Source organism: Cryptomeria japonica, chromosome 2 (genome assembly GCF_030272615.1).
Source record: "Cryptomeria japonica chromosome 2, Sugi_1.0, whole genome shotgun sequence".
Lineage (NCBI taxonomy): Eukaryota > Viridiplantae > Streptophyta > Pinopsida > Cupressales > Cupressaceae > Cryptomeria > Cryptomeria japonica.
This window is the reverse complement of record NC_081406.1, coordinates 82,839,752-82,983,930: the sequence shown is the minus strand read 5'-3', so window position 1 is coordinate 82,983,930 and position 144,179 is coordinate 82,839,752. Positions and strand designations below refer to the sequence as shown.

Sequence of the window (144,179 nt, the reverse complement as noted above, 5' to 3'; positions counted from 1 at the left end):
AAATCCGCGAAACGAAGGGGGATCTGTTCGTCTCTGCACAAGGATTCCAGATCTTCAATTACAGCCGCGTACCTGCAACCTACACACAGAAAAGAGAGGACGATTGGGGGGTTAGGGATGAGGGTTTTGCCTTTAGGTCAAACCCCAGTTTTGGAATTAACCAAGAAATGAGAATGTTGTAAATGTAAATGTTTGTAATATAATCAAGTACTGATACCTTGTTGTAAGAATGTTTGTATTCTTACATGCGAAGGTGTAATGATGTTGTATGTTGTAGGTTGTAAGTGATCTCCTCTTCAATGGTTGAATCCTTGTCTTGAATGCAACACTTAGCCTTGAATGGAGACTTAGAATGTTCAATTGCTTGAAGGAATGCTTGAATGCTTGAATGTTTGAATATTTGAATATCGCTTCCGCGGCTTGCACACATATGTTTTTCCTCCCCTCTTTTGGGAGAGGAAATGTAGTTTATATACTTGTCAATTAGGGTTAGGAGACTGATTTTTCCGACCTTAGGCCAACCTAGGAACATTATTTTCCAAATTGCAAACTTAAAGACCAGATGCCCAACAAGAGACCGGGCCCAAAATAGGGCCAGGGACCAGGGCACTGGGCGCCATGGTCCTGAGGGACCAGGGTGCAAGGAGGATCAGGCCAAGGTGCAGAAAGATGCAGTTTTTGATGTCGTAAACAGGTTTCAGGGTCTCCATTCAGGTTCAATGTTGCACCGCCATCGTGAAGACCCAAATGCAGTCAAAATTGCAAGTGTCACAATCTTAGGACGCTACAATTCCCATTTGTAGAAGTTTGCATGATGATTTGATTGGTTTATAAGGTCCAAAATTATGGTTGGATATTCAGTTGTTTATGTTATTCAGTATTTTTGTTTGTGCTCCGTATTGCTCTAAAATTGCTATATCTTTAGTTGCGGATGTGTGGGATGTATTCTAGATGTTGGTGTGTGTTCTCAGTACGATTGGTTCATGATTTGAAAATACACAAGCAAATCTTTCAGATTGACAGTCAGTTATGTTCATGTTCTTGAGCTTCAGTAGACAGATGATGATGATTCTAGTAATCTGAGTTGTTGTGGTTGTTGTGGTGTAATTCACATTGTTCGTGAATATTTCTAGATCTTGTTCTATGTGTATTGGCATTCTGCATTGATTATTGTGTGCATTATTGAATATTTTCCTTGTCCAGTGATGTTCTTCATGTTATGCAACATTCTTGGTGACTGTAGCATGTTGTAGATGATTGAGGCATAATTATTCAAGGTGTTTCATACTTGTGGTGTTTGTTTAGGTCTAGACTATGTCTTAGCCAAAAGTGTTTTGGTCCACATGCATTATTATAGGGTATGTAATTATATTTTTGTAATATGTCACGTGTGTTGAGCCGACCTATATTTCATGGGTTGATGACTTGTATAAATGAATCTAATAATCATTGAGAGAGATCATGATATGTGTGAATATTGTATCAATCATTCAGTAGCAAGGAATTTGTGTGAAGTTATGCGAAGAAGTGTGTTGCGGAGAAGATTTGACAGTGAGCTTAATCGGAACTGTACCCAGGTATATGGAGATGTTGTTTTCATAGTTCATTTAATCTGAATTATTATCCAAATGCTTTTGTAAGTTAGTGAGACTTCTTGTAAGGCAGTGAGCCTTTCGTAAGGGTTGTAGCCCTTCTGGGTTTCTTGTTTGAGCAGTGAGCTCTAGGCAGTGTACCTGAATGCATGTGCATTCCCCATTGTAATATTTCACATACTCCTAACAAGGTATTATCTCATTCTCGGTAGGTTCACACCATGGTTTTTCCCTTGACCAGGTTTTCCACGTCAAAAATCTTGGTGTTATGTGTGCTATTGATGTGGTGTTGTTTCATGCTTCAAATTATTGATTATCAAATCTGATTTGTGATTTAAATTGCAGTAATTTTTTGAGAAAACTGATTCCCCCCTCTCTCTCTTAGTTTGTTGTCTTGTTGCTAACAAGAAGGGGAGTGTGGGAAGGGATTAAAGGATGTGTACCTTTGTTGATCTTTCTTAGGGATCATTTGATGTGGTGGAGCAGTGGATGGAGTGAGGTAAGGACCCAAGATGGATGGAAGGGATGAAAGGTTTACCTTTGTAACATAAGGACCCAAAATGGATGTGGATGATAAAGGAATGAAATTTTGGATATAAGGGCCCAAAATGGATGTGGAAGATGGGGGATAGTGGTATTTTGATTTATACAAAGGGATTTTGAATTGAGGAGGGATGAAATATAAGCCAACATCTTAAACATGAGCTTTGTAGCCAAGGCCAAATGAACTTTCTTTTTATGTGACTTGAAAAGGTTCCAATATGCCTTGTTCATGGATGCCTAACCCTTTACTTTGATAATTTATTTTTTGATAAAATCTTTTCCCACTAGGATACATATTATTTTTTAAATAAGATTCAAGTCCATGTTGAGGGGGATAGGAGGTGGAAGGAGTTGCAATCTCTTGGAGAAGACCACAATGGAGAAAGGTGGAAGAGCCAAGTTGATAGGTATGGGATTCATGGATAGCTTGGGTAGGGGTGATTGGATCTTGTGTAGGAGTGGGATCTTGCGGGGGATTAGGTTCATGTGGGAGATTAGGAGGAATATTAGGATTGTGAGATGGATTGGGATCATGACATGGAGATGAAGGAATACTTTGATCTTGACTTGGGATGGAATCATGTGGTAGAGTGGGAGGAATGATTGGATCTTGAGATGGAAGAAGATCATGCAATGAGGTGGAGGGGATACTTGGATTTTGAGATGGAATGGGAGTGGATGGTAGACTTGGATTTTGAGAGGGAGCTGCATCATGAGATGGGCAGATTCTTTGATCTTGAGGTGGAGAGGAATCTATGTTAGCATGCTCTAGAACAAGCGCTTGACATGGTTGGGGTTGGGTGGATGGTGTGATGGAGGAGAATATAGAAGCTTCAAATTGAGTAGATGGATGGATGGTAGTATCATGAAGATTACGGGATTTAGGTTTGTCTTAATTTGGAAGGGGTGGAGGTGGATGAAGGAATTGGCAAGATTAAGAAAGTTTGTTTGAAGTTGGGGATTTAGTCTTCTTTGCTTGTCAGTCTTGGATTATTCATTGGAAAAAAATCTGGAGGAATGGGGATACTATGGACTTTGAAGGATTAAGATTATGTGGAGTTTTAGCATTAGATGGAAGATTGGGATTATATAGTGGGGGATTAGGATTAAGGCTTCGATAACTATGGTGTAAGTGACTTGGATAGGGAGTGGAGGTGATGAAGGTATTTTAAAAAGATGAGGATTGGGGTGTAGATGGGGAAGAAGATTGGGTTATACATGTTAAATGGGATGAACATGTAGGTGAGGGATAATAGGGAAATATGGATGAGGAATAAGTTGTATTTCCCTTGTCAAAGATAGAGGAAGAATAAGGAATGTTCTATAGATTGGGATTGGATTTAATGTGTTGAGGTGAAATGGATGGGGATATGGTAGATGGATGCGAGGTTATGTGATTGACTTGGTAAGTGTGTTGAGGTGGGATATATGAATGAGTTGAAATGGGATAACTTTGAGGCGTGCATGAGCTGTGTTGGTTCCCAAATCAATAGATCCCCAAACCCTAAAGATTTAGCAAGTTTCTTATCAATAAGTTCAAAGTTGGATTCGATAAACAAACAAGAGTCGGTCACAAGACTGAAGTCTCCCACACTTTTGGCTCTACAAGACCAAGGCAGTTGTACCTGAGTAATGCCTAAATAACCTACAACTTTTAACACTCATGGCATTACAAATTATAACAGATTCTCCCAATGACAATATACCAAGGAAAAGGATGAAACTTAGGTGTGGCTACAACCTTGGTTTCTAAACATTCATTCAGCACTTAGGAGTGATTTCTACAATAAGCCTACTCCTATAAATAGAAAATAAATAAATATTTAAGAGACTATTAGTGATTTTGAAAATTGGGTACAATCCCCATGACCAGTGCCTTTCTTAGGGCAGCAAAGTCAACCTACAACATGTAGACATTACACCCAAATATATTGAAATATAACCAGTGATTTCTCAATATTAATGCATTACATTAACACCCTCCATTATAGTTTCATTGTATCCATTCTTGAAAATACCACATGCACATAACATTATTTCCTTATCTTGTAAGAAGCAATTTAATATCTTCCTTGAAGAGAAGCAAAAAACAAGATAAACACCTAAGCTTGCAGGGACAAAACAAAAGATATTTGATCATTTCATTTCATAAAATAGTGCTTTTACATGTTGGAGACAACTACAAGAGAATAATAGAAACTTGCTTGCATTCTGATCATAAACTATTTGAAACAGCAAAATGGTTAAAAGCTGAAAATATCATGCTACATACCCTAACTATGGAGTGGACATGGAAGTCTTTCTTCCAGAGATTACACTCAAAAGAATAAGATTTTCCAAAATCCTCCCAAAATGAGGAGAAGAGAAACCTAAAAAGACAAAGAGAAAACCCTAAATAAACCCTAAAAGAGACATGAGAATGACACTTGGCTTTCTCCTAAATTTTTTGAATTTCAAAATCTAACCTTTCTCTTCTTTGATATGAACTCTCATCTGCATCTTTAAACTTGCATGAGACACCTGGAAAATCTAGAAAAATGTCCCTGCACACACACTTCTTCTCCAATGCCTTTGATTATATTTCCTCTTTTATGTCAATCTTTTTCTCTATTTGTAGCCTACATTTTATCTCTGATAAAAAATAGAAAATTTTCTTGTAGTGGTTGTCACTTTCTAAATATACTTTCTCTAATGAAAAATACACTCCAAGGGTCATCCAAATATTTCACATAAATTGAAAATGATCGTAGCTATGATTTACTTTTTCCCTGGGGTTATTTTACTTGCAACTTTTCATTTATCCTTGCTAAGTGAAAAAAAAAATTACCCTCTAGTGAAAGCATCTTCTGATATAGTATTTTAATTTCTAAGCATCCCCTTTTAGTTGCATGTTATCACATTACCCAGTCATTATTTTTACCAAAAGACATCCATTTGAGTGAAAACATTTGATTTGTAACCTTGCAAACTGCTTATTCCAATGAGGGCCCTTATACTTGGTAAAAACATCTTCTGCAACCTTTCACTTTATGGTAAAAATATTGATTTCCTACTCTTTGAAAATACATTATTTTTATTCCCTTCATTTCTGTGTGTGATGATTCTATCATTTATCCCAGGGTAAAATCATCTCTTTTCCTCTTGTAGCGTGCCTTCTCAAGTAGAAGGGAGACCAAACTGTGGGAAACAATTTTACCCAGATGGAAAATAACTATTCATATGGATAATGTTTAGTTTTGTCATTTTTCACATTCATGTTGATTGTTATTTTTACTTAGATTCTCATCAAATCAGCCTTGTGTATCACCATCACCTTCGTTCAACATTATTATGCACCAATTCCTAATACAGATGTTGCTTCATGCACTAGAAAAGCTATCCATCATATTCATCTCTTGAGACACAATTTGGGTGCATTAAACAAAGACCCTCATACATTTACCAATCTACCCCATATGATTACATCATTGCAGATATTGGAAATCAATTGCTCAATTGATTACTACATTATCAAAATAGCACTCTTGGTGAATTTTACTGGAATGGGGAACTCAATAATAATAAGCGTCTATAAAATGCTTGCAGATTCAACTGGGTTATGTGTGTGGAAGAAGAAAAGAAGGGGGTAATTTCCATTGTACTACACTCACCATCTGTTATTCCTTCTTAAACAATAATGCCAAAACCCTACTATATCTTGCACGATAATACATTCCAACGCCACTCCTTGAATGAATTATGTAGCATTGAAAATTTCTCCACAACTTGTATTGAACCTATGCACCAAACAAGAATGCTCACTGCCCATATTCTATAAGCTACCCTTCACAAGATTTCAAAAATTTCTCCCTCTCCAAAACTATGAGCATTCTAGCATTTATGTCATCTTTTCATCACTACCCAACGAGTTCCTTCTCTGCATCATTCAACCTTTTCACAACAAACATCTCAACATCATTTTAAATATTCCTTTAAGTATCCCTATGTTCACCATGATCACATATAGAATTCAATGCCAGTATCTTCAATCTTCTGCTACTCTTATGGCCTTTTGGTCAATCTATTTATTAAGGGCATGAAAACACATTTGCACTACCTGACAAGTATTCCTTGGCACCCTATGGTCCCGACCACTATTTGGGAAATCATGCATTGGACACTTTCTCATCGCAACCCTTTTAATCACACTTTTCTGCAAGGATTTTACCACTATGCTACACCGAGTGCAGCCTTTTAACTCACATTTCAACATTGTAATATATATAATCATGCACAAGCATATTTTCACACATATCATGGGGTCCCTTGCATGCTCCATTCATGCCCTTTTCCAGCACTATCCAAAGGCATTGAAGAGAGGGGAAAAGTCTTTCATGAATCTTCATAAATAAATTGATCCTCATCACCTTACTGCTGTCACACTACCATACTAGAGCTTGGAACAATGACATGAGGCTTACCAAATATTCATGACCATTCTTTAAATACCTACGTGTCTACAGAGACTTTTCATTATTACTTGAACAACAATAGAACTTAATCGAATCCACTACAATTCTCTCCTCAACAATATATAGGTATTGGCATTTTAGCATATACATGATCTATCCTCCATATTTTTCGAGCAAACACATAGAGTCCATCCACATCTCATTTTAGTAGCTCCATAAATCTTCAATCCAAAGAACGTTAGTGTTTTCTTCACAAGGAAAACAATAGGGAATTTGAATCCCAACACAACCACATATATTCTAATCTCCCCTATTCTATGTTGAGCAGCATAGGTCTATGCCTTCTATCATTCTCAAGTCGCATCCATGATCCTTTCTTGTTGTATGCTTGTTGTATGCATCCAAACATTTATGTTTTGACTCAACAGTCCATGAGAAGATTCATTTATCAATTAAAGATTCAGAGTCGTAGAGTGCCGAGAGACAAGGAGCGACAAACCTCTTGGTGCCTTATATCTTGTCCATCCCCTTGCATATAATAATCAACTCTGCCATCAATTCACATGTATTTAGGTATCAAAAACCATTCTTTGCACTTCCTCAGACATATATACCCATATTCACCCTGATCCTGCAACCATGAGTCTCTCAAAACTAGGCTTTCAAGGCTCTTCCATTTTTCCATCGTTAAAATTGAAGAAGAAATTTTGATTTTCATATACACTTGATTCCCACAATTATTATACCCTCCAATCCTTTTTTCTTCAAACCAACAACTTACTCATGAGTGAGGGCCATAATTCTTCCTTTGGTTCTCCACTGAAATACTTGGCTTCAATCAAAACAAAACCCTAGGCCTTGCATTTAATGACCCCTTCTCACACTCATCTTTCATCATGCCCTAAGTTTTTATTTTTTCCCGCATTCATTTTTACCTTTGCAACATAGTGACCCTGTAGCCCTGCACCTATTCTTGGATGCCCTAAATCCTGCCACGAGATGGCGGGAAACCCTATCTCTCTCCCCACGGTTTCATGAATCCATTTCCCTACCTTTAAGACCATTGCAGGGTGGCGGGGGAATGATCTCTCTCTCTCTCCACTATCTTGCCACTTTTCCTTACTTTTCTCTCATGCCTTGCGGTGTGGGGAATATTAAAAGGCTTTTTGAAAAGTCTTTTAATTTTTTACTCTTTATTATATCATGCAGGGTAAAAAGAAATGAAATATTTTAAAAGTCTTTTAACTCTCCTTTCTTTAATATGCTTCTCTTGGTGTTAAAATTTTCAAATTTTATTCCTTCACTCTTTAATTTTCATGAGCCCACTGATGATTTTCAGAGGTCGGGAACATATTGATCCCGAAATCTAAATCATTATTAAAATGATTTAATTTTGTTGCATTCTTAGTATTTTTTCTTTCCCTTTTTAGAATAACCTTGATTTATTAGTTATTCACATATATTTAGGTCATTATTAAAATGATTCTAAAAAATGTGTTAGTTTAATCCCTTCTAGTGTTTTACTGAGACTCAACAATGTCGTCCTTCCCCATTATCCAAATGAATTTGGATACAATATGATTTGAACAAAAATGATTTAAATGACATATTTTCACTAAAATAAGCACTTGTTGATCCCACTGGGTCACAACCTTAGTTGGGTCCCTGGTGGGTCCGACTAAAAACATTTTTGTTTCTAGAAAATTGACTTGAGAAGATGATCTGGAGTGTCAACTAGATATGTTATGGACCTAAGAAATTGAGCAAGTGATGATTTAATTTGACATTAAACACTTCTTATTTCTGACCAAAACCACCCAAGTAGCCTTTGGAACTGGCTTAAAAAACTAACCAAATCACCTCCAAAAGCCCTAAAAGCTGGCACACTTGAAGAATGTCATACAAAGAATTCATAATGTCAAGCGGTTTCTCATGATAATGCCCGAGGTGAGAAATTTTAATGTCTGAAGTAGCTTACTCAATCACTTTCTGGAAAATATCACTGAATTGAAAAAATATCAAATCTCAGTTTCAAGGGTCGCAACCTAGAAAATTGGTACATCTAGATACCATGAGCATGTGCATGAGATGGTTTAGCTTGATTTGATCACATGTGTAAAATTCCCTAAAAATTCTAGAAACGTTGATATTCAAACCCTGAAAAAGTTCATTTGAAATTGACCTTGAAAAAATATCATATGAGATGAAGGAGGGCTACAAAATGGAAAATTTATAGATAAACATATAGGGAATCACTGGGAACATTCACTGTGATCTGCAAGTCAATAGGTCACCAAATAAAAATTCGAATGTCGGGCTACTTTTTGCAGATTTTACATTGTTCAGTTTGCAAATCTGAACAATTTGCAAATGGATTCAAGCTGGAAAATTTATCAAATGGATTCATGGGGCTATGCAGACTAACATGGAGCTTCATTAAGATGTATAAAATCATAGAAAAATATTGGATCGGCATGACGCTCAGTTGGTGACAAAATGTAAGCTCTCAAAGATGACATACTAAAAAAAGTAAAACATTTGAAATCAACAAGCCTACCTCTGGACTTCCAAACAAGGGCACCAAAAACTCATAAAAAATTATCGTGGGAGGTTGTAAATTTTTATACACCATCTCTGAAAAGGGGTTAACACTACCTCAAAGTGGTTTTTCATGACAATCCACGGGTGCAAAAATATTATCCCTCAAAGTGAGCTACTTGGATTGATTTTGCAGGGGTACTTCTGAGTGTCATAAGCAAAATTCTCAACATGGGCCCTAAAAAATGTGGCAAAGTTTTTGAGGTCCCAACAATCTTGATGAGCATGATTGATAAGGTGATCCTTGAACTTCTATAACCATTTCTTCAAACCAACCCATGATGTTTGAATGTGGTTTTTGGGCAGCCATCCTTTTCTTTTATGATCGTGTGTAGACCATGCAAGGCTAACCTCAAGATGACAAAGATGGAAAGGAAATAAAGATGATATGGATCAAAGTGATCAAGAGACAATGACAAGAAGTAAGATGAAAAGTGAGCATTAGGACTTAGCAACTTTGGATCTAATTTAGGATTGACTTGATATTATTGGATTAGATAAGAGGTTGGTCCTTGTATTAGAACAAGATTGATATGTATTTGGATAATACCTTGATCCTTGGATTAGGACTAGGCAAGGTGTAGTGATTAATGATGTAGGCCACAAAGCAAGGTAACAACCAAGCTAGGCTAAATTTAGATCTTTGGATTAAGATTTGATTTGATTTTCTCCTACTTAGGATAAGATAAGTTCCCAAGAAAAATTAGACAAAAGGATTGGGGTTTTGATCAACCCAAATGATTAGGGTCAATTAAGCAAGGTACTTGAGATAGACACTTTCTCAAGCACAAAGCTAATTAGGCAACAATGAATGACAAAGATTTAAATTAGACTTTACAAAGTACTGACCTTGGATTGGGATTGATGATTAATAATTGGATTAAAGGATTGATTAGGTTGATGTGCTAAGTCCTTAAGGATGAGAGGAAAATGATTATGGATGAATGAATTGATAATACGAAGAAGAAGAGAAGGTTACCCAATATTTGATTGGTGATTGGCCATAGATATCAATTGGGGATTGATGATCGTTTGCATGGATGAAAACTAATTAGGGATTTAGTTCAAGCGGAGATGACAAAACAGAGGCAGAGACAGTGAAACTCAGATGGTGATGGTGATTCGTAGTGAAACACAGATGATGAGAAAAAGGCAAAGATGACAAAACTAAGCAGAGATGACAAAACTCGGCTTGACTATGACAAGGTAAATTTTGATGGATTTTTGGTCAAATTTTTGGTCAAACTTGGAAATATTGGGATTTTTTTGTCTTGGCAAAAGATATCAAAAACATGTTGACCAACGTGACACTTGAAGCAAGCACAAAAGATGAGGGCCTAAAATCCTAATGTAAATCTTTTTACTAGTTTGTACAATAAAAGACACACGAAAAACATACAATTAAGGATGGAAAGTGGATTCTACTTGTTGAATCCCCACTTGGATTTCTCCATATACTTAAATGAATCAGATAGATAGAGATCTGGTATCATTGGTTCCCCACCAAGACACTCACTTCTATAATCTCATACCCTAAAGATCTGGAGATATTATGAACCGGGGGACATCTATCTCTACTACAAATAGTACAATGTGGGGTGGCTTCAGAGGTCTAACCTCCTGCACCAACAAGAAAATAGGATTTCCATAACTAAAACAAGGTTAGTAGTAAGTTTCTAAGGGATCCCAGTCCAACAATGAATCCGCAAAGCAAGCCACTTAAGACTCTAATTGGGCTTATTAGTCAGAGAAGGGCTCCATGTAGTCAAATTCACTCAACACTCTGGTCGATTGACAAATGTATTTGTATAGCGGCTCAAAAAACACTGCTTGAGACCTACTAGGAGAGACAATATCCCCAACGTACCTTAATTTTGAAAAACTCCCCTGGGGTGTTGAGGCCCCTAAGAGGTGATTCTCTACTCAAAATGAAAAAAACTGAGTGTTTTTAATCACCTTTCTCTTTCACCCAAGGTCCATGAAGGCGAAGGGAGAGGATACTCAGTATAACTATAGGTCCACCCTATAGATGTGCAAGTTCATAAGACATAGAAGACAATTATTCTTTTTAATCACCAAATAAATTTTTTGTTAATCTAAGACAAAAAGCAAAATTGTTTCAAAAACAAGATTTATTTGGCACGCGTCCTGCGACAACCATTAGTAGTTTGGATAATTTTGGTCGTTGGCAAACAAAAAAAAGGTATATGAACAAGAAAGATTAGGAAAAATTTGAAAGTTACAAGACTTACAGTGTAAACTCCATAGTGCAGGAAGAGACGGTGTTTTGTATAATGATGTCTGCATAGATGGCGATCCGTGAAATGACGTCTACATAGACGGTGATCCATGGATTTACATATGCACAGACAATGATTCATGAGTTGACGTTAGTGCGAATGACAGTCCATGAATTGATGTATGTGCAAATGTGTTCCATAAAATGATGTTTGCACAAATGGTGTTTCAACCTACTAAGAAAGATAGTTAGTTTCAAGACCAAAAAATATCAGAGCGGAGACGGTAAAACAGAGGCAGAGATGTCATTCCACATATGCAAACGAAAAAATTCAGGACCTGCAAAAAAACTATTAGTTTGGAAACTACAAAAGCAGAGATGTTGATTCTTCAACATAGACGTTAAAGGAAAGTTGCAAACATCGATGCAAGGTAGAGATACCGAACTAAGATCAATGTGAACCTTCTAAAAGAAAACTCATAAAAATATTGGATTAAGGGACTTGAGGTCCCACCAAGCGTGCCAAAATGAAGAGGGGAAAATATAGGTCAATGATCAATTGCATAAATCAAACAAAACATGATAAAACATGCATTCAAATGACACAAACAATTATTATACCTTAATCTTCTCTTCTTCCTTTAATTGAGCTAGAACTGGATGTGCGCCCAAGTGCTCCACTTGATTTTCTCCTTTAATAGGGATATGTGGATTACTCTCCACTACACAACAATATTAATTGGGATTGGATGATTGTGGATAAAGTGGATGCGGCCTAGATGAGGCATGAATTAGGCATTATGAGGACGCTTTGAATGGATTTGGATCTCAAATGGATAGCATGAAATTACTTGAAAGGTGGATAGATTGGAGGGGCCCAAAATGGAGGGTCAAGATTGATCTTGAATGAAGGGCTAAGATTTAAAGAAGGTGGGAGAGGATTGAGAGGATAAAGGGGGAGATCCAAGAGATTTTCCATAAAGGCATTTCTTGTCTACACACTTCTCAAGTACATGGGGAAGAGTTTCCCAAGTACCTTGGGAAGAGAAGAAGGAATGTAAAATTCCTTGGGAGAGGACAAGAGGAATAAAAAATTCCAAGATAATGGATTGTGTGGGGAGAATAAATGGAGAGGAATTAAAAATCCCCTGGGAAGAGGAGGTGTGGGGAGATTCAAGGAATGTGACATTCCTTGAATGGACCAAAGTTGGTGCATTTAAGGTTTGGAAGGTGAGATGGGAAAGCCATTTATGGAAAAAGGTTGACTCATCCCTAATCAAAGTGATTAGGGATATGCAAATGATTAAGGGGATTGATTAGGTGAGTTAATGAGGGATTAGGAATACAAGTGAGAATGTTAGGAGGATGGGACATGAGGAAAGAGAATGAGTGGAAGAATATAAAATTAGAGAAAATGATAAGCATGATTAAAGTAGGATTGATTAGGCTAGATGATAGGATTAGAAGGGTCATTTGTAGGAATCGGGGAGGTTAGTTAATTAATTAAGATTAATTAACAAATCAGGGTTGGACTAACACAATTAATTCGATTAATTATGTGAAAAAGGTTAAATTAATTAAATATTAATTAATTAATTTTAGGCATCTACAAACCTTATCGATGATGATGTGGCACTGTATAGAAGACTGACATGGTAGAATGACATAGCGTATGGCCCGCTAACTGGAAGTATGGACTGGTTGATGTGTCTGATGATGTGGTAGTACAGATTTGTTGATTGTGCATTGTACGGATCCAACATGTCAAGCTAAGTGGGTAGATGATGTCAACTATATGAACGACTACATGTGCACTGACTAGACGCTAGCTCAACAAATGACTGTGCACCTTTGGCAAAAAAAAGATTACCACATGGTTAGAATTGAGTAGTTAATATTCGCCACATGGACTAATAATAAAGTGCCACATGGCACAGGCTGGATGTGGGCTCGAAGCTGGTGGAGATCACTGATAGTTATGACCATTGGGAGGAGCTATCATGGATAATAGATGAGGAACCTGATGGGTGGCATGGTTGGGCTAGTGCATACAATGAGCCGAGATTGGTTGGTGTTAGTGTGACCTAGGCAATGGTGGCCACATGGAAACAAGTACAGCAAGCAGAGCTCAGGCAGAGGTTAGGGCTATCAAACAATGAATGGAGGTCGGAAGTCAATGAATAGAGTCTGATAGTCAACAAACTTTGTTGACAGTGTACAAGGCGATAGGAACTGCATTTACTAGCAGGTCAGATGGTATGAGGCCAAATTGTCTCAAGTCATATGATTAAGACACTCATATGATAATTACAGGTCAAATTGTCTCAAGTCATATGATTAAGACACTCGCCATGATGTAATTTAATCACCTCCTAGGATTTTTATCTAGGTTTTTATCTTTATGATTTTGGAGGAATTCATTCAACTCATTATAATCAGTCTAATTCAATTACATGTTAATATAGATATCAAATTCCTCATTAGATCAATCTCTTTAAGGTTGCATAGCATCAATTATGACTTCTTCTATTAAAATGTCATAGGTGTTTTGGTTGTAGGGTTAGCTATCAACTCCAACAACATTAGATATATTTCAAATGTGCAACCCAGATAAATTATCCAACCCAATGTTACATATGATTTTATGATTGGTCCTAAATAAATATTACATGTGGCTAAACACAACACCTAGGATGCACTACAAACAAATATTTATTTTACACAATTAAATTAATCTATTGTTATGCAATGTGTATAACAACTATTCTCAACAAATTGTGAGGATTGAGTAGCTTAAATGAACCTAAATCTATCATGAGAACAACAAGAAAAGAGAGAGAAATACATAATATTATACACAAATCAAATATGGAACCTCCCAAATTTAATTAATATAAAAAATGTAGCTTCTACAAAATACATAACTTCTCTAGGTTTTAGGATATCTAAGTAATCAAACAAAGTGTGAGAAACTTGTAAAATAAATAAAATGTACCTAGAGATAAAACTAGAAAAAATGCATCAATAGATCGAAGAGCTCCTCAAAACCTTTTCAACGTCGTGCAAGAATTGTAAAAAATGGATAAATAGGAAGAAAAAAAATAGCCTTAGAGACTAAAAAGGGAGTATGAACTTTAATGAACAATAAAATATATCAGCAACAAAATCTAATGATAAAACTATTAGGAATTGATAGGTGAATAAGTAATAAAAACAACAATTATAATGCATATTTAAAAGTGCAAAAATAAAAATAAGAAGAATATACACAAAAAATTATGTGGGTCACCTAATATGGGCCTTGTCCATGGAGAAGTTAGCCATCCAATATTCTTATTATCCAACAACTATAGTTACAAATTTGCAGCAATATCCATTGCACTATTGCAATCTAATCACCAACACAATCTATTGTTATGAGTTTTTCTCAAATCCTCTTTGTTGCATCAAGAAAACCTAATTCTTTCTTCTCACAAAAAAACTCAGTATTATAAATTTTATTGTTTGTATAACTAAAAATATAACTACCCATAAAATAATAACTAATTTCTAACATCCTTCTTATAGCATTTTTTAACAGATTATGTTCTTCTTATAGCCGTTAACTGCATTGTGAACTTTCTGTAGCATGATCAATCACCACATATCAACAAAAACATATACCATTGAAAAGAAAATGGAAACAACTTTTGAATGACTATAAGAAGTTAAAAATTTGATACCTGGGTGGAAAGTTATGGCTCTCAAAATAAAACCTCTTTCAAATGCAAAGAAGGGCTAAGGAAACACTACTGGTAGTTGGACAATGATAGATAGGTTAAGGTGGCGATTTTAGTTTCTATAAGTAGTGGAGTCCAGTGGAGCAGTGGTGATGCAAATATTCGTTAAGATATAAAAGCAAATGATTTATTGGTGGAGCATTGATGGCACATGGATGGCACTGGGGGGCAACAACTCCTATATGCCACTTCCTCGCCAACCAACAATTCATAGGTGGCACCTACTAGGTTTAAGCCTAAAGGGTTGGTAAAGATTGGCTACTAAACCTTCTCGTGATCAAGGGTTGAAAATTTGCACCCCAAAAACTCTGAATATTATATAGGCTAGCACAAATATACAATAAACAAAGAATATTCACTCAATAAAAGAAATATCTTGATTTAAACAACTATATGCCAAGCTAACATTCACAATAGAGATGTATGGTATGGATGTACAAATTTTATATAGCTATGTGGACTTTTATTGCTACAAAATATCTGAAGACCTCCAAAATGGTTAGTTTTTTTCTTTACTCCAAAACGTGAAGTGTTTGTATGAAAATAAGGTTTTTGGACCTTTTCAATGGTGAGGCACTTTTTTCCCAAAAATGCACTTAAAAAACTCCCATACTCATATCACACTCCCATATCTAGGAAAGAATTGTAAATTTTAAGCTTTGGTACCATGTAAGAGCTGCACAAGGACTTAAGCTCCCCAAATCACTTACAAAACTAAAGACAGACTTCCATAAAATAGTAAAGTAAGAGGATAATTTCTTGATTATGGATGCAATAATGGTATAATTATCAATAATGGATCAATGATACTACTTTATATCTCTCTGTGTGTACATACATATATGCATGCATGCATGTATACATTATACATGCTAACATACACACATACAAATTCATGCATTTGGGGGCTGCCATGAATAATGAAGCCAAAATGTATACTTTTATTCATGGTTTGGTGGAGTGTTGGAATATGGGCATCTTAGAGGTGGACATTGAAGGAGATTCATTTATTTATGTGAATTATGCTATTATAAAATGATCTACACCAAATTAGATGTTAATGAGAAGAATGTGCAAAACTTAGGCGATTTTGGAAAATTTGAATTTCTTTATCCATCACATTTATCAAGAAGCAAACAAGGTGATAGATGCTTTAAAATTTTGGTGCATTGGAGGGCACTCAGGAGACCATAGACTCTTCCCTTGATAGGTGGGATAGATTGATTGATATTATGTTGGATGATTTAAGAAGTGGACATAGGTTTGAATGGTAATAGTTGTTGCGACAAGGTTGTTGTCCTTATTCATTGGTGACAACCAACAATAATAAATAGGATTACATTTGATTAGAGTATTGGTGTGTATGGGATTAAATACTATGTGATAAGAGGTGAATGGTGCTCTGGGTGGCACTTTTGTGTGCCATAATATATACACCATGATCTCTTGTAGGGCGATGAGGAATTTTGATGTGAGCTAGGATGACACATTTTCCTTCTTGGGCTCCTCTATGGATTCAACCTAGCTTGGAGTGCTCTTATTTAAGGACAATATGAGAATGGGTATTTGAAATATACAAATGGTAGTCCACTTTGGGGTGCATTATAGTTGCATTTAGGAGTCAAAGGAGTAGCAGGTGGGTAGATTGTTTCAACTTTTAGAGGAGTTGTGAAGAGAAGCAATGATGAATGTGGTGGTATTTGAGCTCTAGTCTAAAGGGCATGTTCACAATGGAATGATCTACTATGTTTTATATTTTGGTGTCATGCAAATCCTAAGATATTGTTTGTGGGGCATCTAATTTTATCATTCTTACTTCCTATTTTCTCATTTGAACAAGGATTTGTGATGAAGGAAATTGAGAGAATTCTTATCCTTCCCTCAACCAATTTCCTAACTGGTACCTTCAATGCTAGCATTGTGTGACAAGAGAGAGTCACAAAGGAGACTTTAAAACTCTATAGGGAGGGTTTTGAAAACTATAATAGAAGCCTTTGAGGCTGATGTTAGTGTGAATGAGAATCTATTTTCCCCAGGACCCCAACTCCAATAGATAGGATCCTTACCTTTGCTAATGAGATAATGTTTATCCTACATAAATTTTTGTAATATTTTGTTCAAGTTTAATATAGGGAACTACCCTCTATGGTAGTAACTACCTAATACAAATATGTATGTGTAATTTCATAAATTGTAACCCCTTAAATTTTACACTCTTTTTGTGCCCTTGCCTTAGTGTGTCTCCTCTTAGCTCTTTTCCAAGCATATTTCTAGCCTTGCATTGCAAACCTAATGTCACATGATTATATGATGATTCAAGTCTCTAACTTGAGCTTTAATACACCTTTGCCACCTTTGTTTCACCCCTTTCTAGGTGGACTAGGGAGCTAGGTGCCCTTTTCCTAGTGGACTAAGGCGTTAAGCACCATAGTCCCCCAAAATGGGCCCATTTTAAATATGGTGCACTAGTTCCTGCCAATTGATTCTCAATCCCAATATTTTAATAAGACTATTGGATGTCAGCCTAATTTATAAAATACCTTGGAAGCCCTATATAAGAACATCTTTAATAACACACAAATCAACAAGCATATCATAAAATATCATATCATTTCATTCCACCATATATCAATCAAGAGTAAATATTCTTCAGATTTGAGCATAATAGAGTAGCAAGTTGCAACAATATTCATGCAAGTGTGTTTTCATGATTGATTATTTTAATGTTATGTTATTGCATCAACACTTGTGGGTTTTATTCAAAGAGCATTATATCACATTAACATCAACATGCTTGAGGTATAATATTACATATCCAACATTTCACTTCAAAGCTTTCCTTTCATTTATTTCATTAAGGGTTAATTCCAAACTTGGGGTTTGACCTAGGCAAACCCTTATCAACCCAACACCCTTTTTTCCTCTCTTATGTATGCAAGTAACAGGTTACAAAGAGAAGGAATATATATCCAAAAAGTACAGACCAAGATAGATTGAACTAGATTTTGAAGAATCAAAAAACCCTAGACATTGGCAATCGATGAACAATGTTTGATACTTTTCCAACAAAATTTCAAGAGGAAATTTTGAGTGACATCCTAGTCTTCAAACTATCTTAGATAGCTAAATTTGACACCTTCAGGACTGCGTCACCTAGCCCCATAGTTTGATAGTTCCAAGCTCAAATTTCATATATAGGTTCCTCTCTACTTCCCATTTCTAGATCTATATTAAGTGTCTGCATATCTATTATGGAACTCTTCGTGCATGTTGATTTCTCCCAATTTTGCATTATTAGCCCTAGTTCACGTTATTTTCAAATTAATATCAAATTGAATTGAAAATAATAATCAATCATTAGTGTGTAGTTCACCCCAGTAGGTTTGAAGCTGGGCCTATTGTTTATTCTCCAATATATTGTGGTGACAAATGAGTTTGATTCCATTTTTACATAACTAGAGTAGTGAACCACCATTTTCCACATTACAATGTGTGTGTGTGTGCGCGCACGCGTACATATATATTCACATGTCAATGTATATATACATATGTGTGTGTATATATGTATGTATGTATGTATGTGTGTACATACATATGTATATGTATGTATGTATATATGCATATATGTATGTATGTATATACACACATATGTATATATATACACACATATGTATATATGTGTGTATATATATTTATATGTATATATGTATATGTATATATGTGTATATGTATATATGTATATATGTATATGTACATCTATATGTATATGTATACATATATATATACATATGTATACATATATATATATATGTATACATATGTATATATATATATATGTATACATATATATACATATATATATACATGTACATATGTATATATGTATATGTAGATATATATACATATATATGCATATATATGCATATATATATGTGTATATATATATTATGTGTGTGTGTATGTATACATATGTATATGTGTAGATATATACATATATACATATATATATACATACATACATACATACATATGTACATATATATACATACATATATTGTTAGGATAACCGGTGAACAATTGAGTGGGGGGGGGAGGGGTGAATCAGTTGTTAACAAATTATATCAACCAAACCACTTAATAACCTTTAACCAGATCACATAAACATTAAGTACCAGAATAGCAGAAATAGATACCGATAAACAATAAAATAGATAATCAACACAATGCAACCATACCACATAACACCATGATTTGTACGTGGAAAAACCAGAAAGGGAAAAACCACGATGGAAAGCCTACCCACAATCAGATGATACTTCTACAGAAAGTATGTGATATAATGAGGGGCTTGCACATGCGAGAAGGCATACTACCTAGAGCGTACTGCTCATTACAAAAGAGTCTCACTGACTACAGAGAGGTTATAAACACCTCAAGATAAATGGACAACAATCCAAAATAATGAACTACTAGAGATAGCATCTACCATGCCTGATTACAGTCTTGGTGAAGCTCAATACCATAGGCCTTTGACCTCTTCCTTAATCCCAAATCGATCACTTATGATCAACCAAATCTCCTTCGCATATGATATTACATTCCACGACCACGATGCATAATCTCTAATGAGATCTTACATCAATTTATACCAACCCTAAGGCCTAAACCAATTAGGTCGGCCACCTATAAGATATTACAATAAGATCATCACATACATCTATATTACAATGATATGCCATGTCGGCTTGAGACCAAAACAACAATAACCAATCCATAAATCATCTCAGTAACATGTAGAGAACATGTTAACATGATACTGGTCCATAACCTAGATAGGTACCAGACCTAATCTAGGTCCACCACACCAAAAAAATATCTTCAAACAGTTGAAGCATGATCAAATAATATCTTCAACGTCCTGAAATCCATCTAGAAGCCGCACCAACACCACTTATGCATCCTATCAAGATTTCTCAGTGAAAGCTTTGTCGGTTAGACCTTAAACCCATGTCAGTAAGGGTTTACAAGAGTGTGTGATAGCATCCCATTACCAAGTCAATACCAACTGACCAAAACATGCTCTAGAAACATGTAACACATAAATTCAAACATACTACATTGATCCAAACATGTCGGAAGTGTCCAACAAATAGTCTCTTCTGTCGGTAACACTAGATCTTCTACCGGTAACCAAAACCTATTTGTTGATAACCAAAACCTGTCTGTCGGTAACCAACCATAACAACTAGTGTTGACATCAATGACAAAACATCAATGCAACACATAATCAATTCATCCATATTGCCAACATATGTATGTATGTATGTATGTATGTATATGCATGTGTCTACACACACACACACACACACACATATATATATATATATATGTATATATATGTATACATACATACATATATATATATATATATATGTATGTATATATATATATGTATGTATATATATATATGTATGTATATATATATATATATGTATGTATGTATATATATATATATATATGTATGTATATATATATATATATATGTATGTATGTATGTATACATATATATGCATATATATCATGTGTATATATGTATATATGTATATGTATGTATGTATATATGCATATGTATATATACCTATATATACACATATGTGTGTATATGTGTGTGTGTGTATTCTTGTCGCACTCAGAGTTATGGATTTTTAGTTCATGGGAAGCAGTATGGGCTCGGTAGTGGGTGAAAAAATAAACCGTTTAATATGGTTTGCTACTAAGAATTTTCTTCCATTGGTTCTTGTATGTGTTTCTAGCGGAGCACACATACAAGAAGGAAGTTTTAGCTTAATGCAGATGAATAAAATAGCTGCTATGTTGCATACATATCAAAAGGAGAAAAATTACTATATATTTCAATTCTTACATCTCCGACAAATGGTGGAGTCACTGCTAATGCACACATATACATATGTATATATATGCATATATATACATGTATGTATATGTGTATATATATTTATATGTAATATACATATGTGTATATATATATACAAATATGTGTATGCATATATGTGTGTATAGATATATACACACACATATATATACTTATACATATATGTGTATGTATACACACATATGCATATACACATACATATATGTAATATATACATGTGTGTTTGTGTGCAATGAAACGAGGATTAATGGAAAACCAATAGGAGATCATCTAAATAACATGCTCAACCATAAACATAATGAACTCAAAACTTTTCAAAACATATCAATAAATATTAGTAAACAAGAAGCTTGGCAATAAACAAAACGAAATGAATACAAAACTTCTCCATGATGCTCCCTATGACATGGATCTTCCTTGTCCTCCTTCTCTCCAAGATCCTACTGCTATTTGATGTATGCCCTCATCTTGAGCACTTAGCACAAAGGTATGACAAATGGAGGATGGGAGATGGTTTATTATGTCAAGTGTGGATGAGGATGCAAATGAAGTGTTAATGTAAACTAGCAACTCCAACTAGTGGAAGAGCTAAAACATCATACAAATCATTCAAAATCTAAGCAAAATAACAATGCATAGATCACTCTTCTGGCTAACTCCCAACAATGAAGGAATGAGCCCTATTTAGAGAGAAAATGGGAAAGTAAAGGATTGAGATGGAGTTGATTGAGGAAGGGTCGGGATTGCTTGAGGAAGTGGTGATCCTCAATCCATGTGCTCTCCTTCAAGCCAATCACATGTTGACAAGTTTCAATAAGGGAAGGCTTGAGAGAAGAGGGAGACAAAAGAATTAAATTATTGAAGACTTGAAGGAAGTCATTAAAGGCTTAAGAGGACTCTAGAAGGAAACCATTAAAGGCTTGAAGAATTTGAGGGAAAACATTAAAGGCTTGAGAAGACTTTAGAATGAAACCATTAAAGGATTAAAGACTTTAAAGAAAGCCATTGAAGGCTTGAGAAGATTATAGAATGAAACCATTAAATGCTTAAAGACTTTAAAGGAATCCATTAAAGGCTTGAGAAGACTCTAGAATGAAACCATTAAAGGCTTAAAGACTTTAAAGGAAGCTTGGTGCAGGAGCACCTAGACCAAGTCAATCAATTGGATGTATATATGTGTCAAGGTTTAATTTTGTAATGTCAAGTCACGTTTTTTATGTAATAAGGTCCATTTTGACATTTTTATGTCATGTAGGGTCAGGTTGTCAAGTTATAAGAAAAGTTTGATGAATACTAAGAGGGGCAGGGAGGGGGGGGGGGGGGTGAATTAGTATGCCAAAAAATACTGAGCTCAAACACTTAAATAGTTAAGCAGTAAACCAGTATAACAGTTTTACTAACAAACTGGTTAACACAAATGCAAACCAAATAGCAAATAAGGCATTCACCCACAGAAGCACAATCACCATAACATAAGAGATTTTGACGTGGAAACCCAAATGGGAAAAACCATGGTGAGATGAAACTCACAAGTAACTATCTACAGAATAGTAACCAGACCGGTTAAGGTCATACAATGTTCTTTACCAGTACAGATCCTGTTAGGAATCTCAATCTCTGTTAGGAGATAAGTCCGATTAAAGACTACCTTGTGAGAGGATTTCAGATTCACAGTTGTGAACCACCTTGTTAGAGGATTTACAAAGGCTTTTTTGGGCCTACCCGGTTAAGGGTTTCAGACTTGTCGAAGATGTGAGTAATCAACAAGTGAGTGATCTAGCAAATATCACAGTAAGCTTGGTTAGATCCATGATAGCTCATTGTTAATGCATTTCAACATCACTTCAGTCTTCAGTATATCCACACTCTGTTACTTCGCATAGACTTGACCTTCACTCCTAAGATCGCACATACAAAAACCTCATCAACCACCAAAAACCCTAACCACACCTAAAACCCTAGACATGATGTCCTTATAAAGGAATCTGATTTCATGTCGGTCCAATAGGATTACATTGCAAGTTCCTAGGTTCAGTGCATTTGGACACATTTGGTAACATGACATAGAATCACCACCAAAGTGTCGGTGGATGATAACTCATCACAAAAATAATACCGATTGGTAACTCATCATAGAGTAATACCGGTTCATACATTTACCTATTACCGGTTCACATATTTTACTGATTACTGGTTCACACATTTTACCAATTACCGGTTTGTCAAAATGAAGACTGGAAAAATCATAACAACCGCTTTGTTCCTTCGTACCACTTTGGGATCCTCGAACCGTTTGAGTCTTCATACCGCTTGGGTCTTCATACCGCTTGAGATCGGTAAACACTTTCTACAAAACACCGATAGTCTAAAGACTATGATACATAATACCGGTTGGAACAAATACCGGTTGAGCATAACTCATACATACAAAAAGTGATCTCAAAGCAAGTGTGTGTCCATCAATGACAATCACAACATCATCATCAAAAATTCCAACAATCTCCCCCTTTGGCATTGATGGCAACACTTAGAAAAAAATTTGACATCTAAGTGTTTTACAACAAAAATATGCCATAATCAAAATTACTCCCCCTAAGCATATAGACTATCCCTTTTGCAGAAAATACAATGTGTATTACTCCCTTACAAAGATAAACATGAAAGTACATAACATGCATCAAAACATTAAATTTAAAATACTACTCCCCCTTTACCAACAATGACAAAGTACTCTAGAATAACCCCTGTTTCTCATTATCATTAAAATAATAAGTGTTTATGACAATAATGACTTAAACTTATCAAAAACTGATTTAAAGTCCTGCATAAGGTCTTCATGGATAAAGACCATGACTCAAGCAATGAGGTAGCAACCTCACTTTCCGTTTGCATCTGGGATACATGTTCCTCCATGGTGTCCAAGGTACTCATCTCTTGAGTGACCGTTAAGGCATCCAGATTGAGATAACACTTTTGAAGTATTTGCAGTCGAGGTAGTAGAACCAATTGAAATTCCTGCAAATATCTGGTCTAGTTGGTGATCTCCAACTCTATTCGGCCAGTCTGGAGTTGAAACTGGTGAACGGTTTGCCCATATGTGGTGAAGGTATCATAGGGTGTCTTGAAAGTGCTTATATATGCCTGCAAGTCAGATTGCAACTTTTCCTTCTGTGCAAGCACATCGTCATAAAATAGATGGGGTTGGCTTATCTTACTCAGCAGTAGTTTCCCCTCATCCAGAGCATCTCTTATGTCCTTCTGCGCTTTCTAAAGTTCAAATCGGAGCTCGTTTAATTTCTTCACTAAGGCAGTGTTTAGTGCCTTTTGATGCTTCTTTTGTGCATTGGCTTCAGCAACATCTTCCAGGCATTGTACCTGGTCCTCTACAACTATGCATAAAAGTTTCAGTTGGGCCAGAGAGGAATCGATACTTGGGAGGTTGGTACGAGGAATCAATACTTGGGAGGTTGGTACGATGAATCAAACTAGTAAGAGTTTCCATTGCAGTTTGAATAACATCTTGTTCCTTTTTCCTCCTTAGCGCTTCCAGTCGCTCTTGGGCAAGCTTAATGCTTTGCAGCAGCTCTGATTCATTTGCAAATTGGAGGTCAATGAGACTAGTGATGTCAGTCGGTTTAGCTTGACCACCAGTTGCCTTTGGGGTCTCCACTTGTGTGCTCTTTGTCACTTCCTCCTTCTCTTTCACTCTGCGCTTTTCCTCTTCAGTCTTCTTTTGCTCCTCTGCTTCTTTCTTTCTCTTTTCTTCTTCCTTCTTTTTATCTTCTTCTTTCCGCTTTTCGTCTTCTTTCTTCTTTTCCTCATCTTGTTTCTTCTTCTCCTCTTCCTTTTTCTTCTTCTCCTCTTCCTATTTCTTTTTCTCCTCTTCCTTTTTTCTCTTCTCCTCTTCCTGTTTCTTTTCTTCTTTTCTCTTCTCCTCCTCCTATTTATTTTCTTCTTTTCTCTTCTCCTCCTCTCGTTTCTTCTTCTCCTCTTCTGCTTGTTTCCTCTTCTCTTCTTCTTGATATTTGTCAGCCTTTTCCTTTGCTGTATTTGGAGTGACATTTTCACCATCCAAAGCATCAACATCAATAGGGTCCATTTGTTCAGTGACCGGTTCTCCTTCATTGTCATACACCTCATCTGATTTTCCAGTTTTCAGTTCTTGCTCAGCCTTCTTGTTGTCTTCTGACACTTGGCGCAATTTTAGAGTGGCTTTTGGATGTGAGTGTGTATCTTTTACCACTTCAGTAACTTTCCCTTCCAGTAACAAGAGTCTTCTTCTTCTCATGAAGAAGAGGCCTTTATACTTTTCCATAACTTCAAAAAGTTCTGAATTTGACACATCAGGAAAATATTGTGCAAATATTTCTTCTCTTATTTCCTGTTTCTTTTCTATGGCAATGCGCCATTTGTTATCTAAAGAATTATATAAAGAATCAGGTGTCACAGATCTAATCTCTGATGGTGACTGGTCATTAATACATAAATATTGAATAACTTCATGTTCAACTTCCTCCTTTTCATTATCATTAAAATCATCAAAATGATCTATTAAATCACTTAGCACTTTTCTCCTAATATTCTTGATAGTTCTTTGACAATGTGTCAAAGGTTTGTAAGAGGAAATGTCTATATTTACCGGTGCTAATGATGTCAGTTCATTGCTGGTTGTCTTTGTCTTCTTCCTCATTTGCCTAGTCTTTTTAGGTTGTACCTCAGGTTATGTATCCTCAGAATCTGGTGAGGTGTTCTTAGTTTTCCGCTTCCTCCTTTTCATTATCATTAAAATCATCAAAATGATCTATTAAATCACTTAGCACTTTTCTCCTAATATTCTTGATAGTTCTTTGACAATGTGTCAAAGGTTTGTAAGAGGAAATGTCTATATTTACCGGTGCTAATGATGTCAGTTCATTGCTGGTTGTCTTTGTCTTCTTCCTCATTTGCCTAGTCTTTTTAGGTTGTACCTCAAGTTATGTATCCTCAGAATCTGGTGAGGTGTTCTTAGTGTTCAAAGACCTTGGCAGTGCAACTTCCAGTTTCTTCTTTGCCGGTGACCGCTTGGTCACTTTAGGAATTGCAGAGGTAACCAGTGTCGATATAGATGGCACTACCTTTCCCTTCTTTACTGAAGGTTCTTCAACCAGTGTTACCCTCTCCAAATAGGTGTCGGTTCTCTTCTTCTTAGGATCAAGAGGTGAGGCAATTAGGGTAGAGGCATACCCATCTAGCATGTGATACATTACCTCATATCCCATGGGCTCCACTTCTTCTTTTATAGGCTCAACCACCTCCATTATGCACTCATCTACTCTGATGGTAAAGCAGATGCCTTCTTCATACTTCTTGACAATATCGTCAGATATCCTCATCCGTTGGCTCATCTTCCGCTTAAACTCATCAAAGTATTTGTTCAATACTTCTGGATAACCCGGTTCCCACTGCTTGGAGGCTTTCTCTGATTTGCTTGGTAACCAGTTGGTCAGTAGACCACTAAATATCACCGACTCCTAGGAAATAGCCTTGAAAGTAGAAAAACAATTCTACCAACAGTTGTCCAAATTTAAATCTTAAGGCATTGTCCTGTTTAATAGATTTCAGGTTCACCAGAAGTCGCCTTTGCATATAGGTGCATAAATCAAATGAGCCATCTTCCTTGATCATCTTGTAGGCAACATTTACCGCTGCAGCAGAGACAAAATTAATTCTGGTAGCGTAGAACGTCTAGTATCCTATCACCATACAAGCATACTTGACCAAATCGTCCTTGATGGTATTGACGGTCATTCCCCGTTGGTCGCTCACAAAACCGGTGAGCTTGGTCATTTCAATCTTGATGACCTTTCTTAGGGCTGGCACCTCACCAGTGTTGCAGAAACCGGTGACAGCATGAATAGCTTCAGGTGTTATGTCATGTGTTCTCTCAAGATACATTTTATTGCCATGAACTCTACTCAGGATGATGCGAATGTGATCTTGTGTGAACTCTTCAAGAAAATACACCACATTGTGAAGCTTGTTCTTTTCCAGGATGCTATATTCAGGTTTGATCTTCTTATCATCCCCGCAAAATAGACCTAGTTGTGAATGGATTACTAGTGATCCTAGGTCTTCCAGTTTACAATCAATATACCTTGAAATATCATCTTCTACTATAACTCCAACGGGTACCTAGGATAGGGCATTGTATTTCTCCTTCCGCTGGATGAAATCTACTAGATCAACAAGTGCACTAGAACTAGAGTGCGATGCAGAAGCCATGATAAACGGATAAACAAGAATTTCGAAAAATACCTTTAGAAATCCGCAATTTAGGGTTTGCAACTTCAGCTTCGCCACACACTACTTCAGTTGTTGGATTACCGCTTTGTGTTCTTCACTTGACTGATTGATAATATCTCCGGATTCTTCTTCAAAGTTTTTGAAATCTCTCTGAATCGCAAGACAAATTGCCTTTTATCGCTTTGCACTTGAAAATTTCTTCGCTCGCAAACTGATAAGTGAAAATGACTTGAAAATCCCATTTAAATGAATTCTTCACCTACCATAATAAATGCTCGCAAACTGATAAGGTTTAATTTTGTAATGTCAAGTCACATTTTTTATGTAATAAGGTCCATTTTGACATTTTTATGTCATGTAGGGTCAGGTTGTCAAGTTTGGAAAAGTTGTCAACTTATAAGCAAAGTTTGATGAATACTAAGAGGGGGGGTGAATTAGTATACCAAAAAATACTGAGCTCAAACACTTAAACAGTTTAGCAGTAAACCAGTATAATAGTTTTACTAACAAATCAGTTAACACAAATGCAAACCAAACAGCAAATAAGGCATTCACCCACAGAAGCACAATCACCATAACACAAGAGATTTTGACGTGGAAACCCAAATGGGAAAAACCACGGTGAGATGAAACTCACAAGTAACTATCTACAGAATAGTAACCAGACCAGTTAAGGTCATACAATGTTCTTCACCAAAACAGATCCTGTTAGGAATCTCAATCTCTGTTAGGAGATAAGTCCGATTAAAGACTACCTTGTGAGAGGATTTCATAGTCACAGTTGTGAACCACCTTGTTAGAGGATTTATAAAGGTTTTTCTGGGCCTACCCGGTTAAGGGTTTTAGACTTGTCGAAGATGCGAGTAATCAACAAGTGAGTGATCTAGCAAATAGCACAGTCTGCTTGGTTAGATCCATGATAGCTCATTGTTAATGTATTTCAACATCACTTCAGTCTTCAGTATATCCACACTCTGTTACTTCACACAGACTTGACTTTCACTCCTAAGATCGCACATACAAAAACCTCATCAACCACCAAAAACCCTAACCACACCTAAAACCCTAGACATGATGTCCTTATAAAGGAATTTGATTTCATGTCGGTCCAATAAAATTACATTGCAAGTTCCTAGGTTCAGTGCATCTGGACACATTTGGTAACACGACACAGAATCACCGCCAAAGTGTTGGTGGATGATAACTCATCACAAAAATAATACCGGTTGGTAACTCATCACAGAGTAATATTGGTTCATACATTTACCTATTACCGGTTCACATATTTTACCGATTACTAGTTCACACATTTTACCAATTACCGGTTTGTCAAAATGAAGACTGGAAAAATGATAACAACTGCTTTGTTCCTTCGTACCACTTTGGGATCCTCAAACCGTTTGAGTCTTCATACCGCTTGGGTCTTCATACCACTTGAGATCGGTAAACACTTTCTGCAAAACACCGATAGTCTAAAGACTATGATACATAATACCGGTTGGAACAAATATCGGTTGAGCGTAACTCATACATACAAAAAGTGATCTCAAAGCAAGTGTGTGTCCATCAATGACAATCACAACATCATCATCAAAAATGTCAACAAAGTCTATAATGTGGGTTTGTTTGTGAAGGTGAACAGTCACCTATTTGAAAATTAGTTGGAGATTGTTGGTTTTCCAGTTATTTGTGTTGGTAGACATATAGATATGCCTCACAAACTCAGAGGTAGGTTGTTAAAAAGTTATTTTGGATGCACAAGCAATAATAAAAGGTTCCATTTTTTGTGTTTTTTTATGAAAATCTGCTGCTACGGGCTCTTGTACAGCTTGGTACGATCAAGACATGCAAGCTTATGAGTTGGAATTGGTAGAGGGATGAGTTAAGCTTCTTTTGGTTTTGGTTTGAGAGTTTTTTTATTAAGTTTTGAATATTTTATAGAGGTTTTTCTAAAACTAGTCTTGAAACCCTAAATTTGAGGGTTTGAGTGAATAAAATGATTTCTTGAGCCATTCCACCTGGTAGAACACTCTTTAACTTAGTGGAATGGCAAAAATAGATGTAGGCTTTGTGTTTATGGGGTTTGCAGGGGCAGGGTGGTGGTGTTTTGGCCAAGATTGAGGTAGCCTAGTATGAATTTCCTATGTATTTGGCTTATTTGACTAGGTAGAGGTAGGGTTTTGCTAAAAGGTGATTTGGAAATTGTTCCCATAGACACCTAAAATTGTCCTACTTAATTAAATAAATATTTATTTATTTAATTATTTTATCCTGTCTTCTATTAATTAAATAAATCTTTTTTTATTTAATTAATTCATTTAGCCTTATCTAGCCTTTTTCTAGTTTATTTATTTATTTAATTATCCCCTTTCTTCTATTAATTAAATGAATCTTTATTTATTTAATTAATTCATAAGCTTTTTCTACCCATGACACATGTCATTCATCTCTTAATTCTTCTCTTACCTACCCCCTTTATCATTTAATTATGTTCTCTACCTACCCTTTTAATCCTAGCCGACCATTTATCTTTACACATCTTAATCTTATCCCTCCATTTCCTATAGTGTTCTCTATATAAGAGGATGCCCTCTTCCTTTTCAACCCTAATCATCTATTCACCTAATCAATCTTATGTAATAAAGTCTTCTTACGATCTAGCTATCAACCATAATCTGTTCTTTATTGAGCTCTTGTGAACACATAAAATCCAAGAGCAAATATATCAAACAAGATCAATGGAGATATGAGACAATGAAGATTAAAACCCTACTTGACATGTGAATGGTAATATTGTTTATTTCAATGATTTGCATGATCTTAAGTATCTCTATTGGTGTATGGTGGATATTTCATTGCAGGACTTAGATTGTTTGTAGTTGGATCTTTATGGTTTTACAATAGGTTTTCATCATCATATTTTCATCGTATACATTTTGGCACGCCCGGTGGGACTTTTGTCCCTTTTGTTTCTAATGTTTTATTTGTAGATCTAGCTTTTTTGTGAAGTTGCAGGTCAGATTTGCAATGATTCTAAGTTATTCCCCATCTGCGACTGGTTAATCTGTGTCTACATTCTAATTCCACGTATGTGCTTTTTATTTTTGCATTTTTTTTTTGTCTTTTTTGTAGGTCCCAAATCTTGAAATCGCGTTTGTGCATCATATTTTCACGTTTGCGATTTTAAGTCGCGTCTGTGCAAGATCTTTTTGCATCTCTGTATTTTCTATTGGATTATAGGTGCAATTTTTAGGAAAACGTGTATGTGATTCATATTTCCGTATTTTTGCCCAAAAATCACATTTTTGTCGATTGTTTTCACGTTTTTGTTGTTGGTCTATTTTGCAAGTTCCATATCTATAATTTTGTGTATGCATTCAGAAGTCACGTCTACGTGCGGTATAATCGTGTTTCTGTTTTTAGTTTTTGGCATCTTTGTCATTTTTAGGGTTTTCAATTTTAGTTTTCCCCTAACCCCTTGCATTGGACTAACGAAGTGTTGTAGCTGTTTAAAAAATATATATCATATTGTCAAAGGGCCCCCTTTCACATTTGGATTTGGATTTTTAAAATTTACCTAACTAGTGTACTTGCAGGTGGGGGCAATCTATCAAAACTACTAATCATTTTTTGTATGGGTAATCTAGGTGTGTGTCTTTGGATTTTAGTCTAATTAGGGTCACATCTCTTTTTAATTTGGGGTTAAAGAACTTGTTTGAAGTGTTTAGTGCTCTTTGTACATTTTATGTTTATAACCCTAGAGTTGATAACAAAAGTATCCTCTCCCTTCAGCTTCCATTGGATCTTAGGTGTAAGAGAAATTGTTATCATCTTCTATTTAGGTAGGAGGGCTTGCCTCCTAAGTAGCCCATAAGGCCAAGTGAGAGGGAATGACCCAAGTGGTAACAGGCTAAATCTAAGCTCTTCCGAACCACTATAAATAAAAGTGTTTGTGATGAAAGTTTCAAGCACTAAGTGTTACATGTTGCCATAAGGACGTTATGACTCCCTTAGTGTCCACGTGACACATAAAACCTTGTGGAGCGTAACCTCTACAAGACTAGGAGGCCTTCCTTAATGGAGCGTAACACGCTGCTGATTATGGCCACTCGAACATATGCCCTTACTAAAAATCCCTTTCTTTAGAAGCCAAAAACCTTCTAGTTGTTGGTATAGGAGGTCGGACCTCTGATGTTGTCTCACATTCTTATGGTTCTTAGTAGAGATACAAAGTTTGCCATGGGGAGTTTTCATGGGGACTGGTGCTTGGCTGCCCCGAAGAAGTGAGTGTCATGGAGCAGAGCCAGTGGGGTCAAGCATCTAAGTATCCGCTTTGAATAACTGTAGTTGGGAAACCAAGTGAGATTCAACAACTATTGTCCTGACCAGCCTTAGGATTTGTGCTTGTATGTTTTTATTTCAAATCAGACAAATACCTTCAAACATTGTGTCTTCATTGTTTGTTGTTATTTCTTGTCACTAAAACTCAAAACATTGAGATTTGGTCACATTCAACAACTTCACAATTGGACAAAAGTGTAAAACATTTTCAAAATTGCATCTGTGTTAACTTAAATCGCATCCGTGTTGGAAATATGTGTCTGCGCAGGGCAGAATTACGTCTGGGTATCAAAGAATTATACTATCAAATTTTATCAGATAACTGTCAACATTTTTAGAAATTGTGTCTTGGTTATCATAAACTGCGTCTCTGTTGGAAAAGCGCATCTCTACAGGGCAGAATTACGTTGTGATTTTTAAACTTAAAACTATCATTGTTATCAGAAACTACGACTGTGTTCACAGTAACTAAGTATCTGATCAGAAATCACGTTTGGGTTTACTTAAATTGCATCTGTGTTTTAGAACAGTATTGTGCAAAACTTGAAAAGTTTTGAGATTCAAAGAGATTGTAAGGTATTTCCTATAGGGATTCATCATTTTTAGTCAACCAGTCTTGGTCTCATATTTTTTCATCACTCCCCTTCATTTGAAATCCCTTATACACATTTTCCAAACTAGAGTCAAAAGGTTGCTTTGTTGTCCTCATCATATCTTGAAAACTTACTACAACATATCACTAAGTGGTTCCTGCATTAGATATATCTTCTTAGGGTCCCATTTGGTCATCTGTAGTCAAGGTCAACTTACCTCGTCAAGAGATCTATCATCTCTTTGGAAGACACACCTTACTTTAGATCCTACATATCTTGAACCTACATTTTGGACATTGCAAGACAACCCTAGATTCTTTCTATCTCACATCCTTTCTTGGTCTTCTATAGTCTCTAAACTTCCTTCCATCTTTCATTTTAGCTAAGGTCAATTTCATGGTTGAAACCTGTTCCCAAAGGTCTAGAAGAGAAGTCGAAAAAGCTCTATGATCTCTCACATGAGTACCTATGAGTTTGATGGAGATGAATTTTACAACCCATTTGACAATCGTAGTAATATACTAGACAATGACAATGAGAACAATAATGATAATGAAAATGTATCTATCACTTCCGCAGACATAGAAGAAAATATCATAGACCCAAGGCTCAATAAATTAGTTGAAGAAATAATGAGAATAGATAACAATACTTCTTTCAAGTCATGGTGCAAAGTGGAATGAAGCTACATCGTGATTTTGATGTGCCACAAATTATAGAAGAGGACCCTAATCAAGGAAATCAAACAAATGAAAATCCTAGAGGACATAATGGTGGTAATAGGAGAGAGCGTTTAGTGCCCGAGTCACCCTCATCCTTGTTTCAAAAACCAAAAGTTGCCAATACCTATGCTCGTGTCAATTTTACTAGGAACTCTCATGAACAACCTCACAGTCATCCTTTTCCATGGAGGAGAACTACCACTACACATGCTCATGATGATACCCAAGATCATACCAATGCATGTAATGACACCCAAGCGAACATTAAAAATCATGACGAGGAAACCCCGTGTTATATTTGGGGGCAATACTCAAGATCACTCTTATGATACCTCCTATCCTCATGGTCATGACATGTATCGACCTAGACCTAGTGATCCTCATTATAATACTATATCGAGTGGTTCATATCCAAGATATAACTATGTTCCTCCTCCATATGAAAATACTTATGATCAATACCATTCATACATGCATTATATCCCTCCTCCTCCACTCGGTGGCTTAGGAATGGGACTAGCTCAAAGAGAAAAGACACCACCCAAGAATGACTTGCAACAACAAATCAAGGATTTGTAAAAGAAAATGGTGAACATGAATACACCAAAGCAACAATACAAAATTAAAGATATATGTCCTTATCCATTTGATAGAAGCATTCCAATGCCTGCATTCCCTCCACATGTTGTGACACCAAAATTTGACAAATATAGAGGCAAAAAGGATCCTAAGGTACACATAAGAGAATTTTTCACAGCTTGCTTTGAGGTAGAAGGAGAAGAAACATACTTGATGAGATTGTTCCCTCAAAGCTTAGGCGGACAAGCTATGGAATGGTTCTCCCAACTTCCACCTGAAATCAAGACATGGAGTGATCTAGAAGAAGCTTTCATACAACACTTCTCATACAACATTGAAACAGATGTGTCAATGACTACCTTGTGCAATAATAAGTAGAAAAATGGATAATCTTTTGCTTCATTCTTACAACGATGGAGAGGTCTTGCTAGTCGATGCTCTTGTGATATCCCACAAAAACAAATGGTAGAAATGTTCACTCAAAATGTCAACAAAGATATTGGATATGAGCTAAGAAAAGATTGTTTGTCTACTTTTAAAGAGATCATTGAGAAAGGATTGGCAACAGAAAAAGTCCTTATTGAACAAGGTCTCATTAAGATATTCAAAGAGAAGAAAGAGGAATCAAATGGGAAAGACAAGCCCCACTTTTGGAACAAGAATAAGAACACAGTCAATGATAGGGTAGTAGAGTGAATGTTGTAAAACCAAAAATGACTTTCCCTAGTGCAAGTTCATCCAATGCAAATAATTAAGTGAACACTCAAAGGCCATCAAAGCCTTGAAGAAAATACACTCCATTGGGAGAGCCAATGAGACAACATTCAAGAAATTGGTTGCAAACAATCTCATAACACTACCAAATAATCCACCTTATGAACCAAAAGTAAAACCTACACGGTGGAATGATGATGAGTATTGTGAGTATCACAAGAGCAAAGGACACAAAACTAGCAATTGTCACAAATTAAAGGATGTTATTGTTGGCATATGTTGGATTTGGTTTAGTGTTATCATTGATGTCAACATTGTATCTCGGTTGGAGGCTATCCCAGTTGGACCTATCCCGGGTAGTCTTGGTGATCATCTTGGTCTTGGCTATGATTCTGATCCAGTATGATCTGATTTTTGGAATCGGTTTTGGATGCTTACTCTGGATGGTTATATGTTTGCCACATTCTGTTGGTTCATGATTTGTTGCTCCGGTTGCTATCTCCTTTGTTCCCGATTGGTATTTCCTGGTACCGGTTAGCTTTATCGGTAAGCGATATTTGATGATTTGGTCTGATGATTTTGGTCTGGCTTATGCAATCGGTTTCTATCATGTTTAAGGTTCTTCTTGATCACATTCTGAGTGTTTGGTGGCATTGCATTGGTTGGCGTGTTGATATGGTGGTCCTATTTGGATCCGGTTAAACTTTATGTTATTTTACTAAGGATTTCTATCGATTGGTGAAACGTGTTGGATTTGGGTCTTAGCGGGATTTCTAGCAGATGGAATTGTTTGGTTACTTGATTTAGGTCCATGCTATGTAATGTAAATCAGAATATTGGTCCGGTGGTATTGTGTGATGTAATTTTTATAATAATGGGTCTATGGGTTTAGGGTTTACCCGACCTTGTCAATAAGGTTGATGATCTGTATTTATAGGTGACTTATTCATGTAATTGGTATGGATGGTTTTTGGGATCAATGGTTATGTCTACATTATCAGAGGAAGTTTTATGAGCAAACAAGTGATATATCATTCAATAGAATTTTTTTTTGGTATTGCAGGGTAGACATCTATGCTTAATCAGAACTATATCAAGCATCAGGAGATGCTACTTTCACAGTTAATTCTTTCTAGATTGTAGTCCGATGTTTTGTAATTCAATGAGACTTCTCTTTTGTGATGAGTAGTGAGCTCTAGGCGGTTGGCCTGATTGCAAGTGCAATCCCCATTGTAATTATTTCATACACTATTGCAGAAGTATTATCTGATTGTGGGTAGGGTTTTCCACCATGGTTTTTCCCTTTACCAAGTGTTCCACGACAAAAATATTGGTGTTGTGTGTACTGTGCTTTCATGTTTTATCCTTCATTGTGTTGGTTTCTTTGTGCTCTGATTTAAAGGTTTTGATATGCAATAGTTCTGATTTCTGATAGTAAATTGATTCACCCCCCCCCCCCCCCCCCCCCTCTTAGTTTACTCCCGGTATCAAATATGTCTAATAGTTATATAGGATCTTATTGACAAGGGTGACATAGAAGTTCATGGTCATACCTCTAATGAGGAACATGCGATGTTTAAGGAGCCATTTCCTAAACATGATAAAGGAAAAGCCAAAACAGAAAATCAATCCAACTATGCTAAGATGTCCTATGATTATGACTCAACCATTAATCACATTTCAATGGACAATTATATTTCTACCATTATCATAAAGGACAAAACTTCTAAAGGTTCCACCCAAAAGAGTAAGGTTGTTCTAAAAGGCATTGGATCATCTTTTTCATCCTCCAAAAATGAAACCTTTGAATGTAATGTCACAACCCGTTGAGGTAAAGTCACCTTGCAAGGCATTCCACCCAAGACCACAACCTCATCATCTACCAAGAATGAGTATGACCTTGTAGATCAGTCGGGGAAGACACTCGCCCTCATTTCCATTCTTGAGCTCTTACGTATATCCCCTTCACATAAGGCTATTCTTGACAAAGCATTGAGAGAGACCTCCGTACCCAGTGATCTAAATGTAGACCGGTTTCAAGCCATGGTGGGATACCTTTCCACTCCACATCGCCTTATATTCACAGCAGTCGATGATGTATCGATATGCCAACCACACAATGCACCCCTTTACATTGAAACTTTTCTCCACAAAAACCGTAACAAACGAGTCTTGACAGATGGAGGAGAAGGTTTGAAAAATTGTACATTGAATACTATTAAATAATTGGGATATTCTGAACAAACCGTGATTCAAAGAACAAGATCACCATAAAAGCATATAATGATGAAGAACGCTCATCCAAGGGAACAATCATCTTACCTCTAAGAATTGGGCCAGTCATGAAGGATGTGGCTTGTCAAGTCCTTGATCTAGGTCTCACATATAACATACTCCTAGGACGTCCATAGATACATAAAATGAGATCAGTACTATCAACATATCATCAATGTATCAAATTCCCTCACAATGGAGTTGAAGTAACAATAAAAGGTGATCCAAATATGTTTATATATTGTAATAACCTGTGACCAGGATCAGAGATAATAATTCCAATTAGTAGAGAAGCAACTCCATCATCAACATATGTGGATCCAAAATCCTTGAAAGCTTCTACATCAAAACAAGCAGAGATCAAAGAAAAATTCAAGGTTAAAGACATGAGATGTGGTGAGTATATCTTTCATGTGGAAATAGGAAACTTGTCAGCAATTAAGTCACCACATGGGAGCATCTTCCATGATTTGGATTGCTTAGGAACTGCAAGCTTGATATTATTCCTAACAAGGATCTTCCACGACTCTTCTCCTTCTAAAGCCTTAAAGATCCACTTAGCTACTAGGGCAATTACTTGGAGCTTCAAATCCTTCAACCCTCGACCACCCATACCCTTTTCCAGGCAACACCATTTCCATCTAACCGAGTGCCATTTTTTGTTGCCTCTACCATCCAACCAAAAAAAAATCCTAATAACCTTTTGAATCTCATGTATTTGATAGTTACTAAACATTCAAATTGAATCATAATACAAGTTGTAGGAAGAGATGATTTTCTAGAAAACTTGTAGTTTACCTGCCAAGGAGAGAAAAAGGTTATTCCATTTGTTTATCTTTTTATCCAACTTGCCTTTAATCCATAACCAAATCTCTCTCAAGCAGGGGTTAACAACAAATGAGATTCCCAAATACCTAACCCATTTGGATGGTCCACCCCACTGAAACTCAAACTTGGACAACCAAGGGGGGGGAATCATCCCATACCAACAATACGGATTTGGGGGAAATTTTTTTGGCCCTAGATGCATCACAGAAGGTCTTCAACTTAATCATCAGAGAAGAAAAATTCACCTCCTCTAACTCTAGAAAGAAAGTTGTATCATCCACATATTGGATATTCACTAAATCCATATTGTTGGGCAGGGTTATACCCCTCGCCCTTAGAGAGAAGGATGAGTCTCTGATAAGGTAAAAAATAGCATCATCAACAATCACAAGTAAGGCTAGGGCCAAGGGGCATCCTTTCTTGATGGATCTACTAAGGGATGTAGCCTAGGTATGAGATCCATTTACCTCAACTTGAGCTGAGGCATCCTTTAACAAAACAGACACCATATGACAAAATTCTTTTGGAAAACCAAAAGACTCCAACATCATGAGTAGAAAGCCCCACTCCACTCGATCATAATCTTTCTCAAAATCAATAAGAAACATGGCAACTTTCTGCTCGATAACTTTAGCCCAATTCATGGCTTCCCAGCTAGTAATCAATTTTTCTAGAACATATGTGCCTTTGACAAAACATGTCTGAGTATTGCTAACTAAATATGGAAGAATACCTTCTAATCTAAGTGCCAACATTTTAGCCAAAATCTTATAAGAGACATTTAGGAGCGTAATGGGCCTCCAGTTCTTGATGAGGGATTTATCACCATCTTTTGAAATTAGTTTAATGACACCTCTGTTAATTTTAGCACCTAAAGAACCAAAATCAATGGCTTCTAGGTAGATACAAAGCAAATCTTCAACAATCCAATCAATGTTGAATTCAGTAGGAAGCCCATTCGACCCAAGGCTTTATCATTGTGCAGACTATTAATGGCTTTCTTGATCTCCTCAAGAGTGATGGCCTTACTGAGAATGATCGAGTCATCCTTAGAGTCTTTCTTAGGAATGAGGGCCCTGCATTGATCAAGAGCAAACCTGTTGAGAGAGAAATCCATAGGTAAAAAGCTTATGATAATATAGGACAAAGGCACTCTTGATATCATCAATGTCTGTCAGCTCTACTCCATCCCAAATTCCATCCACTCTCTCCTTATATTCTTTATGCCTCAGCATATTGAAGAAGAACTTTGAGCCCTTAACACCAAACTACATCCAATTATGTCTAGCCCTAAATTTGGCTCCTTGTACTTTCTTATGCTGAAGGTTTCTGAGTATATCTCTGGTTTGGGAAATAGTTAAGGACAAGTCCACATTGCTAGGATTTCCTTGGGAAAGAGCTTCCTGAGAAAGCAACTTATCTGTGAGACCCCTTTCTATTTTCCTACCATCCTTGGTAAATTTTGTGCCCAATGTTTGACGTAAAATCCTTCGATTTCCAACATTCTTGTTCCAATTATTAATGGTCGAGTATTTATGTTGTTCCCATCTATTGATCTGTCTGATGATATACAAGACATGCTTAATGTCTTGGTCATGCAACAATTTTATGTTGAGCATAAAGTTATCCGACTTCCTAAATTGAGGAACAAAATTATAATTCACAGAATTATGAGCAAGGATAGGGTGATGATCCGAAAGGGTACATGGGATCACTCTGACAGTGCATCTAGTATTATCCTGAATGAAGGAACATGTAGACTTATTGGCACAGAAGCGATATAATCTTAGAATAGATTCTTTTCTTGTCTTGCTGAGCATTACACCATGTGAACCAAATGTCATTACAATCTTTTTTCCTACCAGCCAGCAGATTGAATAGGTGCAATTTAGTCTTCATTCTATCCCAATAAAGTTTCTCTCCACTTTTCCTTTCCATATTGAGACCTCCACTTTTATCTTCCAAATTTTCAATCATGTTAAAATCCCTGCCTTGAATCCAAGGGATGTCAGGGAGGTTGGTCATCCATTTCCATTGTTCAATCCTATCTCTATTGTCATTAGGGGCATATATAAAGAAGATGCCAACTTTAGATCCCTTTGTCTCTAGGGTAACCCATGAAACTCTGTTACATGGGGAGAAACTACTGTCTGTAATCTTAGATGCCCATTTCCTATCAACCAACATAGCAACACCCCCTCTGCCCTTATCATGATTAGTGACAAATTGCAATGCATCCTTCCAAATGAACCTGAGATTAACTTCCAACAAAAACTTGGAGGCTTTCACCTCTTGTAAGAAAAGAATATCCATATTCCTGTGTTGATTAAATAACCTTCTGACTATATGCTTCCTGTTAGAGGATTCTAACCCCCTTATGTTCCAAGAAGTAAATTTCAAATCCATAACACACATTAGGTAGAGGAGTCCTTGACAGATTTAAAGCTACTATAGCACTTGGGGAGCTCCTCCCTATTGTCTTTCTTTTTGAGGAGGGGAGAATCTTTCTTTTTACTTTTAGGCCACCCCCTCTTTCTTCTCACCTTGGTGAAAGGGCCCTCTCCATCAGTGCTTAGGATTTCACCATCTTCACTATCCATAGACTTAGGAGGATGTTGCAAGTCTGGATGCTCCTATTTGGTGAATAAATCACCGACCAAAGATTCATGATCCACACTTGAGTCCTCAAACAGAGGATTTGATCTTGTAAGATCATAATTAATAATGGATTGAATTTGGGAATCACTAGAGTCCTGATTGCTATTAGTGGGATCTACTTTAATGACCTCGATACTAGCAACATCAAGATCACAAGATATGAGATAAGCATTAGTAGAGAAAGTCTCATTATCAAATCTATTGGAAGAGCTTGGCACTTGGTTACCATCACAAGGGTTCTCCTTGTTAGTAGGGGCACCTAGAACATCAACTCGATTATCATTCCAAACAGAATTCATCCTTTTATCAGGGGTGGCATCATTATAGTCCTCATCCATCTTATCATGGGAAATGGTTCTATTTTCAATATCCTTGACCATAGTTTTGATAAGGGAATGTTTACTATTAGAATCTTTAGCCACATGCAATTGGTCATTCTTATCATCATCCATCCTAGGGTTAGAAGGATTCCTTAATTTATCAAGGGCAAGCTGCTGAGCATTTTTCCTCCTGACCTTGCTAGCCTTAGGAGGAGGGATGGATGAAGTAAGGTTATCCTTGTCACCCCTCAACTGGGAAAGGGATATGGCAATAACCAAATGTGGGGGAGGGTCTGCATTAGAGCCCCCAAAAGTTGCAGTCTCATCAAAAGAAGGAGGAGGGCCTGAAGGCTTGTTAATAGCCTTAGAAACAACATTCTTAAGATAATTAAGCTTCTCAATAATAGGGGTAGGAGTACCCACAGGTTCAAAGGAATCAACATTATTGGAATCATTGCCAGTATTGCCATTAGGGGAAGGACTTGACTTGCGATTGGTAGGGATAGGGAAGTTCCTTCGAACATGTCCTTCCTGTCTACATAGAAAAAAAGAATTTATATCACCTAAAACTTCAGTAAGGCAAGTAATTGGATCATCATCCGCATTGATTTCGACAAACCTAGGAATATCCTTACCAGGGTCAAGGGTTATGAGAACCCTAGTGTCCAGGTGGGGAACCAGAGTGTGAGTATTATCCACTCTAATAACCCTACTAATAGATTCATGCAATTGAGGAATAAATATCCAATATAAAGGGGGGAGAAATTTGATAACGACCCATCTAGAGCAAGAAAGGACTAGAATCTCATCACAAATAACATCACAGGACCATTTGATCGCCCTGAAAGTGCATTTACCAACATACCAGAATTGTTTACTAAAGGCTAATTCTTGTGATTTAGCATCATTAAAGAAAATAATAAACAAACCCTTTTGAATTATGTGACAAAACGAGAAATGAAGCCCCAATTTGTTTACCCAAACATTTTTTAATCATTCATCCATGAATTTGCGAGTCAGACAGTTAGAAATGTCTGTGGCCGCAAGAAAAATTACAATATCTTTTAATCTGGCTTTCTCATTATTAATGGCATTGTTCATTTCAAAGTTAGGAGAAACGACAAGGGTAAACATAGAAGGGGTAGGATGCTTACCTCCTCCACTTATGACACCATCAATACCTGTGTAAAATTTTGGTGCCCTAGTTTCAAATTTCACAACGTCTAAAATTAGTGATGAGCAAGAATCAAGAACAACAACTTTAAAAGACTTCACATTTTCCATGCCATCGGTAGAAGGATTTCCATCCAACTCGCTTGACATAAATGAGCCTTTGTCCAGAAGACAATATAGACAACAAACACACGTAGGAGAAGAGCAACAAAAACAAAGACAATAAATGAGGGGAAAACAACGTGAAACTAGAGTCGCTTACCTACATGGAGGAGGCCGTACACACTCCTCCACGTCAAAAGGTTGAGAACCCCACCACTCACCTCCAAACCCTAAAACCCGTGCTCAATTGTAGAACAAAAAAACCCGACGCCAAACCTTCTTCACTACTATATATTATTAAAAATATATAAATACATACATATAGTAAATACTATATTTAGACAAATAAATAAATATCATACCAAACCCATGCTTTGTATAAATTTGTAAATACTTCTATCCCATAACTAAGAGTGGGTGTTAATTAACATTTACAATCCACTTAGGGTCTTTTAAACTTGTTGGAGGTGACTTATCCCCTTCAAAACATACACGAGTTAAAGTTCCATTTAAAGAGGAAAAGAATGAAGAATAGATGGAAGAAAGAGAAGAATCATTCATAAAGGAAAATTTTAAAATATTATCTAAATTTTTATTTTTATTTTAATATTATATAAAAATAAAAAAGTATTTCAATAAATATTTTAGAATAATTAGATTATAATAATAGGATTTGATTTTGACGATATAAAATATTAAAATTAATATGTAACTTGAAATAAATTAAATGTCATGTCTAATGTAAATTTAATATTAACATATATTATGGTATATATTAAAAATGATTTTAGACTTTGTAAATTGATTTTATTTTGTTTTGATTCATTTATAAGTGTGTTATCTGATTTTCATAAGTATAAATGTGAACAGATGCATGGATCTAAATTGTAACTCACATAGGAATTAGTAAGATGAAGATTGATATAATTCTATCGCTTTGGTCTTTCAACATTTAAATGCGTAAAGATTGACAATGTCTAGGAACATCTTTTGATATTCGTTGAAATGTGAGGGTTAATCTTCTCCTCAATCAGACTCTTTTTTGGACTAACTTTACAACTTTGAACAAAAAAATCAAAAACAACAAGCAAATGTACAATAGACCTAGGATGACACGTGTTGATGTAATTTCTTGATAATACTTCTAGATTCTTTTTATACCTCTTACAAATCAAATTCTAAATGTGCTTAATAGATTTCTCTGTTGTCCTTGACAATTTAAAAAAAATGAGTGAACAAGTTTAAATATCCCAACAAAGTGCTCAAATCAACAAAAATATGCATGATCTACATTATGGAAGTGAATTTGAGTCAATTGTACATCCACATATTTGATCTAAGATGATAAGTGGATGATCTAAAGATAGGATCCAAAATATACAGGGATGAGTAATGATTGAATTAGGATGCATAAATGTTATGACCAAATTCACACAAAATTATGTCACTTGTACACTTGTTATTATTGCATTTGAGACACACTAATCAATGTATGCCCAAAACATTTACACATACATAAATATATAATTTTCACCATTATAGATATTAAAGTCAATATATATTATATATACTTATTAGGAGAGAAGACCCAATAACATTTCTCATTAATAATTGATTTGATGTTATACAATAATGATTTTTTGACTTTTACCCATTACTTGTAAAGTTAAATAATACTAATTGTTATATTTATATCTAAAAAATAGATTAAAAATATTCATTTTCACAAGTCACATCAAAGAACAACCAATCATATGATGACATATAAAGTGATTGATAATACCTACCTTAATACACATATTTTTTCTTTTCAACATTTTAAAATACTTTTAAACAACTCAATTATAATATAAATTATATAATTATATTCTTAATTAATGCTAGTAGATTTCCACAATCCATGTGATTGATATGCGCTTCTTCTGGATTCGATTGTGTGAGTGTTTTTTCATCAACGTTTTGGATCACATTCTGTGATTCATCATCAAGATGAGAAAGAGATCATAAGGAGAATTGTTTTCCTCAATTATAATATAAATTATATAAATATAAAGGAGAAAAATTCAATTATAATATAAATTATATAATTATAAAGAGATCATTTTTCTCCTTATGATCTCTTTCTCATCTTGATGATGGATCACATAATGTGATCCAAAACGTTGATGAAAAAACACTCACACAATTGAATCCATAAGCAACACATATCAATATATTCTTAATGTCCAAAAATTAAACCAATAACTTTAAACCTTAAAAGTACAAAAATATATTTAAATTTATTTATAAAAGTTCAACTTTACATTTAATTTTTTTAAAAATACAAACAATTTGATCCTCCCACCGACTACAAATAATGTTTATTACCTTGATCGAACTTATTTAAATAACTTTTTATAGCTATCAAATAATAGTTAATTTTTTTTTTCCTAATATTACAAATGAAAAACATGCACGGATGGTTTTGTGATGTCCATAAGAAGGGGCTAGGAGCATCCCTAGGGTGCGTTAAGACGGGGGGGTTCGTAAAGAGGGAGATCAAAGGGGTAAAGACTTCTTTGGATCTAGAACGATATATTATTATTGAAAACATGGATCCATCCATCTCCTCTCTTACAGCTTCTACACAATATGCAGGACGAGAATGAAGATGACCCAATTGTATACATCATCATTCCCAACGGCTACATAAATAACCAGTATGATTCTCAATTCCTAGACCTTTTTCCTAATGTAATTTTCAATCTATTTGTATAATGCATATTTGGGTGTCTATAGATGTATTGAATTTGTGGGCAAGTTCAATTTTGTGGTGTGTTTCTTTTGGCTTTTAGAATCTCTATCTGCATTTCATTTGTTTGTTAGTAAAATTTAGGGCTTAGTGTGTTGTGAAATATGCTTTTTCTTTCAAGTTAAATATTTGAATAGTGCTTGGTGCGACACTTTGGTCTATTGATCTAATTTTCGGTATCATAATATCTTTCGATGATTTCAAAATTGGATTTGTTTTAAAGAGTAGAGCAAAATTGAAGTTATAATCTAGTAAATGTTAGGGCTTTACATTCAGATGGTTCTTGGGCCATGGATGACGAGGATATGTTTGGTTAAGTAGACAAAGCAATGTCCATTTGTTCAATCCCAAGTTTCATCATGAATTTATGGGATTTTTGTTAACAATGATTCTCGTCCATATTTGTTGATGGGCCTGTTCTTTCCCAAAACAATGAGGAACATGGAGGTTTTTTTATAGTTATCATTTTAGTTCAGAAAGACGAAAACTTTGTAGGATTTTCTTAAAGAATAAAATCAAAATGTGATTTCTCAACTTAACACATATTACATCATCCTGTATATTCTATGAAAGCATAGGATTGTGAACCTGACACTTCTATTTTGCTCAAAACATTTTAAATTTCCAAGCATCACAGGTTGGTCAAAGGAATTTGGAAGTCTCATAATCAATCGATACTTCAATAAGTTGGATTTTCTTTTTAAAAAAAATCAAAATGTGATTTCTCAATTTCACACATAGTACATTATCCTGAATATTTTATGCAAGCATAGGATTGTGAACCTTACACTTCTATTTTGTTCAAAAAGTTTTAAATTTTCAACCATCACAGGTTGCCCAAAGAAATTAGTAGTCTCATAATCAATCGACATTTCAATAAGTTGGAGTTTAAGTATTTGCTACTTTTAAAGCACAAACTACTTTTCATCCCTTATCCCTTACTATTTGCTGCAGATTTGTACTGGTATAGACCAGCAATTCTAGTCTGTTCCACTTTGAACTAGCATTAAGTCCTATTGATTATGGCTTTGTGACCCAGGTTCAAATTATCAAAAACCTGGTGGGCATGCTCCCTGAAATAGTTCTGTTGTTGTAAACATGTTTCTTTGGACATAGGGCATGCAGGAGAATTGAAATCATTTTTGAGTTTGAAAAGGGTTTGCACATAATAGCTATCGTATTCTTGAAGCTTGCATGTTTCCTATAATTACAGAGTGTTGTAAACATGCTTTTTGTAATGTGTTGTGTGTAGTGGACTTACTGCTGCCTAGTGGAAAAAAAATACTAGGGATCATTGGAGCTTTCATCACCTGGTGTGTATGCTCCCAGAAACCATGTGGTTTCTCTAAACATGCCTTTTATGGTGTAGGACGTGGAGTGGAGTTAAGCACATTCTCAAGTTCTCACAAGTGGTTTGCCAAACAATACATCAGTAGGATTTTTTGAGCTTGCACACGCCCCATAATTACACGTTTTAATTGTGCTTCTTGTGATTTGGCATGCAGTGAAGTGGCGTGTAGTGATGTGGCATGTTTTTGCTGAGGCAAAAACAATGTACTAGAGATCCTGGAGCTTGCATGCACCTTGTAGGTATGAAGCTTTTTAGGATTGCATCTCTTGATAAGTGCCTTTCCGGTCTTCAAAAATGGTTTCCCAAGCCAAAATGAAGAAAGGAAATTTTTCTAGATATTAAAGACAGCTGTGTACTGGTATTTTATTCTAACTCTTGAGTCTCCTTTGAGATCCCTTTTCAGGGAATTAATAGATAAAAGACATATTGGAGCCTGCATCTTTAAACAGAGAAGAGGAGGCCTAGTTTACTTTTTGAAGTCTTCCAATTCTAACATAACAAGTTGTGTACAGTCATGATGAATCTAGAAACTTCATTACCAACTGTTAGTAAGGACCGAGGTGCATTAAAGAAATTGCAAAAAAAATAGAACTTGTAAACTAATGTGCCATGGCATTTTGGGGAAGGGGCAGCAGTTGATGGCCAGATGTGTTTTGGAGACAGCAATATAATATCTCAAATTTTTAACAAGTTTAACTATACATGACAGCCAAATTTAAACATAGATATTCACATAATGTATCAAATTCAAAACTTGTAAGGTACTGGGAATACAAAAAGTCTCCTGTGAAATTGGAGTTGGGAGTGTGCTCTAATTTTGAGATTGAGAATATACTGTAGATTTTTGTGATGCACATTAAAAAGCCAAGACATGGTGTCAATCTTACAGAAAAAAATGATCATTGGAGATGAAAAGAGAATTTGATTAGAGAAGTGGAGTATTTTTATAATTAACAAATTTGTACAACTAAAACAGTTGTCCAATATTAAAAATAAATATAATTTTTTTAAAAGTTCTATAAGATTGTTGCTTTAGAATTTAAAAAAGAAAAATCAAATGGGTGGCTATGGGACTATCCCTAATGTAGTTTAGAGAACTTTCACCTGGGACTATACGATGTCAAACACTAAAACAAAGACTAGACTTAATTATATACAAAATACTAAACCATCTACCAAACACTTAACTAACACAAGTCAATAAATGAATAGGATCGAGAATATTTGAGTAAAGCACAGACTCTTTAATATCTTTTGACATTGAACTCTAAGCAACACTCCTTCCCACACCATTACACTTGAGCGTTGGGGAGGGAGAAAGCAAATTATTATTGTTAACTGGCCAACAGAGGGCATTTAAATTATTTTTTTTTAAATTGATTTTTTTTTTAAAAAAAAAAAAGTGTGAGGAATCGTTTTTGATGTCAGGAATGCCTAAATGGCCCTGAGATAGTTGAGAGATGTCTCAGATATCCCTGGTCATCCTGGCGATGGCCAAATGTCCCAATGCCATTCCTCCAGTTTTGCACTTGTTTGGGGGACAGTTCATGATTTGTTTGCAGATTGGATATGGCAGGAGATGTTCCCTGCTATTCCTCTGTACTAGAAACACCTGGGGGGATGGGGGCACAGGTCTCACATGCCCCCATGTAACATAGCTGAAAAGTAATGAACTCCACTTATCCAGCAGGGTCATCCTTCACTTCTTTATTTGTTGGAAAATATAATTTCAATCAATTTATATATTTGACTTTTCTTTTATTTCAGTTTAAATCTTATTGTTTCTGAAAATACCGAGTTGTTACAAACTCACTCTTTGCATTGTGCAAGAATGTTAATTTCGTTTATATTCTAAATTTTTTATCCCCCTTCTTGGATTCAAGTATCATGGGTTCCAGTTTGATCCAATAACCATCTTTTGTGACCATGCTTGAGATTGATGCTATCATTGTTTCTTTCATCAAGAACTGTTGACCGTAAAGTAAGCTCTATCAGGTATGTTGTTTCATACTTTAATGGAAACTTTGTAAATTTTTTTTTTATAAAGTAATAACAAGACAAAAAATCACGCTCTACTTTAACTTTTCTTATGTTTGTGCATTGTTTTGGCTGTACAACTGACTTCAAAACTGATTGTTCTATGGCTAAAAATTAGTTAATTATAATTTAAACCATGAATTTTACAAGTTTACGTGCAGAGTTGCAATGCTCATCAGTTCTTTGTCTATGCTGTTTCATATTTTTTGCACAGGCTTATAAGTTGTAATGCTCTGATTGCAGTTCACTAAACAATTTGGTGTTCAATTAGTAGGGCACCATAGGCTTCATCGATCATGGTAATAATATGCACAGATTACTATGGTATCAATTTTAAATTTTGGTAATATATTCTAGCTAGTTTACATGTATAAAAAATATAATTTATAAAGAATGTTAATTTAGTCTGTTTGCATGGTTTTAGCTTCTTTTTGTTTTAGGGTGTTAGTGTTTAACCTTCTAGTGCTTTTGTTGATTGTGTTCTGTGGCTTTAGAGGAATCCTTAAGCAGATTATTTGGAGATCTTTGCGGGTTTGACATTTAAGGTTCCATGAATTTCAAGCAAATATGGAGGTTGCCTACAGTCTAGAAAGCCAAAATGATAGAGATTCTGATAGTTGTCAACAAGAAACAAGAAATGAGTCGTTGTCATGGATCAATGAGACAGGTGCCGTTCAAGTTAAAGCTGAAGAAACAAAACAAAATGATGTAAGAGCAATCTGGGTTAAGGTGTGTGCCTTTGATCTTCCCTTGCATTCTATTAAGTGCTAACATTACACTGCTTTTCAACATTTAAAAAAAAACTTGAAAGCAAAGAGAGCTGAATATATTTGCTGTATATTGCGGCTTGTGAACTTTTTTTTCTGCATCATTCATGCAAACAAATATCCATGTGTGTTTCTTGTGATGTCTTTATCTGTATGGATAAAGCAACTCCTTTCATGGTAAACCCAAGAATTCAGTGTTCTTGACATTTTTATATGCACAATTTGTGGAAAAGCTTTGTAAGCAAATTTGAAGTTCTTCATGTACTTGAAACAGAAGCTTCCTTGTCAATATTCTGGTAACAATGTTCTATATGTTTGTAATTATTATCCTTGTGTACACAGAAATGTTTGCTCTTAGACTGCAGCCATCGCAAGGTATTATTTCTGTCTTCCATTTGTCAGATTTGCATTGATCTATTACGATAATTCTTTCAATGCCAATCATATCATTTACAATTAAACTTGACACGATGGAAAAGATATCTGTTGTTAGCATTTTACTTTTGTTTGCAAATTATATCAATATACTTTTTTTTTATCTTAATGTGCTACTTGACCGTGAGAAAGCATATTGTTGTTGGTTTAGGATGACAGGTTTTAGGATTTTTCTTATATGTACAGCTAAGTTTTATTCTGAACACAAATTCTTTGGGAGAGAGAAATATGGCCTGAGTGTTTTGGTATTGCTGTTGTTGTAGTGGAGGGGGAAGTGGCAGCCAGGGATACAGTGTTCTACTGATGACTGCCCTTCTGCAACCTTGAAAGGAAAACCTACATCTGAGCGCAAAAATTATACTGTAGTTTACTTTCCTCACAGCCGAAGTCATTGTTGGGCAGATTCACAGCTTATCTGCCCAATTACTGAGAAACCAGAACCACTTGCTTATGGCACCCATGAAAGTGGATTTGCACTGGTAGAGGACTTGCAAACCCCAAGGCGATTTATGATGCAGAGTCTTGCAGTTGCTATGTTTGATATTAGTGATCAACTTCACATTGAGGTTAGATATCTATGATATGTACATGATTTTCCTAGTCAATATTACAATGGTTTATGTTATCTGACTATCCTCTGGTCTTCTCTTCCTTTGATAGGCTGTTGTAGAAAGTGCACGAGATGTAAATGTGTGGAGAGAATTTGCAAGAGAGGCTGGTCGCTGCAAAAATTATTCTGATATAGGAAGAATGTTGGTCAAGCTTCACAGTGTAAGTTCTCAAATTATTTTGTTAAGTACAAAGTTATTTGATCACAAAGAGTTTCTTTTGAAAAATTGGTAATAAGCGTGGTTTTGTGGCTGGTCCACTTACGCCATAGACTTGGCTGAAGCCTGTTTGCATTTGATGGGAGCCAGAGCATGCAGCTGTATCTGGCAAGGCTCAAACCTGGGTCTTGCTGGTGACAGCAGACCTATTAACCACTTGAGCTAGAAGCTGATGACTGTTACAAATTATTCTTTGATAGGGTGTGTGCTGTCTTTCTTGAAGTTCTATTCAATGTTCTGATAGCTATCTAGGTTTTTATCATTTTAATGGAATAACATTTATTCTGTACCTGGTCGGAGATTTGATTATATAGCATGAATTTAATTTGACAGAATTGTGAAAGGGAACTCTGTGAAGTGATAGAAATAGATGCATTGGGGCATTGATATGCGTGCTACCCTAAATATTTGCCTGTGTGAGATTAAATTTCCAGCCATGCAAACCTCAATTCCCTTTTAAAGCTGCAAGGCTAAACGTAGAATGTCATATCCTAGTTCCTAGGAATGGCCTGTTTGTGAAAATAATCTAGGGGATCTCTCTTATCATAGGATTTTGGTCTTAATTGAGAGGTTTTAAGATATGATGGATAGAACACATTGGCTTCCAGTTGTATGTTCTGAAAATTAGAACCTGTCCCAATAATCTCAAATTTTTAGAGCAGTGCCATTAGTCTCTACATTAGGAGATTTAAGAAATGGATCCAGCACAATAATTGCTTTTTTTTGGTTTTTGCTACATCTTTTTACTAATGGGATTCTTTCGTGCTTAGCATTTTTTTTTTGATATCCTGCAATAGTCTATCATGCTTATTAGCTCTTGTTGGCTCTTATAGTTTGACTCACTTAAAGCAATTTTCTAAGAAAAATCGCTTCAGAAATTTGGCAAAATTGATGACATTCAAATGTCATTAGAAAATTTCAGTGCATCTCTCTTCAAGTTCCTTACAACTGTGGATTGACCTCACATTTACCATTTACTACTTAATTGGACCCTAGTTATGAGCAACAATTGTCATTTTCTATGGTACCAATTTTATTGGCTACATAAAATTAGTTGGGTATTTTCTGAGTGAGAGAGGAGAATTGGTGAAGACACTTCACCAAAGTTTCCAAAAGGTTTATGTTCATTTCGTGTAGTAATGTAAAAATCAATTTGTACGAATTCCCGGATCAATTCAATTACCATGCAATAATGATTTGATGAGATGATTTTGTATTTGCTCTACCATTTTAATAGTGAGTCAAAATTGGAAACGAGCTATTTAATGTGAGTTTGACATGTGGACTCGTGACAAGTACTCATCAAGTACACATGTCGGACTTGCTTGATGCAGCCCAGACATCGCATAAACCTTGACTTTTTTCTTTTAACTTTTAAGTACCCAATGCAACCTACATTTTCTCTCGTACAACATTTGAACTCTCCTTTGAGTCATTGAAAGTGATTCAAGGCAATTGAAGAAGTGGTTTATTTGCAATTTTCAAACCTACTGCTGTTTTTTCCAAGCTTTTTAAGTTTTCTTTTACATTTCTAAATTCTTCATTTAGTTTTATATCCATGTTTCACACGCATTAAATTAGTGATAGGGTTTACATTTTCAATATGTTGTTTTTAAAAAATTTCAATCTTTATTCATGTTTAACATTCACTAATGTAAGATTTATATATTTAAAATTTCAATTTATTAAAAATATATTAATGTTTATTTGTGTCTTAGATGCATTCAAATTATTTTAGGGTTTATGTATATAACAGTTTTTTAATATTTTTTTCAATATTATATTTGCAGTAATTAAATGCATTTTTCTTATTTATTCAATGATAGGGTATGAATTTTGCATCTAATGGCATTAAGAAGTGGAAGCCAAAGTGGTGATAAAAAGGATGCTGCTTGGAAGCATGGTGTACCAAAACTGACTATAGGAACTCTCATTTGCAAGTATGTTGGGTTGAAATGAGTAAAGTCATCAGTTTTCGTAAGTACCTCCTTGCACATTGTTGGCTATGCTGTAAGACTGTGTTTGAGTTTCCAGCTAGATGTTGAACATGAGATGAACGCAGCCCTTGCAATTATATACCAAAAAAAATTGGAGAGGATGAGGACATTTACAGCCATTGCAGCGATGATGTATCCGAACAATGCACAACAGTTAGAGATATATATGATAGTGATCGTGGGCTCTAGTTGTGGTCTACTGATTTGTGGCACGTCCACTTCATTGAGATTTGGTATGGTCTAGTTGCATAGTATTTGCGTTCCATAGAACAGCTAGGATCACAACCTTCACTTGAAGGTACAAGATGGAATGAGTACAAACATGAGGAAGTATATATGATGTTCAAATTCATAGTTATACAACCACCTTCCTTTCAATGTTGTTGGATCTGCATATTGGAAAACTTTGTTTATCGTCTTAATAGTTGTAGGGAAAGGATACAAGGCGCCTACTCCACATGAAGTAAGTGGGCCACTACCATAGAAAGTAGTGGCAAAAGAAAAGACAAATGTGAAAGAGCAAAGGAAGCATTGGTGCAAGTATGGATGCACCATGTTATCAAATGGATGGACGGATGGAAGGAATCATACATTCATCAAATTTTTAGTGGCTTCACTAGTATTCTTGAAGTCCATAGATGGCTAAAACAAATATGTAGAGAATTTAAGTTTAATGTTGTAGGAGATTGTGTTATGTTGGAATAGAAAACATGGTTTAAGTTGTAATAGATAATGCAACAGTAAGGAGACTACTTGAGGAGAGCACTCCGATGCTTTTTTAGATCCCTTGTGTGACCAATTTTGCCTTGATATTTTGGAGGAAATAGACACACTTGATTAGGTGAAACCTAGTTTTGAAGACACTAGGAACATTACCAAATACATCGATGCATCACCCTTGGGTACTTAGCTCAATAAGTGATACACACCAAGGGGAAAGAGCTTTACGAGTGGGTGTGACATGTTTTGTAACTAACTTCCTCACCTTGCAAAACATTTATAACACGCTAACATCTTGGAAGTAAATTTTTGTGAGCCAACCATGGCTGATTTTTTTGTATTCAAAGAAGGCGAATGGAGAGAGGGTCAAAAAAAATATTTTTGATTATGGCTTTATGAAGAGTAATAGTAAGATTATGAAGGTAAACTTTAGAATTATATTTAAATTTAAATATTATCCTTTAATTTCACTTTGGAAGAGTTTTAATTACAACACATTGTTCAAAATTTTGAAGTTAAAAAAAAAGTTTTATGCGGTTCTATTATGGTCTCCTAGCCCAAAATGTTGCTAACAAAGCAATAAAACAAGACATTACCATGATGGCTTGCGTGAACAACCCAAATGGGGGTGTAGCAAGCAAAGCATAAGAGAAAACCCAAAAAGTCATATAACACTCCAAAAGATGTTTAACTTGGCAAAATGTGGTGAGAGTTGATAGGTCGATATTGAAGTATTGCAGTTTGACTTCATCATATGCCAACTCCACACTCTCTCATCATGTCTCCTTTGCATTAACCTCACCTTGGTTTGATTTATTTGTTGCCATTGTTAGGTCAACAAGGAGAAGCAATTCAATCCACCCTCAAATATCTTTTGATGGCACAACCCTAGCCAACTTCTTTTAAAAATCCGGTAAAATCATGGCGTAAGATCAAAGGGAGCCATTATTTATTAATCCATCTTCTCTAAGAATGCCTTTTTTAGGAGGATGAAATGAGGGCATGTGGTGATCTTTTAAATGATGATCCATTTGTAATGTCTCCTTTTGTGAGTAGCAAAAAGTGTCCCTTTCAGCCTATTTAATTCTTGTAGGCTAATTTCAGCTTTGATAGGGAATAAATAAATAAATAAAATAAAGTTATCCAATAAAGTAAAATTGTGGATGACTTTATTTCAATTAATTTGATAAAATGGCGTAAGTGATTGAAAAGGCAAATATAATAAAGTCACTTTATAAAAGAAGATTATAATGATGATTTGAAAGCTCATTTGCACATGCTGGATTTTTATTCTCTATTGTGAAGATTTGAAGCTTTCTATGAGAGAAAGCCCTAGGATGAAATTCCTTGAGTTCTTGGTTGATTGGACAAAAACCCATTTCAGCCAACCTTGGTGGATTCACAAAAGATTCACATTTGGGCATAATTGGAGAAACAAGGACTTCATTTGTAGTTGCTGGCAATAGTGTTTCCAAGTACAAATTGATTTAGATTTGCAGGGAAATAATAAATTTGTCATTGAATAGCTGAAGGGATGAGAAGTACTAGAAGAAATCAATACATTGTATATCAATGGAGAAAATAATTTAAAAATCCAAGTATTATTTTCTTTGTAGTCCTAGAAGTTTGCAGTGGGCATGATTGTGCCTCCTTGCTTGGTATGGCTGGCTCATCCTCCACCCTGGATGAAGCTATGTCTCCACCTGCTTGTGGCACTGGCAATGACTCCTCATCCTCATCCTCTTCCTCCTCAATGTCATCCAGTGTGAAACCAAATCCACCCCCCTCCTCCTCCATAGCCTGCCTCTCCAAATCAGTGATGTCATCCTCAGACAACAATGGAGGTTGCTCTTCTGATGTCCAATCACTGTAAGGATCTATATCATCCAAGTCAAGTGGACCACCTGCTACTTCCTCTATCTTCCTTACACGCAATCGAAGATTATATTGCACAAAGACAAGGTCATTGAGGCGTTTTTTAAGCTAACTTGCTCCTCTTCTTCGTGTCAATGGCTTCAAACAAGCTCTAATTGTGCTCACAACTGGATGAACTACAAGGTTGACATAAGATTTGAGGGCAATTTTTTTGAGATCTGGGGTATTTCCACCCCAACTTTGCCACCAAGCATCTGCAAATTAAAATTAGGTTGAGAGTGGCACCCCTCGTTAGGGTCTGAGGGTGAGAAAAAGAGGGGTAGAGAGATAGGTCTATATCTTGGTGGAGAGAGGCGAGAGTGAGATGGAGTGTGGTAGAGAGGGGGATAGAGGAAGAGTGATAGGGAGATAGATAGGTCTAAAATTCGAGGCAGATAAAGTGAGTGAGATAGAGAGAGCGAGAGAATGTTGATAGGAGCATAATGATTACTGAAATTTGACTGTCTGAAAAATCCAAAGATCTTCTAAAACCTAGAATTTGCATTATAACTCCTAGAGATCTGAAATGGCACTTATACTTAAATGTTATATTTCATGTATATATTCTGATGAAGAGAATGAAACTGACCTGAAAAAACAAAATTTGATAATTTTTTGACATGTTTGGGCCCCTTTTTTTAGTCTAGCCGAGTTTCTTGAGTTTTTGCAAAAAACGCGGCGATTACTCGACGAGTTTTTGAAACTCGTCGAGTACTCTGCGAGTGTTCCATCTATCGACTTTCATGTATTGTATCTCCTTTATATTAGGTGTGTGAGATGGAGCTTGTGTGTAAGAGTTTGATAGCCGTTGAGTTGCTCATGGATCTCTGTGGGTGATACTCTTGTGAGAAGCTTGGTCTACAAGTATATTGTAATATGTTGATTTTTGAATAATATATTGGGTGGCTTTTGTAGTGAGGTTGTTCTCTCGAAAGGGTTTTTCCCACGTAAATCACTATGTTGTGGTATGCATGCTATTCATGTTTATTTCTGTTAAGTTTATGTAATTGTTATAAACATCTGTAAACGTTTTGCATTACCCTCTTCTCAAGGTTAGTGTAGGAAGTTGTTTTGCTACTTAACTTCCTTACAAGTGGTATCAGAGCTTGATCACCTTTGGATTCAATTGTGGGTGGTTGGGTTTTTTGAATTAATCTAGATTTGAGTGGGAGCTTATGCAGAAGATACTTTTTGATCTTGTTGCAAGAATTTTCAGATGGCAAGTTCACCTGGGAGAATAGAGGTGGAGAACTTTTCAGGAAGTAATTTTGAGATGTGGAAGCTCAAGATGGAGGATTTGCTAATAGATCGAGATCTATAAGACTGCTCAGTATGATGTTATGGACTGTGAAGATAATGGTCTAATCAGATTGTGCTTGGCAGACTATTCTAATCAATGCCCATGAAGAGACCTCTGCAAAGAAGCTATGGAATAAGCTTGATGAGATGTATCGAGACAAATCCTTATTGAATTAGATTTTATTGAGGAAAAAATTGTATTCCTTAAGAATGGAAGAGGGTGGATGGATTATAGACCACCTGGAAGCATTGAATATGTTGGTGGCTCAATTGGCATCTGTTGGTGTCAAGATGGATGAGGAGAGATGTCAAATCTTGCTTTGTTCTTTGCTTGATTCGTGGGATTCTTTTGTTATGGCTATTAGTAGTACTTTTGTTGTTTTGAAGTCTGAAGATGTGGTGGGTGCCTTGCTTGGTGAAGAGATGCGGAGGAAAGTATCCATTAGTTTGAAGGAAGCCCTATTTGTTTGTGGAAGACCGAAGGAAAAAGGAAAGAAGAATAAAAAGCGTGACAAATCCAAGTCTAGAGGGAGATCCAAATCTCCTGGAAAGTTCAAAGTCATTTGCTGGAATTGCGGTAAATCAAGACACTTCCGTAAGGATTGCAAGGAAGAAAAGAAGAAGTTTGATTCTGATTTAGAGTCCGATAAGGAAGATGGTGATGGGTTCATTGCAGCTTTGGCCACTCATGTAGGTAATGATGCATGGTTAATTGACTTAGGTGCATCTTTTCAAATGACTTCCAATAGAGATTGGTTTTCTGAATATGAAAAATTTAATGGAGGTAGGGTATACTTGGGTGATGATTTTCATTTAGATATTGTTTGTTGTGGTAAAGTTAGCATGAGGTTTCTTGATGGTAGAATTAAAAGGATTAGTAGTGTGCTATATCCCTAGATCAGCTCAAAATCTATTGTCAGTGAGCAAACTAATAGATGCGGGTATGTAAGTAGTCTTTTTTGATGCAGGATGCAAAATGGTCAGAGGTGCTATGGTGATTGCTAGGGGTGTCAGATTTGGCACACCGTATAAGTCAGATGCATACGCTCTTGAGTGTAATAGTACTTCAATGAAAAGTAAATCTGTGAATACTTTGTTGGAAGAGGTGAAGGTTTCACCTTCAGTAGATGGTCAAGGCTTTTGGGTACTTGTTGTCACAAAAGTTTGCGCAAGGGGTCGAATCTTTGGAAAAGGCCGACTTCCTTCTCATCAGGATGCAAGTGTTGAACCAACCCAAAACCTTAAATTCTACATCTAGACCTATTCTAACAGCTTGTAGAAGAAAAGGGAAGAAGGAAATGCTAAAATGAAAGGAGGTGATACACCAAGATAAGAGATGTTCCTCTCCCCACCTCGAAATGACATAGAATCAATCGAAATACCTTGGAGATGCACAAACTTCAGTTGCATGAATGACCCCAAACGCATGTATGGAGGTTAGAATTTGTTGAATGTCAAAAGGGGAGAAGGTTTCCCACAAGTCACACTCAGAAAACAAGTTAGCACAACATATATGTGAGAGAAAACCACAAAACATACACTTATAATGAAGGTAAGAAAACATACACAACGTGCATAAGTTGAAGAGAGGCAAGAATGAAGATTTTCAATTCATTCTTAGGCCAATGGCCAAACTTACAGTTGTAGAAATGCAAGAAAATATACAAATCTTCAAGAGAAGTGAAAGAGCAAAATGTAGCTCAAGCCAGCATGGAGAGAACCCTTTACAATGAGGCTTAATAGTCTATATATAGCAAACTGGTCACAGAGAAGAGACCAACGGTCAAGAAGGGGAAACCTTGACCCTAGCATATACAGGACAATGTCAGTCCGAGAAGGCAGGGAAGTGCACGGATCTGACATGGTTGTGCGTGTAAGAAACTCATCCATACATTGACAAGGCAATCCCAAGAAGAAAAGTACTTCTAGAAGGTAGATTGCTTGACATTCCAAAGTTAGAGCATGTAGACTTGACATGAAGGCCATCAAGTAACCATAAATAAGCATGGCCTTGGATTCTACTTGATGGCAATCCTGCAAAAAGCATTAAATGTGCCCTTGTAGCTCCATGAATGAAAGTAAACAAGTTGTAGGAGTTGATGGAGCATTAAGAGCCTTGAGTGTTGATCACGTCATCTGGAAGTGTTGTAGTTACTGGAGGTTGGATGTCGGGCCTTTACGAAAACGTTGCAAAGGGAGAGGAGTCAAGAACCTTGGAGTCCGAATGGATGAGAGGGACGAGATAGGAGGACTTCGGATTTCGAGGTTTGGGGAGATAGGATACCTCTTCCCAAAAAAGGAAGAGGTAGAATGGTTCCCTGAATCTCGAAATTTGGAAAGGAAGGTGATAGGGAGCTTGATAGGAAAGTGCTCACAAGGCTAAATTGCTCAAAAAGGATCAATGAATTAGCCTAAGACTTGGAGGGTCTGATGTGTATGTCTGCTCAAACTACCTTACTGTTGTAATGACAAGGATTCCATGGTTTACTTGCCTAGCAAACTCCCTTTATGGTGATGGCTTCTTCCATGCTCCAAAATTACTCAAATTGCTTACCCTTCCATCCACACTTGCTCATGCTTGGCTCTTGAGGCCTTCAACCTTCAGTTTCAATGTGTACTAGGGGTCTTCCACATGGAAATGCAGGGGCAGCAAGGAGTTACTCACCATGAATGCTCATAAACTTGTTTTAGACCTATAACTCTCAATTTGCTCAAATTCCTTAAAAGGGCTCAACTACCCCCAAATGAGGTTGCACGCTGTCTGTGGGTTCTGTTGTGACGTTTTCACACATCGCCCCATTGCAAATGGGGACCCTTGCTTTTTTGCTTTTTAGGGTTTGTTTTTTGGTCTTTTAGGGTTTTGTTAGTTAGCCTTTGCATTTTGAGTGCTGTCGGGGAGATCAATAGGATAGCGGGTCCTGCTGGAGTGATGTCCTGATCCTGAAATTTGGCTAAGTCTGAAAGTCCTGATCCAGAAATTTGACTAAGTCTGGAAACTGAAAAACCTCCAAAAACTAGATTTTGCTATATAACTCCTGGAGGTCTGAAACCACTCTCAAACATCCTGAAAGTATATATGGAATATAACTTAAAGTATAAGAAGGAAGAAAGATAGAAGGAAATGTCACTTATACTCCATTAAAATTATCCTGATAGAGAGTTCAAAAAGTCAAATTTTCGCTCCTGTCCTTCACTGAGGATCCAGAGCGAATTTCGCTCCTGTCCCTCTCCAAGGGACCAAGGCGAAGCGCTCCTGTCCCTCACCAAGGGTCCAGGGCGAAAAGGCTTATTTGAGTCATTCCTGACCTTGTTTGGTCAAATTGAAACATCAAAGACACAATGAAGGACGAAATGAGCATGATAGAGCATCCAGACTTGATAATGAAATGATGAAGTTTTTTGCCTAGAAGGTCAAATTCGCTCCTGTCCCTCACTGAAGGACCAGAGCGCTTTTCTTTATATGCACAATTTTAGACCTTTTTTGGACATTAACTTTTATTCATAGCATGAAGTAAGGTGAAATCTTCCCTAGCAAAGGAAATTTGAGATGAAAATTGTAGTGATTTGGCCTTGAGGACAAAAATCGCTCCTGTCCCTCACTGAAGGACCGGAGCTTGATTTTCAAATTTGCACTGTTCTTGCAGGATCAGGACAATTTTATGATTGGAAGAGATCAAGGAGGGCATGTTTTGTCCATTGAATATAATTTAAGCAGTCTACAAAGGAGTAAATCAACCCAAATGACAAAAAGTGCTCCCGTCCCTGACTGAAGGACCATGCCACTTTTTCAAGTTTCTCCTATTTGTTTGATATTTTATGGCAAAAATTGACTTGGATGGGAAGGACGAAGGATGTTTTATGCCTTGGACGCAATTGAGAGATTTAAAGAACAAAAGGGTACGCCAAGATGTCAAAAGTGCTCCCGTCCCTCACTGAAGGACCGTCCCTCTTTTCTAAAAATACAAATTTCTTGCAAAGGCAAGGCAAGTTGCGTGATTGAAATGAGTGAAAGAGGGCAAGATTCATCCATTGAAGATAATTTGGAAGACTAGCAAAGGACGAATTGGCTTAAAAATGAAAAAGTGCTCCCGTCCCTCACTGAAGGACCGGAGCTTGAATTCCAAATTTGCATTATCCTTGCAAGATTTAAGTGATTTCGCGATTTGAAGAGGTCAAGGGAAGTGTGTTTTATTCGTTGAATATAACTTGAGTGGCCTACAAAGGAGAGAATCAACCCAAGTTGCAATAGGCGCTCCTGTCCCTCTCCAAGGGACCAGAGCGAAGTTATCAAAATTCATTATTTTTTGCCTTATTTTAGCAAATCGCACTAGATGCCAAGTTCGCCAAAAAACTTCGAAATATTTTTAAAAATTCTAATTAAATTGGCATTTAATGAAAATCGCATAGCATTTAATAATTAATTTTGAGCCTTGGAAAATCGTTTTTTTTATTTTTATTATTAATTGAGGCATTTCGAAATTAATTATTATTAATTTAAAATTTAAAAAAAGGGAGCGCTTGAGGTATCATTTTTATTATTTTATTAAGTCAGCCTCTTCCTTTTTAGTTTTATTTATTTTTTTGGCCTATTTTCATCAAGTCGGCCTATGGGGAGGTGAAATGGTGAGCGCTCTATATATTTGGGGTGTGTTTTTCATTATTCAAATCATCCACTCATTGTTTCAAGTGCGATTTGGAGGAGCAAGGAAGGAGGTGCGAAATCTAGCTTGTGTGGAGCGAATTTCTACCAAGTGTGGAGACTAAGGAAGGCGAAATTCATCTTGAAGGCTATTGGAGAGGCGTATTTCTTGCTAGATTGGAGGATAATTTCCAGATTTTTGAAGACATTTGAAGGCGAATTTCTAGATCTTGAAGAAGCTAGTGGAAGATGGAGTTCTTTTCCAAGCTAAAGGGGGCGCATTTTGCTAAAGGGAGTCTTGATCTACATTTTGCCTAGCGAATTCTCCTATTTTTGCATCATTTTTTAGAATTAATTCCCAAGTGGAGGTATGGCGTAATCACCTTGGCACCATTTTTGAAGATTTAAATTTTGCTTTGAAAATCCTAAATTAGGAAATGATAACTCAAGGTTTATCATGAAGTTTCCTAATTAAAATCTTGAATCTTCCTTTTAAAGTTTAATTTTTAGATTTCAAGATATATTACTAATTTTGAAATGTTGTGTAGGTATCAAGATGGCGACTCCAAGCTCGAAAGATCTACAAGTCGGAAGACTCTCCTCAAGGAAAATCAAGCCAGATCAAGGACGATCAAGTAAGGACAAGGACGACCTTCTTCGATCTAGTCTAGCATCGACAAGGACGACCTTCTTTGGACTAACGTCATCAAGGGTGACTTCTCCAATCCAGTATTCCAAGGCGAGGTGCATCAATCATCCTGCACATCAAGGACACAAGAAGTTAGAACAAGGGTTCGTTGAAGAAGCAGATAGTTCCAGATGAATTAATTAAAGCTAGCTTCTCAACAACATCAAGTTGAATATTTACCAAGTTACAAGTGTCAGACAAGGTGGCATCCTAGTCATCACTTCTCCAGTCAGTGTGGTCCACCTCAGCACGTCCAGATTCAATGTACATAACTCATGGAAGGTGACACATACTTCGATGTACCTACCCCGGCTATTCATTTGTGGAATTTTCCAGAGAGGACATGTGTCCAAGCAATACAATTTTATCATTGGTCAAGCATTAAATGTTATGTAATGGTTGTAACAAACCCTAATTAGGGTTTTCATTGTAAAATCTTGGCCATTGATCTCGAATTGATCTCAGCCATCGAATTGTATTATGGGCACTATATAAGCCCTGACATTTCATTTGTAAAGGCAATAGAATAGAATAGGAGTTGGAAATAGTTAGAAGACAGATAGAGAGTAGTTAGAAGGTGATTAGAATAGCAATTAAAGTAGAGTAGAGAGAGAAGGCAAAGATTGTTGCCAAGATGTTGTTGTAAGAGACTTGTAACTTCATTGAAGAAATGGTGAAATTTATGGGTCGATTCGACAATTTGCGTGGTCTTTATACTTCTCATATTTGATTTCATGTTATTAGATGAGTGGAAGAAATGTGCTTGATTGATGGTGGAATTCGTATATCCATACTACTAGCAATTTGTTGATTGCAAACTTGCCTTGCATAGTCAACTGGTATCATTCAGCTTAAGCTTAACTTCAATTGTTGCTTCTTCATTGATATGCATCAACCTGATGGTGTCTATGCCTGCAGTGATGATTTGAACATCATAAAGCTTTCCTTCGAAGATCACACTAACCTTGTGGAGATGGTTCTGCGATGTCAAAACAAGACTTAGTTAGAATTCCATCAAAGATCATTCATTGCTCTTACATTCTTAGTATTAGGATTAGATCCTTTCCTTGACCTCATCTTTTTTCTTTTTTTCAAATCAAAGCTAGTAAGAGCCTGTGTTCCAGCAATATTCAAAGTAGATCAGACGTTCAATCATCAAATGTAAGTCCCCTTGTGATTCCAGCAAATCATATCATACCACAGAGAGCTTATCCACACGTAGAGACCCTACATACAAGAACCTTGAAGTCATCCCGATTGATCCTTTTCGCGACATCTTCAGCATTCGGAGGCTTTACTCAAGAGAGGATAAGGTACCTTTAGGTATTTTATTTTGTGTTTGATAGTGTACAAAATACACGTCAACAGGTTCCAAGTACACTTGTGGACTGTTTGAAATGTTTCCATTATGTTTCAAAAGCCTCCAAGTTCCATTTTCCCATCGGGTTCAAGCATTCTTCAAAAACTGTCATTTTGTTGTGTGTTATGCAGTCATGAAATTATAGTCATGAACAGTTATTAATTACTCTCAAAATATTAATCACCAGAACAATCGCTTCGGTCAGATTATAGACATGCTAGTTATAGAACTTTCCTCCAAGTTATAGAAAGATCCAACGGTTGAATCCAAAGTTGTGATGATTTTGGCAAAACAGGGCTAAAAAGGGCTACTAGCCCATGAGGCCTAATTGGCACTTTTTTTGTTTGTTCTGCTCAACGATGGTCTTTTTAACCACAAAGCAAGTTGGGGATGGTGTTTAGGGAGTGTTTGCTCAAAGATTTTTGAGGTTTAGCCCACTGTTGGTGTAGTTTTAAGACTGTCCACCTTTCATGGCTTAATTTGGGGGTTTTGTAGGGTTTGGAGCATGTTATGTTTGAAAGACACTCCAACTCCCCTCTTCAAGCCTCCACCAAGGTTTGGAACCTCTGCCACATCATTAAACACCTTCCCCTGCCTTTTCCCTGCAAGCAATGTGTCAAACAGTTGGCAAACAAGAAGGGAAACCATAAAATGTCACTGTCACTGTCTTCATTTACTGTCTTTGGACAGTCAATTTGCTGCCCCCTTCTTTAGACCTGCATAAAGAAGAGTATGTATAGGTAGGATACCTCAAGGAGGTCTGCAAAACAACTGCCAATTTCCTATTACATTACCTTTAGAACTGCAAGGCTTGGCTCATGCTCTTCAAGCATTCCATTGAGCATTTACAAATCATTTTTCTCAAAACAGTGAGCACACTGTTTGCTTACAAAATAGGAATGTTTGATACAATAAAGTTAATCCAACAAGCCAAGGTGATGCTCAACACTCTTAACCTTACTTCCAGACCTTTGCCCCATTGATTTGTCCATTCCAAATTACTTTTGGATGACAATCTTGAGCTTTAATCATGAACTAGCCTAGTTGCTCCAACTTGCCTAGTTCTTACTCAAATGCATTTTCAAACCATTCTTTTGGCCCAAAAAGAAAGTAATGTACATTATATACTCAAGGATCAACTTGGTAGAATCCATTGGAGGGATCCCAGACCTGGATCAACCAAGTTGACACATTTTACAACCCCAAACCCTTGGCAGGGCAGCAGGTAGCTAGTTTCAAAATATTTTTGTAAAAACACCTTACAAATGGAAAAACAACGAAACAATCACATGGGAGGCCTTAATACATCCACATTGAACTTCCAAGAAGGTACAGTACGGATTGTACAGCTACAGTACGGACTGCCCTTCAAAAGGAACAAAAAACAGTCATAAAAGCAAAAAAAACACTTGTTTTCTATTGAGTTATTCTTGCAAATACAATCACCAACCTTTCCCAAGGCAAGGAGAGGCCTTACATAGTTTCTCAAGTTGGTTTCCACGCCCATGTATGGACAAGCAACTTTTTAAATTACATTTTTCAAGAAAATGGTTTTTTTGACAACTTTCTTGAGCAAAATGACAACTTTTCTTGCTCTCAAAGGCATTTTTGACATCCTAGCCTTAGCAACTTGCCTAAACCATTTAGACATGCTTAAAAACACTAAAAAAAACATGTTTCAATGCTCTTGAAACCATTAGGAGACCTTTTTGGCACTTTTCCACATTTTTGCCAAAAATTGTCAATTCAAGGCTTGAAATGCAAGATTTGATCTCTCAAGCCCAAAATGACATCAAAACCACTACAAATGACTCAAAACAACCTAAAACAACAAAAACAACCTAACACAAGACTGTACAAACATATAAGCATGAAAAACCCAAAAATGGAGTTTTTACTCAACTAGGTGCTCCTGCACCATACTCCCCCAAAAACAAAGAAGTCATGTGACTTCTTGAGGCATCAAAGAAGAAGAAATGCCAATTTTCTGAAAGTCAGCTTCAGGTATCCAAGTGGCTTCGGAGATAGGCTGATCCTTCCACTTGATGAGATGCTCCATGTAGGTGTGATTCCTTGTCTTTTTTAGAACTCTGGAGTCTAGAACCTGTTCAACATGGGGAAAAGAAAGAGAATGGAGAGATAGATCAGAAAGGGATTGAGAAACATCTAAAACTCTTTGAACCTCCTCAGGTGGCTGCCCCTTGAAAGCAATCAGATCTGTAACATTAAAAATGGGGGACATAGAAACATTAGTAGGCAAATCAACTTTATATGCATTAGACCCATACTTAGCCAAGATCTTGCAAGGGCCTATCCTCCTCATTTGAAGCTTGCTTGGAACTCCCTTTTGTAGCCTTGCCTTATTCAAATGTACCATCACATAATCACCTATGGCAAATTGAACATCTCGCTTTGTAGCATCCACTCTTGCCTTGACTTTTTGAGAGGTGTCTTGGAGAGCTTGTCTCACTTGCTCATGAACCTCCTTCATGGAGTGAGCCATATCATTTGCTGTCCCACTTGTATGCTGCAGGTTAGTGATATCCCTCAACTCCATTATACCCCTTGGATGCATACCATAAACAACTTCAAATGGACTTTTACCTGTAGATCTGTTAACACTGTCATTGTAGGCATATTTTGCTTGAGGAATGAGCTGATCCCAACTTTGCCCACACTCCTTTGTCAAACACCTAAGCATGTTTCCAAGAGACCTGTTCACAACTTCTGTTTGGCCATCCGTTTGTGGATGATAAGCTGAAGCAAAAGAGAGATTAGTACCCAATCTCTTCCACAATGTTTTCCAGAAATGACCAAGAAACTTAACATCTCTATCAGATACAATGCTAGTAGGCAAACTATGAATCCTAACAACTTCCTTGAAAAATAAATAAGCAATATGACTTGCATCATGAGTTGTTTTGCAAGGAATGAAGTGAGCCATCTTACTGAATCTATCAACTACCACAAAGATGCTATCAAATCCTGCTTGAGTTCTAGGTAATCCTACTACAAAATCCATGCTAATGCAATCCCAAGGCCTATGTGGAATGGGAAGAGGCTGATATAAACCAGCATTAGAGGAGTTACCTTTTGCTTTCTGGCATACCAAGCATTGTTCAACATACCTCCTGATGTCTCTCTGCATCTTAGGCCAATAATAGAACCTTTGAACCAGCTCTAAGGTCTTATTGAGACCGAAATGTCCACTTAAGCACCCATTGTGCTTCTCTTGAATGAGGTTCTCTCTCATAGAACCCTGTGGAACACACAACTGTCCACCCCTGAATAACAAACCATCTTGCAATGTGAAATCAGCATAGGCACCATGGAAATTATTCTCAAAATCTTTACAAACTTTATAAGTTTCTACAAAATCATTATCAGTAGGATACATGTCCCTGAAACTATCAATACCAATACTCTGAACTTGAATCTCATGAATAGTTAACAATCTTCTACTCAAAGCATCTGCTACTTTATTCAACTGACCCTTCTTATGCTTAAGAGTAAAAGTGCAAGCTTGTAAATATTCTACCCATTTAACATGCCTATGAATCAGTTTATCCTGTGAGTTCAAGAAACTGAGTGCCTGATTATCCGTGTAAACAACAAACTCTTTAGGAAGAAGATAGTGTCTCCATTTCCTAAGTGCCTGTACCAATGCATAAAGTTCTAAATCATAGGATGAGTACTTTTTCTTTGCATCATTTAACTTTTCACTAAAAAATGCTACTGGTCTATTTTCTTGACTCAAAACAGCTCCTACTGCAATATTACTAGCATCACATTCAATAGTAAAAAGCTTATCAAAACTAGGTAAAATAAGCATTGGCTAAGTAGCTACTTTAGTTTTCAGTAATTCAAACCCCTTATTTGCTGCACTTGTCCATTGAAACTTTACCTTGACACCCCCTTTGATGGTGTCCAACATTGGAGCACAAATTTCACTGAATCCCCTGATGAATTTCTTGTAAAACTGAGCCAAACCATGGAAGCTTCTGACATCATTGGCTGTCTTAGGAGTTGGCCAACTGGTTATTGCTGCAACCTTTGAGTGATCCATTTTCAGATTGCCTCTCGATACAACAAAGCCAAGATAGACTAATTCTTGCTGCATGAAATCACATTTTTCTAGATTTATGGTTAGCTGTTCATCAGATAACTATTTCAAAACAATAGCTAAATGCTGTAAGTGCTCTTCCTTAGTCTTGTTGAAAATAAGAATGTCATCTAAATACACTACAACAAATTTTCCAATGAAATCATGTAAAACTTCATTCATGAGTCTCATGAATGTACTGGGAGCATTAGAGAGTGCAAAAGGCATGACTAGCCACTCATAGAGACCCTCATTTGTTTTGAAAGCTGTCTTCCACTCGTCCCCCTCTTTGATTCTTATCTGATGGTAACCACTCTTCAAATCAATCTTGCTGAAGTACTGTGGACCCCCCAAACAATCCATCAAATCCTCTATCCCGGGTATGGGAAATCTGTATCTGATGGTGATCTTGTTGATGGCCCTGGAATCTGTACAAAGTCTCCATGTACCACCCTTCTTAGGTGCCAACACTGTAGGTACTGCACAAGGACTAATGCTTTTCCTAATCAGCCCTTGGTCTAAGAGTTCTTGTATTTGTCTTGCTACCTCTTTGTTTTGCTCAGGGGTCATTTTGTAGGCTGCCTTATTAGGCAAAGAGGCTCCAGGAATAAAGTCAATTTGATGGCTAATGGCTCTAGGAGGTGGTAAAGCTGCAGGTGTACCATCACTGATTATTTGTTTGAAGTTATCAAGGATTTGCTGCACTTCACATGGTATCTCCACTTTCTTTTCTACCTTTTCCTCCTTAGGCTTCACTATGAGTGCAAAGCCTACTCCCTCACCCTCTTCTAGTGTTTTTATGAACTCTTTCTCATTGACTAACAAGATGTTAGGCACTTTGTTGCTGCTCTCTCCTTCTTCATTGAGGGATTGAATCTGATATTTTACTCCATCTTTTTGAAAGGAATAGGAGTTTCTTTCCCCATCATGCTGTGCTTTTCGGTCAAATTGCCATGGTCTATCCAATAGCAGGTGGCAAGCATCCATTGGAAGGATGTCACATAAGATCCTATCAGTATATCCGCCTATGTGGAAATCTACCCAAGCTTGCTCATTTACCAACACATGTTGCCCCTTGTTTAGCCATGTTACTTTGTATGGTTCTTTGTGTTGTATTCTAGGTAGTTTCAACTTACTGATTGCTTCTTCTGATATGATGTTATCAGTGGATCCTGAATCTATGATCACCTTACACACCTTTCCCATGATTTTACACTTAATCCTGAACAATGCTCTTCTCTGTGAGGCCTATGTACTCTGTGGCTTCTTCATCAACACTCTTTTAATCATTAAACTCTCACCATCTTTTGAAGCTAGGTGGTTTAATGCTGAAGTTTTGGGATTACCTCCATCTTCCTGAACATAATTTACCCTCTTTTCACCTCCATAGGATGAACTAGGCTTCTCTGGGCATCTATAGGCAGGGTGGCCTAACTTTTGGCAGTTGTAGCATTTCATGGTTGAGAAGTAGGACCCTCTTCCTGGTCCATTAGATCTACCTCTACTCAGGTTGCTTGATCCCCTACCCCTATAGTTGGGTTTGCTTTGAGAATCCCCACTTTGCTCTAGAAGTTTAGATTCTCCCTGGGATCATTGATCTATGCTTCTTCCCCCAAAACTGCCTCTATGGCCTCTGCCATCTCTTCCCCTACCTCGGCCTCTATTGTTTTGTTCTTGCTCTCTTCTACCTTTCTCTTCCACTTTAAGTGCCAATTGATAGCACTCGTGGACTGTTTGTGGGCACAACAAGCTCATCTCTTCCTGGATGTTCCATCTTAACCCATTCAAATACCTTGCCACTTTGATACTCTCATCCTCCACTACTCTGGATCTCATGCACAGTTTCTGAAACTCTTCAGTGTAGCTACTGACATCTAGGTCTTTCTATGTCAAGTTTTGTCTTTTCTTGTGGAGTTGTATCTCATAGTCTTCAGGAAGGTAGGTCTCTTTGATTTTGGCTACCATTGCCTTCCAGGTGGCTAGTGGTTGCTTGCCTACTTTCACCCTTTCCTCTTGGATGAACTTCCACCATGTTAAGGCTGCCCCTCTCAGCCTTGATTTTGCCACCTTGACCTTTTGTGCTTCAGTCACTCCATCACACTCAAAATGGTTTTCTAACCCTTCGATCCACTCTATTAGAGCATCTGGATCCATCTTCCCACTGAAAAGAGCCACTCCTTCTAATGTCTTACCACTCATAGCTCTCAAGGCTTTCAAGAATGATTCTTGCTCAATGATAGGGTCGGGCATGGGGACTTCATCCTCTATTGCCATCATTTTACCTTGGTCTCCAACTTTATCCTGGACTTCTTCAGTTTTGACTGCTACTTCAGCTAGTTTCATTGCTAGTTGGTCTAGTCTTTCTCTGAGTACCCTATTTTCCTCTTCTTGGTCCTCTACCTTCTTAGCCAATTCTGCATTGGTCACCATGTTTGTCTAATGTGTCTTTCCCCTGAATCTTTTGTTGGCTTTGATACCACTATGATAGGGAGCTTGATAGGAAAGTGCTCACAAGGCTAAATTGCTCAAAAAGGATCAATGAATTAGCCTAAGACTTGGAGGGTCTGATGTGTATGTCTTCTCAAACTACCTTACTGTTGTAATGACAAGGATTCCATGGTTTACTTGCCTAGCAAACTCCCTTTATGGTGATGGCTTCTCCCATGCTCCAAAATTACTCAAATTGCTTACCCTTCCATCCACACTTGCTCATGCTTGGCTCTTGGGGCCTTCAACCTTCAGTTTCAATGTGTACTAGGGGTCTTCCACATGGAAATGCAGGGGCAACAAGGAGTTACTCACCATGAATGCTCATAAACTTGTTTTAGACCTATAACTCTCAATTTGCTCAAATTCCTTAAAAGGGCTCAACTACCCCCAAATGAGGTTGCACGCTGTCTGTGGGTTCCAAGTACACTTGTGGACTGTTTGAAATGTTTCCTTTATGTTTCAAAAGTCTCCAAGTTCCATTTTCCCATCGGGTTCAAGCATTCTTCAAAAACTGTCATTTTGTTGTGTGTTATGCAGTCATGAAATTACAGTCATTAACAGTCATTAATTACTCTCAAAATATTAATCACCAGAACAATCGCTTCAGTCAGATTATAGACATGCTAGTTATAGAAAGATCCAACGGTTGAATCCAAAGTTGTGATGATTTTTGCAAAACAGGGCTAAAAAGGGCTACTAGCCCGTGAGGCCTAATTGACACTTTTTTTGTTTGTTCTGCTCAACGATGGTCTTTTTAACCACAAAGCAAGTTGGGGATGGTGTTTAGGGAGTGTTTGCTCAAAGATTTTTGAGGTTTAGCCCACTGTTGGTGTAGTTTTAAGACTGTCCACCTTTCATGGCTCAATTTGGGGGTTTTGTAGGGTTTGGAGCATGTTATGTTTGAAAGACACTTCAACTCCCCTCTTCAAGCCTCCACCAAGGTTTGGAACCTTTGCCACATCATTAAACACCTTCCCTTGCCTTTTCCCTGCAAGCAATGTGTCAAACAGTTGGCAAACAAGAAGGGAAACCATAAAATGTCACTGTCACTGTCTTCATTTACTGTCTTTGGACAGTCAATTTGCTGCCCCCTTCTTTAGACCTGCATAAAGAAGAGTATGTATAGGTAGGATACCTCAAGGAGGTCTGCAAAACAACTACCAATTTCCTATTACATTACCTTTAGAACTGCAAGGCTTGGCTCATGCTCTTCAAGCATTCCATTGAGCATTTACAAATCATTTTTCTCAAAACAGTGAGCACACTGTTTGCTTACAAAATAGGAATGTTTGATACAATAAAGTTAATCCAACAAGCTAAGGTGATGCTCAACACTCTTAACCTTACTTCCAGACCTCTGCCCCATTGATTTGTCCATTCCAAATTACTTTTGGATGACAATCTTGAGCTTTAATCATGAACTAGCCTAGTTGCTCCAACTTGCCTAGTTCTTACTCAAATGCATCTTCAAACCATTCTTCTGGCCCAAAAAGTAAGTAATGTACATTATATACTCAAGGATCAACTTGGTAGAATCCATTGGAGGGATCCCAGACCTGGATCAACCAAGTTGACACATTTTACAACCCCAAACCCTTGGCAAGGCAGCAGGTAGCTAGTTTCAAAATATTTTTGTAAAAACACCTTACAAATGGAAAAACAACGAAACAATCACATGGGAGGCCTTAATACATCCACATTGAACTTCCAAGAAGGTACAGTACGGATTGTACAGCTACAGTACGGACTGCCCTTAAAAAGGAACAAAAAACAGTCATAAAAGCAAAAAAAAACACTTGTTTTCTATTGAGTTATTCTTGCAAATACAATCACCAACCTTTCCCAAGGCAAGGAGAGGCCTTATATAGTTTCTCAAGTTGGTTTCCACGCCCATGTACGAACAAGCAACTTTTTAAATTACATTTTTCAAGAAAATGACCTTTTTGACAACTTTCTTGAGCAAAATGACAACTTTTCTTGCTCACAAAGGCATTTTTGACATCCTAGCCTTAGCAACTTGCCTAAACCATTTAGACATGCTTAAAAACACTAAAAAAAACATGTTTCAATGCTCTTGAAACCATTAGGAGACCTTTTTGGCACTTTTCCACATTTTTGCCAAAAATTGTCAACTCAAGGCCTGAAATGCAAGATTTGATCTCTCGAGCCCAAAATGACATCAAAACCACTACAAATGACTCAAAACAACCTAAAACAACAAAAACAACCTAACACAAGACTTTACAAACATATAAGCATGAAAAACCCAAAAATGGAGTTTTGACTCAACTAGGTGCTCCTGCACCAGAAAGGAAGTTTGGGTTTTGAGGTTTTTGGAGACAAAATACCTCTTCCCAAAAAGGGAAGGGGTAGACTGGGTCCCTAAATCTTGAAATCCGGAGAGGAAGAGAAGTTCAGGTTTTGGGGTTCAGGGAGATAGGATACCTCTTCGCAAAAAGGGAAGGGGTAGATTGGTTCCTTGAATCTTGAAATATGACAAGGAAGGGAAGACTGGGTTTCGGGGTTTAGGGAGACAGGATACCTCTTCCCAAAAAGGGAAGGGGTAGACTGGTTCCCCAAATCCCGAAATCCAACAAGGAAGGGAAGGCTGAGTTTCGAGGTTTGGGGAGACAAGATACCTCTGCCCATAAAAGGGAAGGGGTAGACTAGTTCCCCGAATCCCGGAATCCGGAAAGGAAGGGAAGGCTAGGTTTTGGGGTTCGGGGAGACTTGATACCTCTTCCCAAAAAGGGAAGGGGTAGAATGGTTACCCAAATCCTGAAATTTGGCAAGCAAGGGAGGGCCAGGTTTTGGGGTTTGGGGAGACAGGGTACCTCTTCCCAAAAGAGGGAACGTGTAGACTAGTTCCTCGAATCTCGAAATCTAGAATTCTTAAGAAGGAAAAGGGATGGAGAAAGGATTGATGGACTCCAAGGTGCAAAAGGCAAAATGCAAGGATGAAGGGAGAAAGCCCGAAGTTCACCTCATGACAATAGAACACTTAAAACATTTTCTTGATTCCTTGACTTGGCGCTTGATCGACTGAGACAAAACTCGTCCATAGAACGTATCTCTAATCGGTTCTCACTGATGGACGAAGCATGTCATAAAATGACAACAGACAACAATACCTAAGGGTGCTTTTTCTTCTGAACCAAAGTTACTTGCAGATAAGACTATGTTATCCCACTAAAGACTTGGCCACATTGGAGAAAAGGGTCTAAGGACTTTGAAAAAGAAAAACCTTGTTGATGGTCAGAATGATTGTAATCTTGATTTTGATTATTGCGAGCATTGCATTAATGGAAAACAAAAACGCATTCAATTTTACTTGAGTTCTCATAAATCTTGTGGTGTGTTGGATCTTATTCATTCTGATGTGTTTGGTCCTATAGATATTCCTTCCATTGCAAATTGTGCATATTATGTTTCATTTATTGACGATTATAGAAGGATATGGGTATATTTTCTAAAAAATAAATCTGAAGTTTTCAGTTGAGTAAAAGAATTTAAAGCAATGGTCGAGTTGTAGACTGGGAAGAAAATAAAATGTTTGAGGATTGATAATGGTGATAAATTTTTCTCTAATGATTTTGATAGATTCTGTAAAGTTTTTGGCATTCTTAGATAGAAGACAACTCCGTATTCTTTACAATAGAATGGAGTTGCAGAAAGAATGAACAAGACACTGATGGAGAAGGATAGGAGTATGTTGAGAGGTGTTGGTCTAAAATAAAAGTTTTGGGTTGAAGTAGTTGCCACTGCTTGCTACTTGATTAATAGGTCTCCTACATTAGCTCTTGTTGACAAAACACGTATGGAGGCATGGTCGAGTCATAAGCCTTCGTTGAGACATCTTAGAGTTTTTGGTTGCGAGGCATATGCACATTTGCCAAAGAGAAGCAAACAAAGCTGGAGAACAAGGCTCTGAAATTTATCTTCATCGGATACAGTTATGGCGGGAAAGGGTACAAGCTTTGGGACTGTGTTGCATAGAAGGTAATACATAATAGAAGTGTTATTTTTAGAGAAACTAAGCCTCCTTTTGTTACATTGCAGCCATAATAGATTAAACAAGAAGATGTGATTCTATTTCCTTCTATCCTGATGATTGGATGTGCACATTTGCTTTGAATACTAATGTGGACGAACCTAGATCTATAGAAGAGGCATTAGGTATGAATGATGCAGAATATTGGAAGATTGCTATGGAAGAAGAAATAACAACTTTGAAAAAGAATGATACATGGGATTTTGTACCATTGCCTAAAGGACGTAAACTTGTTGGTTGCAGATGGGTGTTCAATAAAAATATTTGTTCAGATGGAGGTATTGAGAAGTATAAAGCAAGGTTGGTTGCGAAAGGCTACTCTCAAGTTGAGGGTGTTGATTATGGTGAGATATTTTCTCTTGTTGCAAAAATGACTTCCATTAGATTTTTTCTTTTTATTGTTGCTGCTTATGATTTAGAGGTTGAGAAAATGGATGTGAAAACTGCTTTCCTTAATGTTGATTTGGAGGAGGATATTTATAACACAGCTAGAGCACTATGTTGGAAAAGGTAAAAGTAATTTTGTTTGTAAATTGAAGAAATCTTTGTATGGCCTCAGGTAGAGTACTAAGATGTGGTACCAAAAATTTGATACATGTGTTTATTTTGAGATTTGAGCATTCTAAATTAGATCATTGTATTTATTATAAATCTGATGGTGATCATTTCTTGTATATTGCATTATATGTTGATGATATGTTATTCATTGGTAAAAGGAAAGGTATGATTTTAGAATGAAAGTCCCAACTTGCTGCTAAATTTGAAATGATAGATCTTGGTGTAGCGAAACACATTCTTGGGATGGAAATTAGAAGAGATAGAGTGAACAAAAAGCTATGGCTAGATCAGAGTAAGTATGTGAATTCAATTTTACAGAGGTTCAACATACAAGATTGTAGACCATTATGTGTCCCTTTTACAATTGGAACAAAGATATTTGTTTCAAATTGTCCTACATCTCCATCAGAGATGGAAGACACGAGCAGAATATCTAACAAGAGTGTAGTTGGAAGTTTGATGTAGGCTATGGTCTGTATTAGATCAGACATTGTCCAAGTTGTGGGAGTTCTTTCCAGGTATATGTGTAATCTTGGTAGAATTCATTGGGATGTAGTTAAAAGGGTCTTCAGATATTTGAAGGGTACCTCAAAATATTCTCTGTTATCATAGTAATTTGATAGGAGACAAGATTTCCCTTGGTATTCATGGTTATGTGGATTCCAATTGGGCAGTTGATATTAATAACGGAAGATCCACTAGTGCTTGTGTTCACTTTATTCGGTGGTGCAATCAACTGGATGAGTAAGCAATAGGCTGTGGTTGCTTTATCGTTTATTGAAGTAGAGTGTATGGTAGCTACTCATGGCTCATGGTTGTAAAGAAGCCATTTTGCTTAAGAGATCGTGTTCCGATATTGGAATGAAACAAGGTGTTGTGATAGTTTATTGTGACAGCCAAAGTGCTAACTGCCTAGCTAAGAACCCGATATTTCATGCTCGAACCAAAAAAATCGATGTTTAGTATCTTTTTGTTAGAGATACGGTTGAGGATGGTAGGGTGAATCTGGTTAAGGTAGAGACTTTGATGAATGTTGCATATTCTTTAACTAATGCTGTGAGCATAGAAGTTTAGATGGTGAGCATATTCTTTTATGAGGCCCCTATCAATTAAAATATAGTTTTGATACTCCCTTTGCTCTTGCAAGGTGTTTGACAAGTGGGATAAAAGGTAAAAGTAATTTCCTTTGTCAAAAATTTTCCCCAAAGCTTCGAATTGGCTAGATAAGCATGTCGGTAAATTTTTGTGGCAAGATCATGTCTAGATTTGAACATATTAAAGTTTTCGTTTTTGAAAGTTGTGAATGAAAGTTTCAAAGTCAATTTTAAGGGCCTTAGAGGCCCCAAAAGTGTCCATAATCGACATAGTGGGTTATAGCTTGATAGAGAATGTTGTGAGCTTTTCGACGCTTCAAATGGTTCGTCAATCGCACCCCTGGTTCAAAAGTTATTGCCTTCAGAAGTTGGGTCTCCTAAAATAGGAAATCTTAAAACGTGTTGGACACATAAACGAGTTGTAAAAGGGAGTTACATGTGTTGGTGTGTGTATTGACACATCATAGGTTATCTTGTATTGGAGATAAGATGGGTGCCACTTTTGAGTGGTTTTAGCCCATGGTTTTGTAATACCGTTTGACAGTTTCATGTATTGTATCTCCTATATATTAGGTGTGTGAGATGGAGGTTGTGTGTAAGAGTTTGATAGTTGTTGAATTGCCTCTGGATCTCTGTGGGTGATACTCTTGTGAGAAGCTTGCTCAACAAGTATATTGTAATCTTTTGATTTCTGAATAATATATTGTAATCTTTTGATTTTTGAATAATATATTGGGTGGCTTTTGGACTGTGGGGTTTTTCTTTCAAAAGAGTTTTCCCCATGTAAATCATTGTGTTGTGGTATGCATGCTATTCATGTTTATTTTTGTTAAGTTTTTGTAACTATTGTAAAGATTTGTAAAAGTTTTGCATTACCCTCCTCTCAAGGTGAGTGTAGGAAGTTGTTCTGGTACTTAACTTACTTACAGATCTTACGGCCTAACAAAAGATAGCTACCTTTGATGAAGTCACCAAATGGATTATGCAAAACAAATCCCACCCCAATTGAGCCTCGGTTACCATTAGAATCCTCATCAAAGTTAAATTTTCAAAAATCAATCTGTGTAGCTTTCCACTTATCTAACTTACTATTTTTTCTTTAACATAACAAAGCCATTAACAAGTGCAATTTTTCAAAGTTTTAGCCTCTAGTCAAGGTTTTGTGCTTTGTGGACAAGGAGAAAAACCCAATGGGTTGTGTTTATGAGGCCATAGACAAGGCCAAGGAGGCCATCCAAAATATTACAAGGGAGATAGAAGAAAATTTGAGTCCGATTGAAACATTATTGATCAGAGGTAGAACAATAAACTTTGCCTACCCATTCATGCAATGAGGTACTATCTCAACCCCAAATGTTTCTTCTCAAATGAATTTAGTAATATTGTTGGGGGTATTAAAATAATTTTGTAATATTAAGCTATAATGGTCAATTAAGTTCTTAGGATAGACTTTGGGAATATTCTTTATACTTTTAGTTGTTTGCTTCCCTTAATTATCGATCTTATTCTTTACAGATAAATCGTTAGTAACTTTTATCTAAGGAGGCTTTTGCTCCTTTGTTAATATCGAATGTCTTGGTAATCCTTCTTTTGTCCTTACTTTCTGTAATATGGTATTAGAGCTAGGGTTTGTGAAATCTCGTAATTGGTGAATGCTTGTTTGTATTCATGGCAAAGAATTTACCAAAAGCATGTAGTACGATTTCATTCAAAGGTTTGTGGCAAATTGTTTTCAAACAAATTTGTGGGTACTTTTTCTACAATTTGGTAATTTAAAAAAAATAAATTCGTAATTTTTCTTTTTGGGAAAATTGCAACCTCATTTTGGCAGAAAATTGAATTGCATTTTTAGTAAAAAATTGGACTCTTGTTATCAGATTCCTTTCAAAAGAAATGGTTGATGATTAGATAGCAAGGTAATAAAACTGTTTTGAATAGCGCTTTGTATAATGCATGTCACTAAGAAGCTGAACTTCACCATTTGGCTCTCACTGACATTAACTATAGGATGTTTAAATTATATTTGATTAACCTAATACACCTATTAGCTATTTATGTTTTCTAGCACAAAATCATAACATATGTCAAAGCAATAAGGTGATTTTTTTGAATGATTTTGTCATACATCGAACAATGTTAGGGAAAAGAGTGCGTCATAAGATATAATTCAATTATCAAGTACAAAAATGATTGCCTCTATAGTTCCGAATCTATTTATATCTTGTTTTAGTGGAAATGACATGCTTTCCTATATTTCATGACATTTAAAAGCAAAACCATCGTTTGACTATAAAAACCCCTTTTACAACCCATCAAAGTTATCCATGAATCATGCTATATTTTGTTGCCTAATTTTGGTAAGGTTCTAGTTTACATTGTGTAGGGTTCTATTGTGATGTAATCACACATCGCCCCATTGCAAATGGGGACCCCCACTTTTTGCTTTGCTTTAGTGTTTTACTTGGTAGTAGTTTCCTAGTTGTTAACCTTTATTGTTGAGTGGAGGTTGGTACTGTCAGTCACTAGGATCTCAATTGTAGACATGACTGTCCTAGGGTTTTAGGGTAGCATAGGTTAGGATTGAGGAGTGGTTGTCAATATTGCCTTTCAATGATGAAATGCACCCAAATGGCGAAGAACAAAAGCAATGAACTCATGGAACTTTGAAGCGAAAAATGTGATTAAGTCAAATTTTTGCCCAAGTCATGGTCCTGATATTGGCTTGCTCACCATGAGCAATTTGTGCAATTGGACCTAGAATTTGCGCCCATGCTAGAGAGGCAAGAACCATGAGATAACCTAGGGCAATGGTGGATGAGTGATCAAAATTGATGAATTGAGGTGCGAAAACAAAATTTTTGCTCAAGTCATGGTCTTGGCACTAGCTTGCTCATCAAGTGGTATTTGTGCAACTAAACCCTTGAAATGCACCTAAGCATGAGATGATTTGAGGGAAAGAAACATCAACATGATCATCTTAATGTGTGATTTGTCTAGGGCAAGGGTGAAAAGTAAGTCTAACTTGTGCGAGTCAAGCTCAATTTGGTACCGAACTTTGTGCAATTGACCTTATAAAATGCGCCCTACCAAGAGGGAGTTGTGCAATTCAACATCATTTTTGCGCCCTCCCATGAGCATTTCTTGCAATCAAACAAGGAATTTGCACCTAGTTTGTGCAAATGAAGGCATAAAAGCTGCCCTACCAAGCAAGGTTGTGCAAATGAAGGCATAAAAGCTGCCCTACCAAGAAAGCTTGTGCAAATGCATGGGCAAAGTATGCCCTAGCTTGTGCAAATAGAGGTAGAGATTGTGCCCGCCCTTGTGCAAATGGACATCAAAAATCCACCATAGCAAGATCCTTGTGCAAATGACTATGCAATCTGCACCCTCCTTAAGTGTTTGTGCAATTGAATGTGAAAATTCCGCCCTAGCAGCAAGGTCATGCAAATGCATGGGCAAAATGCGGCCAAAGTTGTGCAAACAGAGGTAAGAATTACAACCCATCATCATCACAACAAGCTTGGAGATGCTGAGTATCAAGAGATATTGCTCAACTACATATACATGTGATGAGGTATCAAGTCTGCAGTGCACACTAAGGTGGCATCCTTGTCATCACCGACCAATCAAAGGATTTCACATCAGCATGTCCAAATGCAATGTTCCTGACTAATTCAATGGAGGCACAAAATTCAAGATACCTAACCTCATTTTCTATTGGTTTGGAACATATGTCAAATCAATTGTAATTTTCTCATTGGTTGAAAAGGAGTTTGTTGTAACAAACCCTAATTAGGGTTTTCATCTTGTAATCTCAGCCATTGATTGTGAATCAATCTGAGCCATTCGTTGTAAAGAGCTCTCTATATAAGCCTCAAATCTCTCATTATGAAGGGATAGAGATGTGATGAACCCTTGCTGGTTCAACTCTTCAACCTGCTGTAATTTGTTCATCTTCTTTGTAATTTTTAATTATTAAGATGGTCTTTCAGAAATAGACAGAAGTTGCAGAAGAGGGTCTCTTTAATTTGCAACACATATTGAATAATACATAAATTTAATCAACTGAAACAATCAATTGGAGAATTTAGAAGCATACTCGTAGGTCCTTAGCCATTTTATTGAAAAGAAAGAATAAATCAACAACTTACAAAGTTCTGATTTTTATTCTGAAACAATTCAAATATGCTCTTATTTAAATACTAAGACACCCAAACAGTGGAAGATGGTGCCAATAAATGAGCAAGTTGTGTGTTTGGGAAAAGAAGCCTCCAAACCACAGAAGAATCAACAACAAAACAGTAAATAGGAAAACCCTACAACAAATCTGCCTTGTATGAAGCCAAATCTACCCCAATTCAATTCAATTTGACTTTTGAATGAAGCCAACCAAGCTGCAACAATTCGATTGATCTTTCACAATCTCAAAGCCACTGAATTCTGAAGAATGCATGCTCTCCAAGATAGGTCCAAACCCTAACCGCCATAGCCAAGTGCTCAGAAGAAAATGTCAAATGCTCAATATCAAGAATGAGGTTTAATTTCCATCTTGGCTGCCTAAATACCCAAAAGGTGCAATTTTTGGCAATTAGGGATTTAAAAATAATAACTTTCTTTTAGGGTTTCCAACTTAACCCTAAAAGTAATGCCTAGCTTAGGAGATAATAAATTTTCACTTAAATAAATTTAAGTGATGCACTTTATGATTTTATATTAATATTTCATTAAAATATTAATTGCTTGTGGACCATGTCTATTTTTAGCAAATTTTCCCTAAAAAATAGGAAATCCTCATAAAGTGTCAGAATTTGATGAAACAAAGACCAGAACTGAACTCAACACCGAACTAGAACAAATAGACAGACCACTCCTCAAGATACTGCATTACTGACCCCTTTATCCATACTCTGTTAGCCTACAAGGGTCCAAGAATAGGCTAACTCAATCCCAAGTCCCTGACTAGGATGGGGACATTACAGTCCGCCCTCCCAAAATTTGCCTGTCCTCAAGCAAACTCAATGCTGGATGCTGTAAAATGCTATCACACTCCCAAGTAGCATCCTCTATTGGCAAATCCTTCCATTTAATAAAAAATTCCCTGATGACATTTCTCCGCAAATGACGCTCTCTGAACTCCAGAATGGCCTCAAGTACTAGCACTAACTTCCCCTCATCATCCAAGGGTGGTAGAACTGCAGAAGGAACTATCTGTTGTCCCAATGCCTTCTTAAGGCGTGACACATGGAACACATTATGAACTTTACTGTCAACTGGTAAATCTAACTCATAAGCCACCTGGCCAACTCACCTGGAAATCCTGAAAGGACCATAGTAATGTGGCTTGAGTTTCTTTGAGCCCTTCTTTCTAAGAGAGGACTGTAGCATCAAATACACCATATCCCCGATCTCAAAAGATTGCTCAACCCTCCTTTGATCAGCATATTGCTTTTGCTGATTCTGAGCCTTCTGAATATTATCACGAAGTGCTCTCATAATATCCTGGTTCTCCTGTAGCAGATTCCCAACACTCGGTACTCGACAATCGCTCATCAATAAATCCAGAAAACTAGGAGCATCATATCCATACAAAGCTCTGAAAGGTGTCATCTGAATAGTCATGTGGTGAGTGGAATTATAACAATACTCGCACAAATGTAACCACTTCACCCAAGCCTTCTGCTGCCCTGAGATGTAGTTCCGCAGGTATCCCTCCACCCACTTGTTGACAATCTCTATTTGTCCATCAGTTTGGGGGTGGTAACTGGTACTCGTAGTGAGCTCTGTCCCGCAAAGTCTAAATAACTCCTGTCAGAAGTGACCCATGAATCTGCTGTCCCTATCACTGACAATACTCCGAGGTAAACCGTGAAATCTAAATACCTCACGAAAGAAAAGATCAGCCACCTGACCAGCGGAATAAGTAGTCGTGATCGGAAAAAAATGTGCATACTTAGTCAACCGATCAACCACCACATAGATGCTGTCTCTCCCTTGGGCTTTTGGCAAGCCCGTAATAAAGTCCATAGACACGCATTCCCACTTCCTGTAAAAAAATCCTCTTTGTAAATGATGAGGTCATCCACAAGAGAGTACCTGCTGTCCTGTACTGTTCCATCAATAATACTAGATGTCCATAGATTGTTGGCATACTCTGCTATAATCAAGTGTTTCCAATCTTTGTACACAACTGTCATGGAGCTCAATTGGGGGTAGCGAGATAAAGCATCAGCAACAATGTTCTGAGTCCCTTTGACACAGGAGATGTCAAAATCATAAGACTGTAACTTGTTGATCCACTTCTGTTGATGCTCATTTAGATCTCGCTGTCCAAGAAAATGCTTCAAACTATTATGATCAATTTTGACACAAAACTTGCTGCCAACTAAGTATTGCATGAACTTGGCCATTGCATGCGTGATGGCCAACATTTCCTTTTCATAAATACTATAGCTCCTCTTTGGACCCCAAAGCTTTCTGCTCTCATAAGCTATAGGATGACAATCTTGCATAATTACTGCACCAATACCCTCTCCACATGCGTCACAATGAAGCTCAAAAGGTTTGGTGAAATCGGGTAGAGCAAGAACTGGACATGTAGTCATCAATTGCTTGAACTTCTCAAAACACTCTTGTGCGAGAGGTGTCCAAACAAATTCACCCTTCTTGGTCAAATCAGTGAGTGATGCAGCACGTCGTGTAAAACCACTAACAAACCGATGGTAGAAGGCACATAAACCAACAAATCCCTGAGTTGAGTCAGGGTCTTAGGCGTAGGCCAATCAACAATGGCACGGACCTTATCAGGATCCATGCGAACTCCCTCTTTGCTGATTATGTTACCCAAATACAAACGTTCTGCCATTCCCAATGCACACTTGGACTCTTTGGCATATATGGACTCCCTGTCAAGTATGCCTAAAATAGTATCCAAGTGAACCAAGTGCTTCTCCCAAGTTCTACTGTAAACCAAAATGTCATCAAAGAAAACTAGAACAAATCCCCTCAACTGAGATTGGAAGACCCTGTTCATAGTGGACTGAAAGGTAGCTGGTGCGTTGGTCAACCCAAAAGGCATAACCAAAAACTCATAGTGTCCACAATGACATCTAAATGCAGTCTTCTCAATATCCTTCTCCCTGACACTTATCTGATGATAACCTGTTCTTAAATCAATCTTGGAGAAGTAACAAGCTCCGTGAAGCTCATCTAACAACTCATCAACGCAAGGAATGGGATACCTGTTCTATATAATCTTTTTATTCAGTATACGGTAATCAATGCACATTCTGAGTGTACCATCTTTCTTCTTCACCAAAACAACTGATGAAGCAAAAGGAGATTTACTCGGCCTTATGTGTCCCATTGCTAGAAGTTCTTTGATAGTTTTCTCAATTTCATCTTTCAACCGCTTGGGATGCCGGTAAGGTGTAATCATAATGGGTTTGGTGCCCTCTTCAAGCTCAATAATGTGTTCTATGCCTCTATCAAGAGGCCTACCAGGAGGTATGTCACTAAACACCTTTGTATGCTTAACTCTAAGCTCCTGAATATCTGAATGATAAAGTGTTTTATGCTGCTCCTCATAAGTAGGCACAAGTTTACACTCTGCTGCCCAATCCACCATGTCATGCTTGACAAGTCTCTCCATTCTTTTAAGAGTGATTAATTTCAAGTTGCTGGCTTTGATAGCTTTAAGAACATGATTAGTCCCATCAACCTTGAATTTCATCTCCATATCTCTGAGGTTGAGTGTAAATTCACCTATGGCATGAAGCCACGTCATGCCAAGAACCACATCCGTGTTTCCCATGTTAACCACATAAAAATCAGCTTTGAATTCATAATTATTGAGTTTCATGGGTAAGTCTGAAATCATTCTATCACAAGTCAGCACATTACCATCAGCAACTTTCACCTAAGCCTTCAAACTCTCGAGTTTGAATCCCACGCTTCTCCACCAACCATGCATCTATGAAATTATGAGTTGCACCTGTATCAAGTAGAGAAATGACTCTTTGACCAGCCAAGAATCCACGCAACCTAAAAGAACCTTCTCCTTGCATGCTAGACATATAAGCTTCCCGTAGATCGAATTCTCCTTCATTTTCAACTTCCTTTTCTGAATTTTCAGTCTCGGAGTCATTTTGATCAACTTGCTGGTCCGTGTTTTCAGTCATGTTTTCTCCCTCATAAAACCACTCCATATTCCTATTTTGACCCTTAGGCTTGAGGGGACAATCATGGTTTTGATCATAAGGACCCTTGCAATGAAAACACAGCTTCCTTCTATGCAAATCATTGAGTGTTTCCCTATCCAAAGGCGCTGTCAACTTCTTCCCTTGGTCCACATTTTCTGATTTCTTTTGATCAGACTTGCTGTCATTAAATGATGAGAATGGTTTTGAGTTGTTTGGAGTGAACTTACTACGAGGAGCGGTAAGTTCCATGCTGCGTGCCTTCCTCATGGCTTCTTGCAAGGTAGGGGGATCAAAAGCCTTAATCCAACCTTTCATAGGCTCATAAAGACCTTCAACAAAAAGAATGACTAGTCTTCTCTCTGAAATGTTAGTTACCATAATTGAAAACTATTGAAATTCACTAATATAAGATTCCAAGCTGCCCATTTGTTTCAGCTGAGCTAAATCCTTGAAATACAACTCTGGATCTCTTTTATCAAAACGCTCAACCAATTTGTTAGTGAATTCTTGGTATGTAGTAATAAGGTCATGATGCAAAGTCACCATCCCATGGTGCCACCAATCATGGGCTACCCCATCCAAATGCAAAGCTGCAAACTTAATAGCATCTTCTTTTGACATAGGATGTAGATTTAAGAAGGTATCCAACTTGCTAATCCAAGCTCTAGCTGTAACACTACCACTGCCATCAAAAGTAGAAAGTATGAGCTTGTTGATTGCATATTTGAGATCATTAGTTTTGTTCCAAGGTTTCCTGTTATTCCAATTCCACTTCTTGTTGTGTTCCCTCTTTTGACTCATAAACCTGTCAAACTTAAGATGTTCCTTAACTCTCGGTGGTAATGCATCCCATTCATCATGAAGAGTGGTTACGTTAACCGTAAAGGCCACCTCATCTTCCTCCTCAGCCACGTCCTCTTCTTCAGGTTCATTTCTAACAAAGGTTGGGCGTGTAGCCCTATCATAGGTGTGTGTGGGAGTCACTCTTGCCCTTGGGCGACCAGCAACACTACCATTTTCCTCCTGGTTTTGATTATGCCCCTTGGCACAGTGATTTGTTGTATGGCTGTAGTCAACTGCGCAACACATTTGCCACTTGTCACTGCCCTGTTACTAAATCCCTCATAATAACTCCGGCATCTTGGTCTTCATTGTTCACAGCCTCTCTGCGTGGCTCACCATCATTCCTGTCCCCCATAATTTCCAAGGGTATTTCTTCAGTTTGATTAGGATCACCCTGTCAATCAGGTCTCCTGCGTGTGTAATACCTGTGAGGCCCAGTCTGTTGTTGATGTAGAAAAAATAAAATTCTAACCCTCCAGGAAGGCAGGATCAAAGCTCTGATACCACTGTGATGAACCCTTGCTGGTTCAACTCTTCAACCTGCTGTAATTTGTAGATCTTCTTTGTAATTTTTAATTATTAAGATGGTCTTTCAGAAATAGACAGAAGTTGCAGAAGAGGGTTTCTTTAATTTGCAACACATATTGAATAATACATGAATTTAATCAACTGAAACAATGAATTGGAGAATTTAGAAGCATACCCATAGGTCCTTAGCCAATTTATTGAAAAGAAAGAATAAATCAGCAACTTACAAAGTTCTGATTTTTATTCTGAAACAATTCAGATCTGCTCTTATTTAAATGCTAAGACACCCAAACAGTGGAAGATGGTGCCAATAAATGAGCAAGCTGTGTGTTTGGGAAAAGAAGCCTCCAAACCATAGAAGAATCAACAACAAAACAGTAAATAGGAAAACCCTACAACAAATCTGCCTTGTAAGAAGCCAAATCTGCCCCAATTCAATTCAATTTGACTTCTAAATGAAGCCAACCAAGCTGCAACAATTCGATTGATCTTTCACAATCTCAAAGCCATTGAATTCTGAAGAATGCACGCTATCCAAAACAGGTCCAAACCCTAGCCGCCATAGCCAAGTGCTCAGAAGAAAATGTCAAATGCTCAATATCAAGAATGAGGTTTAATTTCCATCTTGGCTGCCTAAATACCCAAAAGGTGCGATTTTTGGCAATTAGGGATTTTAAAATAATAACTTGCTTTTAGGGTTCCCAACTTAACCCTAAAAGCAATGCCTAGCTTAGGAGATAATAAATTTTCACTTAAATAAATTTAAGTGATGCACTTTATGATTTTACATTAATATTTCATTAAAATATTAATTGCTTGTGGAACCACTTAAAAATTCATATCTCTCTCATTATTTCTCGGAAATTGAATCTGTCAGAAGCTAGGGCCACAGTTCGCCATGCCAATGAAAATAGGACCATGTCTATTTTTAGCAAATTTTCCGTAAAAATAGGAAATCCTCATAAAGTGTCAGAAACTGATGAAACGAAGACTAGAACTGAAATCAACACCGAACTAGAACAAATAGATAGACCACTCCTCAAGATACTGCATTACTGACCCCTTTATCCATACTCTGTTAGCCTAGAAGGGTCCAAAAATAGGCTAACTCCTCAATCCCAAATCGCTGACTAGGATGGGGACATTACAAGAGAATAGATAATAGTTAGCAGCCAGACAATAATAGACATTAGATGGCAAGTAGTAGGAATAAAAGTTAGAGTACGAGGAGAAGGCAAAGATTGTTGTCAAGATCTTGTTGTAAGAAACATTTTGTTTTCATTGAAGTTATGGTGAATTCTCTATGTTAATTCAACATGTCACATGATCTCTACTTCTCATTTGCTTTAAAGCTGGTTAGATGAGTGAAAGATATCATTGTTGATGAATGGTGTACCGAATGTTCATACTACATGTAGTTTGTTGATTGCAAATTGCAGTGCGTAGTCGATTGAACTTGTGAGAAAGCTTAACTTTTATTACTTCATGCTCATTGTTTGTGTGGTTGATGTGCATTGGTGATATGAAAATCATTCGTTTATCCTTAGGAGATTGCACTAGTTTTGTGTAGTTGTTCCTTGATGGCGAAACAAAGCTTGGTTTGGTCACACCTAAGCAACAATTAGTTCCTACATTCTTAGGATTAGATTAGCTTTCTTAACCCTTAATTCCTTTTGCTATTTGTTTTCTAAGTCAAGTAAATTCCTACGTTCTAGCAGCATTCAAACATTCAAGTATCAACGTAAGTCCCCCTTGTGATTCCAGCAATATCACATCATACACATAGAGTCTATCCAAGAGCACGTCAAGACCTGACATTTGGAACCTTGGAGTCATCCCATTTGATCGTGCAGTTTAGCACTTGGGAGGATTTTGTTCAAGAGAAGATAGAATACTTAGTATTTTATTCTGTGTTGCATGGTGCATAAAAAACACATCAATAGGTTCCTCATTCACTTTGTGGCTGTTGGGCATGCCCATTTTCACTTTGATGATTGCAAATTGCTATGCACTTATGTTTTTTTATGTATGTTCATATTCATATTACTAAAAATTAGTTTATTAAATTATTTTTGATGTTTTGTTTTTCTTATGCATGTATTACAATTTATTTTTAGTGTTTTTGCATAACAAGTGGTGTTTAAAGCAGCTGTAATTCTGCACCCAAACATAGCCTGATCCCCCAAGGTCGTTACATTTGTTTGGCATGCTGATGTGAGTACTGTTTTATAGGTAAATCTATGCATAATATTACAATTTTTATTCATGTGATACTTTTAGGAGTTGGAAGGGTTTTTTTCAGCCTCAAACTGTATCCCTAAAAAAATAGGGATTGGAAAGGACTTGAGAAGGACCAATGAAATTTGTTAACCTATTCTGGGAAGACTCTGAAGAAATAAAGCAAGACTTGAAGGAAGTAAGGAATTCCAGGAAATGAAGATAATATGATATTATCTACCCACTTGTGCAGAGTTCAAGACAATACCGGGAGAAAGGGCAATGACCCTCCATCATACAATCAGAATTCTAAAGATGATGTTTATGACAAGGTGGATAAAAAGAATGAAACAAAGAGCAAGAAAGGGGATAGTTTAGTTGGGACAATCTTCAAGAGAGTCATGGAGTCCCTTGTGATATTGGGCGGCTTTCTTCTTGTTTCCAAATCCAATATGTTCTGATGTTCTGATCACTTTATTGCTTTTTCTAACTGTTTATAAGAATGCATTTGCACCAGTTCTATGGCATGTATTTGCAATCTGCCATTGATTCCATTTATTCTGTTGGACTGCTTGCTTAGTCTGGTAATTCCAATCCCATACCTTCTTTCCAAATATGCTAATGTCTGTATAGTATTTCTGAAGTATATAAGCCTTCTTGCTCTGTTATACCGATTCTCTAGAAGATTTATTTTGGGCTTCATTTTTCTTAGAAGATTATGATTGCCGTCCTTAGATTGTGTTACTGGAAAATCGAACTTGAAATTATATTCATGTCCCTTAGTGACCAAGTGAGGTCAATGGGATTCGGTTATACATTAAGGGTATGATCAGTGAGGGAATCCCTAAAGCATCTACAAAGCTAAATAGACTCATCAAACAAGGTGATAGAAGATAAAAAAATAAATCTGAAGTCTATTTGCAAATTGATGTATTTCAAAAAGCAGCTACATTGATCCTAACACTTGAAAGAATTGTGTTAGTTTCCTAGTCTGTGGTATAATATGTGGGGAAGATTGATTAATTACATCCCTCTGTATATGATGGTGTGTCTTTATTGTTGCTGTTGTATTACATCCTTCTATATATAATGATGTATCTTTATTGTTGCAGATGATATTGGAAGTGTTCATCAGCCCCACATGGACGAAAAATTCATTTGACTTGTGGAAGCAACAATGTGAGAATGCACAGAACACAGAGTCCACTGAGATTCTTACCAAGGTATTTATCAGGAGTTCAAGATGGCCATGATTTTCCTTTCCCATTCTGTATTCACCTGTATACACTGTTCAAATTTAAAACTTCCCCACTTACAGTTTCCCAATCTTGATACTGTCAACAAACATATGTAACCTGTCTGATTCGAGTTTTTTTTGGCTAATGCAGCATCTCATCATTGACCTGTTTGTTTCACACAGTATACTGTTATTAACTTATTTTATAGGACAATTTCATATTTAAGCGAATTAGAAAATTACCTTTGTCTTCATTCCGTTTACTATATGAGGTACTTGATGTTTAACTCTATAATATAGTTATTTGTCCAAGGCAACTGTTGTCCTGTAAACACATTTAGTTTCTTCTCTTTGGTCCTCCAAGTGATGCTTTGTTAATGTGTTTGGAAAGCAATACCAATCTTGTACACTTCGGTGCAATGCACTCGCTGGATTCCATTTTGGATGCATTTCTAGTATTGTATTCTGAGATGGGGATTATCTCTTGCACTTGAATTTTCACATAGTCATTCAACTTGATGCATTAATAGATAAAAGCATCTGAAATAATCTTCTCATTTTTCTTTGACATTATTCATGTATCAAAATCCTGATTCATTCTATTCATGGTTGTCATCAATTGTATTTACTAATTTCTGTAATTGAAGTTTGTAAGAATCGCATGCCATACAATAAGAAACAATAAGAATTGCATGTCAATCACCCTCTGTCCTATTTTGTGAATGAGAGTCCATGATATTAGTGAGAGTCCTTTATATAGTTCTTTTAGTCATGCACATGATTTTGGTTTCTCTTCCCACAAAATTCTATCTTCAAAATTATATACAGTATTGAAGCTTTTGATGATGTTCATTAATGATTATCCGGATACACTTACATCTTTTTCCTTCGGTAAAATGGTGAAGTGTTTGATAGATTTTACGAGTTCAAGGCTTGTGTAGAAAAGCAATTTGGAAATTTTGTCAAGATTCTCTATGTTGACAATGGAAGAGAAAGTGTGAACCTTTGCTTATAACATTTCTATACTCTTGAAGGGATTGATGTTCAACAGTTAGTTGCTCGCACACCTCAACATAAGTGTTGTAGCGAGGAAAACAATACCCCTAAAAGAGATGGCTGGTTGCGCGATCCAACCTCATTTGCTTGCATGTAACTTTTGGGTTGAAGCTATCAATTATGTAGTTTACACTCTGCAATTAATCACTAAAATAGTATGGAAATTAATGAATAACATGAAGATAATGTAGATCTGATCTAGGAATCAAGCATTTGTCTTAATTTTTTTAAAACATATTTAAAATGATTTTGCAATCATTACAAATGTACAAGTACAGTTACCATACTTTGACACAACTATAAAATGCAAACAGTTTATGTTATGGGTAGAGGCACAAACATTATGAAATCGCACCAAATCTGCATGAGAAGAATAAGCAATGTATAAGAGTCATCTACTCTTTCATTTGGTAGGTCACGAGATATGTGAATATATTAACACTTGCATTACAAACACTTCTTCGTTTCCTTTCTCTGTAATCTGAAGCAGAAGAAGGAGAGAGCATCATCGAGGTGATGTCCACCCTACCACGAAGCATTAGCTTCCCCATTCCAATCCACTAGAGAAGCCTGACCCATCACAAAAGATCTGGCAAGATGTGACCAACATGCATGATGTAATGGTCCCTTTTGGGATTTACCCTAATTTAGCCCTGAGACTACAATTCTAACTTAAAGTGAGAGTTGGAATATATTAATAAACATAATTTTAACTAAACTGAATACATTTCATTATAATAATTAACTTAAAATACTAAGATTAGTTCAGAGGATGGAACTTATCTGGATAATTTTCTCTGATTTGTACCCTTGAGATATATGCCTCAATGTTATACATTGCTGCTGCTCAACTGAGCCTTCAGATTATAGTCATAATAAAATAGATTCTCAACAACTTATGCTCTAGTTCTCCCTTTCAACTTGATCTTGGAATGTTATGAAATGACTATAAGTCTGCCACACAATTCTCTTCACACAGAAGTTCCTTATATCATCTTTGAAACTGCGATAAATCTGGCCACAAGTCTGATTTATAGAGATCACAACCTCCTCCTTGTAATCTGCTTATCATATACACTTTGAATCAATCTTTTATATAATGAATTATTCCCTTGGTGAATGTATTCCAACTATCTTCTTCTAATACACTTACAACCCGCTCTCCCAAATATATTCTTTTTTTTTTTTTTATATTTTTCCTCATGCATCCAAGCTTGGTATTTCTCCCGCTCTACTTGGGCACTCAGAGTTGGATAAGGAAGATACATCCTTCCCGTTTCCACATGTCTCATTCTATTTTATATCTTTAATTTCCATAAGAGTCACCTCACTTCATTTGGGGAGTCATATCTCTTTGTTTATTAATAAACATAATTGTTAACTCAGACACATCTTTGTTACTGTTTATTATCCTATAATTACTGACTTTCCTCTCCTTAGCATTTGCACCCTTTTTTATATATCAATGTCAAAGAGAATCTTAATTATCTTAATCGCTGCTCGTGGAATTACTTGGCTGATCAAGTCGTGCTCTTCTTTATTCTTTCAGTCTTGCTCCTTAATATGAATTGTTGTTAACGATATTACCACCTTCTCAATGATCAGTTTTTAATCATTATAAGATTTGCTGCATATGCTGATTGCCTATATAATGTGCAGTGGTCTTTAATTACTGCTTATTAATGATATACAAACTATTCCTGTTGTAGTCACATTACCATGAATCTTCTGCGGTATTTGCAATATTTAATATGAAATCGCTGTTAGAATTCTTTACCCGATCGGTAACTATCCCCCCAAACGGGATGATGAGATTCAGATATATATATTCCCCCTCCCTCTTTAGAGGATGGATTCGATCCTTACAAGATTGAAGAATTGCAATGTTTGAATGCCAAGAGAAGTGTCTCATAACAGATCACGTCTATTCATTATCAATCAATTTATACTAATGATTCTTGTTAATTTTTAATCACTGCCACTTTAATTGTACATATCTTAATTAATGGTAGAAGGTTATATGCTAATGTATTAATTAATGGTATTAATTGTATATGACAAAACCCAGCACTCACGACATGAAGCAAATGTCCATTTCCATTTGTTTGGCAGCTGTCCCAACTAAGGTCACTCCTTCGATGGTTGAGAATCAGTAAAATACCCAAGATCAAACATAAGGAACCAAGCAACCAATAATATGTTTAATGATCCTCAAAAAACAACTTCCAGAATGTGCCTATAACATAGAGCTTGCAACGCGAAGCAGAATATCTGCAATATAATTTCGGGTATAGAGAGACTTCGACTCACTCAAACATAGAAGATACGATACCATATTGAACTCCCCCAATAGTAAAGATGAATTGCTTGGTCATAAAAGGAGATGGCTCCACTTCAATCACAATAACTCCCATCTTTAATTCAAAAATGCTCAGCACACACTCCATCACTCTCGTCCCAGCCAAGAAATTAACCCAATACTTAGTCGCACAGTTTCTTTTATTCATTTTAATAGCCCGTAATAAATGAAACATACATCCTCTTCTTTTACCAACTCTCCCCCAAAAAAAACATTCGAGCATTTTTCCCTTGTACCAACAATGATGAAACATCATTAGAAAAGCTCCACAACCTCTCTCACAAACTTCACCAGAAACTCATATTTATACTCATTATTTATATAGCCTGAATTTATTTGTTTATAGTCATTATTTATATAAGTATTGATATACTCATATACATGAGTGAATTTATTAAATACATACAATTCTTTTGCTAGTTGCCTTTCATGTATCTGAGTGATAACCTTCTACCAATTATGTCACCCACTTAATACAATTAATTAATACATTGGCACGTAACAAATATTATCAAACATAACAATAGGCGTTTTATGCCGACTACATCATCCCCCCAAAAGAAAAAGTCGTCTTCCAGATGACAAGTAAACATCAAGTAATATTTGGAAAGACTAATGACAAGAGTGCAGGCAATGACTTGTATTGGACAACCCCAACTTGTAATGTACCTGCCAAATCAAATGGGGGTTTGGGGGCAACGCCCCTTGCAGGGGTCCGGGGGCAGCACCCCCATCGGGGTCAAGGGGCAGCGCATCAATTTTTTGATTTTTTAAGATGCCAAAAGCAATATTTATGAAGCCAAAGAAGAGCTTTAACCAACGTATGCAACATGTTGTGAAGAAACCCCTTTGCCGTATGGAACAATGGCATTGAGAGGATCGTATGACCTTAGGCCGTACGAAAGGATGGCATTGAGAGGATTGTATGATGTACAACGCGATGAGAACTCCACACGCTGGCTGGGATTGATGGCCTGCTGCTAATTGGCATGCTCAGATAGGATGCATACACTTTCATACGATGTGAAAGAAATGCTCTGGTCGTACGGGATTTTGCCGTACGGTGTAGACAATATGCTTTGTCTGTATGTTATGGAATCGTCGTACGGCAATAACTCCTTGGAACTTTGAAATTTGCACTGGTAGTATGAAACAATGCACCTGCTCTCGTACAGAATGAAGGATAAGATGTCGTACAACGTGTACACTTGAATGCCGTACGATGTGTACACTTGAATGGCGTACTCTGTAAATAGAATGTCGTACACATGTTGATTGCTGACCGTACGGGATAAAGTCCTTGCAAGGTTCGTACAAGACGATGGGATGGGTGTACGGAAGATGGGGATGGGTGTATGAAAGATGGGGCGTACGTGATGCATGTCGTACACGATAGTTATGCCGTATGTGATAGATGCCAAGAGGATGCCAAGGTGCCAAGATGTTAGTACGAGATGTCAGACTATCGTACGGGTTCAAGAACAACTTGCCTAGCGTGGAAATGACCGTCTTGCCATACTTGAAAACAATACTAATGAAGTCGTATAGAATTCAATGGACGTGACCGTACGCTTGCATGCCACCACTGCACGGTGTGGAATGAAACAAATTGCCATTGTACAGAATAGTAGGGAGTCCGTACAAGTGCAAGATGAAATTGCCGTACACAATGTTGTACAGGTACAAAATGAAATTGCCATACAGGTGCAAGCTGAAACTGTCATATGAGGAAGTTGGGAGTATGATTGATCTTCGTACAAGTTTCCCCGTAAATTTCCTATGTCATTGATTTTCCTTGACAAGTATCTATACACTCCACATTGCATATTTTGCTCTTTGTACTATCAGATGTATCCTTCTTAACTTTATATGCTTTCATCGGTTGCTCTTCACTGAGAGTTGTAGCTTCAAGAAAATTACATGTTGGTGAAAATACCTTGTAGTCCTCCATTTGCTAGTGGAATAGTCCATTAAGGGAACTTGTCACACCTTCAGAGCAATCTTCCAGTTTGAGCACCCCTTCATCGTTGGGTTCCATACCTTTCCTCCCTTCGTCCCTAGCTAACACTCCACCCTTGGGCTCTGAGTCGAAGGATGCCAGCTGTTCACTCATCGCCTAGTTCCTCAAGTCAATGACGTGCTTCCTCCCATCACTCTTGATCGAGAGTGTGTTCCGCTTCCAATCATTACTTTTTGTGCCATCAATGTTCTCAATGGCTCGATGCCGTGTTGGTTGGCACCTACCAAGTGGAAGGTCGGCGGGGAGAGTGTCGGCTTCCTCAGACATTTACAAGTGTCCTCCGGTAGCACATTAACTCTCGAATCTCCATCGACGATGGTGTTTACCAACTTTTGCCCCATTATTTCCATCTCAATGACAACCAGCTTCCTCCCAATGCTCACTGTCAACAACATCGGATCACTGGCCTCATTCCCTTCGCGTGGTGGTTTCCCCGTCAATTCCTTCGTTTGTGGCTTACATTGTTGCTGGATGTCTGTTTTGGTAATTGCCATTCTCAGTTGTGGCATAGTTTGAAGAAGGTCTGCCACCTTGATGGGTATGGTTGTTTGTAGCACTTGCCGAACTATGTTCTTCTCTGACTCTTGTAATGATGTACTTGCAATTCCATTGGAAGTTACTCGTTCCTTCGCCAACACTTGTTCTACTTCGGCTTTGCCTTCTTGGAATTGTTCCTTCTTCGTACAAGAGTCCAAATACATCGCCTTCTTTGTTTGTGCTCTTGTGATTGCCAAAACTATGTCCTCTTGTTCCTCCACGTCCAACATATTGATACCCTTCTGCTTCGGGCAGTTGGTGTCTTCATGGTCACCTGGTCCACACCATTTGCACAATAATTGTACATTGTCTTTCTTGTTCTAGCAGTCTCTCGCAAAGTGTCCCCATTCGCTACATTGTCAACATTGTATGATAGGACGTCCTCTGGAGTCATATTGTATTTGATTTCGCCCTTGTTGATTTCCATAACCGCTCGGCGATACATTCTGTGGTTTCGATGGGCTAGACTCCTCCTGTGTGAAGAGTACCTGCATACTTCTAGTCTTCAAATTATATGGACACTCCTTGATTGAATGCCCTGACACTTGGCAATCTCACAAAACATATTTCTAGGACAATTACCTTTTGTGTGCCCCTCAATTTTGCACTCAGTACACCATAGTTCATTACTTTCTTTATTATTTCCCTTCTCAGCCTTCAATTATTTCATCATTCTCAACATATCCTGTCGAAGGGCCTGCACGGTTTTGGATTCTTCATCATTGCTACCTTCGGTGCTCTTGTCATCAGTTGTCCTCTTCCCTCGGGAGGATGTTTAGTTTTCACTCTCAATGTCCATCGCTTGATTGTAGGCATCGACATACGAGGACTGAGGCACTACTTTCATCGTCTTGCGCAACAAAGGAATCAATCCCTCAATGAACCACCTCATCTTCAACCCGTCGGCTGGCCGGTTCTCCATCTTGTTCAGTAATTCTTTTAGTCTACGATTGTAAGCTTGAATACTTTCGCTTTTCCCTTGCTTGGTATTGTAGATTTCGGCCACAATCTCATTGTCATCCCTTAGAAGTTTGAATTCCTCCTCGAACACCTTCTTTAAATTAGTCCATCCCGCCTTGTGCTGGGCGTCAAGGTCTGTGTACCAATCAATCGCAATCCCTCAAAGGGTTGCAGGGAACGCCTTAAGCCAATAGTCTTGGTCATCTTGGCCATTCGCCTCCCATATGGTTATACATGTTTTACAATGACGTACCGGGTCCTCTGATCCATCCCCTGTGAACTTTGGGAGTTTCTGCTTCTCTCGGGTGTTCATCATTGTTTTCACTCAGAAGGTACCGTGTGTATTCGCCTTGTGTGCCAAACCTGGGTGGACTGTTTCGATCACTACGTTCCAGTGCTTTCCCTACACTCTTAGCCACACAGGCGCCCTCTACATGTCCACCTTCAGTGTCCCCAACACTTCGAGTACTTTTGGGTGTGCTGGATTTGGGTAGATTGTTTCGACTGGTACGTTCCGGTGCTTTCCTTGCACTCTCGGCCACACGCGTGTCCTCTAGACTTCTACCTCCAGCGTCCCAACACTTCGAGTACTTCTAGGCTCTGACTCGTCCCTGTGCTCCCTTCGGCCAAGGGTTGGTGGATCACCTAATCAGTTGGTCTTGATCGCCTTGTGGCCTCTTCTCACCTTTATTGGGGTCTACGGACTTGAACCACTCAGGGCTGACCCGATTTCTTTTAAGGCAACGACGCCAAAATGTTTACTGCTACAATTGATAAATTAAATATAGGAAATAATGATATACATGACAATGCATACCAGACACAACAATAAAATATATCTTTATTCATACACGCAATTATTACAGAGAAGAGACCAAAGATGGTCGGCCAAGGATGACAATAGACCCATCTATACCGAACTACCTTCCTTGGCTGTACACAACATATTTAAAGGATCCGACGGTTGCCGAGAGGAACACAACCGTCAACCAACTGACACATTAACTACCCGAGAGTGACAACCCACTTAATACAATTAATTAATACATTGGCAGATAACAAATATTATCAAACATAACAATAGGCATTTTATGCCAACTACAAAAAGGCAAAAACCTTTGTAGCTCATAAACAACTCCCAAAATCTGTTCAAAGACTAAAAACATGATTGATCATCATTTTCAGCTTTGTTTTTAACTTGGTTGCATGCCCGCACATCATCTTTACCTGTAAAATTTATCCAACGGGCCGACAGTCTGCTCATAAAACATTTCAAACACTTTAATGTTCATTTTGTCACTCTTTTTACTCTTGCGGGCACATCCGCACACCACTTTGGCTTTGACTTTTCACCCATATAAGCCGTTGGGCTGCATAGAATAATGACATAAAACACTACAAACACTTTAATGTTTGATATGCCATCCTTTTTATCTCCCCGCATGCCTATTTTTGCTTCAAATTTTACCCATGCGGGTTGGCCGGATGCATAAATTTAAAAAAATAAGTTCAATAAATTTTCAATTTCACGAGTAGGCAAAATGGCACAACTTCACTGCGGGCAAATGGGACATTCAGAGGCCACAAAAATTTGCATGAGGCCCTAATTAATTATTTAAAACATGGGTTTGTTACCAAAATTTGCACAACAAAATGATTTTTGGGACCTCCTTTGTAGTTGGCCTTGTCGGAAGGGGGTGCCAAACTAATAAAAGTTTTTCGTTAATATACCATCTCATCTTGGAATGTGACAAAACTGAAACCACTGGCATTTAGGACCAAAACAATTGTGCTGCCTTCGGAATTTCCAAATTTGAAGCTTTTTTTCCAGATCATGTCTAGTCTGCTAGCAGTTAGGCATTAAAAAACATGTCAAAACTCGCCCGGGGACCACAAAACTAAACAACCTTACAAAAAATCATCCCAAAATTTTTTCTACCAAAGGGATTTGCATGAAAATGATCAGGCTGCAAAATTTTAATGGATCAAAGTTGGGATCTCAAGTAGATGCAATAGGGCCTATACACTAAATCACCTCATAATCTCAACAACAGTGTGCACTGCAAATGTATGAAATTTGCATGTGCTAACAATGTTCTTGAATCTTATTCTTTGGTCAAGAGCCTAAAAGACATTTATCCATCGATCACAATGCTTGATCTCCTTCTTTGGTTGACAGTCTAAAGGCCCTTTACAAGAGAGGGAAAACCTCACTCTATACCAAGTTGTGACAATAGCATAAGGGCCTTGTTGACGTGTATTTTGTACACCATCATACACAGAATAAAATACCAATAGGCATCTTATCCTCTCTTGAGAAAATAGTCTCTAACTGCTGAAGATTCGCGTAAAGGATCAGTTAGGTAGACTCCAAGGTTCTTTTAGTAGGGTCTCTACGTGTGGACAAGCTTCCAGCGGTATGATGTGATTTGCTGTTTCCTCCAAGGGGCCTTACGTATTCCGAAAGCTCAAGATTTTACTAAACTTAAGAAACTTTTCAAAAATAACAAAAGAGTAGGGTTTGAAAGAGGTCTAATCTAATCTAACCCTAAGGATGACTTCGTGTAAACAAGACTTGGCAAGATTCAACCAACTTCAATTTTGCGATAAGATAACAACTCAATTGAAATTAGTGCGATCTTCTAAGGTAATAAAATGATATTCAATGCATCAAAGATCAAGGACACTACCACGAAGGTACATATCCAAGATGCAATAATGATTGAAGATTAAGGGATTCAAAGTATTCTCCAGTCGACCACGCAAGGCGTTCCTACAATCAGCAAGAAGCTAGTGGTTTGGATTACGAATCCTACCAATGATCAAGTCTCACACTATGTCCTTTAAATTAACAAGCTACTTTGATTGAGCACAATTCAAGTAAATCAAACAACCATGAAGATAACTCAAGAAATTTGCAACAAAACACCATAACTTCAATATTTCATTGATTTCCAAGTCATCATATACAACAATTGCTTGAATTTCTCTCTTCAAACTCAATCTTGCTACAAAATAAAATTGCTTCTAACTCTAATCTCTCTTCTCTATTACATCAACTATTGACTATTACACTATTAACTATTATCAAATGAAATGAAAAATGGGGGCATAAATAGCATCCCCAATTACAATAAAAGGTCCAGATTGAAAGTAGATCAACGGTCAAGATCATGACACCTAAACCCTAATTAGGGTTTGTTACAAATGGCCTCCTTTTTGCTGAACAATATTAAATGCATAGCCAAATATTAAATTTTGGCACAAAAACCTAGGAGACATAAACCAATGAGAAATAAGATGTCATGTCATCTGTAACAACCTTTCATCTAGAATCTTATTCCCCTTCCAATTCTCTTTCTTAGCATATGCAATGAATCTTGAAACGATTCCTTCGATTTCTGCGATTGGAATCTCGGGAAGATTCTTCATACTCTCCTCTAAGTGGATGACCTGATCGAATGCATCTAGAAGAGCTGCGTCCCAAGTAGATTCAAGTTCCTTTGTTCTTTCAATCAGGAGCATGATGGCGAACATCTGATCATATTGCTCATCTGTAACATTTGCGTCCTTGCAAAAGATGATCTTGATTCTATCCTCTAGTTCCTGCATATCCACATCTGTCTCGACCTCGATCCTTCTGCCAAGAATGGTACGAAGTACCTCAAACACTCTGTCCTAGATCGGATTGATCACCTCCTCAACTTGGCTACATCTAGTACTGATGTCCTCAAAGAAAACATTCTTCATATGGAGTAAGGTTGACCAATAAAACAAACTGTGAGATTCTCCCTCCAAGATCTTCTCTTGTGCTAAGATCTTCCTTGATGTGTGTCTAATAACTTTCAAGACAGGAATGATAACGTCCTTGGTATGGGCGAATGCAGCTACTGTTATCATCAAATTGTGGATCATCTCAAGAACCTGGATAGCCTGATGAATAATCTTCATCATCCTTGTAACAAACTCTATGGCCACTGTATGAGATCTATCCATCCAATTACTTGTACGTTGGACCATGTTCCTGAATCTTTCTGCTTCATTGATCGATTGAAGTGGAAGTGCATGCACTGGTGATCTAGCTGGATCCTGACGTCCCAAAGGTTCATTGATGTGACTGAAATATGTCCTCCATGCACCGACCTCTCTCTCAAGCTTTCTGTTCTTCTCCATTTCTTCTCTAAGCTTGTCTTTCAATGCTTCAAATGAATCGGTAGCATCATCTAAAGTCTGCTCTGCTGTGGGTGGTCCTAACTCAAAAGTCTGTATATCATATTCTTCTGCTAGGATCTCACCCTCATATTTGTCTGCTGCCGGTGTAGCTATCTGCAATTTCCTGGATCCAATCTCATCTCGAATCATCTTGGACATCTTGGTAGCCTTTCTCTTCTCTGTTACTTCGTGTGAACGTCCAACAAGGCTCTCTAAATCAATTACATTGTCCTCGTCCTCTACCACGATCACCTTGGTTAATCTTTCCTTCAACCAATCTGGGATAATCGATCTTGTTTCTTGAACTTGAATCTCTTTATGCACTATTTCTTCCTGTCTGGGAGGAGATGTTATTTCATTGTCTTCTTTGTCTTCATCTAACTCATAGTCTTGGAGAGATCCATCGGGTGAACCATGCTGTGCCTGTCCTTCTTCCTGCCTATCGTTCTGTACCATCGACTCCATGGATTCTTCCACTTGAATTGTTCTCTTCTCTGGTCTAGAAGATGTACCGGATGATCGATCTCTGTTAGCCTCTTGTTTCTTCTTGGAAGACTCTCTCTTTCTAGGTCTTTCTTTCCTCTTCGAACCTCTTGAATGGAGATTGCCCTCACTGGCACATCGAAGGTTTCCTTCACCTGAATTTCTAGGATTAGGATTGCCTTCACTCACACTAGCTCCACCTTCGACGTGTTTCTCTTCCAAAGTGAAAGACATAGCTATGCCTTGTTCTCTCAACTTCTGATGCTGAATGTCAACCCATCTGCGAGTACAAGACAAGACTGGTGCCAGCAAAGTATCTAGATCCACGACCTCGGGCTCATTCCAATCTAACCTTATTGTTTTGCTTTCTCGATCATAGGAAGACTGGATATGTCTGCCACTGTCCTGAGCTTGGTCGGCCACTCTGTATATCCTGCATTTCCTGATGAAATCCAAAGGCAATCTAGAATGCATTTTCCGTTTCACTTCAAGATCATCTAAGAGATTCATCATAAAATCTTCTATTTGATACTCATGCCTAAACCTTCTACCGACTGTCTCCTCTAAATGTCCATGTGGATCAAAGCTTTCTCTCAAAGCAAAAGATGAAAAAGAATACAAGGCTAACTCCTTCTCTGCGTCATCCATGGCTAAAGCATTAGGACATACCTCAACTGAATTACCCAAAATAATAGGTATTGGAACTCCATTCTGATGTCTGTGTCTGAATGCCTTCACATATGCTGCCAACTGTCTTGTTACTTCAAGTAACACAATTCTGTTTGTCGGATATCTCGGCAACATGTATGGAGGTAAAGGACATCCATGCACTCTAATATAAGTGAACTTCGGAAACTGAATGAACCAAGCACCGTACCTCTTTATGAATTCCTGGGCATCCTGAGATAACCTGTTGTGAATTCCACCTTGCAACGTCCTGGTGATGTTCATCGTGAAAGTATCATTAACCAACTTATAGTTGCTCCCTGGCGGATGATGCAAGTAGGCATAGGAATCACAAGCTCTGACCTCGCCGGGTCCTCTTCCAATCACTCCTCTATGAGGTAGTCCTGCGTATTCAACACTCCTGATCAAGGCATAAATGACATATGAACTCATGTGGAAGGACTTAGTAGCCTTGAGTCTCCTCAACTGTACGTCCAAGCAATAGCTAATTATCCTAGCCCAATGAATTGTACCTTTCCCTTGAACAATCACCTGGATGAAGTAAAACATCCACTTCTCAAAATAGAAGGCATGAGGTGCTCCTGTAACTCGGTTGAGCATGGTAATTAAATCTCTGTACTCCTCCTGGAAATCAATCCTGTGCGGTGTGTTCGGGACCTTGCTCAGACGGGGACGGCTCTTAAGTAGCCAGTTCTTATTGATAATGCTTAGACAAGCATCTGGATCATCTTCGTACATTGATCTGCCTCCTTCTATGCTCTTGTATATCATGTCCCTGTGCTCTGGAAGATGGAAAGCTTCACTTATAGCTTCCTCTGAAAGGTACGCCAAAGTATTTCCCTCTTTGGACACGATCGTTCTGGACTGTGGATCATAGTGACGAGCACATTCGATCATCAACTCATGGCACTGAACAGCTGGAGGAAAGCCGGCCGCCTTAATGATGTCACTCTCTATTATTCTCCGGGCGACAGGTGATGGCTTGCCAATGTAAGGGACCTCCCGAAACTTCTTCGTGCTAAAGTTCCCCAAGTTTGTATCTCCAATGTTGCTCCACTTCGACACGATCTTGGTCTCCACTTCTTCGGTCCTCTGATCTTCTTTCATGAGAGCTGAGCGACTGGTGGATGCTCCCGCCTTTGGGGTCGCCATACCTACACAACATTTCATAATGAGAACTAGATTTTGCAATAAATAACATAGATTAGAGAGTATTTTAGGAAACTTCATGATAAGTCTTTGAGTTATCATTTCCTAAAATAAAACGATTGAGCTAGGAATTCAAAATTCAAAATTCAAAATTTAGGCTATGATGATGAACAAATAAAACAATAAAATCAAATCGCCATACCTCAATAGAGAGCTAACTCTAGAATGCAAAAAAGGACAAAATTCGCCTAGGCAAAATTGAGGTATAGATGGTCTTCAACGTGATCTCCTCAAGATAGTAATTTCGCCACCTTTTGTGTCCTTGACGTGATCTTCAAATTCCCCTTTAACGTGATCTTCAAGCCTTGGCAAATTCGCTCAATATAGATTCGCACCACCTTGGAAGTTACTAGCGCCACCTTGTATTGATAGTTCGCACCACCTTTGATTAATAAACTCAAAATCGCACTTTCAAACACAATTTCGCACCTTCTTCCTCAAAATCGCATGTAAGATAGGTAAAATGATGATGTGAAAATGAAGATTTCACTCTCCCTTTATAGCGCTCACCTCTCCATTCACCCCCAAGGCCGACTTGGTAAAAAATAAGGCAATTTTAAATGATTTTAAATAAATACAAGGGCCGACTTACTTAACCAAGCGCTCCAATCGATTTTTTTTTTTTTTAAATTAATTAATTATTAAATGCCTTTTATTTTTAATTAATAAATTTTGATTTTTTAAACAAGGCACAATAATTAATAAATGCCAAACGCAATATTTAAATGCCATTTTTAATTAAAATATCGATTTTGCTAGCATTTAAATAAATTCAAAATGTTTATTTGAGCGCCAAAATATTTTGAAAATGAAGTATACGTACCTCATCGCCCTGGTCCCTTGGAGAGGGACAGGAGCGATCCACTATTTTGGTTATGATTCTTGCAATTTTTACGTTCAAAATTCCCATCTCCACGTTCAAATCAACCATTTTGTCGGGTCCTTTGAGTTTGAATGTCCTACTTATGTGAACAAATGCCTTAGGATGTATCATTGCCCTGGTCCCTTGGAGAGGGACAGGAGCGATCCATTCTTTTTTCCTTAATCTTTGTAACTTCGAACTTCAATCTTCGTTGTGATGGACAAACAATGTCATTCCTTCATTCCACGCTCATTTTGCTTGAATTTTACAAGGCATTTTGATGTTTAAAGGATCATCGCCCTTGTCCCTTAGAGAGGGACAGGAGCGATCCATGTCTTCTAGCTTGAAACTCATCGTTTTTGATTCTAACTTCTCCTTTATTACCTTTCAAAAGACGTTTCAAACCTTGTGCAACTTTACTTTGACGTGGTCTTCAAAGAATATCATGCGTTTTGGCAAATATCGCCCTGGTCCCTTGGAGAGGGACAGGAGCGATCTCCATGTCCTGGCTCAAATTTGTAAACATCTAACCTTTGCTCTTCGTTTATTGCCTTCCAAATAATGTCCTTTACCTCGTCTATCTTTGCCTTGACTTGATTTTGAAGGAGCATGAGTGTTTTTGTAATAATCGCTTTGGTCCCTGTCCAAAGGACAGGAGCGATATAGACTCCTTAGCTTGATTGATAACATTTTGACGTTCCAAACTTTGATATATCACTTTCAAAAGACGCCTCGAACCTTGTATGACCTTGTGAAGTCTTGTCTTAACGTGATTTTTGCATAAATCGGTCAATACACTCAATATCGCTCTGGTCCCTTCCTGAGGGACAGGAGCGAAGTTCAATACTTCGAACTTGTTCTTGTTTTGATCAACTTGCAATTATCATCAACGCGTGAAATAAAGTCCCTTGATTCCCCTTGGTCGCTTGAAACTTGCTTAACTTTTGAAATCTATGCCTTTATGGAAATATCGCTCTGGTCCCTTCCTGAGGGACAGGAGCGAACTGGGAGTCTTAGTGCAAGTTCCTTCAACGTGGCGACCTTTGTAACCTTGTGCTTGATGGAGATGCCTTGAAATGCCTTTGCCACCTTGTTCCTCGTCTTAGAATGGTCTTGAACTTGAGGAAAAGGCAACATACTCACTGTATCGCCCTGGTCCCTTGGAGAGGGACAGGAGCGATTCTAGCTCTGTGGGCCTTGTTTCACTTCGTCATCTTCAAAATTTATATTCAACGGATTCGCAATGTTCCATTCCATTCATCTATGCCTTGAGATCGATTGTAACTTGGCAAGAAAATCATTTACAACAAAAATCGCTCTGGTCCCTTCCTGAGGGACAGGAGCGAACTTAAACATTTAGGGTCCTTGCTGACGTTTCAAAATCTTCAATTTGTCTTCAATAGCTTCATTTCACCTCCTTCCTTGTCATCAAACATAAACTTGACTTGATCTTCACCTGAATCTCGCCCTATGAAGAACATCGCTCTGGTCCCTTGGAGAGGGACGGGAGCTACAATGTATTTCGCCCTGGTCCCTGACTGAGGGACAGGAGCGATTTTGGCATTCTGGACCATTCTTCTTCGTGTTTGCTCTTCAAGTTATATTCATTCGATACAACATATCTCCTTGGACATCTTCAAATCGTTGGGTCATCAAAATCCTGCAAGGACAAAGCAATATTTGATTTGTAGCTCCGGTCCTTCACTGAGGGACAGGAGCGATTTTTCTCCTGGAGGCATTTTCGTGTTCGTGAAAATCTTCAATTTATATTCAACGGAAAGATCATGCCTTTCTCTATCATTTCCAACTCGAAATTCATCTTGACCCTGCAAGGATAGTAAGATATTTGAAAACGAGCTCCGGTCCTTCACTGAGGGATAGGAGCGATTTTGCTCTTACAGGCCAAAATATCATGATTTTACGCATTTTATCACTTCACACGGTGAAAACAATTCATTTCCAATGCCCGGGATCAAAAATCAAAAAACTCAAAATTTGGTCAAAAAATATTCAATTGGACAAAAATTCACATTTCATCTTCAATACTTAGACAAATTTAAGCTCTGCATTCAACATTCCAATTGAAAATAGACCATTCTGGCGAAATCATTGCATTCAAAATTTGCATTCTACGAGAGGAAGCTCAAAAGCTCTCAAAACTGACTGGATTCTGGCTTGAAAAGACGTTAATTAAAACCCTAAGGGTTGACCCTAAATCCAGACAACTGACTGACTAACAAAACCCTAAAAAAAAACGAAGCGAAAGGCGAGCAAAAAGAGGGGGTCCCCATTTGCAATGGGGCGATGTGTGAAATGGTCACAACAGGCCTGTATGTATAATTTGAAATGGTAACTTTTCATTAATCCAAGGTTGAAAAACTCGGACTCGGCAATGACTCGGCAAGGCCAAATTTTTTTAAAAACTCGGGACTCGCCAAAACTCGACAACTATATCGAACATTTGAAAATACATTAAAATTTTTTTTTTATTCAAAAACACACATTTACACCAAATTTGTATAACATATATTGATTTCCATGATATATAAATCAAAGTTTGAGTTAAATACATAGCATAAACCAAAAAACAAGTGCAACATATGAATAAGAGTTCAATACATATCAATGTATCATAGTGACATAGAGTCATAGAGTCGTAGACCACAAAACAATAACCTCTGAAATTCTGATTACATATCAAGTTCAAGTTTTGGTATCAATGAAAATGAGAAATCATAAATTGCGCCTACGACTAAAGCTCAAAAAAAGTTGTTGCTGCTGGGGGGTGGTGCTAAAGTAGTGGCAACATCCTCAACAGGTGCCTCTGCTGCATGATCAACCTCGTGCTCCTCCTCCTCACGTGCTGCCACTTCTGCATCCCATTCCTCTCCTGCCCTCTCCAACTCACTTAGCTGCTCATCAGTAAAGAATGGATCCAAATCATTATCAATGTCATCAGGAGCAGCAACCCATTCTGCTGCATATGGATCAATGTCATCCAAGTCAAGTGCTTCATGTGAATCTTGCCCTTGCACCTTCTTCTCATGCAATTGAATGTTGTATCGCACATAGACAAGATCATTCAAGCGTTGTTGAGTCAACCTATTGCGCTTTTTTGTGTGGATGGCCTAAAAAACACTCCAGTTGCGCTCACAACCAGAAGCACTACAAGGCTGCGATAATATGCTGATGGCAAGCTTTTGAAGATTAGGCGCTGTGGCACCATAATCTTCCCACCACAAATCTGCAAGGATAAAAAATGTCATTTATAACTTGTAAAGATTTTAATAATCTTAAAGAGCGAAATAAATGATAAAATAAAATTAAACATATGTTTTTTTTAACCTGGTCATAAGGTGTCTCTCCTACGTTTGCAATCAGGTGAAGAAAACAATGGCCCTGTGTCCTTCTTATAGCTTTGCAACTCATCAAGTATCTGGTCTCGAAGGTTCTCATCATCAACTAATCTCCGAATGCATGTGTCAAGGCCAATTCTAACCTCTGCATCTACTCTAAAACTCGGGAAGTAAAAAAACTTGGGATTCAAGAAGTAGGCAGCAACATGAATATGTTGGTGGAGTTGATGGTTCCACCTTCAATCAATTATGTGCCATATGGGATCATACTTGGTCTTGTTTGACGCATACAAGTGTTGAATCACCTCTTTGGCCTTATCCATGCCTTCATATAGATACCCCATGGAGTTATGATCCCCATCCACCATTCGTAGCACCCTCACCAACGGTTCCGACACCTAGATACAAAATCTAACAAAATCAACAGATTGTAATATTAGAAAATTAAATAATAAATCATCAATTAAAGTTTCAAAACTTACATTGATGATCTCCTCCACCATCTTGGCAAAATTAGAATAAAAAATGGCAACCACACCCCTCTTTGCTTCAGGCTTTGTAGCATAAGGACTCCCCAACCATCTTTCACTCACAAACATCCGCTTCAGGTTGGGCAATGTAGCAAGTATGCTCTGCAAGGTGAGGAAATTGGTAGCAAAGCGTGTGACCCCTGATCGCACAAGATCCTTACCATCAGTGTGCTCTCTCATAAGATTCAAAACCCATGTGTGCTTGTAGATGTATTTGGTGATATTCTTTCCTGTTAATTGTAACTAGGGATATAGGGGTTTGGATTGCCTTAAGGCAACATCCGAACCCCATTTTAGGACCGGGTCCTATCCTAGGGTGATGTGACCCTATTCAATGCCACGCTAAACTCATGCCATTTAACATTGGCGCCAAAATCCAAGGAGGCCGACTTACATTTGAAAGAATAAATGATGCATATAAGTAAATGAAAATTTGCAAGTCAATAATCAATCAAGTTTGATAATATACAAGGCAATTTAGCTCTGCTGTGAGAAGTCTTAAGAAGAGTGCGAACTTAAGGAAGATTGAGAACTTGTTCAGCTTGGTGCAAAATTGTCCAAGAGGACATAGTGGATCTTGATGCAAGCCTTTGAAGTATACAAGGAACAGATCTGATATGTGCAGATTAGATTCAAGCTAAGTATTGTACTTATGTTTAGAGGAGAATATATAATCTGACCTGTGGGTCTTTCATGCTGGGTTTTTCCTCCTTGGAGGTTTTCCTAGGGTATGCTTGTTTGTTTGCTGTTCCATTTTTGATTTATGTTGGCTTATTAAATACTGTAAATTTGAATACAATCTAGGGCACAATTAATCTATGTTGGTTTACTAAAATACTGCAAATCTGATTACAATCTAGGGCACAATTAATCTATGTTGGTTTACTAAAATACTGCAAATCTGATTACAACCTAGGGCATAATCAAATATATGAATCTGATTAACATACCTAGGGTTTAAAATAACATGGTATCAAAGCTATAGGTGTCATTAACCTCTGATTTTTAGCAAATCAATTGTTGCATATAGCTGTTGTTTGTGTTCAGATTAAAGATGTCAGGTTTGAAGGCTGAAGATAGGCTTGAGGGAGCCATTGATTTTGCTGCTTGGAAAGTTCGTATTCTATTGATCCTTGAAGAAAATGATCTACTGAAATTTGTAGAAGAAGAAAGGCTATCTCCTCCAGAAGATGCTGAAGAGTTGAAACTGTTCAAGAAAGATTCCCTCAAAGCTAGAAGGATCATAATTGAATCCGTCAAGAATCATCTTGTCACTGTCATATCAAAGTTTGTATCTGCCAGAGAAATGATCAAACACTTGGAAGGGATGTATGAAGTCAACAATCTCAGCAGGGCTCTTGCCCTAAGACAACAACTTTTTCACATGAAAATGAAAGGAGAATACTCAATCATAGCCTACTTCATGAAGATCAATGAACTAAAGGACAAGCTAAGCACTCTTGATTGCCAAATCTCAGATAAAGATCTTGTTATGATTGCATTAAATGGCCTACCTGATGAATGGGAACCATTCATTCGTAGCATTGGTGGAAGAGCTGATCGTCCCAACTTTGAACATCTTCAATCCGATTGCATCGAAGAGGAATCTCGAATTGAGGTAAGAGGAAAACTCAAGAACTCTCTCAAAGATAATCATGTTCTCTTATCTAAATCTAGGAAAGGTGGTCATTGGAAGAAAGAGAAGAGAAGCAAAGATTTTAGATCCTCCTCCTATGATCCAAGGAAAAAGTCAAGAGATTCCTCCCACATTCGATGCTTCAGATGTGACAAATATGGTCACTATGCCAGAGATTGTTAGAATGACCCAAAGGAAAGGGAAGCCAACTTAAATGAAGTTGCCGAACAAAGTGAAGACTACCTTCTTATCTTTGCTCTTTCCAGCAATGTTCCTACGGACAGCAATACATGGATTCTTGACAGTGGTGCCTCCAGACACATCTCAGGATTTCGTGATCATCTCTCAGATCTGATTGAAAAAGACACCAATCTTCATGTAGTAATTGGTGATGATGCTCGATACTCGGTAAAAGGTTCTGGCACTACCTCTTTAAAACTAGATTCTGGTATTTCCTTACAACTTTGTGATATTCTCTTTGTACCTGGTATTAAAAGAAATCTTATTTCCATTTCGGCTTTAGAAGATAAGGGTTTGCAAATAGCATTTTCTGAAGGGAAGTACTCGCTTGGCCTAAGAAATCTAATTTCAAATCTACTTGTATTATTGGAAATAGATGTGATAGTTTATATAAGCTTGCAGCTAATCCAATTCAAGCTCTCATTCACGAGACCCCTGAATCATGTGAGCTATGGCATAGAAGATTGGGTCATCTTCACTTTCAAGCTCTTCCCACTCTCGGTAAAATGGTCAAAGGTATGCCTAACCTCAGTTTATCTCATGATGATACTTGTAAAGGTTGTGCAGTGGGTAAGAATGTAAAGAATCCCTTTCATAAAAGCGATAGTAGGGCTAAAGAAAGGTTATAACTTATTCATTCAGCTTTATGTGGTCCTATGTTTGTAGCATCTCCTAGTGGTTTCCTATATTATGTTATCTTCATAGATGATTTCTCTAGGAAAACATGGATCTATTTTCTTAAAACTAAAGAGTCTGAAGAAGTCCTAAACAGATTTAAAGAATTCAAAGCCTTAGTTGAAAATACTACAGGAAATCGAATTAAATGTTTGAGGTCTGACAATGGAGGTGAATACACCTCAGGTAGCTTCTATGACTTTTGTGTTAAAGCAAGAATTAAGAGGGAGTTCTGTGTTCCCTACAACCCTCAGCAAAATGGAGTTGCTGAAAGAAAGAACAGGACCATTGTTGAAGCTGCAAGAGCCATGATACATGATCAGGACTTGCAACCTTTTCTATGGGCAGAAGCATCCAAAACCGCAGTTTATATTCAGAATAGATGTCCTCATCGAGTCCTAAAGGATGTGACACCTGAAGAAGCCTTTTCTGGAATCAAACCAGACATCAGTCACCTAAGAATATTTGGAAGCCTTGTGTATGTTCATGTGCTTAAAGAAAAACGAACCAAGCTGGATCCATCTGGAAAGAAAGGCATCCTAGTAGGATACAACGAATCTTCCAAAGCCTTCAGGATCTACATTTCAGGTCAAAGGTATGTTGAGTTAAGTAGAGATGTAACTTTTGAAGAAGATATTGCTTTCAAAAGATCTAAAGGTTCATTAACCATCTATAATGATATGGTGATGGAAAATCAAGATTCAATTGTTGATGCTAACTCTGAGTTACAGGGGGAGCCTACTGATCTTCCAAATCAGGAAGTTCAAAATGACTCATCAGAACCCATGCAATCTACCGACATTCCTCAGGATATTGTGGTTTGCAAGAAGAGACCACTTTGGGTTAGAAATACGATTCAAGATGCTGAAGGGTTTGCTGCTCCTAGAGGAACTTTCAGAAATAGCAAGAGTGTTCAAAATCACGCCAACTACATTTCTGTGATGTGCAATATAATTGAGTCTGAACCCCACAATATCGGAGAAGCTATGTCCCATCATGCTTGGAAATTAGCCATGGATGAAGAGTATGGGTCTATCATCAAGAATAATGTCTGGGACATTGTACCCAGACCCAAAGGTAAGTCTGTCGTTTCTTCTAAATGGTTGTTTAAAATTAAACATAATGCTGATGGTAGTATTGAAAAATATAAAGCTAGATTTGTAGCATGTGGTTTTTTTCAAAAGGAAGGAATAGATTATGAAGAAACCTTTGCCCCTATTGCTAGATATACCTCTATTAGGTCTATAATAGCTATTGCTGCAGCCAAAGGTTGGGAGCTGCATCAAATGGACGTTAAGACAACCTTCCTTAATGGTGTCATTGAGGAGGAAGTCTATATTGAGCAACCAGAAGGTTATGTAATCCATAAAAGAGATTCTCATGTTTGCAGGTTGAAGAAAGCCTTATATGGGCTCAAACAGGCTCCTCGCGCTTGGTATGAAAGAATTGATAAGTACTTACTAAGTTTAGGGTTTTCCAAGAATGATGCTGATGCCAACATTTACTTGAAAGTTTATAATGATGAGATGCTTATTTTAGTTTTGTATGTAGATGATTTATTTCTCACGGGTGAAAATAAATTAATCATGAGATGTAAAAAGGAATTAGCCTCAGAATTTGAAATGAAGGATTTGGGTCTAATGCATTACTTCCTAGGGTTAGAAGTATGGCAAAGAGCTAATGAAATCTTTCTAAGTCAGGGAAAATACACTATTGATATTTTGAAAAGATTTAGAATGATAGATTGTAAACCTATGCGTACTCCTATTGATATCTAACTTAAAGAAGTTAAGTGTTTCTGCAGCTAATTCTGATTTTGCAGATCCCTCTGAGTATAGGCAGTTGATTGGCTCCCTGATGTACCTAGTCAATACTAGGCCAAATATCTGTTATGCGGTTAATGCTCTCAGTCAGTTCATGAGCTCACCTAAACATGTTCACCTGGTTGCTGCCAAGCACATTCTAAGATACCTACGTGGCACGATTGGTTATGGGCTAAAGTATTCACTTAATACCCCAATTCTCCTGAAAGGCTACTCAGATTCAGATTGGGCAGGAAGTGTCAAGGACAGGAAAAGCACTTAAGGCATCTGCTTCAATTTGGGCTCCGCAGTAATCTCTTGGGCATGCAGAAAGCAATCCTCGATAGCATTAAGCACTGTAGAAGCTGAGTACATTGCCGCATCTGTTGCATCCAGAGAAGCAGTGTGGCTTCGTAAGCTCCTTGTTGGATTATTTGGTCAAGCCAATGATCCCACCACCATTCATTGTGATAATCAAAGCTGTATAAAGATGTCAGTAAATCCTGTATTTCATGATCGGTCCAAACATGTGGAAACACACTATCATTACATTCGGGATATGGTGCAGAGAGGCGCCATTCATCTAAAGTACATTAGCACAGATGAACAGATTGCTGACATCCTCACCAAACCTTTATCCAGAGTGAAGTTCGAGTACTTCAGAGATAGACTTGGTGTCATGGAAAACGGAATCCTGATTGAGAGGGAGCTTCAATCTTAGTGACTATGTGTAGCACTTTGAATCATTCCTTGTGTATGTGCAAGAATGAATTACATCCAATCTATGCTTGTGTGCTAGATGGATAATTGTAATAATGTAAAGACCCACTGGTGTATTACACTTTCTATGCTTGTGTGCTAGAACCATCCTATGCTTGTGTGCTAGGTGGAAGATGTAATTCTATGCTTGTGTGCTAGATGGAACTTAAAGGTTCAGATTATGTATTCTCCTCCTCCCTAGTTAAGAGGGAGTGTTAATTGTAACTAGGGATATAGGGGTTCGGATTGCCTTAAGGCAACATCCGAACCCCATTTTAGGACCGGGTCCTATCCTAGGGTGACGTGACCCTATTCAATGCCACGCTAAACTCATGCCATTTAACATTGGCGCCAAAATCCAAGGAGGCCGACTTACATTTGAAAGAATAAATGATTGCATATAAGTAAATGAAAATTTACAAGTCAATAATCAATCAAGTTCGATAATATACAAGGCAATTTAGCTCTGCTGTGCGAAGTCTTAAGAAGAGTGCGAACTTAAGGAAGATTGAGAACTTGTTCAGCTTGGTGCAAAATGTCCAAGAGGACATAGTGGATCTTGATGCAAGCCTTTGAAGTATACAAGGAATAGATCTGATATGTGCAGATTAGATTCAAGCTAAGTATTGTACTTATGTTTAGAGGAGAATATATAATTTGACCTGTGGGTCTTTCATGCTGGGTTTTTCCTCCTTGGAGGTTTTCCCAGGGTATGCTTGTTTGTCTGCTGTTCCATTTCTGATTTATGTTGGTTTATTAAATACTGTAAATCTGAATACAATCTAGGGCACAATTAATCTATGTTAGTTTACTAAAATACTGCAAATCTGATTACAATCTAGGGCACAATTAATCTATGTTGGTTTACTAAAATACTGCAAATCTGATTACAACCTAGGGCATAATCAAATATATGAATCTGATTAACATACCTAGGGTTTAAAATAACATTTCCATCTTCAACCACTTTCTTTACCCAACTTAGTTTCTCTATGTCCTCAAGGAGCAAGTCAAGACAATGGGCAGCACTAGGGCTCCAAAATAATGTCGAATGTTTAGCCATTAGAAGTTTGCCAGCTGCCACATATGCAGCTGCATTATCAGTCACAACCTGTATGACATTTTGCACTCCCACGTCCATCACCACCTCATCCAACATGTTGCACAAGGTCTCTGCATTTTTCACTTCATTGGAGGCATCAATTGATTTTAAAAATACTAACTGTCCCCTTGAAGCAGCTAGAAAGTTGATGAGTGTCCTATTCCTACCATCCATCCACTCATCTGAAATAATGGTGCAGCCATTCTTTTCCCAAATACTCCTTTGCTCTTCCACTAATGCGTGAATGTTTTGGACCTCATCTTGCAATAACGGTCCACTAATCTCATAACGACTTGGGGACTTGAACACCTTACTTGTCACAGTCAATGCGGTGACCAATTGGTCCCAAGATGGACTAGAAACAACATTGAATAGAATATCGTTGTAGATCCAAAATCTAGCACACATCACCTTTGCTTGTTGGTGAGCCTCTTTATTCAGTGCAGTGCCTAGCAATCTAGGTTGTGCACCAGGAGTGTTACGTGGAACAAAGTAGTTTTCCATATGGCTGCCCACACTTCCCATTCCTCGTATCCGTGGCCCAAGGGAAGAACTAGATGCCCCCACATCTGTATGTGACCCTATAGATTTCAAATCTGCCCTTGGGGCTGCCATTGCCTCTGCTGTTCTCTTTTTTGTTGCCGTCCTTTGATCATATGCTTCAAGCGTTGCTATTGCATCCCTCGTAACCTCTTCAGGACATTCCTTACATTTTCTAGTATCTCGACATTCAATCTGTGCAAGGTGATATTTGAACCTATTAATGCCACCTTTTATAACCTTAGTGCAATGGTTACAAAGGATGTCTCCTCGTTTTGGACCCGGTGTCTCATGTTTCCAACAAGGGTCTGTCTTTCTGCCACCAACTTTAACTGTAGAACTAGAAGCCATTTTCTTTCAAAAAAATTGGAAGAGAACCTAGCAAAAGAGAGAGACGACATTTAGAGAACAATATCACTGTTATAACTTATTACATTCCTAATTCTATCTATATCACATTAACACTGTTATTAATTACAGTTATTCACTTCCAATTAACAGTGTTAATAAATAATAACAATTAAAATTTAATATATTAAATTATTAACACTGTTATTTGAAAATAAGTGTTGATATCTTAATATATTAAAATATACTAAGGTTATTAACACTGTTATTTAAAAATAACAGTGTTAATAACTTATTATCACTATTATTTTCAAATAACAGTGATAACTGAAAATAAGTTATTAACACAGTACGTTAAATTTTAATATAATAAGTTGTTAACAGTTAAAACTGCTATTTTTAAATAACAGTTTTAAACTTTTAACTATTAAGTATTAACAACTTAATATATTAAGTTTTTTTTCACCCCAAACAAATAATAATGTTTAACTTTCAAACTTTCAATAGCAAATGCCAAAAAAATACCTATATTATAATGTAAAATTTAATCTAACTGAATTGTAGGAGAATTTTTTTTGAATTGCTTGTTTCAATATGAAAAGAATTCGTAAAAATCCTGCAATCTTGCTCTGAAATTTTCGATTTGTGCCCTATTCGCATGCGGTTTTACAATTACCTGCCCTGGTCGCGTCAAAAACCTGCTATCTTTGCTCCTGCAATCGTCTGTTTTGTGCCCTACTCAGGCACGATTTTTTCTGCACTGGTTGCGTCGTCTTTTTCACCTTTTCTTGCGGCTTGGAATGAAAATATAAGACATATTTTTAGGTTTTTTAAAAGTTAAAACTTAATATTGTTTTTCCTGCTGAATATTTCCCCCTTTTTTTGCGATTTTCTGCGATTTTTTCGCTCTCGCCGCGATTTTATCAGATACTCGGCGCCGAGTATATGCGCGAGTGACTCACGAGGGTTTATGGCTCACGAGTGCTCGTGATTTTATCTTTGATGCGCCGAGTTTTGCAAGCTTACATTAATCAATAAATAGTAGAACTACAATTTCGTTTGCAACAAGTGGCTAGAATGGTATAATGAGTCCACTACTTAGGGTGTTGGGTTTTATCAAAATTTTACACTTACTCAAAAGCCTACAGATTCAAAAATCCAAGTCCAACAAAGGATTAAAATAAATAAATATGGTTAGTCTGCTTTTCCTCCTGCAGAAGGATTGTTGTCTGTATCCTCTTTCCTCCATCTGGGACCAAAAGCTTCATCATCCATTTTCTCATAATATTTCTACTTGTGCTGAATGAGGAGGTAAAATAGCCAAATCACTGACCAATATCCTTGACATGGGAGGATGTAGGTTCCAACACACGCCATTGTATGCTATTTGCTTAGATATTGCCTAGAGTGATTTAATTTACCTTTACATGGGCCTATATTTATGATGGTCTGTTTATGCTGTTGAATCACAGTTCTGGCCTAAATCCTTTTAACAAATGATAAATCAACCTTTCAAATTGTGTGTCAACATTACTTTACTTGTGCAGAATGCCTCCAGGGTATTAATAACTATCTCATATCCTATAACTGCATCTTGTTATTTCATTTATAGTAAAAGTTGCATTGTGTAACTCTAACCTGGTACCGGTATCTGATATTTGCATTTATAATTTTTAATACTTTCAAAAGTGTCTTACACCAATTTACACCACTGATTGTGGCTACTGTTCTGAATGATCAGGAATTGACTGATTCAGTTTTATGGGATGATGTTGCAAAGCTTTGGGATGCCCCTGTTCAGCCTAACCTGGGGTCAGATTGGAAAACATTGAAAGGAGAGTGCATGAAATGCTTTTCAACATCTTATCCTTCCTCAACATCCAGAGATGAGGGAGAAGATGATAAGAGGGCCTATTCTCAAGAAACGAGCATCACAAAACTTGAAGTCTGCAGGAAACGCCCAAAACTTGAAATTCGCCGTGGAGAAATGCGCTTGTCAGATATAAAAGATGTGCATGAATCTCAACTTCCAGCTCATAACGAAGTTTTTGATTCCATGATTGCCAACCAACAAGAAGAGAGTACAAATCAAGAGCTTTCATTTCCTAAACTAGAAGGGCTAACAAACGACTGTCAAGAAGCTGTGGCTACCACATGGTTTGAAGTTAAGGATAATAGTGAGTATCCTTTTACTCCTCATCCCAGTGGATATCAGGAAACACCCATTGCAGAATCTAAATCAAGTAGCAAGAATCAGTTGACAGCCAGTGGTGAGCACCGGTATCGACAATGTTCAGCCTTCATAGAAACAAAGGGAAGACAATGTAGCCGATGGGCAAGTGATGGAAGCATCTATTGTTGTAAGCATTTAAATTCATCCACTCCGGATAATGCTAACAAATTGGACCAGGTTGTATCTCTTTTCAAGTCTCCAATTTGCCAAGGTATGACAACTTATGGAAAGCGATGTACACATCGATGTAAAAATGGATCATCATTTTGTCTTAAGCATTTGCCTCAAGAACTACCAGAGAGTAATAAGACACCCAGTACGAGTGCTTTAGTTACTAATAATAAGAGAGCGAGGTTATCAGTTGAGGGGCAGTTCTCAGATGACAATGCACCATCAGCAGGTTTAGGTTGTGAAGAAACTAAACAAGATAAATCAAATCTGAATCTCATATCAGATGCAGACTTTAAAGACGAGGATTTATCTGAGAAATCAACTCAGAGGTGGAGCAATGATAGTGGCACTGTTGGGAGGAACCAAAGGATTGAATTTCAGTCTCAAAGCACTCTGGCACAAGAAAGGTCTACTGCTAAGGTTCCCTATCAGAGTGCAAGTTGGTCACGTTGTATTGGATGGTGTAGGAACAATAGTGGCCAGTGTTCTCACAAGGCAAAGCCAGGTACTTCATATTGCGAAAAGCATCTTCCAAGCTCACTTGCGCATGAGGGAAAGGTTGGTGATAGACACGTTTCAACAGAGATTCTGAACCAACTTTTGAAATCTACTAGCTCTGAAAAAAATAGAAACTATTTACTCCGGGCTTCAGATATGTTGCATGAGGTCATGAATGTTTGTCTTTCAGAGGGGACTACCTATCGTTCAAATTCTAAGGGAAGAATTGTGGATTGGATTCTTGGAGAGGCATCAAAAGATTTAAAATCTGCAGAAGCTCTGTTGAAAATTGTTTCAGGTGAAAAGGAAAAGCTTGGCAGACATCTGGGGATTGAAGAAGCAGGAGAGGGCAGTGCTGCAATAGTTACATGGACTGCTGATGCAAAGGATCAATTTTCAGTTTCTTCAGCGGAGGATGATGGAATGCACAACTCTAGTAGAGAGATTGGAATACTTGATTCTAGAACATTTGGGAACTATGCTTCTAATGATGATCAAATGCTAAGATGTAAGCTTTGTGGAGGGGAGTATTCTGATACCCAGTCTCTTGGATACCACTGGATCACTTTTCATAAAAAGGAAGCTCAGTGTTTTTTTAGAGGATATGCATGTCGTATATGCAATAGTCCCTTTACCAACAAGAGAGGTCTTGAGAGACATGTGAAGGTCCACCATGCCGAAAGCTTGCTAGAACAGTGTGTATTAACTTCATGCATACATTGTGGTAGCCATTTCATGAACTATGAGCAACTATGGCAACATGTTGTATCTGCTCATTCAGATGAGTTCATCCGATCAGTAGGTATCTTAGAACAGGTCAAGGGTTCAAATTCTTTGGTGCCTACTGAAACTGAGGGAGGCATTGACATACAAAATGAACTCCCAGTGTCCATGAATTCTAAACAGGAAGCAAGTCCTATGTTTGGCATTTTTCAACATGCATCTACGAGTATTGGAAGTGTAGTTAAGGATAAAGGTCCTGTAAATCGTAATACTCCTCGTAGGTACACCTGTAGATTCTGTGGGTTGAAGTTTCATCTTCTTCCAGATCTCGGTCGTCATCACCAAGCTGAACACATGGGTACCACCTCGAATCAGTCCCCTCAGCCAAAGAGAAGAAAAGAGATACTTTCTACAAAATGGAGGGCTAACAAGGTCGCATCTAAATTAACACAGAAGGTTAGCTCATCTCTTGGACTTAAACATGCATCCATTATTGCCAGAAAAAAGCTCTCAGAAAAATTTAATGTGCACAATTCAATAATGATGAATGGATGTTCAGAGAAGCATGGAAAAAGTGAAAAAGAAGACAAACCTCCAGATTTTTGTTCTTCAGCTGTGGCTGAGATGTTATTAGCTGAAGTTCAGAAAGCAAGACCTTGGCCCAGTAACCAGGAAATCCTTGGCATGGCCCGTTTGGCTTGCTGCAGATTCAATCTGCATGCCACTTTGGAAGAAAAGTATGGTACTTTGCCTGAGCGCCTCTACATAAAGGCTGCCAGATTGTGTAGTGAAGCAAATATTAGAGTTGAATGGCACATGGAAGGTTTTGTTTGTCCTAAAGAATGTAAAGCTAAGGACAATGTCAAACCTCTTGTCATATTGACTCCTCTTCCTGATGTGCAATTTCATTCTTTGCCAGCTCAGTTGGATGATCGAGAAACAGTTTCTGAAGAGATTGGCAATGGGAATATATGGGAGAAAGCTGAAAGTCACGTGGTTCTCACCTCAACTCACTTTGGAGGAACTCATTACAGAAAAATGCTTGTGATCTGTGAAGATTTGAGCTTTGGGAAAGAAGCGACATCAATACCTTGTGTGATCGATGAAGATTTAGTGGATCCATCTACCTATGCTCTCTTTAAAGAGGGTAATGATTTAATCATTAAAAAATATATGCAAAATTTCTGCTATATCACGGAAAGGCTTCTAGACCCTTCACTTGGTCTTGATACAAAGGTATCACTCTCACAGTTCTAAATTGATGAAACTACAGGTTATCTTGGTTTTAGCAATATCATCATGTCACAAAAGCTAAGAGGTGCATTGTAAAAATATGGAAATTAGGTGTATAACTAAAAGTTAAAATAAGTTGCCGCCATTGTTTGGGAAAAGGCATGAAGAACTGGAATTATCTTGATGTCTTCTCTTATATTTGCAGAGTTCACAACTGGGATGCACTTGCACACAACCACAGTGCTCTCCTGAATCGTGTGATCACGTTTATCTCTTTGACAATGACAATGATGATGCAGAAGATATCTATGGACAACGCATGCATGGAAGATTTCCATATGACAGTAAAGGTCGAATTATTTTGGAGGTAATATGAACAAATTTTTTGTCTCATGCTTGTCCTTTGATTGTTTTTGTTTCTTGTATAGGTAAAGGTGACTTTTTACTCCTGGCTAGCTAGATTCCCCCTGGGCGTATGAGATCCTTTTTGCGGTGGCAATGGAACATCTTCACTTTACCTTATAGTTTATGCTGTCTTTATATAAAACTAATTCAAATCTTGGACACCTTAGGCTTCTGACCCCATGGCCAAACTCTTGAGTGAAATGAGCCTTGCCAATACATCTACATCATGATTATATTAGTATGGCAGAAGTAGGTCCCAAATTTTACTTTAGTATTAGTCCAAGGAGTTTCTCACTGATATATCTATCTTGCTAGCCCATGTTTCTTCAAGTTAAGTAGTAAATGGCAGTTGTGACAGGAAAGGTTTCTCTGTTTTTATGAGTTGGTGTACATTGTAGAGTTGACATGTAAAAGGGCATACTATCATTATAAAATATAAACATTGGCAGTAATTTCAAAGTTTTTACTTGCGCAATATAAGCTATACCTTCATGTAATAAGTAGATTTGTCTTACCAAAAACAATTGCTGCCTCCTTTTGCATATAAACTTATAGGTTCTGTTATCACAAAAGCTTGCACCCTTGCTGAGCTATCAACTCAGCAACCTTGTGAAACATGGAAACAACCCCAAAGTGTGGGACTTTGTGCAAGGGGGTTGAATCTCGGGAGAAGGCTGGCTTTCTTCTCAATCCAAGTGCAGGTGTTGAACCAACTCAACACTCCAAATCTTACTTCTAAACCTATCCTAACAACTTGCAGAGGAAAAGGGAAGAGAGAAATGCTTAAAATGAAAGGAGGTGATGCACCAAGATAAGAGATGTTTCTCTCCCCACCCGAAATGGCACAAAGAATCAACTGAAATACCCAGGAGATGCACAAACTTCAGTTGCATGAATGACCTTAACGCACGTATGGAGGTTAGGACTTGCTGAATGTCAAGAGGGGAGAAGGTTTCCCACAAGTCACACCCAGAAACAGGGTAACACAGCATATATGTGAAAGAAAGCCACAACATACACTAACAATGAAAGTAAGAACACATACACAACATACATAAGTTGAAGTAAGGCAAGAATGATGATTTCAATTCATTATAAGGCCAATGGCCAAACTTACAGTTGCATAAATGTAAGATAAATACAAGTCTTTAAGAGAAGTGAAAGAGCATAGAATAGCTCAAGCCAGCAGGGAGAGAACCCTTTACGATGAGGCATGACAGCCTTATATAGAAAACTAGTCGCAAGAGTTGTTGGAGCATTAACAACTTTGAGTGTTGATCATGCCATCTGGAAGTGTTGCATGCTGGAAGAAGTTGGGAAGACTTCGCAAACATAGGTTACCGAAGTTGGGAAGACTTAGGCTTGGGATTTCAGAATTTCGGGATTCCGGAGTTCCAGAGGTTGAGGACTTAGGAACTTCGGAACCTCGGGGTTCCATTCCGGGGAAGAGAAGAGGAGACTTGGGAACTTGGGAGTTCCGGAGTTCCGACAATACAACATTTTATACTTCATGATTCCATTGCTTTTTTCCTTGATCAATTGGGGCAGCGCTGGTCCATGGATCGTATCTCTGATCGTTTATCACTGATGGACCAAGGGTGTCATAAAATGACAACATTTTTGGCGACCTCTGCGGGATGCTTGCCTGCTAAGCATATAGATCAGTAGCCTATGTAATTCATTGGGCGCAGAGCCACAACTACAAGAAAAAAAAAATTCTCTCCTCTATAACCTGCAAAGGATCAAGATCAACCATTCTGAAGGGAAACAACCTGTGCTAGTGCACTTCTTGGAAAACAAGAAACCTAACTAATATTTACATTGTTACAATAAGAGGCAATTGATGCTTTTGCCTCTGTCAAAGAGGAACCTTTTGAAGGAGCTGATCCCCCTCATACCATTGTTACATTCACCATCTAGCTGCAATGGTTGAAATCTCTTGTATGCATGCATTAGATCACACATACTACTCATGTGGTGAAAGAACACCTCACCATTTACCTTGCCACCATAGGGAAGCCATAGAATATAGCCACTTGAGACATCCGGGGATGCATGAAGCATACACATAGTAGCAAGGGGGGAGTGTTTTAGGAGTTGGCTAGCATCAAAAGAACTACTCCTTGCAAAAGAGAAGGCATCTCTATTATACAAGGGGGCATCATTTTTTCCACAATAGCCGACCTCCTCTTGGCGTGAGTTGAAACCAAAAGAGAAGGCCTCGAACTCACATGGTGATGAAAAGTATACCATATCTTTGTCTTGGCCTACACAAGGGGGCTCTTCAGACACATAAAATTGGAAACTTTGAAGCTCGAGTATATTGTCAAGTTGAGCAACCAAAAGACTATTGGCATAACCAACATGTTGTTGCTCAACGTCATCAAACTTGGTATGTTGGTCCCAAGTGAAACATTCGAGCTCAGGCACATCATCCCTAATGCCAAAAGAAACATCTTCACCTTAAATGAAGACTTCATATTCAACATCATCACTTTTAGGGGACAGGGGAGAACCAACATACATCATAATCACATGTGCAGATATCCAACTCATCATTACAAATCATAGTTGAAAATCTCGGACTCGCCATGGACTCGGCAAACCAAAAATTTGGACTCGGACTCGGACTTGGGAAAGACTCGTGAAAGACTCGGCAAAAAAAAAAACCGTAGTTTTACAAAAAACATTAAAGAAATTAATGCATTTAGAGAACATAAGAGCCATAATTGAAACATTACACATGTCATATGATCAACAAACGCACAATATTTGAAATTTCATCATTCATACTCATAGTTTCAAACTTTCAACTCTAAAATGTATAATACCAAGATTTCTTCAATGCTAATTATGTTGTTATATGGAGCCTAATCAGACTCCAAGGTTAAATTTTCCCTACTTCCATCAGTGCAGTTTCCCCCTATATTTTTTGACGGGGGTTTGGGGGCAGCGCCCCCCAAGTTGGGGTCAAGGGGCAGCACCCCTTGCGCGCTCCTTGCCGCGATACAGGGCGGGGTCAGGCCAAAATACTTTTATTATTTTATAAAGGTGTCGGGTGTTATTTTTCTATTGGCCCACGTCCAATTAGGGTTACCCCTTAACCCCCCAAAAAGTCAAAAAGGGGGGGAGTTATGCCAAATGAAGGCAAAAAAAATGAAAAAAAACTCATTGTTAAAGCTTGCCTGATGGTTTTTCTGGGTCGCGCGAGTCCATCTGAAAGACTCGCGAGTTCGTGCAAAAGACTCGCGCAAGTCCTTGCAAAAGACTCGCGAGTCTTTCAAATGGACTCACTAGGACTCGCCTCGCGAGTCCTTGGCGAGTCGACTCGTGGCTCCCACGGACTCGCGAGTCCGTGGCGAGTCCACGAGTTTTAAAACTATGGTACAAATCTCAGGTTTATGAGACACCTCACAAGAAGATCTAAAATCTTCAGATTGTCTCTTTGTTTTTGTTTCCTCCTCTAGGCAACATAATGCAAGAACCTCAGGTTCATGGCACGATCCATCTGCCATGCAATTTGCAACAAAAACATTACCCCCTGTGCCCTCCTCAACACTAGCTTGTTGCTCCAGAGCTACCACCGGGGGAGGTGTAGACATATCCTTCTCCTCATGATCAATAAAGAAAGGAAGATTGTCAAATGAGAGGACAGTGTCTTCCTCTTTACCTTCACACTCCTCATGTTCGATGACCTGCTGCTGCAACTGATTATTCTCAATATCCTCCTGCAGCATCACCGATTCTTCCTCCTTTAGAGCATATGAAGAGTCACCAATGGCTGATTGAACCCCTTCCTCATGATGAGGATGGGAACCATCCGTCCTCCATAAAATAGGTCCGCCCTTAAAAAGGGAGATAGCATCAGGAAAGGGCCTAGGTGGTGTGGTGTTTTGCAAAAGGCACTGAGGAGAAGGCTCTTGTATAACAACTGGAGCTCCCTTGAAGCTTGGAATTTTAAAACTAGGGGGGTTAGTTGAAGGTTTGGGAGGTCTCCCCTGCCTGAAGCTTGGGATTTCAAACTTAGGAACCCTAGGGGCAAAAACCTCCTCTTGTATGAGCCGCATCTCTATGGTTGCTAGTTGCTTAATTTCTTTCTTCCTAGCAGAGGCAAGCTGCCTTGCAAGGAACTCCTCATGTTGTCTCTGGGATCCCATCTGTTGTTGCTGAAGTTGAGCCTGATAAGCAAGCTGACCCTGCTGCAAATCCCACTCCTGTTGTCTCTTGAACTCATCCAGCTGCTTGGTGAAATCAAGCAACACACTTTTGAGTTCAGCAATTTGCGTTTTTTCATCATCTTGGGGCTAGTTGGGCTGCCAAGAAGGCTGAGCAAGGGTGAGTGGGTGGCAAGCATTAGGAAAGCACCCACTGGTTGCTGAAGTGAAGCTATTTGGGTTGAAACTAGGACCAACCCTAGTTCGGTCCTGTTGGTAAGGAGGGGAAAAATGGTTGGCATTCTCATAGAATGGGGATGAATAGATGTTACACCCATGATATGAACTCATTTTAAAGCATTTGAAAGAGATGGAGCTTCTTTAACAAAATGCTTAAAAGAGCAGACAGACCCTTTCAACTAGAGACTGATAACATACCACAGATTCACTAAATGATTGCAGAGTCATCAGGTGCTTGAAAGATGTTGCCTCCAAAGGTTTGATGAACTGAAGAACACACCGAATCTTCAGTTGGCTTGGGCTTAGGACTGCTTGACCAGTAGATTTCCTCTTAGAGTTGCCAGGTGTGTGAAATGTTGCCTCCAAGGCTGAATATACTGAGGACTTAGGAACTTCGGGACCTCGGGGTTCCGGAGTTCCGGGGAAGAGAAGAGGAGACTAAGGAAAGGAACTTCGGAACCTCGGGGTTTCGGAGTTCCGGGGAAGAGAAGAGGAGACTTAGGAACTCGGGAACTTGGGAGTTCCGGAGTTCCGGCAAGACAACACTTCATGCTTCATGATTCCATTGCTTTTCTCCTTGATCAACTGGGGCAGCACTGGTCCATGGATCGTATCTCTGATTGGTTCTCACTAATGGACCAAGGGTGTCATAAAATGACAACAGGTTCATTGTAGGACAGAGCTGTCTCATGTTAATCTGTAGGTAATTCTGTTATGGATTAGCCTTCTCTGGTCTTTGCTTGTGATCTGCATTTTATGGTCACACAGCAATTTTTTTGTTTTTCTCTAATGTATGCAGTGGTCTGTGCTAGAGTAACCTAACTGGTAATATTTGCAGTGTAGGTCTGGCTCTATCTTTCAGATGCTGATGTTTGTGTTTATGCAGGAAGGGTACTTGGTATATGAATGCAACTCTATGTGCAGCTGTTATAAAGAATGTCCAAATCGGGTGCTGCAGAAGGGTGTGCAAGTCAAAATTGAAGTTTATAAAACAAAGCAGAAGGTGTTATCTTTCTTCTGTAGTATTTTTTTGATATGTAACTGCAAAAAATATTGAAACATGATAGTGTTGTCCGATTCAGTATGCAAATAAGAATCAAAGTGTTACTTAAAATGTTTTGTTTCTTTTGTCTGTGTTTGGTTTTAGGGCTGGGCAGTTAGAGCTGTACAAACAATTTTGCGTGGAACATTCATTTGTGAGTACCTTGGAGAAGTCTTGAATGATCAGGAGGCGAACAAAAGAGGGGAGAGGTAAAGTCTAGCTGGGTTACTATTCATTTTATTATTTTCTTAACGTCTATGCCTCTTGGAAGAGAATCACATACTACTGTGTACTTTATTCATATTTAACTACATCATAGTTCATTGTTCAGGTATGACAATGAAGGCTGTAGCTATTTGTATGATATCGATGCTCATATTGATGCAAGCGATTTGGGTGATGGGGTACAACCATATGTCATTGATGCTACCAAGTATGGGAATGTCGCTCGCTTTATAAACCACAGGTAAGAGATAATATTCTCTTTTTTAATTCCAACAGTTTTTACTAGTTACAAGATCGATTTATTTTCAAATTATGATTTTGATTGTCTTTACTATTTGTTAACAAGGTAAGCTTACTAGTATAGCGTATACCACTGTTAACTGGAACCACTTTCTTCCTGTAGGCAATTAACATTATTTATTTTTCTCTATTCCAGTTGCTCACCAAACCTAGTAAATTATCAAGTTTTGGTGGAGAGCATGGATTGCCAGCTTGCACATATTGGTCTTTATGCAAGTCGAGATGTATGCAGTAATCACATTCAAGCAAACTGTGTATTGAAGTTTCCCTTTATATTACTAAAAAATAGGGACTGATGTTTTCTTGTAGTGACTGATTAAGGTTTTTTATATTTTGAATTGGACTTTGGCTTGATTTCAGATTGCCATTGGGGAAGAGCTGGCTTATGATTATCGCTACAAACTACTACCGGGCAAAGGATGCCCCTGTCACTGTGGGGCAAGTAATTGCCGGGGAAGATTGTACTAGGCAGTTGCTTTTGCAGTATACCAGATGTAGACTTTTCAATTATTTCTACTCATGAATACTATTAATGGTATTGGGGGCCAAAAGTTCTCACTCTTCAGATGATAATCTCACTTCATATCTGATCCCCTAAAGAAAGTTACAGGGCTCTATCATAAACATACATACGGAAATGGCTCTGCCTATGTGATGTTGGAGCTGAGCCTGTTATGGTTCAGTTTCAAAGCTGCAAACATCATAGATTTTGGATGAAAGTAAACGATTGTGACCTCATCTTACTGGTAAGGTTAGCCAAGCAGAAATTGTACATTCTGGTTTTGGAAGGACCTGGTCACAATTTATTCAAGATAATATTCTGAAAGAGAATAAAAGATGGCAGACTCATAGTGAGGTAGTCTGTTTAATATAGTAGCTTTTAGTTGAACAATTGAATATGAGGATTTTTAGTTTTCCATCAAAATTAAGCCACAAATTACTGCTGCTCTTCAGAAAGGAATTATCACATTTAATTATTGGATAAGGGAAGCAGAAAATAGGCATGCTGAACTTATGTGATTTTTCTGCAGGCATCTTAATGATGGTAAATCATTTTGGGTCAGAACCCCCACAAGATAGCTGAAAATGAAGTTAGTTTCTTTGTCATACTCTAGTGATTTTATGCGGGAGCAAAGTCTTTGGAAGCTGTGTGTACTGTGCCAGAGTTACGTTGTTCAATTGATGCACCAGAGAAATGTATTATATTATTTTTGATAAAAGTGGCATTGTCTCACTTTTCATTGTGGTTATTTTACTCAATTTAAGCAAACTGGCCTTTACTGCTTCATTTCACTTCACAAGTTCCCCAACTTTAGCAAGTATCTTGTCAGTGGTTACATGGCTGGCATATATTCTTTTTGGTATTTCAGAGGTTGTTCTTTCATCAAGATACAACAAGCACTATTGGGTAATAAGTTTAAACACAAAGTCTAACACATATAGAATGTGATAATCTCACAGAGATTTTAATAGCACGATAAAAAATTAATGAATTCTTAACAAAATTGAGTTGGTACTAAGAAAAACAAAATAAGTAAAGAAAAACAAAGAGAACATAATACACTATTGTTGGTCCTACTGCTTCACTATTTGATTGGCTGAATACACTTATTTAATTAAAATGAACGTAAACTATCTTGGCAACTTGCACCATGTGCAAGCTGTTCTATAATTAATGCAATTTGGTGTCTCTGAAATCCCATAATGAGTGCAACTAGTACGGAGTTTATTCCTTCGTCTAAAAAACACAACTTTAATGGCTTCAAAGTGCACACTTCTCTACCCAACGAAAGATCAAAATCACCATGAATTGATTGAGCTCATGCATCAGGCTTAGTTGACTAAGAGGATGAAAATTAGGACATTTAAATGGCTTAAGTTAATTAAAATTTGATCATGATTCTTTTTATTACCACTATACCAACCATATTAATGGAGGATCTTTCTAGATTAGTCTTTGGAATCAACTGCAAGGCTCAAGCAGTTTTCAATGTTTTGGGTGTCCTCACCAGTACTACAATCATGGATAAGTTTCAAGGCGATGGTTTATCAAAAGAACATGTTATTTGTTCTTATAAAAATGAGGATTAAGACAGATGGTTAGCGAGGTTAAATTGAGGTAAGAAATAGAATATGGAGCGGGAAAAAGTAAAGAAAATGAGGTTCAATTAATAGATAATTAGTGAAGCACTCCTAACTAATCAAATTGTGAATTGAGATGACACGTGACATATTTGCCAAATTTATGTATTTGAAGTTTCTAAGTTCACTTGAGTATGCAACCATCATTATTGTTGAAATTATTTGGTGGTTTAATTAATTTCTGGAAAGAAGATAAAGGTAGGTTAAAATTCAAATTAGCGAATTAACTTGTTTAAAAAAATATAAAATTTATAAAATTGTTGAATTTAACTGATCTAGTAACTAGTTGAATTAGAAATTTGTTGAAACATTTTTTGTTAGCTTCATTGATTCTTCTTGTTTTCTCCTGTCAACTTCATTCTAAGTTTTTAAATATTTGAAATCTCCATAATAGTCTTCAAGTACATTGTTATTTATTATTTATTTATTTCATAGTGATAATGAAGATTTGTGAAAAATAATTTTTAGGTGAACATAATTACTATAGATAGGACTAATGAGCTAACTATAACCCTTAATGTAGGTAGTTTGGAATATTATGATTCCTTACTATTGATTTTATGGTAGTGCTCATTAACCACAGGCAAACATAAGATTTGTTGCCTTCCCAACCATAGACAATAAGCTCTTATCATCACCCTCGAGCACACTACATGACCTTCATGTTATTGAATTCATATCTATTGATGAAATCGTGACCTTGCATATATATGAATAAATACCTCCTAATAGATCTTAAGTCGGCCATATACTTTTGGTGCCAAGGATAGGGTTAGACCTATATATTACAAGTTACATATGAGTCTCCCTTAGTTGCAAGTTACATTTAACTTAATCACAAGTTACACATAAGTGGTTCGCCCAAATAGGGCCTGCCCCAAATTAAACTCATACAACTGAGATATCCAAATGCCAAGGCCGACAAGCCACATGACATTTTGTGCACTAGGTTAGCCCTAGAAGGGATCTGACCTAGCTACACAACAACACTTCCTCTTAGCTAGGGAGGATTCCTTTTGAATAACCAAGTCACATAGTGACTACCACCATGGCTACTCCCATGAATAATATGTTCACCATAGCTACTCCCAGAGGGTGAACAAGCACATCATGGAATTTCTTCCATGATACCCACCATACCTACTCGCAGAGGGTGTGCTCACCATGCCTACTCATAGATGGTGGACGAGGGATTTCACCTCAACCTTCCCAGAGAAGGGTGCATTACCACCATGCCTACTCGCAGAGGGTGGAACGAGGGCTCTAACCTCAGACTTCTCCCAGAGAAGAATGAATCTCCACCATGCCTACTCACAGAGGGTGGATCAACCATACCTACTCGCAAAGGGTGGAACAAGGGCTTTAACCTTAGACTTCTCCCACAAAAGAATGCATCCCCACCATGCCTACTTGCAGAGGGTGGATCCACCATACCTACTTGCAGAGGGTGGAATGAGGGCTTTAACCTCAGACTTCTCCCAGAGAAGAATGCATCAACAAGGGATTGCACCTCGAACTTCTCCCTCACAGAGAAGAACTCATTAACAAGGGATTGCAACTTGATCTTCTCCCTCACAGAGAAGAACTCATTAACAAGGGCTTTCACCTCAAATTTCTCCATCACAGAGAAAAATGCATTAACCAAATCTTCATGATGACGTGGCTCCCTCTGAAGCTGGAATGTCAGGCTTCCTCTGAAGCTGAAATGTCAAGCTCCCTCTGAAGCTAAAATGTCAAGCTACCTCTAAAGTTGAAATGTCATGCTTCCTCTGAAGCTGAAATGTCAAGCTCCCTCTGAAGCAGATATCAACCTTCTAATCTCTTTGTCCAAGATTACTTCTGATGATATGTCAGACTCCCTCTGAATGTTGATTCTTCCTCTGCGAAGAAATGGAAGCAATCTTTGATTCGTCTTGGAAGCACTTCAGAGAGAGATAATGATAGTCAGGGGAAATGTCAATACATGATTCACTATTCAATGATGTAGCATTATTCAAACATAAAGAGTACTCATCTTTTATAATTTTGCTTAGCAATGGAATTTCCATTCACTTGGATTGATCACACCGAAGCACCTAGTGATGATCTGATGGCTGCATGGCCTTTGGCCCTTGCCATCACTCATCATCTGTCCACAATATCTGCTCCGAGCATAGCTTAAGCATCATCTGAAGAACTGCCTTTAATACCATCCACAACAAAGTGATGGACCAACCACATAAATGTGACATAAATCCACTTGTAGCAGGGTGTGCCAGAATGCTAAGCTGCAGTGCCCATCCTAGGACAAACTTTAGATGATCTTCAAGAGAAACATAAGTAAGAATTCGAATAACTGGACCTTCAGTTGCAATATCATCCGATGCCTATGGAGGCTTCAGCGAAACGAATGCTTCATGTGACTCTCGAAACTTCTAGGATGATATGAGAGCTGTTGCAAGGCGTTATTGCATAGAGGCATTCTCCACCATTCCTGATCGATAGGTGCCTCCATTCGCTTTCGTCCCCATACGCACACATTTCACATTTGTGTACGGCTTAATGTGATCATCACAAAACTCGCCACTATGCTGCTGCTCGATCTCAACCTTCCATTATACTGAGCAGTTGATAGCACACGTACCGACTTGCGTCGCTTTGTTGAATCCTCAAAATGCTTGCTGCCACCTTGTCGATGTCTCTAGCCATGAGCACTGTGAAGCGAGCGAACTTCGTCACTTTCATTTGCTAGCAAAATGTTACGATCGCCGGAAAGAATCCTCCACAACATGTTCTCCTCCCCGAATGAAGAATTCAAAAATAAAATGTTAAAACGGATAGAGATGTCCATAGCGACTCCACTTATTGTCAGCATTTCGATACCAGGGTTGGCGACTTTCAACACCAAGGCATTAGACTGAATCTGTCATTGAGCACTAACGACAGATCTATGGCGATCATCGGCACCTCAACGATCGTTACTCGCTGCAAAGCATATGCGATGCTCACGATTGAGTTGAGAGGCTAGGTAACCGATTTTTCCTGCACTTAGATTTCTCAGTCTGCAAATTACTTCGATTGAACTCCCTCAAAAGCACATGATCTACCTTCAAGCAGTTAGGCTCTATTGAAGAAACCCGTTCTGATACCATGTTGAGACATGGACCAGCTAGGACTCAAACCTAGGACCTTCCATACGCTGCTGGAGTGCTCTACCATTGAGCTACTGGCCCCTCTTGGACCAGTCCATCGTTGGTCCGGGTGTGGCTTATTTCCAACACCAACACCCCCCCTTAAGACACACCTCTCGTGTGCTTGGGGCTCCTAGCCTGGACCCAACTCTGATACCATGTTGAGACATGGACCAACTAGGACTCGAACCTAGGACCTTCCATATGCTGCTAGAGTGCTATACCACTGAGCTACTAGCCCCTCTTGGACTAGTCCATCGTCGGTCCGGGTGTGGCTTATTTCCAACACCAACACCCCCCCTTAAGCCACACCTCTCGTGTGCTTGGGGCTCCTAGCCCGGACTTGGCTTTGATACCATGTTGAGACATGGACCAGCTAGGACTCGAACCTAGGACCTTCCATATGCCGCTGGAGTGCTCTATCACTGAGCTACTGGCCCCTCTTGGACCAGTCCATCGTCGGTCCGGGTGTGGCTTATTTCCAACACCAACACTTACAACACTCTAGTTTTGGGATATTGCATTTACAATTTGAGGTTGAATCTAGATGAAAAATAATCTCCAATCTAATGAATATGTGAGCTAACATTATTTAATAAGAGTGCATCTTCATTTCTACTAAATGTATTCATCATTAGTTGTTTAATAATAGTTTAATTATAAATAATATAAACCAAATTAGTATTAAAAAATGAATCATTAACGTTATGTGATTGTGATGATCAGGGCAAACCAACGCACCCCAAACATATACTTTGTTACACTAAATGAAGGGTTGCTCTACCTAGGGTTAGTCCACCCAATAATCATACATTGTATGACAGAGAATAACTAAAAAAAATGCAAGAAATAACTTGCCTTCTATTTCAACAAAATGAAATATGAATTTATCAGTTATAAATTATTAGCACTTATACTTTACAACTCTAAAAGATGGAGCTACAAGCTATTCTTCTACACCCCTTAGCTACTACTACTCTTTATCTATGAAGAGAAAAACTCAACTCTGAATGAATAACATCTAGCCCAGGCCCCTCCCTTTTATAACATTCTTGTGCCTCTTGGAAATGCCACCCTCCCTCTTGATAAACAACACATGGCTATCAAGGAAAGCAACACATAGCCACTAGACGACCTTTCAAATTCCTTAGGAGGGTGCCTAAAGAGGTGTCTTTTCAATTTTCCAAAGTGGGTCCCTAAAGAGGTGCCTTTTCCCATTTTCTATGTAATCACTCAATATATGTGAATGCATGACTCTTCCCCTTCCCCATTTTTATGCCAAGATGGGGATTTTCTTGATTTTGCATTATAAATGATAGGAAAATGTGTCCTTTTATTGAAAATTACAATTCCTTTTACACATAGGCCACAAATGTTAAATATTTTGAACCCCCTATGTCCTCTTGGACACTTTCCCAAGTGCATGGAGACATGATAGCTTGCATTGAGCCCTTATTGAAAATACCAAACTTAACCAAATTAAATAAATATTTTTGGTTGATGCAAGATGCTCTTACATCACTAGATGCTCTTGCATCAGATTGAAAGAATAAATGATGTCAATTACACATCACAAAGCTTCTTGTTAGACAAATCATTAATAGAAAAGGAATCCAAAGATAAGGAGAAAAGATAATCATGCATTATATGAGTGATATCATCACCATTAGGTCTAGCAACATCATTAATAGTTGAAAAGGACCAAATTATCATTATCTATTGATATATCAAGTGAATACATGGAGGAGCCAAATCATTATCACATGCCATGCAAGGAGTGTACTCATAACGAATCTTACAGACAAATGAAGTTAAGTCCTCTAATGTAAAAGGGAAGGTGTGGACACGATATATGAATGATGGAAAATTAGAAACATGCCAAAGCAATGTATCTCTAGAACATGGATCATCATGCTTGTGTTAAAAGGACATGATATCCTCAAGAATCATGTAATATCGATTAGAGGGTGTTATTTCAAATTCATAAAAAAGTTTTGCAATCACTTGAATCATAGTTCTTACATGTTGGGTCTAAAAATTGCAATTCAACTTCCTAGACCAAAATCTCACTCATAAGGCCAAGGTTGTCATCATACATGTGAAATTAGCTTAACCATATATTGTGGAGTGTTAATGGCCAACTCTACCAAAGTGGTTTATTTGTCTTGCACTTCGAGCTCAACTTAAACTCATGAGGGTATTCCTAGAGGTATATCTCAACATGTATTAAAATCACACAAAATGCAGAATCAATAAACATTTGCAACCAAACTGAACTTGATGTCTTAGTTCCAAAGACTAGTGATAGTCTAAGAACAATTGATTACATGTAATCCCTCTATAGTTGATATGGTTGTGTAAGCATGACTCACATAAGATAAATATATTCGATATTCAATTAAGAAAAAATTCTTGGTTAAATTGGCAATCATGGGTGCACATAAAGAACCACCTAAACTAACTATTGATGAAAACGTTGACTTCAAGGTGTGAGATTGGGGCATAGTTCCAAATTGGTGCTTGTCCAACGTGCAACAATCCTAAAAGACTGAGAAAAGACAAATTGAAAAAGAACATGTAGATTTGCTTTTACATACAATGATGATTATGAACATTGTAACAAACCATATTTAGGAATCCATAAACAACTGTATATATCTATGTTACATGGGGACGTGTCCCTTGCTCCAAAACCCGACATCCTCGTCCCCAATCGTTTCAGGGACTAGGGATGCCAAGGGGACATCCCCTAACCATTTGGGGACGTTTCGCCATCCTCGAGACAACAAAGGGACATCCCCTTGGCATCCCTTCGTCCCCAAAACAAATAGTTGTCCCCTGCAGCTTGGGATGATTCCACGCTTACAAAAACAAAAACAAATAATTTTCTCTATTTTATTGCTTCTATTGGTCTATGCAGGGGCCACAAGGACTTCTAAACCACAAAGGAACCTTAAAATGACATAAAGAGTTAAAACCAAACAAAAGACTAACCTAACAACCAGGAGTGGTCGGGCTACCATTGGATGATCCACTTCTACTAGAGGGTGATAATGATTCTGATGGTTCCAAGTCTTTGCATATTGATAGCTTATTGGTAAAGAGATTTGTCATTGTAATTGTTTCTCTGAAACTAACGTTGCTCGCCCGAAGAGCAGTGACAAACGTCCCAACAGTTGGAGAAATTGTGGTAAAAGCACAATCTTCCTCTACATTTTAAGAGGGGTGGCTCCATTTTATGATGGGGTTTTTTGTGTACTTTTAACTTGAAAGTACAAAAAGGAGAAAACATAAAACTAATGAAAGATGACTAATAGAAACCCCAATAGTAGACATACGAAAACCAATTGAGATTCCACAACTGATAACTATTACAAAAGGGATTATTACCAAATAGGTTGAAACGTGCAATGATGATGAAAGAAGTACAATAAACCTCAACATATGAAGAGACAGGTTGTACTGGCACATGCAAGTCAAGATACCAGGATATGATGTGTTTCATCAAATCGATTACATAGATCATGGAATTGAAAACCAATGGACTCCACCAATGCATAAAGTGACTAGTAATTCAACATATGAAAAAAGAGTAACAATAACTCATGAATACATTCAAGACATATGAACTCAATGTATTCTTCATTATTCTTTTGAAAATATACAAGTTCAAAAACCCTCAAGTACAAAGGCATGAACATCAAAAGTTCTCACATAGTTTCTCTATAAAATTCTGCAGAGTTTCACCTTCATAAAAATCCCCCCCTCCGCCCCCTCTACATTACAAATAGCCTCCTATTTATAGGATTTTTCTCGGTAACCACTTGCAACTACCTCGATAACTACTTTCTAAGTACCTTTCGGAACTTCAAGATGAAAGAACCTTATTTGTTTATGTTTTACATCATTTTCCCAAAATAAAGGTTCCTTTTATAACCTTTACATACATTCAGTGACATGAGTCACTTTTATACAAAAAAGAAATTTAATATTCATAACTTTAAAATAAAACCAAGATATTGGTTTTGCTAAGGTGAGCTTCGTCTTCTCTCGATCCACGAGTTGCCTGTTCATCAACTTAACCTTCAAGGAAATGCATTCTGACTACATATGTTAAACATCATCTCCTCTTGGTAATATGACGTATTCTCGAATATCGAGGAGGTTTGTATAGTGCATGATCAACTTTGCATACTCTCTTCATTGTTATATTGCACATTTAATCAACCATACTTGGAGAAGTGTTTGCCATTTCAAAGTCTATTTCATGTTGCTCACACTACTCCATAATCCTTCAAACATGATATTAGATGAGAAGAATTAGACGTCTTCACTAAATTATAAACCCATAATCATCAATACATTCTTTACACCGGTGCCATCCTGTGACTTGTTATGTGTAACACCTTTTAGCCCATTCAATCCATCCATCAATGCTTTCTCTCGCCTTGCAAGCAATCAAATGATGCCATCCACTCTCATATGAACATAAGAGCTTGCTCACAAATTTGAGTCACTTCTCAAGAGATGTAATTGCCATGATTTTGATCCATTTCTAGACACAACATTACCATGCTCATCTTTACATAACTTTGAGTCCTATTCATGTTTGAAATAAGACATTGGTAACTCATATGAATTTACTGCAAAGTTGGTTGAAAAGATCCAGGGTGCAACAACAATTGCAAAAGCCTTTTCATCTCCAATAACCAATGGAATAATCAGATTCAAAACATCCAAACATCATTACAACAGAAAACTCTTTCACTCTCTTCCACACTGCTCCGTCTTCATTTCTCCTCACGAGCCACAAGGAGGAAAACTTAAGATAAACCCACTTAAAACCTACAAATTTGTTTGAAATAAATGAAGGGCGTTGTAGAATTTGGCTTTACAATTGTTAACTGTATTTGCTTGGAAATTTTTAAACCCTTTTCAATAGATCCATTTTGCACATTTCCAACATTCGTTATAGTCCATGAGATGGTATACCTCTTTGAAGTGCTTCAATCTAATAGTTCATGTGCTATATCTGTCCCTCTATTTTTTACAAGCATGCGATGACATCTTTTCGAAGGAATTATGTCAAACAACTCAACTACGCTGTCTATGATTCACATTTGGCGTGCATGTCTTGCAGAGCAATTACAACTGAAATGTTCAACAAAAATCCCCACTTTATTGTGCTTCGATGAATGTCCATGATGCTGTTATAAAAAAATCCTTTTTGTCATAGGCCTGAGGATATTTGGGAAACATTGTGGTGTTTGCCTCCATGCTTTATAAAATCTCACAACGCCTTTTCCACAAATACATTTTGTGTATTTTCCTATAATCATGGCAGCTGATAAAAATCATATTTCTTGAGGAATTTTGTCAAGCAGATAACACACATTATTTACACACAAATTCCCTTCGTGCTCTGGCGAACGTTCATACACGATTGCAAGGCTTTTGATTTCGTTCCAGCCTTTTATCGCTTTGTACCTTTGGTGAATTGGAGTATAGAAAAACAAAACTTGCAGCTTTTAAAATCCAACTAGAAACATCAGTGTTGGAAATACTCAACCTTATATCATATATGATCTACAGGTACCAAGAAAAATATCCACACAACCGCCATAGGATTAACTGGCATCTTAATAATAAAGTGAGCATTCCATGAGATGATATCTCTATCATCATTGCCACAGACAGAGAGGACGTAAGAAAGGTTGTGGAGCTCGGCTCTACGCCTGCCAATTGCTTGAAATATTCTTAAGGATTTTTGACAAATCCATTTTGTGCATACGCTGCAACCATTACGCTTCATGAGATAACATTCCTTTGAGGAATCTTGTCAAACCGTTCACACCTTGACTCTGCTCCAATTTTGTGCAGGTGGAGAGAATGTTAGCTTAAGTTACAAAGTCGGCTTTTACACCTGCCAATTACATTTGCTAAGTTTCTAAAAACTCTTAAATGCGTTTTATATAGATTTTGCACTGAATTTCACTGCTTGAGATCACATCTCATTGAGGCGTTCCATTTGAACAACTTACATGTATTTTTCTGTGTAACACATTTTGCATGCGTGCTTCTCAGCGCCACTGTGACTATGAAAGTTGATGTAAACATCTAATATTCACATTTTGATAGATGTCGATACTCTGTTTCAAAGTTCTCTTTGTGCGCAGGTGAGGAAGATATAAATTTTGGCTTGACAATGACCGATAGCATTTGCTTGAAATTTTATAAAGCCTTTTCAACAAATCCATTTGTGTAAGGCTGCAATCATTGTATGTCATGAGATGGTATCGATTTGAGGCATTTTGACAAACAGTTCAGTGCTAAGTATGCTCATCCACACTTTCCATACGTCATCCATTGTGCTTTAATGGTTTCCCTTTAACTATGCGAAGCTTTCATTCCTTCCATGAAGCGACATTTCTTCCAGGAATCGGGTCAAATAGTTCACTTGCCTTGACAATGAAGTCTCTGCATCTACAGGCTGCCACGACTTTTTCCTCATGCGGTTCTTGTGAGCTCATGTTGCCAAACAGTTGGTGTAGTTTATCTTTGTCTCAACCTGCTTTGAGACATTATGTGAAACAGTTCGAATGCCTATCTATACTCTCACATTTTCTCGAGGCATTTTGTCAAACAGGTCACGTACATTGTTGATGCTTCAACAGTCCTCATCCATGTTTGCTAGAGCATTCCAAACTCTAATCTTCGACAAAAATAGCTTATTCTTGATGCTTTGAGTGGGTGGCCGTATCCTTTGAGACAGCTTGTTAAACGGTCCACTCGGCTTTCTTTATGCTTTCACATTTGGGTATGTATCTAACAGAGCATTTCCCACTTTAAAAACTGACAAAAATCCCCTTTCCATTATCCTTCAATGGTTGTCCGTAGCCTGTTTCGAATCTTTTGTGATGATACGGTTGCGAAACACTGTAGAATTTGGTTTTGGGACTAGCACTAGGGGAAGAGCACCAGTAGTCGTCATAGCTAACTTCGCGCACCCACAGATCTTAAACGATATATCAAATTTTGATTTTTTTTTTTGGTTGTCTTCGTATGCGACTTAACTTCTTAAACCTATTGATCTGGCTTCTGGGTAGTAACGATCCGATCTCTATGGGTTGTTATGCGTCGAAAGGTCAAAAAGTGGTCATTTCAAAGTGTCGACCGATACTTGGCCTCTTTTGCGCCAATACCCGCACACCAAAACACCATTATCAATTTGTAAAATACCAAAAAACTAATATATTTTTCACCTTTTTATAAAAAATAATTAACCTAAAAAAAGTATAACATGCATATAATTAAAAATAATAATAAATGTAAACAAGTTTAAAATGGGTGGTCAAAAAACATGTTGACCACCCATAACCCCTTTCCCGCGGATGTATGGTGGCCCCACGTGGCACGAACTCCCGATATCTTTTTTGCCCTAAAAACTTAGGGAAATAAGCTTTTTCCCTAACATTTGACTATCGCAAGGTGTTGTTTCCGTCGGCGGCCTCCTCCCTCCTCCGCAACCTCGGCCTCCTCTGCAACCTCCGTCGGCGGCCTCCTCCCTCCTCCGCAACCTCGGCCTCCTCTGCAACCTCCGTCGGCGGCCTCCTCCCTCCTTCGCAGCCTCGGCCTCCTCTGCAACCTCGGCCTTCGGCGGCCTCCTCCGTCGGCGGCCTCCTCCGCAACCTCAGCTCCCAGGTAACGATAGCTACATTATGGTGTGTCTATTGATGATTTCTTCGTATGCTCTGTTAATTCATATCTCTTCGTTTACTTTGAAACCCCTTCATTATTTTTCATTTCGTTTTTTGCTTGCGCTGTTAAATGGTGTTTCTTTGTTTATAATGCCGAAATCATTACAGTTAATGCAAAAAAATTTGATTATTGTTCATAATAGTTTGAAACCCCTTCATTCTTTATCATTTCCTTCTATGGGTGTGCTGTGAAATGGTGTCTCTCTGTTTATAATGCCGAAATCATTACAGTGAATGCGAAAAAGTTTGATTATTGTTTATTATTGTTCGAAACCCTTTCATTATTTATCATTTTCTTTTATGGGTACGCTGTTAAATGGCATCTCTCTGTTTATAATGCCGAAATCATTACAGTGAATGCGAAAAAAATTGATTATTGTTTATAATTGTTTGAAACCCCTTCATTATTTATCATTTCTTTTTATGGCTGCGTTGTTAAACGTTGCCTCTCTGTTTATAATGCCGAAATCATTACAGTGAATGCGAAAAAAAATGATTATTGTTCATAATAGTTTGAAACCCCTTCATTATTTATCATTTCCTTTTATGGGTGCGCTGTTAAATGGTGTCTCTCTGTTTATAATGCCGAAATCATTACAGTGAATGCGAAAAAGTTTGATTATTGTTTATAATTGTTTGAAACCCCTTCATTATTTATCATTTTCTTTTATGGGTACGCTGTTAAATGGTGTCTCTTTGTTTATAATGCCGAAATCATTACAGTGAATGCGAAAAAATTGATTATTATTTATAATTGTATGAAACCCCTTCATTATTTATCATTTCCTTTTATGGCTATGTTGTTAAACGTTGCCTCTCTGTTTATAATGCCGAAATCATTACAGTGAATGTGAAAAAAAATGATTATTGTTCATAATAGTTCGAAATCCTTTCATTATTTATCGTTTCCTTTTATGAGTGGGCTGTTAAATGGTGTCTCTCTGTTGATAATGCCGACATCATTACAGTGAATGCAAAAAAAACTGATTATTGTTCATAATAGTTCGAAATCCCTTCATTATTTAACGTTTCCTTTTATGGGTGGGCTGTTAAATGGTGTCTCTCTGTTGATAATGCCGAAATTATTACAGTGAATGTGAAAAAAATTGATTATTGTTCATAATAGTTCGAAACCCCTTCATTATTTATCGTTTCCTATTATGGGTGAGCTGTTAAATGGTGTCTCTCTGTTTAAAATGCCGAAATCATTACGAACAAATTGAAGGCAGAACAAACAATGAAAATGCCACAAAAAATCTTCATTTCCCTATGTTTTGAGGGCAAAAAAGATAGCGGGAGTTTGTGCAACATGGGCCCATAACGTGTCAGTGGGAAGGATGTTATGGGTGTTCAACATATTTTTTGACCACCCATCTTAAACTCTGCAATAAAAGTTGTCTGGCCTGGTGTATATATGTGTGTGTGTGTGTGTGTGTGTGTGTAGTCACTGTAAGTAATAGTATCAGGCATACACATTGTTGTAATGATAAATAATGAAGGGGTTTCGAACAATTATGAACAATAATCAATTTTTTTCGCATTCACTGTAATGATTTTGGCATTATAAACAGAGAAACACCATTTAACAACGCACCCATAAAAGGAAATGATAAATAATGAAGGGGTTTCGAAGAAAACGAAAAGATATTCAGTTGTTTTGCCATTCTCTGTAATGATTTTGGCGTTATTAAACATTCTTTGTGAGGATTTTGGCATTATTAAACTGTAAGAGAGCATTGAAATGAAATTGTAAACCGCATACAAAGAAATCATCAATAAACAAAACATAATGCAGCTACGAAGGAGGTAAACTATCATTGGACATCCAATATGGCTGTTAATATTATTTACAGTGACTATATTGAAAGAAATGCTAGTTTATATTATTTATAGTGACTATATTGAAAGAAATGTTGGTTTATTGAAAACAATATAATTTGAATTGAAAGATTTATAGCATTTAGTTAACAGTAGGGAATTTAGTTACTTTCTGTGTACCAACTTGAATGTGCGCCCTCGAGTAAGGAATGTGCAGAGGGTATTTGCAGAGCTTAAGAATATGCAATGAATTGGATTGTAGTGAAAGTGACACGAAAAATTCCGTCTTGTAATATAATTCGAATGTGCAATGCATTCGATTGTGGTAGCTAGCTATTTTCAAATTTGAATTTTTGTGGGAAACAGTTGGTCATGTCATATTAAATATGCAGTCCTCTATTGCTTCGAATTGTTCAATTTTCTTTCCTGCTTTGAATGAAACTTGGTTTTTTAAATTGGATTTTATGCAAATTCTTGGATATTGGGGAGCCTTACACTAGTTGTTGCAAATGCAGGTACCAAATGCAGATCAATTTATGCATGAAGCTGTGAAGTGATATTTGGAAGGATGTACACTTGAGTGTCTAAGAAGTTTACAATTGATTGTTTTTATGTCATGTAATGCACCAATAGCTGTGCATATGTAATTGTAATTGGAGTACATTTATACTCTTAAGCCACTTGCATAAAGTGGCAAATATAAACATTAAGTTTTTTAAAAAATAAAAATGTTTATTATTTGTGCAAGATGTTTTGTATTAAATTAGGAAATGTACCACTAGATGGTTTTTTTTTTTTACTTTATGGTTTTCAACTACTAATTCATTTGTGAACATGTATTGGTGTTAAAATAAATATTTACTGATATTTTTTTATTTATGTACTGACAACTTTTTTTTTATGTTTTGGGGGGTCAACATGATATTAAGGTGACGGTTATTGGAACTATTTCAGTTATTGATACTCTTCCCCTAGATGTATTTGTTACGAAGCTACTGAAGCCTCTTTAACAAATCAGATTTGTGTATGTCCTGCAATCACCGCTGCCTGTGTGATGCCATCTTGTTGGAGTATTTGACAAACACTTCACATGTACCCTGTTTCCTTCATTTTCCCAGCCAATTTCTCTAACTTCCCGCAGATCTCTTGTGCCTGTCAATGGCATTTGCTTGAGAGTTCGAAAAGAAATAGTTATGAGCCACGAGGTTAATAGGGTTTTCAAAAACGCCCAAACGAGCTAAGGGATTAACTAGTTAAAGTTTAATCATTTGGAGTTTTTTTTCCGTAAAAGAGTAACCATTGAATTCGAACTTTTTGTGTAAAACAAGAGAAGAGATTAATCTTTAACTTTTGGAAGAGGTTAAGCATTGGGAGCTTTTTGGGTAAAATAGCATGGAGGATTCATTTGTGAGTATTTTTGAAGGAATAGGACGTTTTTAGAAAATTGACTTTCAATTTATTAAAATGAGATTAATATTATATTAATCGATTGAAAATATTAAAATTATTTTATTAAATAATTTTATATTTTTCTATTTTAAAATTTAGTGTTTCATTTTTGAAAAATGCTTATAACTTTTGTCTAGAAATGCTTATAACTTTTGTCTAGGATTGAATTTGGTTACAAAATTTTAAGTGTGAATCAAATATGGTCAAATGAGCATAACCCAAAGATTTTTTCTCATGACGAGGTCCCAAGTGTGAGATTTTAACGTTTTTTTTTATTGGAGGGTAACAAAAATTGAAGTATTAAAATCTCTTAAACCATGAACTGGGTTTGGATGAAAACTAGGCACATGACTTGAAATGATGTTTAGGATTTGTTCCTAAAGTGATTTCCCTCAATACCTTGGATTTTTCAATATTTATCCACTTTTGCGTTTTGATTGACATATTTCAATTTCAATCATGATAAGGTTTGGAAATGATGACCTTGGGCTTAATGACATATGTAAACATTTTGGGAGATTGTAGAAACAAATATTGAGGCTTCATATTACATCACCCTGAATGAAAAAGTTCAAATTTTGGATGTTTCAAAGACTATTGTATTTTGATAGACTATTGTAGTTTCATAGACTATTGTATTTTGATGTTTGATACTTTTGGATATTGATAAACAATGATCTTTTTTATGTTTGAGACTGCTATTATAATACTTTATTGAAATTTATTATGTTATTGTACTACTACCCTCAAGATCTATTTTAAAATGATATTGTTGTTATCAGTAATTGACATCTCTCTCTCTCTCTCTCTCTCTCTCTCTCTATATATATATATATCCGCCCCTTATTATAGCTTTCTAGGAGACATCCCAGAAACACGTGAGATATATATACATCCCTTACCCTTCCCTAAAAATAACTCCCCTCGCTGTCTTCCCTCCTGTCCCCACAACACTGTGGAACATATATATATATTTTTATCTAATTTGCAATGTTTTCAAAATCATGTCACATTCTTCTAACTCAACATTACATTCATACCAATAAATGTGGTAAAGGAAAATCCTTATCAACTGATTATAAATCTTCCTGAATACATACGAAATACCATGGAGACATTTTGTAACAAAATCTCATTACAATGCTATTCTTCTTCTATTCCGTGGGTTTGAAATCTCTTAGCAAACTAGATTATGACATTGATGGATGCCCAGTAATTTTAGTGAAGTCTAAGAATTATCGTTGAACCAATCCCCGTTCAAAATGATCAAAATCGTTCCTTAATTCCCATCGGGTGTCAAACCTTAATCATTGCACTATATCATCAAGAAGATCCGCGAATAGGAAGCAATCTTGCTCAAAATGGGCATTCCAGATCGAAGGCTAACGTCTGTAACAAATTTTAGTAGAAGGACGTGCAACAACAATTATGGCGGATAGCTGGAATCAAAACCTGAATGTCTGAAACCTTGGTGCCCAAATGCATCTTACGATTTTGCTAAATGAATCCATGATTGGTGAAAGATGCAATAAAAGCATCCTAATTTAGCAAAAGAGCAGGTGGGAGACAGTGGCATATCAGAACCAAGAAAATCTAGATGTTTAGATGCCTTTGGAGCCCATCTGAAATAAATGTGGGAAGGTGCCACCTAACTGCACATGTGGGAAAACCATTGGCAATTGGATACTAAAAGAAAAAGGCAAGTGAATGGGACATAAGAGGATTCAAAGAAGAGCTAGGTGACTAATGGATTCTTGTAAGATCAAGAATCATTCTTTTATGTTTTCTACCTTTGCAGGGAATGTCAACTGAACCAAGACCCAAGCTGGTTGGTTAGGGAAAACCCACAAAGACACAACTTTCACCTCTTAAATAATTTCGTGAAACTCCCCAAAGCAATTAGGTTCCATTTTTCATGTTCTACCTCAACTATGCAAAGAAATTCGACAACAAATTGTTCAGATTGGATACGTCTAAACGGTTATAGACTTTAGCTAACAAAGGAAAAAAATAATAAGTGACTCAAGAAATATTTAGCACAATAGATTTGAGTTTCAATAATGGTTCTAGTTGGGAATGTGTGCTTCTTACAGGTACAATGAGAATTCATAAACCCAAGCTAGGAAACATCAGGGAATAAGAATAACTCATGTAAACAATACATGCATAGATGTGAAAGATCATAACCAATTAGCAAGACAAATGCATGTCTATGACATAAAATTTTGAAATAAAGTAGGCCAAGAGTACAAAGGATGAAGGAATCATTTACTTCTCTAAAACACCATTCTGTTAAAAGAATGGATTCCCCTCAATCCACAGTTATCTCGTTCACCCAGTTGCAACAAGTGCAACATTCTCCTTTCAAGAACAATCTTGTGATTGCCATAAAATAAGTGGAGGCTTGGCACACCATTAACCTTGCCATTGCATGGCAACCATAATGCACAAGCCACCACACTGCCTTGTATTGCATTCTTCATCTTTATAGTAGTTGGGGACACCAATTAAAAACTTAGGTGAACATGGACATAAACAATGGTATTTTCACATCTGTTGACTTCCATGAGTGAATTGTAGTAAAAATAAAACACCTCCTATTCACATTGCATAAAAAGTATGTCACCTCATCATGTTGACTTGCAAAAGGAAAATCATCTTCTAACAACTCAAATAGAAAATTTTGATTCTTGGACATAAAGGGAACTTGAGTAATAGGTTGTCATCAGTCTGGAAAACACATTATTTCTCAACACCATTACAAGACATATGTTGAGCCCAAGTGAAGCACACAAACTTAGATACACTATATCCATGCTACAGGAAGCTATATCTTCATCAAAGAGGAAAGACTCATAGCCAATTTCACTCACCTCAAGGACAATAGCAAACCAACATACCTTGGAGAAACTCATGTTGATGCAACCTTCATCAACACAACACATTGGATCATAAGACACTTCATGTGAAGAGTTACACTTCTCAAATTGCCTCACTATTCTTGGCAATCTACTATGTCACATGTGCTTCAAAAATAAAACTTGTGGCACACCTCTTCTTCTACATTCAATATCGCAACATCACTCTTATATGATTCTTCTAAAGTACATTGTGCATAAGGGAGACATCATGTTGCACACCAATGAAAGAGGTTCTCATATGCATCCACATGATCACAACATTACATTCTTCAAGCACACAAACTCATCAAAATCATTATCATCAATTATACAAACACTTATCTCTATATATATCTCTTAATGTATAGGTGTGACAATTCTATCCTCATCAAACAACCAACAACTTCAAACTTAAAAAATAGGAACTCACAAAGGTAAAATATCAAAAAAGAAAATATCATC

General features: G+C 37.5%; 1 protein-coding gene across 8 annotated transcripts; it reads left to right on the top strand.

Moving 5' to 3' along the window:
- The first annotated feature begins 44,221 nt into the window (after positions 1 to 44,221).
- Positions 44,222 to 125,774, top strand: LOC131078837 (histone-lysine N-methyltransferase SUVR5). 8 transcript variants are annotated; one of them, XR_009113850.2, is made up of 15 exons: positions 44,222 to 44,440; positions 48,164 to 48,219; positions 48,415 to 48,649; positions 49,030 to 49,062; positions 49,386 to 49,688; positions 49,783 to 49,893; positions 87,760 to 87,870; positions 114,999 to 118,118; positions 118,321 to 118,482; positions 123,801 to 123,917; positions 124,062 to 124,165; positions 124,288 to 124,422; positions 124,618 to 124,705; positions 124,842 to 125,227; positions 125,513 to 125,774. XR_009113850.2 is itself a non-coding variant. In XM_058016626.2 (15 exons), exons 4-15 carry the CDS (start codon positions 48,488 to 48,490, stop codon positions 124,947 to 124,949), a joined length of 4,554 nt encoding a protein of 1,517 aa, XP_057872609.1. In that variant the 5' UTR covers positions 44,222 to 44,440; positions 46,038 to 46,122; positions 48,164 to 48,219; positions 48,415 to 48,487; the 3' UTR covers positions 124,950 to 125,774. The 8 variants fall into 8 exon arrangements, 5 of the variants coding, with proteins under 5 accessions (XP_057872609.1, XP_057872610.1, XP_057872607.1 ...); XR_009113849.2 differs by having other exon boundaries at positions 124,842 to 125,232; XR_009113848.2 differs by having other exon boundaries at positions 124,842 to 125,337.
- The last annotated feature ends 18,405 nt before the right edge of the window (positions 125,775 to 144,179 follow it).

Excerpts from the sequence above, each read along its gene's own strand:
- LOC131078837 (XM_058016624.2), top strand. The coding sequence starts at position 48,488 with ATGGAGGTTGCCTACAGTCTAGAAAGCCAAAATGATAGAGATTCTGAT. Across the intron at positions 123,918-124,061 it reads TTTATAAAACAAAGCAGAAG|GGCTGGGCAGTTAGAGCTGT; the intron begins GTGTTATCTTTC and ends GTTTGGTTTTAG. Across the intron at positions 124,706-124,841 it reads GTCTTTATGCAAGTCGAGAT|ATTGCCATTGGGGAAGAGCT; the intron begins GTATGCAGTAAT and ends GCTTGATTTCAG.